At 44.3% G+C, this 144,179-nt stretch overlaps 2 protein-coding genes across 2 annotated transcripts; both read left to right on the top strand.

The window, feature by feature from the left end:
- Positions 1–85,291: 85,291 nt before the first annotated feature.
- Positions 85,292–107,161, top strand: IFNGR1 (interferon gamma receptor 1; the record flags this gene model as incomplete). Its single annotated transcript, XM_084261961.1, has 7 exons — positions 85,292–85,379; positions 95,520–95,634; positions 96,045–96,217; positions 96,672–96,832; positions 98,802–98,979; positions 100,055–100,170; positions 106,667–107,161. 7 exons carry the CDS (start codon positions 85,292–85,294, stop codon positions 107,159–107,161), a joined length of 1,326 nt encoding a protein of 441 aa, XP_084118087.1.
- An 11,369-nt stretch (positions 107,162–118,530) lies between these two features.
- Positions 118,531–122,913, top strand: IL22RA2 (interleukin 22 receptor subunit alpha 2; the record flags this gene model as incomplete). The annotated part of the gene is made up of 5 exons (XM_084262467.1): positions 118,531–118,900; positions 119,757–119,907; positions 120,703–120,881; positions 122,151–122,320; positions 122,758–122,913. Exons 1-5 carry the CDS (start codon positions 118,804–118,806, stop codon positions 122,911–122,913), a joined length of 753 nt encoding a protein of 250 aa, XP_084118593.1. The 5' UTR covers positions 118,531–118,803.
- Positions 122,914–144,179: the final 21,266 nt, after the last annotated feature.

Below are 144,179 nucleotides of genomic sequence, written 5' to 3'. Positions count from 1 at the left end.
TGTGTAGAGGCATGAAGGGGTAGCAATAGAAGGCTGACCAAGATAAGTCTTTCTCCTTGTAGTGTATTGCATCTATAGATGAATCTGCTGAATTTGAGAAGACTCCTTACAGAGACCAACATGCCAATATACCAAGAATTAGGACATGGTAAATCATTCAGTTAAGTTAAACAAAAAATGAGCTCAAGATTAATATTGGAAAATGCACATTTACCACAGGACAGATTTGTCATGAAGGGGTTACAGTGACTGTGAAAGTTCATTTGTCAGGTTGTCAGAAGCACAGAGGAGCTGGAGCATGAATTGGGCAATATTCCAGGTGTGAGACCACTTGGTTACAATGGGAAAGACTGATTGAGAGCATGAATATAAGTCTCTGTTGACCACAACCCCTAACAGAACACTGCTCAGTGAAGAGTTGGATGCTTGAGAAGCATGCCTGCTTATTCCATGCAAGAGTCAGAAGTGGTGCCCTGCCAGAAATTTGAGAAATCTCAAAAAGAATGTATTCCCACAATGAAAAACACTTACCTGCCCATTTGCAATTCATAGCATCCCTGAAGAAATTCTAAAGTAGGTATTGGGCACCTAACACTGGGTGGGAACAAGAGCTACTTCACCGAGGAGTGTAAAATTCCCTAGACTAAAGTGACACAGCATAAAATCCTGCTAGTCCCCAGTACCCCCCGGGGGAACAAGAGTTTCCTCTTATTGCTGTTCAGCATCCCTTGATTTGAGCTGTACTCTTGCTGATGAGGTGGATCCAGCGACTCCAGATGGGCTGTGAGAACCTCGCTCTGTTCATACCTGCTAAGTACATTGTGTGGAGACTTTACTGTACTGACTGTGCTGGTTAGCTGTTGAGTCCATCTGCTTCCTAAATCACATACTAAATAACACGGTAAATTCAGTAATCTGGCAGTATGGTTTAGGGATAATAGTCCTACACTGAGTGTGACCACCCAGACTGCTGTGCTTGTTTCATTTATAGTGTCTAGGATGCAATGAGTAGTGTATGTCTGCCTGGTGGCTCCTGCATAATATGGGGAGAGCAGCATGGGCAGGGACCATGTGAGCACAAAGATAGTGATGTTGGGGTGCTGCACTTACCAATGGATGTCCAATTATTGTAAGCTTATTTGTCAGAAATTTGACTGGTTTATTCTTCTGTCTATCCCAGATGGCTCTATTTTTGTGGTTAACTGGTAATTCTTTCTGCTGCTTCTTTCCTGCACTGCATTAAACTTCCATGGGGAAATGGAAAAAGAAGAGGTACAAATTGCAACAGGCACAGCTTGAGGGCATTATGACTCATATGACTACAGAAGATATCAAAATCAAGGAGATGCTTCTCCTGACCTCAACCCAGAGGGACTGAAGCTCAATTCCGTGGCATCTCCAACAACCTTTGTAATGGCAAATGTAGATTTGAAGACCTGCAGAGGGAGGTCTTGTGCAGTACACTTGAGGCAGAGCGTAAAGATTGTAAAATTCAGTCTCAGTACAAAAATACATCTGTAACTTCAAGGTCAACAAGTGCAAATCAAACACGCCTGCAAAAGCCTCTCTTGCTCTCCCATTGTTTTCCTCCTTCTCCAGCCACCACATCACTTCTCAGCAAAGGCATCTGGGACCAGAGGCAACTCACTGCCTGGCACCCAATTTGTGACCGAGCCTGGTTGGTGATGTTTGCACCATGTCCCACTCTGTGCTCTGTTTCTGTCAGTCTGTCCTCGCCATGCGCAAGCAAAAGAGCATCAGGAAGCAACTTGGACCCTTGCCTGGTTGAAACCTGTATTGGCTTAGTCAGCTCAGGGGTGAGAAGAGGCTTTCAGGGGTGTCTGGAGTCCACAGTGGACTCCAGCCCTGCTGAATGGTGTGAAGGCGATGGGCTGGGAGGTGGGACTTGCAGTCCAGTCTCTGACAGCCCTGATCACCAGCAACCATGATGTGTTTATGCCCCCAGGGAACGGAGCAAATGATGTCACAGTAACCAGCTGTGGGATCATGTGGCCCTTTGACATAGTGGGCTGCCTTTTAATCCTGGGTACCTGCAAGTGGGTGCCAACTCCAAAGCAAGTAAGTTTTATGGGTTTTGTCCCTATCTAAGTCCCGGTCTATGTAATTCATGGTGATGTGAAACACAAACTTGCTCTTGAAGAAAACATGGCAGGATCAGGCCCAGGAGGGGGAAGGAAACGAAGGCCTGAATTGCACCACATTATCCTTCAGCCCCTCTCTGTGCCCATTTCAGCAATGCTTTGGAAGGGGTGCTCCCTGTCCTGTTGCTGTCAGATGTGTGTGGGGAGATGTTTGTTTTCTTCAGGATTTTATTTTTATACATTATTATTAATTAATTTTTCGTGGCCTTGAGAGTGTAACTGTTTTGAAAGTAGCAGACCCCAAAATTCATTAAACGTGTGAAATGATGGGAGAAAAAGTGTGAAATTGTAACAGTCTGTTTGGGGTTGATTAATAGAAATTTCTCCTGACAGTCCCCGGGCCCTTCCGGGGGTCACTGGAACGGAGCAGCTGTAAAGACAGCAGGAGCAATTTAGACGCTGCCCGATGGGGCCGTGCAGATTTCAGAACAAGTGGGGACAGTCCCATGCCCTTGTTCAGGCCAGTGGGAGACGACTGGCCACCACAGTGTCACGTTAACATGCAGATTAGCCCGAGAGGTGCTCCCACTGGCCTTCAAAGGGTTATTTTGCTGTAAGGGAGGTTATTGTTGTTACTGCTGTTTTCAGTCCTCCAGAAATGTCACCCATAAAGCTGCATTGCCGCATCTCACCGGCCGCAGTTTTGCTAAACAGCAAAGCACTAGCAAGGAAAAAGCCCCCCAGTAGACAGTGTACACCGCTGCGGTGGGGCTGGGGGGCACTGCTTTGCTTGCTTACTTCCTTGGTGGCTGGGCCTGAGCTGGGGCTGGATGTGGTGCTTGGGCTGCTGCTGGATGAGGTCCTCAGGGGCAAAGGCAGCCAAGACCAAGGACCAGGGAGGTCAGATGCCAGTGCCTGTGAGGAGGAATATTTCCCTGGCTCCCACCAGGCACCCCAACCTGAACCGCTGCCTTGTTTTTCTTCTTCTTTTTTTCTTTCTTTCTTTCTTTTTTTTTTTTTTTTTTTTTTTTTTTTTGTGGGCAGCTCTATATAGCCAAATGCTTTCACCCTAAGAAAGATACAAAAGAAAACATCAAAGTAAATGTCCCCACACTGACATAAGGCTAGAATAATGGTGACCTAGTAGCTAAAGACTGGGACGAATACTGAAAGTAATTCACTCCCTTCCATAACAATGGGGCAAGTGTGACAATGATATATACCAGGAGGCGAGGAGAGCCACTTTTGTTGGGTAGTGATACCCCACAAACCCAATTGTAGGGAGATCAATACTGTCATAGGACAATCATCAAAGACCATCAGCTCATCATATTTTCATACCATAAGCAGCTCAAGGCGCCGGGGCTGCCTCTCCGGCAGAAAGCCCCACACGGAAATTTGAAGGGTGTGAAATCGACATGATTAATAATTATAGTTATTAGCACATGTACCAGCTGCTCATGTATGGCTTAGCCTGTGATTTATGGGGCCATAAATGCCCATATCTGCTTCTGATGAGGAAAGGAGAAGGGCACGCATCATGGGCAGAAAGCATCGTCCCCAGTGCCAGGAGCTTTCCTCCAACCATCCCCAACAAAATTAAAAAAACAGCAAAAATGGGCCAAAAAGTCACCCCTGCTCCACAGCAATGGAAGGAGCCCTTTTGTTCACATGTCTGCCTTAACAGCGGCTGAAACCTGTCTGCTCAATGTCCCCAAAGCCTTTGAAGTTTGGATCTCAGTTAACAAGGGGCTAGAGTTTTCCCTCCCCCACGCAACTTCACACTGTTGCCAGGCTGCAAACAATCACCATACATATTACAGATGAAACCACGAGGACCAATAACAGAAGAAGCAAAAACTAATTGTCTAGGTGCCAGAAGTTAAAGCTTTTGTTTCCAAATGTAATTTGATTCCCCTCTATGCCACGTCCCTCCCCCACCCAGCCCCACCATCCATTTACAACATGGGTTATCATAGAAAATAATTTTACATTGACATGACCTGAAAAAATGGTTTGAAATAGCTACACACACACACACACACACACACACACAATATCACCACCCTCCCCCAGTAGATACAACAGTGCATTAACTCGTCCGAGGTTATTCTTGACTTCTGAAGACTTATAATATTGGTTTTTTCCACTTCTCAGAACAAGAAAAGCTGATTAGTGCTGCAGAGAGGAATCACAACATGCCACTGCCCGTAGCTGTGCCAAAATGAAGCAGAGAGAGCTGCCAGCCTGCTTTTCCGTAATGCTCCTAGTAGTGGACTAGCCACATCCTGTTCTTGAGCAGAAGCGAAAGTCAGTGCCCCATCCTAGGGGTGCTATTCCAAGCTCCATGGAAGTCAGTAGCAATGCTGTGCCCCTCCTCTGGATCATGTGGCAGCTGAGTGTGTGGCAAACACACTGCGTCCCTGCTACATCATGTGAAATCTCGTGAGCCGCAGCATTTCATGAAGCCTGATGATCTTGCACTGACCCAGTGGGCTAGAAACTCCAGTGGGACCAAGGATTTCCTGAATGATGAAGATGAGTACGACTAAGAGGATAGCACAGCACAGTAGTGCATCTCAGGGACTAAAATGATCTCAAGATGCTAGAACAGTTTCTGGCAAACATTGGGATGTGAGCAGGGAGAGAAAGGGGTTTATGTCGCCGCTCTACAAAACGGTGGCTAAATGGTATAGCAAGATAATGGCAAATGCTCAGGCATTTAAATGGAGTCCGTGTGGCTCCCATAGCTCAAGGTGGAGGAAAGACCAGTGTCAATAAAATAATATAGTATAAATAATTTATTCAGTGAAACTCATAGAGTTTATTTCTATTTCTTTTCCTTTGGAAAACTTTGGGCCAAAAAAATTAGTCTGTGTTCATGTAAAAGGTTTTGTTAAAAAACTGACATATTATAGGGACAAAACCCCAACTTTTCATAAATGTTTAGTCAAAACCAATGGTTTTCCATTGAAAAGGGGTTTTAGTGGGAAAAAAATGACCAGCCTTTAAATGATGTTGGCTGACACATTCATGGTGTGGGGCTGTGCTTTGGATTTGTGCTGAAAACAGTGTTGCTAATATAGAGATATTTCTGTTGTTGCTGAGCCTGTTGTTGCTGAGCAGCACTGACACCAGCTAAGGTCTTTGCTGCTCCTCACCCCATCCCACCAGTGAGGAGGCTGGGGGTGCACAAGGAGCTCTGAAGGAACATAGCTGGGACAGCTGACCCCAACTCACTAAAAGGATATCCCACACCTTGTGATGTCATGTGCAGCATATAAAGCTGAGGGAAGAAAGAGGAAGAAAGGATGCTTGGAGTGATGGTGCTTGTGTTCCCAAGTAACTGTCACACATGATGGAGCTCTGCCTTCCTGGAACACCTGCCTGCATATGGGAATTGGAGAATTAATACCTGGCTTTGCTTCGCTTGTGCGTGCAGATTTTGCTTTACCTATTTCAAACTTTTTTCTCAATCCACAAGTTTCTCACAGTCTTTTGATTCTCTCTCCCATCTTACTGGAGTGGAGTGAGTAGCTGCATGGCACTTAGTTGCTGGCTGGCATTAAACCGTGACAGTGACCCTCCGTAACACTGGATCATGACCAAGCCATAGCCAAACATGAGCTGTGCTCAGCTGAGACACAACCATTTGGTTGAGTACAAGAAAAACTGGGTGAAATATGTAGACCTGCAGGCAGGGGTCTGACTAAGCCATCTAATTTTTCATTTTCAACTGCATGAACTTTTGCATTGGGCCTTCCACAGTGAGCCCATGGATGTGGGCTCTGCATTTGGCGCAGATGCCAGCCTGGGTTCAGATGGATTATCTCCAGTGTCTGTGATGGGCTGAAGCCAGCAAAGGGGGTGGCTGGTGTGCACCACCAGCAATGCCAGGCTCCAGCAGCGCTGCACACAATGAGCTTTTAGCTTCTTCAAGGAGAAGCAGCATTTCTTCTGTGGACTCAAAACACCTACAGTCGGTTCTGAACTGATATGATTTGTTGACTGACATTTTAGTCATTCTGTTCTCCTAAAAGAACTCTTAAACCCCTTTCCACAAAGTTCTCTTTCGTGTGCAAGCACGTGTGGATGCATACATGCAGAACAGAAAGCTACGAAGACATAGGGCAGATCCCCAACTGTTTAATTTACATTTGCCTCATCTCATTGGGTTCTTGCGAAGAGATCAGCACCAGGGATTCTTTGTACCTGTCCCCTTGGACAATTGAGATAAATGGATGTTGCAGCTTCTTCAATTTTCATTTTATATGAAGCAATCAGATTTTTTCCTGCAGATAGTGTATATCTGCCTATGAACATAGGCACATTTTCCTACATCTTAAGTATAAAAAAAATTCTTAAATATCAGATTATACTGGAGTATTCCATCCCATCAGCCAGTCTTACTATATGGGGTGATAAAAGTCATCAGCACATATGAGTTTACTGACTTTTTTGTGAAGGAGTTTATGTGTAGAAGCATGTAAATGCATATGTGAACATCTGTGTGCATACGTGTCTGCATTGTACATATGCATCTCTACGCTGCACACACACAACTTCTCCACTGAAATGCTGAGAGAAGAAATAGCTACAGTGACCAAGAAGTAAAGTAAGGTAAGGCTAGGTGAGCTAACTCACACATTCACACAGAAACTGAGAATTCTGACCTATAGGTGTTTTAGTTATTTGTTATATTCAGGATGTAACCTGAAGGGAATTCCTGAGATTCAGCAAACTGTTGGTTCTTCCATCAATGTTATTCCATCACTTAATTAAAATGACACTAAAGCTTTTTTCCCCCCATTTTATTCATTCACATGCAGCCTGTTTAGATTTAACTCTCAAGAAATATAACAGTATATATTACTTCACCGAAGCAACAATGATTTTCATGGCTGAGATCAAAATAGACTGAAAAAAATTTGTTCTTAAGCAAAATAAGTGATTTTACAACACACTACAATATCTGTTATAGGGCCAAGGGAAGGAAATTGGGAAGGAAACCTCACTGCACTGTGAAAGAATAAGGCATCTGCTGCTTCCTAATAAATGAGTTAAGAAAGGATGGAAAGGTCTCACAACAGGTCTGCAGCCTGCCTGCATGGCAGGCGATCAATGGGGAGAGCCACCAGTGTAGCAGGATAATGAAGGACAGCCTGTGAAGTAACTTGGGCTTTCTGGTTGTTTCACCTGATTTCATAGCAGTGCTGTAGCAGGCAAACTGTGAGACCGTTTCCAAAGGTGTGAGTTTATGTAGTGGTAAGGGAAAAAAGAAAAAGAAGAGAGGAAGCATGTTACCTTAGCAAAAGCATCTTAAAAGAATAAAGGAAGAGGGACTCAGATGACAGAATGGCCAAGGAAGCCCATGAAGTGGCTGTCTAGTGTAAACTATATCACTTTATACGTGCATGTGTATGCATGTCTATGCATATTTTAGTATATGAGAATGATCTGCCCTCATTTAATAGCCCTTAGGTTACCTTTAAGATTAAGTGAGTCATCTCTACATGGCTTTAGCGTTTCTACTTTCTTGCCTGTCTTGTCTTGAGCTTTTTCTGTACCACATCCAGGTGGCTGCACTGTGGAAGCTGTCACCTCATGCCCCTCAATCCTGCCTCTTCCAAACATAGATGTTCTCAAATTGTCCGATTTATTTCTCCTGGACTCATCCAGAGTCGAGAAGGAGATCTGGAAAGGAAGCACTTATTTTAAGATGGGCCAGAGAGGATACAGAACCTGTAGAGGAAGGGAAATTCAGTAAAGGATTTTAATAACTATTTTCATTATCAGAAGATAAAGTCAATAAAATTTCAAAATTATTTTAGTGGCCAGTGGTACCCTGGTTGCCTATGTCAGGGGGTATTACAGAAAGAGTATTGGATTTAAGGGAAGTGGGGAGAACTGTTCCTTCCAGAGAAAGGGCTGGAGATCAACAGGTGCTGGCCTGACAGGGGGATACAGTTAACCCTATGTGGGAAATGTCTGAACATCACAGCTGGAAAACAGAACCCTACAAGGAGCATTTACAGCAATTCAACACCAATCGTAACTATTTAACCAGTTCAATAATATGTTACCCAGCTAGTCTGCAATTTTCCTGAAGAACAGTTATGCAGAAATGGGCATCTGCTCAGATCACCCAATTCAAAACAAACCATTTGCATAGTAAATATTTGCAGAGGAGCAAGTGGGTGGGGTTTAGGCGAGTGCACAGATGAACATAAAAATCAAATATGGCTAGAAAGAAACTAGGCTTAATTGCTGGAGGAAAACAAAACAAAGCAAAGCCCCCATATTTCTTCAACTACTTTAAAACATCAGCACAAATAGCTCTAGTGCAACTATTTGCCTCTTTCCAGGGTCATATTTTTTTCCCTGTTCCTCCCTAATAAAAAGGTAATTGTGGGCTTGTTCCAGTGCCCTGCAATATTTCATTTGCAAGTGAATAGTTTGAGAATATACATGTGTGCTTCTGTGGGTGTGCAGGGAAGTGAGGGTGGATGGCAAAATGCCCGGGTCTACAGCACTGTTCCCAAATAAAATCTGCTTCACCATGACACTTAGGTTAAAAAATAGCTACAGCTTTTTTAAGAGCAGACATTCACCCGGACACTGTGCTTGCGATGAGTCACAGCATGTATTGTGGGAAATTCAGTGGCACTTTTTATCTCCCGAGGTCTCATTCCAGCTGTAATTTGTCCATCACTAATGTGACCAACAACTTATTACATCAAATCATCCAAAAGAAGTGTCACTTTCTACCCTGTTTCCATAGAGTTCATCGTAGAGTGGCAAGGGATGAAAATGAGTTAAAACCAATTTGGCTAGATTCACTTGTTGATCATGTGCAGGAAAGCCTGCAAAAGGGAGAGAGAAGATCAAGAAAGGTCAAAATGAGCAGACAAAGGCCTACAAAAGGAGGGGGGGGGGGGGAAACCCTAAACAGTGTAAACCCCCAAAACTAGCCAGCTTTCCTGGATCTCAAAGGAAAGAAATAAAGTTGGAAGGATGCAGGAGAGAAGAGGAGGACGAGTGACATGGCAGCCTATCCAGGAAAAGTCATTGTAGTGAGATCCTTGGCATGTTCCCACCATGAGGAAACTAGATGAACATTTAATCCAAGCACATTCTTTGTGGGGCTTCTGCCTCTCTTAGCAGCACAGAAGCTCATCCATGGTGAGGAGGGCATAAGAGCAAGGTCTCTCTGTGTGACCTCCACATGGCAATATGTAATGGTGACATATTAAATATGACTAATATTTTCTTCAGAACTGAGTTTACGAAAATACATGATCAGCTGTGGTCAGCAAACAAGACCATAATGTGGTGTCTATCACAGCACAAACAGTGTATTAATGGAGCCATTAATCACCATCAAAACTGTATTAGGAGTGAAGATAGCCAAGGAGAGCTTAACTGACAGCAAGTGGCCATAAACCTGTCCAAAACCTAATTTGATTACCATCATACCAGCATCTGTGCCACTTATGAGGGTTCATTTTTTTGATGAAATTAAGTAGACAAGTCGTTCATGCGTATAATAGACATCTAAATCACGGTAAACATGTTGCTGGCAAGATAAGTTGTTAAAGAAAGTGGGAGATTGCTTTGCAGGTGAAATTTCAGGCAAAATGCACTGCCAGTGTCACAACAGTTGGTTAGAAAACCGTTGTCAAACTCATCTTGCCAAGCTGTGAGTGAGAAATGTTTTGGATCGACATTCAACAGAATAAACGCTGCTGAAAGTCAGGGGTTGTCGGGAGCCTCTAGCTATTTACAAGAAGGACGGCTTTTGCCAGTATAAACTCTTGCTCTTTATCGGCAATAAATATTCCCTACAAACAATCTGTTTTATTCATAGACAGTTGGACCCATTATGTTTTGGTCTTGACAGACGGGACAGTAGGATGCTGCATTTAAATGACACAGACTGTATAGGAATGTATTTCCAGATGATGACTGAGCCTGGAGCTTCCACATAAATCAGGGGAGCGAAATTATTCTGTAAGAAATATGCTCAGATTTCAGCCTCATAAATACAGAGAGAAACCAAATTTTCAGGGCTTCTTAACTTTTATGTGAGCATTTTAATGATCGTTTTAGGCAGCTACCAAGAAATTCACGTTTACCGTTAGCGATGTTATGCACATGAGAAATCTCTCTCGGGAAAGTAAAAGATAAGGTTGTCCTGTCGATGTGTAACTGAGAGGCTCAGGTCTGAAAGAGAGGGATAACTGCATTTCCCGGCAGAACAAAACCACCCCACTGCTGAAATATATGTAAACTAAAAATCAGTTTTCCCACTTGCTTTACCATGCAAGCCGATAAAGGTGGGGTGAACGTGCGGCTGCAGGCAGAGCCACCGCTGGAAGGAAGGGAGAGGAGCTCATAGCTCAAACAAAAAAGCATTTGAGAGCCGGGTGGACATGTGAGAACGTGTCCCCTCTAACTTGTCGCCTTTAAATAGACTGAGCACGGCTGGCGATCTTCAAATGTATCCCACATAGTTACTGTACATACGCTGAATGCATAATATAATTGAATATGGAACAGGAAGGGGGCCAGTCCCGGGAGAGGGTGGTTGTTTCTTCAAAGTAGATGTTAATGATAGAGTGAGTGACATTTATCTCCAGTCCTTTTATGAATCACTGAGATGCAAACAGTGAACACCTTGCCTTTGCTGTGAGCTATGCCTCAAGCCATGGGAAGCTGCCTGCCATTCACAAGCCAATGCCTTGTAGGCAGCTCTATCTTACCTGAGTTCGCAGATGGGCCATTCCCCAGGTGGGTCTGGCAAAACACTTCTCATTAATCATTGCTTAAAGCCCTCTCAGTGGGAAGACCTCAGGTTAGACATCATTTGGAAACAAATTGGGTGAAAAATAGCTCTGACAATAAGGAGCCCACATAGAATTCCCCTGTGAGAGCTTCAGCGGTGTGAAAACAGACTCTTCCAGGACACTAAATGATCTGTCAGTTAGCAAATGACATTATAATCCAGTTTTATGCCACAGACAAATCAAAGCCTTTGCTGCACTTCCTCATTTTTCCCTCTATGTTTCCCCTTCACGTCCTTTAAAGTGACTGAATATTTGAGTTAGGGAAGGAAAGAAAAGGATCTTCTACAGAATTTACAAAACACACCTTTTATTTTTAGCAAGGTGAAATACTATCAGATTTTTCCATGTTAAGTGATAGACGGGGAACAGAATATAGCAGAAAGGAGACAAGAGTGTTCTGGTCTGTGGTTCATGAAAGAGAGACTGAGATTTCTGTTACCGCTGTGCCCCCTGACTGTGCTCCCAAATCTCCTTTGATTCCCCTCTTCACTTTTATGGGCAGAGATCCTGATTCTGCACACACCTGACTTTCTGGAGGCAATGGACTTAGGGATATGCTTAAACAAAAGCTGTGCTTATGCACTTTAATACTTAAATCAGGGCTGTAGTAGCAATGATGCACTTGCTTACCTCATGGAAGTGGTACTCCTACCTGTACAGCACCCTGGAGACCTGAATAAGTCTTTACAGTGAAACTAATCTTAGAGAAAAATTGAGGCAGAAGACCTGGAGAAAGTAATCTTGCTTTGTCCAGAGTGCATTCAGCAGGCACAACTGTCCTGAAACAGAAGGAAGTAAAACCCCAAATCCAAATCCAATTCCCAAACAGCCAAGTTCCAGGGTACAAACCCAAGTCTTGCAGTGTTCTCTTGCTGCCTCTCTTCTCCTGTCATTATCAACAGTGAGCAGCAGGCTACCCAAGCTCTCCATTGCCACTGGAGCTGGCCAAAGGGCACAGCTGTCCACAGCCCTTCCTGGCAGTGGGGTTCCTTCTTCTGCTCTGGTAGGAGTGCATGCACTGAAGTCCTGTTGGAGTAATTTTTAAAATAAAGCTTTAGGATGAAGTAAGGACTCGAGTGCTTTTCTGAATGGAAGTTACAGTAACTATTTCAAAGCAAAACCTTTGTGCCCTCAGACAGTTGTCCTGCACAGTCTGGCTATTCCCTGCTAAATCACATCATTCAATTCTAAGTGCTGAAACTTCATGCCAGTGGTAATTCTGGGTCCCCAGAGGGATTAGTTGTTGACCAACTTAAGTAAACTTTAAACCCACATTTTTTTCTCTCCCTCCAGCATTGCTTCTTTTCTCAAATACATCAAAAAATTAAATTGACCCAGGGCACGAACAACACCACCAAGAAAAAGAGGAGATGGCAAATGTGCAGTATAATTCACCCAAATTAAACAAAGGAGCAAAGCTAATCAAGTCAGCATCCTTCACTGAAAGACATGGAGTCAGCTACCACACACAGGTGCAGGCACAGGCAAACCCCACTGCCATGAGGGACCAAAACATATATGGAAATTGTTAATACTCAGATTTCTCTTCTTGGTGATGCTTCATCCTGGCTTACCTACACAAACAACATATTACACTAAAAAGGGTTAAGGGCTAATTTTTTTATGGGTTCAGGCCATGATACCCAGTGTCCTGGCATGATGTAAGAAAGTTTCTTTGAAGTGTTTCCATTCACAACAGATCTTGGAGTTTGGGTAACACAAGTTTCCAACAGTTTGAATTCAGGTAGGCCACTCTCAACTGGCCATCATCACCATGTGGCAGTGATAAATATTTTAAGGCTCACTGGCTGTGTGACAACCTGTTTTGCCTTCCCACTGAAATGCCCCAAAGGTATTTAAGATTTCTTGCTCTCATGCTTTTGTTCTGTCAGCTTTTTGTCTGGAGTGAATCAGTAGCTTCTGCGATAGGTCTACTGATACCTATCATCCTTGTAGGCTGCCTCAGCTTTCTTACCCAGGGTTTAAACGTAGATGTCAAAGAATGGTTAGCCCCAAATACTGAGTTCATTTTGCTTTCAGTATGGTTCATTCAGAACATGGGTGAAGGACTCAGTGAGGTCCATGCTGGAGTTCCTCCCTGAGGCCTATCTGTTGCTAGCCTCTGTCCAGAGCATGCCAGCATGAGTATTTGCAAAGAAGTGAGAATTATTTAGCAAATACATGGCCCATCCGCACCACTTCTCCCTGCATCACCTTGCACCATGAACAGCCTCGCTGAAATTGAGCTTAAAATTGATGGTATTTCCATGGCACATTGTTGTCAGATTTCCAATAATGGTCTCAAGGTGTGGAGAAAGGAACACTGATCCAGCACTTGTTCCAACTCAATATATTTGCACCTCTCTGCTGGCCTCTGGAAATGATGGGGATGCAGCCAGCCTCACTCATCACACAGAATTAGTGAGCGTGTGTGAGTGTCTTCGCATGGCAGCCCTGCACAGCAGTCAGCAAGTAAGAAGATTTATTGCTTTATTTGACACTCTGTTATTCACTAACTGAGCATGACACATCTGGGACTAGGAACCATCTATTTGACATCAATGAGCCTTTTTTGCATTGATTGAGTTTATCCAGTTCATGCCCAGAATACAACCTGGGTAAGGAAAGACTCCCAAAATGGGCTGGAATGGGAGCTGCTGGTTTTAATTTTTTTCCAGGAAAATTAATATGATGGGCAAGTGACCTCATATGTTACAGAACAAGCAGAGGTGACGTCAGTCACTTCAGCCGCATCCTTCTTGTTGTGAGGCACCATAATGATGAGAAACCATTTCTTTAATGCTGATAGACTGGTAGGGAAGCACAGGTCAAAGTGCCATAAATAATAACAGCAATGTCTAGGGTCTGTATGGAATTAAATTACCTTGCCTGGCCCATAGATGAGCCCATGCAGGACATGAGTTGCACCCCTCAGGACATGATTTTCCATGTGTGATCTGCAGAGCTGGGAACAACGTTTGCCCATGATTGCTTTTTCCCTTCCTTAACTGGTGGGGCAAGCCAACCCATGTGCACAGGACCCCAACTTGCTCTGAATTAGAGATAAAATATGGAAAATCAGGAAAAGCTTATCAGTCTTATGCGGAGCTTACATCAGCAGCTTGGGCTATCACTGGACTAATGAAGGAAGCGACCTTTTATGTGACAGTGCAACACTAACAAGCGAACCCCTCACTGTTTTGGCATTAAATCAGAACCTTTCCCAAAGACTTCAAACACTTCTGTGAACCCCAAAGGAAAAGCTCATGCTTCCTAAATGGAAGATTTTAATTTTTTTCTTACTTGTAATTACTCCCAAGTCTGTAATTAAATTGCCCCCTATGCTGATGAGTTCCAAGAAGTTTTTGTTGCTGCTATTTTGCAGATTTAAAAAGGGAATTTGCTCTGCAGGTGAATTTAACCTGTAGTTTCAGCTCTTTTTAGCTACTCCATCATGAAAAAGAACATTTCCCCTCTTTAGTATGTGTTGATATGGCAATGCATGTCTAAATTATTCTGCAGAGAAACTGTAGGCAGAAAGGGAGAGAAAGAAGTGTGCCATCAATAGTAAAATATGTCAGTAACCAATCACCTGTTTAAAATCTTGGGGGCTTTTGGAGTGCACTTAGCACCCACCAAAGCCAGAAGGGTGGCAGCACCTGAAGCCAGAGCTGGCTCATGTTGGTGCTTCAGGGAAGGAGCCGAGGTCCACAGGCAACCCAGCTCTGAAGAAGTCAGTGATGCTCTCCTCCATCATCTGATATGCTTTTCACTGGGGTCCCAATCTCACCTCCTCATAAACCAGTTCGTCTCTCCAGCAGACCTGCTCCCTCCCAGTAGCTTGCAGAAATAACACTGGGGGTTTCTGAAACACAGACCCTCACATCCCAGCCATGGTTCAAAGCCATGCTGTGCCTCTTAGGTAGGTTTTACCAGAGCTACTTGCTTGGACTTTGCCACTCTGGAAATGCCATGCCTGATCTCACACCAGCTCCATCTAGTCTGTGATTGGTCATGGTTGGATTTTACTACTTTTCCTTTTTCTTTATGAATTACCTTTCTAAAACAGACAGCCCCAGATTCTTTAACCTCCTTGTCATTTGTTTTGTTATAAAAATGGGCCCAGGCACTGGTCTTGATACTACTCCTATCAATTTTTCATTGTACCTTAATAATGTTGGTTTGACTGCATTTGTACATTGATATTTTTCCTGTCATATGTATAATAGTTTTCCTTTAATAAACTTTTCAATTCTGGGAACTACAGTTACTTTGACAACATTCTGTGTGCTGTCTTGGATAGATCTTTAATTTGAAATTGCCTATAAATGAAAGTTATAGAAAAAGTCACTGGATTTACAGAAAATACTTCATCTACATAAATGTGGCCAAGTTTCAATTTCAGATTTGTTTTTTCTCATTACAAGGCACAATATGTCACAACATAGTTTTTGAGGACAAATCTTTATTTTTTTGGAAGAAAATCTGTTCAAATACAAGATAGATATTTTGTTTCCCAAACTTTCAGGTGGAATGATGTCAGGATTTTCCTTTCTCCATATTTTTTCCAAGTTGATTTGATCAGATTTTGTGAAACATTCAGGTTTGTGGGGAGCTATTTAGTTCCAGCACTAGTATTTCTCCAACTGTCTTCACAACATGAAACGTAATGCACATAACCTCCGGAGAGATCATCATTAGCTTGTGCCACAATGACAAAATGACATCTATTCTTTGTTTCCCGTCTCTCAGCAATAGTTTTCATTCCTAATTCTCAGATTCTTTCATAACATTTTATGCTGGGCCATATGGAAAGTCTGACTACATTAGATGAAGGAGCTCTCCACTGTTGTTTATGATGTTGACACATTCAAAGAGTGATAGACGCTGGCCCATTTTTGTATCTGTAATTTGTCATCTCCTAAAACCCAAAACATTCTGGGAAGTAGAAGGTTTCAACAAGCTTCTTCCATAAGCAGTTAGATTTTCCAGTAAAGCTTCTCATACATGATGCTTTGTATTTATGGTCAGTGGGTTTCATTTCAGTGGAACAACCTGTGCCTCAGGCACATTGAGTATCTGTGCACTAAGTCACTCCCAAGCTGGGGAACCCTAGCTCCTGCAATTTGGGAAAGGTATGAAGCTCCATTTTATTCCTTAAATTCCACATCTATTTGCAAAGACAATATAAAAATTCTCATAAGCTCATATCCACTTTTATAAATGCCAGAATCCTCCACATCTTTTCCACCAGTTTACCATTTGTTAAACAGATTAGCTCAGCTGTTTCCTAGGTCAAGCATCTTCTGCTCTATGGCTTTTGGATTATTGACTGCTTTAAATATTTTTCATAGGCCTTCGTAAAGTTCCACTTTACTTATTGACCCACTCATCTTCTGGAAAGAATCGCCATAGCAGCAATATCTAAAACACCTAGCCAACATGCCACAGTATTTGAGGGTCCTTCGTTTATTGACTGAGTCTGGTGAATCACGTTTTTTCAAATGATGATCTGTCTCTGTTACTTGCTACCAAGTCTTTGAGATTTCTCAGCATTGTCGCTAAAAACCAGCACACCCAGGGAAGACCTTGCTGTGACAACTTTGGCAGTGAAGTTTCTTGGAAAGACAGCCTTCCTACCAGTTTGGGTAATCAAGAGTCAGCAAGCACCGAACTGCTTCCGAGTTTAGGCTCTTTCTAGAGGTTTGAGAAGTATCATAAAGTAAATCCCAGATCAGAAAGAAGGCAGGAGAATATCTCTGAAAAGGAAGGAGTTGCAGCCTGGAAGGGCATAGATATCCCATAGCAGGGAGTCTAGACACCAAATGGAGGTATGGAGAAGATATGGAGGCTCTTTGAGATACAGAAGCCTGAGCATGGTGGGCACTGAGATTTTTGGGGAACACAAAAGCTCTTGCTGAAGGGTTCAAAATGGAGAGAAGGTACTCATGATACACAGGGAACCACCACCTCTTTGTTGAGAAAAACACAGTTCCTATAGGAAATTTAAATCCTAGCAAACTCTGGCAGATGCAACCACATACAGAGACAAAGTCACACATACAACAACCTACCCCACACCCAATGCATGTGTTTTTAGAGCACAAATGTAAAATGGGAAGGATTTGTATAAGGAGAGAAATGCTGGGTTTAAAGTCCAACACAGACTCAAAGTTGTTACACAAGGACATGTAATCAGACAGTATGGTTTTCAATCCTCAGTTAATTTTTGTTGCTGTGGGTTAATTTTCAAGTTTCCAGTCTTGCAGCGGATTGCTACCCGTTGCTTTATTAAACAAAACCAGCATAACTGAGGACAAATAAAATTGCTACCAGCTCTCACAGTCATATAAAGTTCTTAATCTAGTGTCACACCAGCTATGTGAGGTAAGAGCTCTACTTTAAGGAACTTGAGAGGTACGATAGGTTAAAAATTCATCTTTGTCCATGCAAGCTAAAATAAATATGCAAATAAATAGAAATGTGGTCTTCACTGCCATTCAGCTGATTGCTTGGAAGAAGAATGAGCAAACTTGTTTGAAAATCTGATGGGTGTCCTTAGTCCTCTTCTACTAGTCACTTAGGAAACAGGGGAAAGTAATTCAACACATGACTCATTCAATTGCTTATCACATTTTCTTGATTCAGAGGTTTCTGAACCACCAAAGCGGGAAGAACCTCCAACTTGTAAGATGCTTTTGTGTTATGAGATCAAAGTAAGGTTCATAAAGAGTATTGTGTGTTCTTGATGTCTAGCGCAAATCAATACAGAGAGTCCATGTCCTCTCTGTGCAGGATCTCAAATGCAAATAATATAAAACATATTTCATGGTGCTGAATACACCCTGCAGCTTAAGGAAACCCTGGAAAACCTAATGAAATACTAACAAACAGCCTCCTACATATCTCATTCTCACACAACCAGATGCAGCGAGGGCTATTGCTGGGAATCACAGTGTGTGAGTGCCATACAAAAAGCATCTTTATGTGATTGAGGAGAATGCATCCCTCTCTCTATCAATAAATTTCTGAATGTTTGAAACTTCTGTGCTCACGCCTGAGACCTCTCTCTCTCTCTTACCATAGTCTCTCAAATCTAACCATCAATCTGGCACAACAAAACTTAAGGGATCTATTTTTGAGTTCAGGGATGGATTAAATCAAATCATTGTTCATACCAATCAAAACCCTAAAGCTACATTTCTGCTGTAGTTAGGGTGATCCTGGGGTACGCCTATCCAGATGGACACACTCATGAGCTAAAGGATTATAAACAGGAAGCCCATGAAAGAAATTTTAGGTGGTGGAAGAGTCTCAGGAGATAAAAACCTCAGGAGACGTATTTCTTTTTCTGTGGGAAGAAAAGTAATTTCACTAAGATTAGCTATTCCTGTTGCTCTCCGCATCTCTCTCTTCTTTTTGGATATGGAAAAGGCTTCAGAAGGCTTGTAAGCAAGTGGCAGTCAGCAGGAGCAAGGCAATCATTCCTGTATTAGCTACCAAGCAAAAACATTTTGGGTTATGGCTGGTGTGAAGCAAGGCTCACAAAAATGCCAGTGGGAGACAAAAGACTCACAGCTGTCCAAGGAACAGATCCTTAAGGTTCCTGTGCTGTAAGTACGCTCTTTTAACTCCTTTCAAACTGCATGCATTTATGTTAAAAGTCTTCCACAGAGTGTTTTCCCTCAGACAAATGTCTTTGACTCTGGATATACTACAAACAGAGATTTGAAGAGAGGGCTCAGAATGTTAACATATTAGGAATTAACCTCCCTTTTTCATGATGCTACATGATTAAAACATCAAACTAACTTCAATGCCAGAAATGTGTTAACTGCTGCTTTGTACCTCCCTCTGTGCTGAGCCCAAATGCACTACGTAGGGTGTAAATCAGCCCTTTGAGAATAGTGATTAAGAGCTTTTTTAAATTTTCTTTTTTTCTTTCCTATCACAGAAAAGCAAAAGGCAGCAAACAGCTAGACAGAAGGGTTAATTCAGGATGCTGCTGGGCAGGGAAGGGTGGAAGTATTTGCATAGAATAGCATCTGGAATCTATATGTCCTCGAATACTTTGAGAGGGGAAGCAGTTTTCCACATTCATTACAGCCTAGTAAGGAAGAGGAGAAAAGAAACAAGGGGGGATAGAAAAGGAACGGGGGACTCCTTTTGTATCTGTGTCCAATATGGTTTCTTTTGATTTTTCATTCTCCATAGTCAAGAGCTCCCCATGGGTTCTCATCTGTTACCCAGGCTTTGCCATACCTGCCTGCCTGTGTGAAAATGGCTCAGCTGCCGGCGCTGGATGAGGCTAACAGATCACATCTATCTCTCTGGCGTCTACTGAGCACACAGGGCTCCAAGGATCAAGCCCTGGACAAGAGCACAAAAGCAGGTCTGTATAGAAGCAGCCAACCTTCTGTATCGTCCACGGCTCATTGTGTGGACACCGGAGGTCAAAACTCGCCTGCATTCCTGCTTTCCCCACATGGTTTTGTGTGTGTGTCTGTGTGTCTGTGCATCTGTGTGTGTTTCTGTGTGTGTGCTCCTGTGTGCATGTCAGAGTGGGAGCAGAAGGCCATGCAAGGTTACACCGCAGTGTTGTTTTACTTCATCATTTGGGGCTGCGGTTCATAGGATGAAAGGCATTTCAAAGGCGCTGGGAATGTGCATCTGTATTTTACAAGGAAAAAGATTTGCAGATAGAGGCAGAAATCGAGATAGCAATAGAGATACATCCTCGCTGTCTTAAAATACAGTGATTCTGGGCAACAAGCACATGTCAAATGGGCTTTCACATTCTGATAGGTAGTGGTAAGAGCTGCCCGTCTTTCTGAACTTGCCTTCAGAAAGGGAAGGGAAAGAATGAAGTTTAAAATGTAAGTAAATATAAATGTCTGCTGGGTGAACACGAGCCTGCTGACAGGAAGGGGATGGGATGAAAAAAGTCTGAGAAACTGCAGAACAAACCCAAAGTCAGCACAGAAAGAAGATTGTTAGTGACAAGGATCAGGGAGTGCATCTTTGAAAAGGGAAGGGGAAACTTTCAGTTCTGTGCAACAGTACCAGAAGGGGGGACATTAATAACAAAACATGAGAATATCTATTTCAGTAGTTCCCCCTTTTACGTGAGTTTAGATGAGTTCAGTAAAACAACAGGTTTCCAATGACCAGTCATCATCCCTTTGAGAATTCAGGCGTCACTAATTTACAGTATTTTCCAAACACAAGCAAATCAGCTAAACTGGAAAAATTAAAGACAATGAATGCCTGGCATTTAAGAGCTGGAATTTATACCTCTAAGTTTTCATGCTACAGCATGGGCATTGGGGTTTCCCTCTTCCTTTTAGGCAGTGCTTGCTTTCCTTCCTAAGGAAATTTCATGTTTCCTCTTCCATTTGAATTCCTGACCAGCATCTTCTCCTGCAGTCTCTATTTTTGCAAGAGATCCCTCTCTAGTCATCAGTAAGAAATGCATCAAAGGAGTTTGTCTTCTCTGTCTGGTCACTTTTTAACTATTTTTGATAATACTGTATTATCAAAAACCTCAGAGCTCATATGCATTTTCAATTTCTACTCCTTGTCCCTGCTTTCCACTCAACCTCTTTTCTCCCTTTCCCTTCCCTTCCCTTCCCTTCCCTTCCCTTCCCTTCCCTTCCCTTCCCTTCCCTTCCCTTCCCTTCCCTTCCCTTCCCTTCCCTTCCCTTCCCTTCCCTTCCCTTCCCTTCCCTTCCCTTCCCTTCCCTTCCCTTCCCTTCCCTTCCCTTCCCTTCCCTTCCCTTCCCTTCCCTTCCCTTCCCTTCCCTTCCCTTCCCTTCCCTTCCCTTCCCTTCCCTTCCCTTCCCTTCCCTTCCTTTCCCTTTCCTTCCCTCCTTACCTTCCTTTCTTCCCTTCTCCCTCCCTCTCTCCAACCCCTCCTTCTTCCTTCTTTTCCCACTGTCTCTATAGAGCTTTTCAGGCTCTGTAAACGAGCGACCGAAGAAAGATTTGCTGTCCCATTCGTTCCGCACTGCCCCCATAAAAAGCAAATATTTTCAGGTTGACTGAAAGTTTAACTTTGTTATTTTTTTTATTTTTAAAGAAAATCCAGCGTGACATGGCACGCGTTGGTGCCCTTGCCACTTAACAAATTACTTGTTTTTTTGACCTAAGTTAAATGCTGTGCAAATTTCCCTTGTCCATGTTTTCATTGTGTGCAGACTTCACTGATAAAGAATAAAGAGCTAACTTGTTGGGACTTCTTAGCCAGAGCTTCCTTCATTCACAACAGATTTTTTTCTACTATGTCTTTAATGACACACAAGCCTGGATCCTCAGCTGATGCAAAGTGGCCATTGCAGGACTGCCCTCCAGGAAAGCCATGCTGCTTCACACCAGCTGTCTGTGGCCTGGGACATTCGGGCAGGGCCCGAGGTGCAGCAGTGCCTTCTTGCCCAGCACTTTGGTTCCCATCCAGGGTCACGAATGTGTTTTGCCAAAGTAGATCATCACCGAAGGCTTCCTCACAACCCACCAAAATTCTGTCTGCAGAGGGATGGATCAAAATCTGAGAGTTTTCCTTGTCTTTGCAAGCACAAAACCCAATTTTTCACTGACACGGGCACAGCCCAAGGGCTGGTGTCCCTGCAGGCAGCCGGCAGCTGAGCGCAGCCAAGCCCCACTGAGGGCTGGACCCTCAGTGGGTGCAGGCTGCCGCCGCTGCCCACGCTGTGGGCACCAGTGGGACAGGGGTGTCACTAGCAGCCCCCGCACACTGCCCTGTAGGTGACTCCGGCTTGGGGACAGGAGCTCCACAAGAGACCCGCACAAACCCAGCGTTTCCTTCGTGGTGCAGCTCTTCCCCTCCACCACAGTAACTTAATCGCTGGACTTAAACCATTCCGCCACTCAGCCCTGACAACTGAACTGGCCATGCACGAGCTCACCCCCTCCTGCCAACCCTCTTTTATTTCCTCTAACATGCCATTTAATTTTCAAAAGAGAGAAATGCTGGATAGTTATAAATCTCGTCTCTCTCGCCTCCCGATCTGCAGGCCCTCTCGCCCTTCGTGCTGCTCTACCTCTGCCAGTGATTTAGGGCCAGGGCGGGGGGATGTCAGCCTGCCCCATCACTGCTGGCGGGTGGTCCGGCACAGGGAGCAGAGCTGGGGAGCACAAGGTGAGATAAAGTCTCCTTCTGCAACGCAGCGGCAGCGTTTCATGGCTGACCCCTTGGAGACTCCTGTGACAGCCTTCCCTGTGACAGATTGCTGGCCCAACAATGAACTCTTTGTGCCCTCCCATTTCTCCTGCACCCTCAGCTTCCACCAAAATTGTACCTTCGCCTCAATTTTGCTTCCTTGGGAGAAAGCAGAAAGCAAAAAGCAGAATAGACAAGCACCACTCATCTTTCTTCGGGACTGGACTCCTTCAACCGGCAAAACCCAGGACTTCATACAGACTGGTTTCTGTACTACTGCATTACAGTAGTACAAGGCTGGTTTGGAATAGATAAAGCATCTTCCTTTGCTTTTTTTTTTAACCCTCATCCAACTCCCTTCCCAGAGACATGTGAAATAATTGTTGCTGGAGAGTAGAAATGGGTTTGATCTGATTTGGGACCAGAACATCAGCAGCTGAACAAAAGGGTTCTCCCCGCAGCACCTTCAAAGCCTAGGCACACAGGCAGTGACATTACCCACAGGAGAAGTTCCCAAGCCATTGAAAAAAAACCCTACTTAAAACTACTATTAAAACTACTTTTGTACATGTTGGGGAAGAAATTACATTTATGGAATCTAAACTGCACACAGCAATATCAACTTTGAGGACCTCAAGGGGCTTAGCAGTTGCTGGAGGCAAAAATGAGGCAGGTGCAAGGACGTGGCAAGAGGCCAGGGTTGTTTCTGCTGCCCTCTCTCCTAAATCCATGGGCTGTATCCCTCACCGTTGTTTTCCTTCCCTGGACCCTTTCTGGTGTCAGTCGGGGATGTGGGGGGTCTGCGCTGGGAGAAGGAATGGGTTACAGAGGAGGTTGTCCTAGGAGGGTGCTGTGAGCAGCAGTTGGGGCTGGCTGGAAACTGAACCCATGGGTCAGGGGAGGGAAAAACTTTTGTGGGTGTTTTTGTGAAATTTTTTCACTCTTCTACCAATCAACTGTTGTTGCTCTGAACTCTGTTGTATAAAGACAGAGGCACTACATTACCCGAAGTAATTGGATTATCACTTGGGGTAATAATCAGTGCCCTCTTTTCCGTAACCTGTTAATGAGGTTCAAAGGGGTGGGAGGTGGAGTTAACAAAGGACGAGACAGCAGACGGAGCACATCTGTGTCCTGGCCACCGAGAAGGCAGCACAAGGTTTTCTCCTGCTTGTCTTTTTCCTCTGGTTGCTGCTGCTGCCCTTCTCCACATGTTATCCCACACTGGTGCTTACCGTGCAGCAAGAGGAACCTCGGGGAGCAGCATGATTGTGTCTACAGGTGTGTCTGCACACCTGTACGTGTGCTAAGCTTGAACTTGAGAAGCAGCCTTCCCAGGAGGCTTGGAAGGTGCAATAGTCTTGGAGAGGGCTCCAGAAAAAGGCAAACAGAATGTCCCCTCTCTCCTAGGCTTATTTCTCATACAGCAAAGGGCAGGGTCATACTTGAGGAGACAAGCATGTGCCTGTGCGAGCTCCTGCTTGACCTCTCCAGGTTCAGCTGGGCATTTCCAGGACATCGGAGGGCTACAGGGTTTCAGGAGATTCAACACTAACTTTATGTTCATCTTTCAATTGGTTGAGATGGCAACTAGGTGCCTTTCCCTTGTCTCAGAAGTTGGCTTTTCAGGCCTGCCACGTTAGCAGACCCACCGGAGAGGAGTGAGGCTAGCTATGCACAAGTGAATGGCTACCTCAGGGCTTCCTCAGTGGGGTTTCAGGAGCTCTGCTATGAAATTACCTGCACCTGTCTGCTCCGTGACCACTTCATTTGTGCATTTATGTCCCTCACATTGCAGAACGAGCACAGCCTCTCATTGACCAGCCTCTGCGTTTCCTTATGAGTCTGCAAGGTACAGTGACGAACAGCTATGGAAACTTATGTTGCCAGCACCTTTTCAGAAGCATCTGCCCATTTTAAAATAAGGATTTGTTTTGTTCAAGTGATTGCTTTTATCCTATAGCATATTAAAATTCTTTTAAAATCTCTTGATATATACAGTCTCTATATAGCGGTTACTGTTAATAAGCACAGGAAATATGTAATTACTGTAGACAAACAAGTTAGAAATTAGTTTAATTGTCTCTGCTCAAGTCACTTTACATGTTGCACTGTAAAATCTGTAGTAAGATGATCACTGACCTGGCACACTTGGGGTCCACATTTTTGTCTCATCCCAAATGTGTCGCTCATGTTGACAAAGAATCTTTACTTACATATAGGATTGGCACACTCTTCATTTCAGAAGAGTGACAGTGACCAAATCAATCAGATCACAAACTGCTCAGATTGTCTTCCTGAAAGGAACATGCTGTGCATTAGCAGAGAGAAAGTTGTGACTAATAGTAAAAGCATTTAGGTGTCAGGGAAAGGCAGACCCTCAACAAGAGGCTTCCTAGCCAGGCCGCATCTTGATAAGGTGTGTGTGGTGTTATTTCTATAATGCTTCAAGAAACAGCAGTTACAGTACTTAGTATTTTCTTTCTTTCAAAGCCAACAGCAGAAAAATAAGGCACTTATTTAAAACAAGAACAACAACAATCTTCACAGGACAGCCAGCGTGGGTGCTGTGTGGAGCTGGAAACGGCCTAAAGTCCCTGGCAAACCCACCCTTTCTGACTCCAGCAACCTTCAAAAGGATGTTTTCCAAAACCACAGTTCTCAGCTTCTGCCGTCTGTTTGTGTCTGTCCTGGATTGTGGGAAGAGATTGACAACTTGTCATGCTGCATCCAGGCAGGGAGTGAAGCTCTGCATGTATTAGGTACAGCTTGGAGTCACTCAAATGAACCGATCCAATCTGCGCCTGAGGACACAGTGTGGTCACATTCATGCATGTGCTGGCAAGCCCAGCATGGGTGAGGGAAAAGTCTCAAAAAGGACATGACAGCAAGCACTGAACTGACATTATCTCTCTCCTGGGTTGCCCAGGCTCAGTGGTGGTGCCAGGGGAGGCCTCTGGCCTCTCTTACTAGATCATTCTGGAGTTCACGTCTGCATGACAGCATCACTGGCAGCTCTGCACTGTCATGCCAGAAGTTCACCTCTAGAGTGTTCCCCAAAAGATGGGCAATCTTTTGTTGACCCCATCAATTTTCAATACTCTGCCCCAATCTTCTTAATCAAAATCACTTCAAAGACCCCAACCAGATTGATTCACGTGTGAATATTACCCAAACTGTCTTCCAAGGGGGCAAATACTTGTCTTATGTTCCTTTGAACCCACTGTTGCCCGTTTACTTGTATTTACTTTGCGTGGCCTACAGCTGAACCATGGAAATTAGAAAACAAACTCCTATTCAACAAGTCATGTCAAAGGTGACCGCTATGCCAGAGAGTCGACTGTGGGACGAACATTCCCCTGAACGGAGGCCTCTTCTGCAGCGCTGCTGTCTCCACAGTTACATACCTGTCTGCAGAAGCCTTTAGTTTATCTTGTCTATGCTGGAAGTCCTAGACGATGCCATCAATCTGAGAGATGAGAGGGATGCTCCTTTGACACTCGCACAATGGCCGCGGTGCAAGAGAAAGAAAATCAGGTCCCCTGCGAACCGCCTCCCTTTGAACCGCGCGGGGCACGTCAGACCGGTCGCCATCTTCATGTCCAGGTCTTGTGAACCGAGAGGCGAGCAGGAGAGGGCACCTCGTGCCTCTGTGGGAGCTGCAAGGTGCTGTGAAAACAGAAACTGGCTCCTATTTTTCCATCTGCACGAGCCTCTGGGGCGGGGCGGTGGCTGGAGCACAGGGTGCAAACCTCCCACAGGGACCATGAGATGATGGGGTTTAAAATCTGTATCTCTAAAATTGTGGCTCTGCCCTTGAGACCAGTGGAAACGGGGCCAGGAATCTCGGTAGCTCTGCAGATGGTTAAACCCCGGTGATGAAATCTCTAAAGCACTTAATGGCCCTGGGAAACAAATGCTGTGCTTTGGTACAATGGCTCCATTTAGATCTCATTTACCAGAGCTCCAAGACAGAAAAATAATCCAAATACACTTTATTGCAGAGGTCTCTAACCCAATTCCAGTGGTCTTAGTTGTACCTCTTTAGTGATCAAGTGATTTTTGAGACTTGCTGGCAAGACCAAACGAATAGTAAAGCTTGTCAGCAAAACAGGATTTCCTGGGACTTTCTTACTCTTTTAAGGCTCTTGGAGGAGGTTTAAAAGTATTATGTGGCCATAAAAAGAAGCTGGATGATCTTCCAGCTAGCAGAGTACTGCTGAGGTAGTGTGGAGGAGTTGAAGGCAGTGATGCTGCACGGTATAATACACTCCCCAAACATATGTGAGCATCTCAGTGCGCTTCAAGATAAGATACCACATTCCTGCCCCCTCACCACAGCACTCTCATCTGCTGCAACTTGCCAATCCTCCCAGCTCACTGTGGCTTCACTGCCCTGTGCCTTGGAAAGTTGAAATTCCCTCAGATCAGTCGTCTACCTTTCACCAGAGCAGTAACAACCAGGACTGTTAGGAAACTAATATGTAGGTGAGTCCTTGTACCAGGGAACTACATCTTAAATGCAAAAAGCTTTGAAGAACAGTGTCAAAATACTTACTTTAAACGCACATAAAATCAAACTCCTTTGACATAAACAAAACAACAAATGTTCCTCCTGTGACACAGAGATGCTTCGATGTGGCTATGTGAAATGTGACAGCTTTGGCTCCCTTTTTTTTTTCTCCATGAAGAGGACAGACTTGGTGCCACAATGGATCTGCAGTCTTTTCTCTGCTGAGCACAGCTATTGCCCAGCTCTGCTTTTAGGGAAGTGCTCCACATTCCCCGTTGTGCAAATACCCCAGAGAATGGTCACTTGCCTTCAGCAGGCATGTTTTGCTTTGGGCATAATCTGTTAGCCCCACTCTGGTCCCTCAGAAAGCCATTGCACCTTTGGCCTTAGGACATCAGAGGTTCACAATGAAACTGGAAAGGGAACAGAACTGACCATGTTTCAAAGAACTGCATGTGCCTCCCTACTGCTACGTTGCATTCCCTAGAAGTCTTCCCAAGGTACAGGAGCCCAGCCTGGGTCTGGTGTTTCTGCATAGGAAGTGTATGTGTTTGGAATCCCAGCCATGAACTCTGTAACCAGTGGATCTCTGGGATTTCTACACAAAGGTGAGAATGTTGAAGTTTTCAGCTGATTTTTTTTTATGAATCAGGAGGCAGTGCAGGCACAGCCAGCCCTCCTTGCTCTGATGGTTTCAGACAGCACTGCTGCCTCTGGACATTGGCACGCAGCCCAGGCATAATTCTAAATTGTGATGAAATAGTGAGAAAAGGGACCAGGGTCCCGAGAGCAATTCCTTGGAACAGCAGCTCAGTTTTCACCCTCCAAAGCGGAATGATTGATCAGCTCACAACCTATGAATTACCTCCACAACCATAGCTAGAGAAAGGCAAACTCATGTCAGGCTGAGAGCTTTTGCTGCTGCCTCCACCTGCCTGCCCACAGGCAGAGGGGCAATGGGCTTACTTGAGACAAGCAGCCCAGAGATAGGTTGGCAGCAGGCACTGGCCTCTGGCTTGACACGACAGCCGTTGAGGCAATGCGAGCCAACACTGCACCATTCCCTTACAGTTTGAGCCTGAAAGGAGGCAAAAGTGTTGGTGTCCTCCCTTCCCCCTTCACTGTGCCTGTTTCTGATTCTTTAAGCCTCCTGCTTTCCTGCTGCTCTGCCACCAGGAGAGTGAATCTGTGGCCAAGATGAAAACTGAAAACCGAGCAGTAACTGGTGCCGGGGCTGTCCTTGCTGGCCTCTGGGCGTAGCATCCTTCCTGCAGCACAGCGACCGGGTCCCTCTTCCCTACACCTCCAAATAATTTCCTGAAGCTGAGCCTTGCAACACAGCTCAGCCACACACAATAAACTCTTGCATGCCCTCTTCCTCGGGCGGGGGTGGGGTGTGGTGGTGGTCCCTGGGTTCTGGGGCGATAATGCACACTTCAAAACCGTGCGAGGCTGCCTCTCAGCTACTGGGAATGCTCAGCCCTCGTACGTGCTTCAGCATTTTAGAACTGCAGGGTTTCATCGCTGTGCTGTGTTTAGCTTGGGGAGCGCAAATAAGTTCCCCGAGACCCATCGTATAGTTAGTGTGAGCCAATGAGCAGGCTCACGGAGGGCACCACTTGCCAAAAGAGCAGATGTGTCCGAAGCCTGTACCAGTTAATTTCGTGACCCACTGAAATCACTGAGAGATTTATACTGCTAATTACTGACTTTGTTTCTGGTTTAATCATCCTTTCCTTCACCTTTCTGTAAAGTGAGAAAGGAAAAAACTGGTGATAAACATCTCATTTTAAGCAGGATATTGTTTCAAATATAAGCATGTGAATTAAAAGATATTTGATTTGGTGAGTGGGGGGGATAGTATTTTACAAAGAAAATATTTGAACTAAAGCTTTTAATTCAGCAGTGAGACATAGCTTTACTTCATTTCCCAGCCAGAATCCTCCATGCACTGAAAGCAAAATGATATGAAAATACTTCTTGTGTTCTGGACATGAACAAATGAGCTGCCATAGACTGAATTTTCTCACAAATGACCAGGAAAATGAATGACAAGGATGAGAGGCTATCAAAATGTTACAAAATACACTAAGTACTTGATTCTGCAAAGTTCTAATCCCTTCTGTAGATACATTGAGCACATTATTTCCCTGAAGCCGGTGCAGCTACATACATGCACAAAATCACCACGTTGCAGGCAGCCTTGGGGAGTGCGTTAACCTAATCCTATTTTCTGCCTGTTTCTTTCTGTGATTTGTTCAGTTTTTATGTGCCTCACTCCCTTGTACCCCCTGATGCTGGGCTCCCATGTTTTCCATCAGCACTGGTGCTAGGAATACCACACAGAAAGGTCTGATGCTGAACCATGGATAAATAGGAAAGAAAATCAGTGCCTTAGTTTTTTGCATGGCAAATCTGGCTTTGGAAATGATTCTTCCCAAAGCCTTGGGCAAGTTACTCAAACCTCTCTCTACCCCTGAGGAGAAGCAGCGGTTCTCACAGAGCCTCTCATCAGCCCGGTAATGCCCACAAGCTCCCACTACCATCACAAAACAAAGCCCGTCAGTACTCTTCTTCTTTCCTCCAGGAGAGATTTAGGTTGCTGGCAAGTACACGCAGTGGGCCAAAAGCTGTATTCCAACCTCCCCACTCCAAAGGCTGCAGCTCAGCAAACGAGGAAACCAACGGCAGCATGGCACATCTCTCCACGTGTTTTACCTCAGCAGCTGCATTACTTGGTACACTGAGTGTTTTAATGCTTCCAGGCCCTGTGGCAGCACTGCTTTCAGTAGGTTAGGTGAGTGAAGGCAGGACTGGCACCTTTGGTCCCGATTTCTTCCCAGCAGACAGGAGATACCTTGCCTCCTGCCCCTATTGGTTCTCCTCCCACTTACTTTCTGGGCTTGCCTTCCACCTGGGGCTTGGGAAAGTGAAGAACTCTATAACAAAACTTTGTTTTAAGGACTGAAAAGCCTCTATTTCTCTTTTCTGAATAATCAAACCCTCTCTAGCCGATGGCCTGTGCGTCAACATGCAAGTGGCACTAAAGCACTGAGGCAGTCATTCCCAACTGCCTCTCAGATGAGGAGCAGCAGAGCTGTTCACGGCTCCCATGATCTCCTCCTGCCATGCCCCTGCAGTTAACAGAGGTGTGGAGGATTCTGTTCCCCAAACCAAACCAAATCAGAGCCGCAGACATCAGCACACGGCGCAACTGGTTGTTTCCCCAATCCGGGAAAATTTGTTGTCAGGGACTTAGCTCTGTATGAAAGGAATGTTGTTTCATTTCAGAACCAGAGATTTCCGACAAGACAGAGCATGAGCTTTCTGAAAGGCGAGAGCTTTTTGTTTTTTTCTCACAAACATGCTCAGACATAGCTTTCCTTTCAGCTAATTAAGCTGTTTTAAAGCAAACTGGTCAAACAGTGACATCGTGGTGGGGAGCCTTGGAATCAATTGCATGATATAGAAGGCAGGACATTTAAAGGGTGACTTCTGCCATTGTTTCCCCTGGCTGAATCTTTTCTACTTGGTCAATGCTGCCAGAGTGACCCTATACAATTGGGAGAATTCAAAGCCACTGACCTCAAGAGATGCCATTAAGAAGGCAACTGCAGAATAAGATTTCATGGTTGGGAGCCAAATTTACCTTCTCCTTCCATGTTTTGATGCTTGCAATATTTTATATGTATGTTTTCTTCCTGTCATTAGCATATTGCTAAACCAGCTCAACAAAAAGAGAAGGCAGACTTAAGGCAGCGTTGGCAATAACTGCACTTTGGCCGTGTGGGAGAGTGGCACTGCTTAAGGTGAAAGCTAAGACTGCAAACAAATCATCTCCTGGCATGAGAGTGGTTCCTTCGGCTGCACGACAGTGAGTGATTGGTAGGAGTAAGACTCACTTTGCTAGCACAGAAGATGGACTCTGCCTAGCATATATTCTGTTAAACAGAGTATGACATCCATTGTTTCTCCAAGCTGCTGGATATAAAATCGGTGAGTTTCAACATCTGCCAAATGACCACACAGTTTCCCATGTGGAAAGAATAGACAAATTCGAAACATTTTTTAATAACCAGAAGTGGTGGCAGAAACAGGCTCCTCAGTCTTTTCTTTCTGAGGACATCGGGGAGGCCATTCCGCCAGGCAACCGACACACAAAGAAACCTCAGGAAACCTGCAAACTGGGAAGCTGCTGCTGCAGCCCCGCGCAAAGCCATGCTGAACACAGTGGCCGCTTCTAGAGAAAGGTTCCCATGCTCCATCCAGCTGTTTTCAGCACAACCAAGGAAGCTGAGTCTGTGCCTAGGGCTACAGCATCGGGTCCCCTTTTCCACAAAGACATCAGACATAGCAGGTGTACCCCTGTGTGCCCAGCGCATACAGGCAAAATGGAGGCGGCACAGAACCATGTTGTAACGTCTGATGAACAATCCCAGCCAGCCCTCCTGGATGTACCCTGTGCTGCTGTCCTTCTGCACATAACATCTTGCTGCTATGTAGACAGCATGTGTTCCCTTGTCCGGAAGGTCTCCAGCAGGACCAGGGGGATCCAGCACCGTGCCATGGCACATTAGGAGGGCAGTGCCCCTGCCAGCACTGAGGAGCTCAGGCCAGGGTTGTCCTGGGGCTCCCTGTGTGGTTACACAGGGCATCTCTGTGGATGTGGGACTGTCTTGCACCCTCATCCCATATCATCTGTGCACATGATTTCAGTGGGTACAATCTCTTTTGAACAGGATCTGGGAATCTAAACAGGCATCTAAATATCCTTGGGTTAGACTGCGGGGGAAACCTACTTCAACATGTCCCCCGTGGAAATAACATGCCATTGTTTGATCCAAAAGCCATCTGTCTCCAGCGGAGACCGTCTTGGCGCTGGCCTATGGCTGCTCCCAGCCCAGAGGGGTGGCAGGGCATGTGCATCTGCCCAGGAAGTCCTCTGTGCCAGGGTATTGCTCTGCCGACTCAGTCTGGCCCATTGAAATTACAGCTGCAACCACAGCAGCAGAAGAGGTGGGAGGCAATGGAGGCTGCTCAACCAGGGGGTGGTAGTGCCCCCACGCACCCCACAGCCAGCAACTCTCCTGGAAAGACATCGCAGCTGGCTTTAAGCCATTCGGATGGGCAGAGGGACCTGTGCCCATCAGCCCTGGGTCGCCCCTTTCCCAGCATGTGCACCCGTGTGTGCTGTAACACGCAGGCATCCTGCCCCTGTCCCCAGCACCGAGCCCTGCTATGTACCCATGCCTGCTGCCGCTGGCCCCCCACTCCCCTTCCTGTGATGTCGCATGTTCAACATGATGACTTGCTCTATAGAAGCCATGTGTTGTCATAATGTAACATCATTAAACAAAGTGTTTAGAGCAGTTTTCGCAGAGCCAGAACATGAACAACAAAACCCGCCAATTACAGTGTCATTTCGTGTAGTTGTTAAGGTTTCAAATGTCTCCAACTTTCTCTGGTAGGCCATATTGAGCATGTCACAGCGAACATCTGAGATAACGATTTGCTAGGCAATGTGCAATTCTCGCCTTTTTTTTTTTTTAATATCCGAGAAGAAAGAGTTCTTTATAATAATTTGGCTCAAATGTCTACACACATTGCTCCAGCGTCTGTAGCAGCATGTGTTTCTAGGATTGTTCTGGAAGAGAAAATGCAGAAACAGCAGGGAGCAGAAGATAAACAGGCAATTCGTGACTCATTAAAACAAGCATTGGTAGCCAACATTGTGGAGTGTGTGAAGGCCCCAGATCCAACTCGCCTATAAACTTTTTTTACCAGCTGGACTTAGCATCTGTCAGAGTTTGGAAGGAGAGATAATCTGGTACAAATGATTTCAGTGTGTCGCATTTATTAACCTGCCACCTTACATAACACTGCTGATTGGGAACTAGGGGACCGGCTTGAGCAGTGACACAGCTTATTGTCCAAACGGTACAACTTTGCTATTAAAGATGCCGTCTTTCCTCCCGCTTTTTAAATTATAATGAAGACAACAGAGCAACTGCAAAGGAGATAATGAAGCAAACTTAAAAAGCTGAGCAGTTTCGAGAATCGTACGTGCCAAGGCAAAATCCTCAGCACATCTTTTTTCACTTTGGGCTTTGTTTTGGTTTTTTCCAGACCCCACTTTACTCCACATGCCCAGGAAACTTTTCGAGCCTGCCCGTCACAGGAGCTGGGCTACACACCTCTGAACAAAACAAACACCCCAGCTACCGCCCGCTGAATGCAGTGCCATTTACTACCCGAATGTGGAAAATGTCATGGCAGGCTCAACACCCCACATAAAAATGAACATGTTTTTTTTTTTCAAAGCATTTCAGAGGATTTAAAATACGTTCCCCCTTTTTAATGCAGTTTCTTTCATTAAGGGCCTGATCCTTCTCTAATTAACATACCCAGAAAAATTCCTTTTGGTTCCAAAAAGGAAAAGGCTGGTGCCTGGTGCTCTGCAAGAACTGCTGACTTGGTAAGAGGAAAAAAAATCCATCAAAAATTATATATATATAAATTTATCCTCATTTGAGGTTCCTCTCTTTCCAGCTCGCTGAACACTTACTGGGGACTACTTGACAAATAGAAAACCGCAGAGCGGTGTTTTGCTTCTTTTCCAGATCAGATGCCATGAATTTCAAATTAATAGAGATGTTTACCCGCTAATACAAAATTTACATGTATTAGCTTATAAAATATGAATACACCAGTTTCTCATTGCAAAATACAGAGTTGCCATTTAAAAAACCAAAAACTGCAGAGACTTTAGGAAGAAAAAAAAACCCCAAACCCCAACCAACACTCAGCTTAGGAATACCTCACATTTCATTTCGGTTAGCCTATTATTTGTAGTTTTGAAACTTTATTGGTCCCTGGTCTAATCTTTTCTGAGTATGAAAACATTAACATATGGTTTAACACAGCACAGGGCTGGAAAGTCCATATCCCAAATGCACATTGTATGCAGGGTGACATTCACACTAAATATCATCCCACAGGGTCTGTACTCCATTTTACCTGGGATTGGAGAGCCATGAAATCTCTGGAAAAGTTGTTCATGAGTCTGAACCAAATGGCGCGCAGTGTACTGAGATACAAGCAGCGTGTGCTGCTGCCAAAGGTTGTGGCTCAAATGTCTCTCTAAGTAACATTAAAAATCTGCTGCTTCATGCCTATGAATTTCAATATTTATAGCGTTCAATAAAATGGCCCACTGTCAGAGAGAGATGTGCCACTGTGCACTCTCTGAGCAGATGGGCTGCAATATGGCACATTTACATGGACCAGCTGTGGAGTGCAGAAATGAATGCTGGTCAGAGGCAGGCTGGAGGCACCACATCTGGAATGCAAACAGACCCGCCTCTGCAGCCGCCGGGATGCTTCCGAGCAGGATGAGCTCTGATTTAGGGCCGCTCACCAGTGTACCTTAAACTGCATCAAGAGTCCTCATTAACACAAGAGACTACAGTGAGGTTTAGGGCCTGGAGCTTCTCTGCCGGGCATCTGTTAGAGCCCGGGGATGGCACTCTGTAGCCTGGTGTAGAGGCGCCCCGGGGAGACATTCTTCCCCATACAGTCTTACCAGTGAAATTTCACTTCTTTTTTTTTTTTCAAATTCTCTCCCACACAGTGCTGTACACCAAATGCCTTCCCATGTAAGCAGCAAACGAGCTTCTCTCACCTCTCACCCCTCCCTACACCCCCCTTGGCAACTGGGGAGTCCACTAATACTCTGAAACTTAATTGATTATTTTTTCTTTTCTTTTTTTAAAGCAGAAAACAGTGAATAGTCCTGCACCACATAAAAAGAATAAAGCATACGTCTGCTTAATTTCTGCAGTAAAAGGGGATTTTCAAGTCTTTAGATCACAATTTCTAGAAAAAAGGCTGGTGGCCACTTTTACATAAATCATTTTACACTGCGCTTGGGCAAAATCCAGGAGCCTCTGAAGTCAATGGCAGAATTCCCTCTGATTTCCAGTAGAGTCAGGGTTTTGCTCAATTAGAATAAATAGACCTTAAAGTGGGTATAAAAAATAATTTACTCACATATTAAGGCCCCTCTGTGCTTTCAGAGCGGTCTGATGTGTCCTTGGTGTATATAAAAATCATACGTTTAAATCAAAAGGACAGAGCGAACTTATAGCTTTGATTCAGCACTGGAATAATCAAAACCAAATTAATATATCTGATATTTCCAGATAGAAGTATTTCCTCACCACATTTTACTTTTATGGAAGTGTTTGGGGTGGTGGAGGGGAAGACGGGAAGACAAAATTCAGGTGTGAAAAATAAATTCCTTTCATAAAACCCGATATTGTTTGGCATTTCAGCCTTCTCAGAGCTCACGCTAAGGACACGGTGCCAGCTGAAGCGCATTGTTGTCCAGTTTCTAGCCTGCTACATACGCAGCAGCTTCCCCACTTACCTGGCTTTGGCGTATCAATGAGAGAGCTTCACAAGTCTCTAAGGCTGAACACGCAAAGCTGAGGAGCAGAATTGGTGCTTTTCTCCCAGGGAGTTTTCTATCCCTCCTCTCCCCCCTCCTCTCACCTCCCGCCCTCTCGGCCCTGCCATTCACAGGTTTTTTTAGAGCATTTTTAAAGGCTTGGCTGGTTTTAATGAATAGGCACACAAAGGGGGAAATAAACTGCCCGGTTTATGATTGCTTCTGTCATCTCACAGGAGGAAGGCATGACATGAACTAACACGAATATGGCTTTAAAAAGAGCACTGCCCTGTATCTAGCCTATTCTTTTCCGACATTCCTGGGTATCTGTGACACTGTGAAGCCCAAATATGCCGAGGAAATCCACTGCCAACATATATGTGGCAAGGACTCTGTAGTGTAGAGTATCAATGTGCATTTACAAACAATGGTAAAAACAGATACGTGTGCTTTGTGCCCAATTCCACTCTCAGAGGAGTCAATGGCAGAGCTCCCTTCAACTGTTGGGGGCCGGGCTGCAGCTCGGAGCTGTCTTTGTTCTTTGATTATTAATTCGGAGTACATCTGAAATCACTCACCAAGCATCCTCTGAAGCAGTGCAGGGCACAATGTGTTGCACATCAGTAGTAATACCCAAAATTTGGTTAGGGCTAAACAGCTCTGTCCTCCCTGGGGGAGGTCCCAGGGACATTCCCTCTGCACAGATGAGTGCAATGCTGCTTCTCTTCGCCCTGCCAGGGGACAAAGCATGCAATACAGGGACAGCAGGAGGGGGCACCGTCAGAGAAGCAGGGGATTGAGATGCCAACCCAGGAGAGGAGAGTCTCAGTGTTGCCACTTCACGGAAGCTAAATGAGAGGAATCTGGGGTTGCATGAGGGCTTAATGAGCACACATACATTCAGACCACCGAGGATGTGTGGACAGGCATGGATATCGGTTAAAAGCCCCGAATATCTCTCCCAGACACTTCAGCAACAGAGGAACCTGTGTTTGAGAAGAAGCTCAGCCTTGCAGCTAGCTGGTGGTGTAGGCATAGCCCTGGTTCCTCAAAAGGCAAAGTCTTACCCCATCTCAAGGGAGCCTGCACATATGGCAGGTTGTGGGGTGCCTCAGGACAGTGGCCACAGGGCTGTGTTCACACCAAAAATACACGGAGGGCCCTTTGGGACTGGCAGCTGCCTACGAATCAAGGAAAGCTTAGGTTAATCGCTGTCTGAAGCAAGGCTTGCAGCATCGATGTTACCTGTTAGGGCAACTTTAATCCAGTTTCACAGGTATTACCTGCCTCCTCTGCCAGGCAGACCGCTAGGACCCATCAGACAGGGAGAAGAGCTCACTGGCCCAGGGAGCACCACTGAGCAGCTCCCAGCCAGTGAGAAGTAAGTCACAGCACTTGGAGCCACTATCTGCCTCTTGCTGCCTCTGCTCAGAGGCAGCAGACAGAGCCGTTACCATCACAAATCACTCCCAGGCAGGATGTCCATCAGGCAAGCACTGTTCCAGTGCGGGGCTGTCTGGCGCAACATGTGCCTGTCATGGACTGCTGCACATGCAAGTTTTCCCATCTTGTAGGAGATATTTTGACCATATCCTTCCTGACAAGAAACAAGTCTATTTACGGCTAGCTCCTTTTCATAAATAACCCAGCCCTTACTACGCTGCACACACATGTGTATTTGGCTTCTAGCGTTATTTATTATCCTTTTTTTTTTCTTCTTCTTCTTTCCTTCCTTTTCCTCCCTTTGCAGAAGCAGTTCAGGGAACTCATAAGTTTATTATAATTGCTGTAAAGTGCTTCACAAGGACCAGACCTCAAGGTCTACTTGACCTCAAATATTTTCTGCCAATAGCAGCATTAGATTGCTCTGTAACGAACTATATAATCCTGGATGACTGCATGGTAAAGCAAGATTTTCTGCTCTGATCAAATTAGAGGCAGTAGAAAGAGGCAGGTGTTAGGGAGTTACTGACAGATCTCAGATGCCCTCGCTGATCCGCAAGACTTGCTAAGTCCCAGCTCCAGGCTAAATTTAGAGCAGCCTGTGGGTTAATCTAACTTGCACTCTTCTTGCGGTGGTCACCAGAGGGGCTTCTGCCAACTGATGATGGGCTGGATGACATGAAATCATGGGCTAAATCCAGCCACACACTGTACCTTCCCCCACATGACAGTAGCACATGAGTATTAAGCATCCCTTTAGTAGTCTTGATTCTACTAAGAAATATCTGTTAATCCTTTATCTTTATCTTGCTCGTGCAGAAATAGCACAGCCCAGGGAAAAAAGGAGGTGGGATTCTGTGCATCCAACAGAGCTGCTCAGCAAAAGTGGCTTGGAGGGGTTTTTTTCCGGTACTGGTGGAAACCTGTCAGCAACTGGGAAATCAGCCTGACTTTAACAGTCCTCCATAGCTGTCAAAGGCAAAGCAATGTCCTTCCTTTTCTTATAAAGTAGGTACATCTCACCTGGATATCAGTGCAAGGAAGCGCATAAATTTCTTCTTTCATCCAAACCCATTCTGATGGGAAGGAAAGGAGGTACCACCACAGGGTGCTGCAGTATTCGCTGCATGTTAGGGAACATAAAAACAAGGCTTGCCGATGTTTAAAACAAATTAGTTGCAGTAGTGTCTGCAAATGGGTTTCTGGTACAAACATTAGGCAGCAAGTTGCTGCTTGACAAGTGGTTTGTGAAAAGCAAAAGCATCACAAGCCATAGTCTGAATCGAGATCCTGAGGAAGGCCAGCGTGTACTGGCCAGCCAAGTCCAGCATGACCAAAGAAGCAGCAGTGGATCTTGGTCCATATGTTTGTCCTGCTCTCGCTGCTGGGCAGAATCCTGCTGCACCAGTTTCAGAGCTTTGAAGGCCAGAAGGGACCATTATATCACGCTGTCACCAGCCCTGGCTGGGGCTGCCCAGGCAACAGATGGCTGAAATGTAAGTGAAGCTCATCAGAAGAAAGAATTTCTGCTTTATAATAATTTCCCAGGGAAAAAAAAATAGAAAAAAAAAAAAGGCAGCAGCAAGTCAAACAACTTCAACAACAGGAAATCCTAAAACTCCATGTTAAGCTTTAACACTGGAGGAAAAAAAAGGCCAGCTCTGCAGTATTTTGTTCTGGAAGCACCAGATTATGATGTTTTTAAAAGAAATCAGGCTCCTCTGGGCTCTTAGCGGGTGTCAGACCATCTCATCCCCCTTTCAATAGTGGGAAGATTTTCATCTGTAGGAAAGTGTAATGCTGGCAGCAGGGTCTTGAGCAGGTCTGGACTTTGCTGAAGACGCAGGCCATGCTGCTGCAACAGCGCTTGCCCCACGGAGCTGTGCCCTCTCCAGGCAGCGGAGCTGACATTTCAGCTAACAGGAGGGCAGCTGTGGCAGCTGTGGGGAGATGACCTTGGACTGCAGGCCAAAGCAGTCCCAGGCCAACTGGGTTATCTACCCTTTGGTGGCTTCCCAGTTCTGAGAGTGGAGCAGCCTGGTGGAGGCATTCCAGCTCACTCACGTGGCCACCACCAGCCATCACTCCGCCCCATCCACGCCACTCAGCGTGGCGGCCCGCCTCTGCTGCGCCAGGCCCAAGCACAGAGACCCTGTTGGAAATGTGCCTGCCAAGTCACGGTTAGCCCCCAAGTGCAATTCTTGCAAGAAACATCTCTCTGTAGCACTCACAAGCACTCACGAGCACCGCAAAGTTGGCCCACCCAGCACAGAAGACCTGGCATCAAGCCGAGCCCGCACGCCTTGAACTGCCTTGGCAGCAGTCTGTCTGCAGTCTGCACAGCGTCCAGCATCTCAGCTCACGATGAGGCAGCCCTCTATGCCCGCATCTCAGTGAGGCAGCCCTCACCCCTCTCCTTTCTCTGTGACGTTGGGATGCCACTTCCCCCAAAATCGGGGGCCAGAGCAAGGCTCCGACAATGGTCTGACGCCGTTTTCATTTTGCACTTGGCTGCATAATCTGAATGGAGCTGAGAGCGCTGCGGGGACAATGAGAGAAAATTCATTTCTAAAAAGATATGGCAGTGTCAGGAGCACAGGGTGGAAAACCTGCCCTGGTAAGTAGTCTGCTAGTAGGCGAGGGGTCATGTGGCACTCCCCGCTACCTAACATGTTAAGCTTGTCATAAGCAAGGTACAGGGCTTTGAAAGTTAAACGAATGTCTGGTCAAAGGACTTCTGATGGGCAGCTGGTTTCTGCCGTGACTCGTCATCTCTCGGTACCTCCATCTACTCTTTACTTCCATGTCTGGTTCCTCCTTCTTGACTGCCAGGGCAACAGCCCTGGTGCTATGTCACAGCAAATTCCCCTGGTGCTGCAGGTAACCCCCTTTGAAGGAGGGAAGGAGCAGACCAGAGCCCCAGCACTGCAGTGCTTCATTCACTGTCAGCGGGGTCCTCTGCACTAAGAAATTCATACCAGCCCCTGGATTTATCTTAGAGCTGGAAAATGAATAATAGAGCACAGTAAATACTCACTGGGGAAAATTCAAACAGACCATCATTCACGTGCTAAATTTTTCCCTAGTATCTGTCGCACTACTACTTACTGACCAGAAAGACCCTGCATAGCAGTAAAACTGTCTCCCCCTGGTAAAATGAGAAAGGGGGCAGGAGGTACAGGGAATATTTGCATTTAACTTCATCTCATGCAGACAGAACATTAAAATGCTATTTGGTAACTTAGTCATAGAGAAGAATAGTAGAGCCATAGGCCTTTTTTCTTTTTTATTTCTTTTTTTTTTAAAGATGTAACTCTTTTAAGAGTCCCCTTAAGAGCGCTCAGTAGGGTGTGTCAATATTGCTCCCCATGGAAATCATATGGTTTGCCTATGCAGACAGTGAATTGTTTTGTGGCTGTGAAATATTGTGTGTTGCCCTGTGAGCAGTGGAGCCAGTGGCTCGAGGAACCGTTGTTGAGACTGACAGTTACATTGTGCCACTGAATAGTGAAACGGCAGAATCAAAAACTCAAGTGGACCCAGACAGAATGTCCTGACCTTTAAGTAAAAGGCTGATTGGATATGGTGGGAGCTCCCCTTCATCTTCCACCATAATCCATTACACCTTTCTTGGCAAACCCTCGTAATTCATGTAGCCGTGCAGATACATTTCCCATAGAATTTTTTTACATGCTTATCATTAAATTTATCTCTTATAACTTACTTGCCTTTGTATGGCCCAGTTGCGACGCGAAGTGTCAGCTCCCTACGCTGACGCATTCATAGCATCCTGCCTAAGGAACAAGCCTGCGCCTTGCAGCCTGAAAGCCCAGCAATAATAAATTTGTAGGAACCCGGTCAGAAGGAAAAGTTTCTGCGGCACGGAAATAAATAAGCACGAAGATAATATATAATGACCCACAGTAGAGAAATAACAGACCCCAGCCACATGAAAGCTGGGAACTTTATTACACTATGTCCATGTTTTAAATTTGTCTGAACTAGACTCTAAAGAATTTGGGCCAGACACGTTTTGTGTGTCTGTAATGTGCCCTGCGTGGTACCTTCTAAGTAAGAAAGAAAATAGTGTCTGCTGCTAACGTTCTATTAGAGAGAATCAATGTTGCACAAACAAGAGGAAAAACAATCACGTTATTTCAATCTTCACTTTTCATTTCAGAATGGATTTTTTAAAAATAGTTCACTTAAACAACTGCTCTGTGTGCTGATAATGAAATATAACAGCATGGAAAGACACTGATTAATTTTTAATGGAACATTACTAGTTTGTGTGTAAAGAGTTTGTATGTAACTACATCGCCTTGACCCTGGAAGTCAGAACTCACATGGTTTGCACCCAGCAATATTTTCATGCTGACAGAGTTAAATGCACATTCTGTGTCTCCATGCCAAACGTGTTTTTTTCTTTAGAAACGTGAATTTGCAGGCACGTTTTTTCCTTAAAGACATGTTTAAGGAATGACTGTCCCTTTTTCTCTCTTTCAGATACATTAATGATCTTTATTTTTTGTGAGTTGGAGATTGAAAGCTTTCATGCAGGCTGGTTTGCAAACATTTGTATGAAAGTCCTGTACAGCAGTTTTACATTAACATACATATAAAGACAGATTCCTCTGTATGAGGCTGCATATACAGGCATGTTATTTGCTTGGGTGCCATCTCCTCTGTGGATAGCTTATCCTGCTACACGCACACTTTCCTCTTGCCCGATGGTATGGTAGCTTTGAATGAAACTGTACGACAGCTCCCGACACGTCTGAATGTGGCACTGGCATTTCTTGCATCCCTCTTCTGCGAGAGGCGAGAATCTTCAAACTCAATTAGCATTTTAAAGAATAGGTTCAGTTTTGTGGTCCATTAAAGTCAGCTAAATTGATGCACTGCATGTCTTTATTTCAAAAATAAAGCTGAACAATTAAAGCCCATGTCTCTTTGCTCAGCTTTTGATTCCTCACAAAGCTTTCCCACTTGCTGCCTTTGGATGTAATGTTAACAAAGTCAGTTAACATCAAGAGCAGCGCTAACAGGCATGGCACAATTCCTTGTTTTTGCTCAATCAGTCTGTGTTCAAACTATCAGTTTGATTTATTTGTCCATGCTGACCCTTATTCACCACTTAATTATCCCCGTATAATGTTTCAAGAGCCTCCTGACACAAAAAGAAAGACAATTGCCGATGTTCTGTGGAACAACTGTTGACCTGATGGCCAAAATGATGACTGCAGGTCGAAGGTTGGTCTTCTTTTGAAGGACCCACTCCATTCTTGAGGGCTCCGGCCAGAGCCACTCAGCCTGGGTGCTGCTGGCACCGGGCAGCCTGCTAGCCCCAGCTCCTTGCAGCGTGCCTGGGGTCAGCCTGACCGGCCCAGCCAAGCTCGCCAGCTGACAGCCTCCTTGCAGCAGCACCTTATCTGCCAAAAGAGTTGGGGTTCTGAGCGGGCAGTCAGTGAGCTCACCCCGATCCCCTTTGCCCCTGCTCTGCTCCGGCATCAACACACAATTTAACTGGAGCTAATCCTGATGTCAAACCACCAAACCCGAGATCAGAACCACGTCCTCTAGCAAAAACAGATGCTACAAGTATGACGGTCTCCATCATCGCCCCTGAGCAAAGGGAATGGCCCTTATTTTTACAGCAGAGGACGTTAGTTTAAGGTTCCCAACATGTGTGCTCAGCCCCATGCCAGAGATCGTGCACAATGACCTCCATTCATCCGGAAAGCGTCCTTTTTGCCGCTCCGGCTTGGAAACACTGAATGACATTCCTATTCGTTTCCCATTCAAAAGCGAATAATCAACTAATAGGTTAATTTTGACAGGACACTGGCATCTCATGGGGACAGAGGGCACGATCTGCATTTTCAGGGAAGCTGAAGTGGTGCTGGGGAGCTGGGGAAAGAAGGGGCTGATGTGGCACGGTGTGAGAGCGTGGGTGTTAACGGAGCAACTTCTTACAGGCATTTTGGTTGTTGGCTGTTGGGGGCTGCGCAGGGAACAAATCTGGTAGTAAGCAGTAGCTATCCCAGGTGTAAGAAGGCAGTTTTTTCCAAATAGCTGACCTTCCCTGAGCATGTGAGGTTTATATTTCACCGAATTTACACTGTTTCAGACCATTCTTTGAATTCTATCAGTTGACGATATGCTCAGCTGTAAAGGTGTGGCGTCTTCACCACCACCAGGTAAAACCTGATTAGTCAGCTCCATGATCCCCATGCCAGAAGGACCTTTTGGCATGACAAGTGATAGTGAGTCATCTCTTCTGTCATCCCTCATCTCGTTCTCAGGTGTCTGCTGAAAGACATGAACACGTTTATTTCTGGCTTACTGATCCCTGCCCATCTTTATAGGCCCAAGGAAGACTGGCAGGCACAGAGAATGGGAGCAGACTTTGGGCACTGCTCTAGGTGGGATCACAGGGCACAGCCAGCCCTGGACCAGGAGTACACAGCCTAAAATGGGACCTCACTGCTCGCTTACCAGTGTTTATAGCCCCCAGCCACCACCAAGCATCAGAGTCACAGTCAGGGTGAAACCACAGGGAAATAACATGGCAGCCTGGATGTTGGGCCACAGCATTGGGTTTTTCCTCAGGCATAACAGTCAGTGCTTGGCCTACTGCTTGCTTTCAAAGCTCCTGTTAGAGTAGAAATAGTCATACATTAGTATTATTGTCATCTGAAGGGCTTTTGTGCTTAGTTTTCAGGCAACAACATTTGATGTTTTCACTTGTAATGAAAACTCAAAAGCTGTCAAAGAAATATTTTGGCAAGACAGAGAAAAATTGTTTTCATTGGTCTCTTCCAGGAGAGAAATAAATAAAGATTTCCCCAGCTGTCTTTATTAAATCACAGACATCTAATTGTGAAGGCAGGATGCTGTCAGCTCTTCGCTGGTTCTTCTCTTGATGTTCCTGGAAAATAACCCTCTGTAATCCCCAGTGCCCATACGTTCAAAACCCTGTATGAGGAGGTACTGCTCCTGTACTGACACTGCCTGCAGAGCTGACCTTTCCAGACAACAGAAGAACAAGCAGTTAGTTGCCATATTTCCCACGCCACAGAGGCAGACTGGAGCAAGTGTCCGGATCACAGAGCTCCAGCTCTCACCTTTGAAGACGTGGAAGATTTGCTCAAGACCACAAGGCAAGTCTCTGTGCCAGAACAGGGGACCTTCTCCTCAAAGCCTTGTGTGCAACACATGGTGGCTGTTGGCTGCTGGCTGTTCCCCATGTCAGGGACCACCAGCTCTCCTCCATCTCCTTCCCACAAGTCATCAGCAAGAGCTGGGTGTAGACCCCTGCCTTAGGTCACTTCAAAAGCAACCAAACATCACGCAGCATGATTGTTTTTCTAGGTCTCGCCATCGGCTCCAGATGAGGGGCTGGGCAGGAGACCCAACCTGGGGCATGGGGTAGTGCAGGGCAGAGGGGCACTTGGGAGAGCTCGAAGCATGATCAGGGCATGCTGTGTTCAGCTGTGAGCATGGAGCCACCAGCAGACCCTAGTTTCTCAGCTTGGCTGTGCCTCTGGGGAGTTTCCCATCCCTCTATGCCGCAGCTGTGCTGGCATGAGGCTCAGCACCAACCCTTTCCCACGTGATGGGCCCCGGTATGAAATCTGCAACTTCTATCACTGCTAGGAAAAATCAAATTATGGCTATTTTATAGTACCTAGGAGAGGGCCAAGAGTTTCCCTGAAAGCTCATCTTTCATTTTGAAAAGAGCATCTAATCACTTAGGGGCAGAATAGCAGGATAGGGAAAGTCTCAAACCTTGTCTGAAAGATGGAAAATTTATGGCTGCAAAGGGCAGCGTATATCAAAGAGCTTTTGGCCAAGGCTCACCAATAAAGCAATTCACCTACTGGGTGATGTGAGGACAGAGCAAGATGAAAGTAAAGTTCGATCATTTCTTCCCATCGCAACAAAAAGGTTGATAAAGAATATACTTGATATCAAACAGAGCTTCCTGCTGTCTCTAGTTACCTGGGAGTTTGGAGCCTGCAGTTTGAATAATGTTTCCTCCATAATAGGGTTGACAGCAGAAGTGTGGAGAGACTGATGGGCCTTCATGCAGGCTCAGCTTTTGTAGTTCAGGCTCATTCTTTATTCTCAGAGTGGAGCAGATAATAAATGTGTAAATAAATAGTTAGCAATCTTCTGGCACGGTAAAATAACTAGTTGCTTTCTTGTGCTGCTAAAGAATTCAATCACACCGCTAGTAAAACCACATGGCTCGCAGTGTTTCACGCACTTTGCAAATAGCTGGGGCTGAGAGTCCTGCGCCTGGTTTGAGACGGAGCGTGGGTAATGCTGAAGGCGTCTGCCAACGGGACCGAAACAAAACAGCCACCACCGCAGGACGGGAAAGCGCCCAGAAACATGTTAAAAAATCCCAGCGCTTTCTCCCTTTGGCTTATAAAAACAAGCCCATGTGAAATTCTGACTCAGCCTAACGTTATTAGCATGTTTCCTTGCTTAATATGAGCTCTGGGGAAATAATATCAGAACTGAATTTATATTAAAAGCTATGATCCTTTTAATGAAAACACTGGGATTTCTACCCGGCTGTAATGGATGCTGAGCTCTGGGTTTATCACACCAAGTTCACACTAGGAGAGATTTGTGACCCTTAGTTCCACAGCAAAGCACAGTCACAGTGAAATATTTAAATATTTCTTACTGTATTTATGTATTTATTTTTTTTAGTGTCTATACAACATTTAAACCAATGATTTTAATGGGAGATATAAGCTAAAATAATGCACAAATGCTTTGGATGCACCTGGGAAAACAAAGCATTAGTTCAATGATTATTTTCCATCGAATTGTGAGCAGAAAGAGTGCTGTTCATAATTTTGGAACTGTTTACTACAGCCCAGTCCTGTCTTAAGACAGGCTGTCGTGCACTTCTCCGGTACACTGGGGCAGGTCAGGGTTGTACTACTGAAAAGATTCCATCCGTGAGCACATTACTATTAGATGAGATAAACTCAGTAGTTTATAAAGGGGATGCCCAAGAAGATGAGAGGCAACACACCCTGTGAAATTCTCCTAAATTAAAGCATAATCTCTGGGGAAGACCTTTAGAGATGACTGGAAGTGCCATTATTCCCCTCAGCTTGGTGCTTCAAAGACACTTTCTTTCCCTTTCTTTTCTGTGAGGAACTTGTTCTCAGGCGGCTTGAAATTAAAGCCAGCTGAATTTTCCTTTTTCAAAAAGTAATTCAAATGAGATCTGATTCTTAGGCATAAAGTTGGTGCAGGAAAATCTCCTTTTTGGTATTTAGTGGACAAAACTGCAAGCTGTTAAATTTGAAATAATTTCTGTAAGGTCTTCCCTTTTTTTTTTTTTGTCAACTGATATTTTATTTTTTTAATCCACAGTAAAAATGTTTATCTGAAAATGCTTTTTTGAAAACTGAGGCATTTACTGTTTCAATTTGAGTTCTGTAGTGATGTCAGAAACAGAAACCACTGTAAATTTTGACAGAAAAACACCAAACCAAACCAAACCAAAAATAAAGAGCCCAAACCACACATAGAAAAATAATGGACATTTTCCACTTTGCTATGCTAACCAATATCTCTCTTAACTCATTTGTACACAGCCCAAGATAATGTGGGTTCAAATCTGCAAAACTATGATGTCTTTTTTCATCCTGGTGTTACAGACAATACTTCTTGGTCTTCAAAGGGCAGCAGCCTGTGTGAAGCCAGGACTCAAGAGCCCGATGCAGAATCCCTCCCTACAATTTCAGGTGGCAACTCAGCTGTAGCTGCAGCCTTGGTATCAAACGGCTGGAGCCCACGCTTAAACACAGCCTAAGCGTAACATTAAATGGCTGCGCTGGCACTTCATTAATTAGTAAATGAACGCCTTCAGCAAATAGCCTGTCTGCAGGCTCAGTGCCTGTTCCCCCACAGACCTCTCCAGGCAATATTAGCAGCCAGAGGAGTAAATGCAGTTGCAGTGGGTGCAGATTTGCCTGCCTGTGTCAGTAGTGATTTAAAAATCTTCTAAAGGCCTCGATGAGTTAACCCGGGCAGCAGCGTCACAAGCTACCATTATGCTGGTCTTATGGAGGAGCGATGAGCTTGTGTTTAAGGTACCGTTTTTCTTTAAAAACACATATCTTTCTGACACAGGGGCCATCAGATCCCTGACTTCCAAAGCAGAGGCTGACATTAGGTCTTTGTCTGGGCGAGTGCGCTCGAGTGGAGCAGGCACTGCGTGGAGAGCTCGGTGCCTGCACAGGAGCAGCTGCAGCAGAGCTGCAGTCCTCAGGTCATGTCTTTTTGCAAGTGAGAGTATCACTGAGGGGCTTTGCAATGTCCATGTTATAAACAAACTATTCAAACAGAAAAACAGAATTGGGTAGAACTGCTTTGTTTTATTCAAGTGACTAGGTGTTTGCATTCTTGCAGGACAGAGAAGAGGGAAGAAACTCCTGTGCTGCTATTAAAAAACCCCACAAAAACATAGAGACTCTTGGAGATCCAAGATTTCTTGCTGATTTCTTGCTGTGAACACTAACAGGAGCTGGAGGGAGAAAATGGGACTTAGTGGAAAATCTGCTTATAAGCAAACAGATCATTAAGGAGACAGGGTCATACCCTGTTTGCCGAGGGACTCCCTCTCAGATCTAAAACGACTGCATGCTCAGTCTGCTTCCCTTATCTTCAAACACTGCCCAAAATCAGAAGTGGGGCACTTTGGTTGCAACCTTAGAGGTCTTCCCATCAGTTTACTACATGTTCATGTCCATGGAGCCTAAGAGATGCAGTCAGACTTTGGGCCAATTTTGATCAGAGGCTCAGATCCAGGACTTCCCTCCATTGTTGTAGCAGGTCATTTTTCCCCTATCAAGACTCCTTCTAGCAAAATTTCTTGCAGACTTTGGCCTCCTGGCTGCTGAGCTGGAGGGACTGTAACAGTGATTTTTATGGGGAAACTTCTATTCTTTGTGGTCAAAGAATTATTTTTGACATCAGCCAAAGACACACAGGCACAGCATCCTCACAAGAGAGAAGAGCTATTTTAGGGATTTATTCCAATTTCTGCTTAATATAGATGTGCTGGCACAACCTTGTGCTGACAGGTGAATGCTGGTGGAGGAGCCTGCAATTAGAACGGCTGAGCTCTGCTTCCCCTGGGAGGGCTGCAGTGGCCCCTGAAGCTCCAGCAGAGACCTGGGCAGGATCCAGAAGCCTTTTCTTGTTCAACCCTCTACCAGAAAACCTGCCAAGCACAGGCCCTTCTCTCAGGGGTTGCTTTCTAAATCTCCCAGACAGGCCAGTAGCTCTTTGATTCCTCAAGGCAGCAAGGCAATACTTCACGGAGGTGGGTGTTTGTGTGGACATACTCAGCCTGAGCTCTAGTGATGCGAAGTACTAGACGAGATTATTATTATTATTACTACTACTATCTTTTTTTTTTTCTCATCTTCTTCTTATAGTAATGGGGTAGCTCCCCCTTCAGCAGGCTGCTGCCAGGTTGCAGTCTGAAAACAACCCTGGGAAAAGGGAGGTGTGTTGATGCCTAGCCTTGCTCACCCCTCACCAGCTCAGTGTGCACCCCAGGCAACGCCAGCACCTCCCTTGAGGCTGCGTCTGTGCTCTCATGGGGTGTGTGGGGGTCTGATGGCCTGTGGAGGGAGGGCATGGATAGTCCCTTACTGTAGTTTAGGCAGTGACACTATCTCAGGAGTGAGGATTTGGGTGTCCGGCTTCTGAGGGCAAGCAGGCAGGGCTGCCTGGTCAGGACCTTGCTGGCAGGACCAGGTACAGTGGGTACTTCCCACCAGCATGGGCTGCCAGGCGAAGAGTGCTGTGCTGCAGTGCCTGCCTGACCACCAGCCTGTCTCAAAGCAAGAACACTATAATTAAATGTGAGATTTAGGGCCTCACTGATTTGGGGCCTCTGGTATTATGAAGTCACGTATTTCTTGATGATTGGCAATAGTGGAAGGATGTTTATGCCATTTAATCATTCAGTGAGGAACAAATGTCAAAACAAAACCAGCAAATGTTTTCTAAGCCTTTACTAATACCTTTTCTATATTTTAACAGGAAATAACAGGATAAAAATTATTACTTAACAACACTAACTCCATCACATATCCTAAAACATATGTTTTATACATACTTTTTAACATATTATTGACATGCTCAATGCAGCATGAATACTCTGTAAAAATCATATTCCTGTAATTAGAGGACATCATGACTGCTCCAGACATATGAAAGACAAACTGCCTTATATCGCCTCTGAAAGATACTGTTCTGCACACTGCTTTAGAGGAACCAAGCAGTTACAACATGTGAGCTGCCAGCTGCCTTTCCAAAAGTGCACAAAATCAGTTTATTGTCAACACATGTCAATATATTTACTTGCACTGAGGAAATGGCTTCTGTTGATTGTTTTCAACCAGGCTGATGCCCGTATGCCAGATCTGCAAATCAAATGTTACCACTGCTGTGTTTCTGGCAGAAGAAATCAGAGTTGTAACTGGAGTACCGAAAAATGTCTTTCACAATCACCTGACAGTGTCTGCAGACAGGAATAGGAGATTGCAGCTCTTTCCCAGAGAAGCAATGATGAAATTCAGGCTGGTTTCTACTGGTGCAGTTTCAGGAGGCTGAGAGGCAGTGCTGGAGAAAGCACTCCCGGCTTACTGAGCCTTTTAGCTATAAATTGTTCTGGGATGCTTTTATGGTTACCTTTTGGCAGTATGGAAAGGAGTAGTAAGAAAGCACCAAACTCAGCAGACCTTCCAAGCCATTTACAAAGTTTGTACTGGTTTAAGGGAATTGCACTCTATTGCAACTGTAAGCAGCATATACTTTTTCCTACCCGGTCAAGTATCTTGGATTCAAGAACTGAGGCAATGCTGGTTGGAAGGGAACCCTGGAGGTTATGTCATCCAGTCCCCCCACTCAAAGTAGGACCGTCACCAGCACTGGATCAGGAAGACTAGGTGTAAGTCTAAATATAGCTCATCTGTAAGTCTTTAACACACCAATGTCTCTATGAATGTTTCCGTTTGCCTTGCTTTCATGACATGCAATCCACCAGCACACGGTTTGGAAGAGGAGTGATGACAGTGGCAGTCAGTGGTGACATTGAAGCTTAACTATCTGGAAGCAGTGGGATCCAGCATCAAATCTGAGAAGCACAAGGTCTCTCTACTAATTGCCTTTGCCCATTAGGAAATCCCAGAAGAATTAGCCTTCCAAAAGGCCAAAAGAATTAGCCTTCCAGACAAAATTCCAAACAAAATTTCTTACCTTAAGTTTGAAATGGAAGCTCTGAAGGATTTTTCACTACAGCTACCTGATACAGATTTTCTGTGACTGAAGAGAAGGAGCATGTTTTCTCTGCCATTATCATTCCTGTCTCAAGCACTCTCTTAACTTGTAATTATTCCACCTTAAGCCACAGTGCAGCACAGTTTAAGCGCATACACATCCATGCAAGTTGCATGTAAGTACATGGAGCAGGGTGTGCAAAGCAGAGCACAGCAAATAGAAATAATTTAGCGTACGTTATATGAAACTCTGTACAAATACTTTGTGGTTTTTAGTCTAGAACATTCTATGTGATGCTCAAAGGCATTTGGCTTTTGATGATCTCAAATGGGTTTGGCCCATTTGAATTCGGTGGGACTTTTCCCTGGGCGGACAGTCCGTATTCAGGACTGGAGTTTGTTACGGCAACAGAGTCTGGAAAACAGCATGTGGAATCAGTCAGTACCAGTGTCTAGAAGAAGAATAGGCTCAGTCTTGAATGTTCATGTTGGATATTGTCTGAAAAGTTGCCCGTCATGTTATTGCTTGGAAGCTCTGGCAGTCAGGGATGACACGCTCCGGCTTCCCTATTAGCCCCCCTGCGCCGCCGGGACAAAGGGAACTGCAGGCTCCCAGCCAAGCACATACATTTGCAAACTGCCGCCAGTCAGTTCCCAAGGCCAGGGGCTGGATGCCATTGACAAAGAGATGTGAACCGCAGGCGTAGCCTGCTCTGCTCTCCCTGCCGAGCGAGTGGCGCTTCTCATGGAGATCTATAGGGCCTGCTCTCTCCCCCTCGCTGCCTGCAAAGGGCTGGCCAGGAACCGATTCTGATTTTTCAGGTTTTAACCAGTCCCTTCCACCCGGTGTGGGAACCACCAGAGCATCATATGCCTCTCACCAGCATGCCCTTCAGCCATAGGTCTGTGTAGGGATACCTGTCTGGCAGCGCACACAGCGTTGCGTTCTTCAGACCACAGTGTGGGAGATCAGGCCTTGATAACCCTGGTGGAGACTCGGCCTGGTGTTGTGGGTAGATGTGAAGAGCAGCGGCACAGCAACAGATGATCTTGGGGGAAGATCACAGAGCTGTATGAAAGGCAGTTGCCTGGCTGACTTGCTTATCTGACATTAATTTTGCTGCTTTCCTCCTGTAACAGCCCATAGAGATACAGAGAGGAAATCCTCTGTTAACTGTAGCTTCCACCTGGAGATGCCCAGCGTCCAAGCTTATGCTCCTGTCATGCTGTTATCCCAAACCACCACAGAGGGGATTATTTTTGCCAGTGAAATTAACGCTGAAACTGCCCCAAGATGATACAGGCCAAATTTTGTCTTGCAGTGAGGTGAATAAGGGTCTCAGTGCAGCCTGAATGGCAAGGAAAGCCCTGTTTTTCCCAAGGAGGCAGCCCGGTCAATCAATACCTACTTCTTCGGGGAGAAGCTGATGAGTGTCCAGCACATGACACCAACCCTGAGAAAGGCAGCCATGATCTCACCATGCCTCCCCCTCTCGCTTTAGTTGTCCAGTGCAAGTGTGGAAAATGACCTGACAACTGTTGCTCCTTGGCCACGTGAGAGCAAGATCCAAGGAAAAAAACCCCACATCTCCAAACACCCTGTGAGATGACACGTGCAATTCCTGCTCGCCCTCTCCTTAGAAGGGACCAGGGCACAGGGAAGGGTGATGTCCTATGTTTAGAGAGTCACTGGTGCACCTTTTCTCTGGCACTTTGCTGGCAGCATGTATTTTCCCCACCTTCACCTTTTCTCCCCACCTCTTCGTTTTCCCTGTCCCTGTGCCAGGGCCTGACTTCTCCCTGAGGCACTCTGAAAGCACAATGGGGGGGACACTTTCTCAGACTAGCATTGGCACTAGCTACTGGGTGGCTTCTCACCAGCAGTTAGCCTGTTAGCTGGGATATGAGTGCTAGGACCTGCCATGTGTGCTCAGTCTTCTCATGCAGGACATGGCACTGAAGCAAAGGAGCCATGACACTGTACCTAACATCACCTGGAGACAGAAAGGGTCTTTCTGTTTGAAGGCTGAAAATAATTAACCCTGCTTGGAGGTTGGATAGCATAATTCCTTCCTTACCCCATGACCTTGGCCTGACAGGATTTCATGTGTGGTTTTTCTACAGTTTGAAGCACGCTTAGCTGAAAACATGGGAAAAACTGTCCCAGATCACAGCTATTGCTGAGCCAAGAACTCTTCTAGGCTGTGGTTCTTGCCGTGAACGCTTCCAGTGCACTCACAGCGTTCTTGCCTTTCCCAGTCTGGTTATGGAATGGTGGGTTGCAACACTCCTTCTCTGGTCACCAGTCAGGTCACCCCAGCACATAGAGCCCACTCTTGTTGTGCACAGATGACACTCAGTCTGTTGCAGCAGCAATGGATTTATCTTTTTGTTTTTTTTTTATTTGCTTGCTGCAGAAATGGAGACAGTCAAAAGCCTTCAAACCTCCCAAACACAAGGCCTCTGCTGGCTTGGGGACCTTATATGTATCTCCAAGGTCTACAGTGTCAGGATTTAAATCCCACAGGGGAAAAACCTGGTAGTTCATTATTGTAAAGTTACCTAATATATATATAAAATACATATGGAACAGAACGATATTTTTGGGGCAGAATTTCATTCTTCCCATTATGCATCTAACTGAGGACCTAAGCAAGCTTTGAAAAGCACACAGGAATCCACCAGGCTGAAGGATCACTGCATTGCTGTGACCCTTTCAGATATACCCAACGGATTCTTGAGGAGCAGAGATACGGACCTCTCATTATCATCACTCTCAATCCACTCTCACGTTCACATCTTTAGGCTGGGGCAGTGACAGCTATAGTTTTGCCTTCATTTGCAAATCCCACTCCCAAGTGCTCAGCAATCAGACTATTTGTGGACACACAGCAAACATTAAGTTTTTGCCCTCCCTGTCATTCCTCTTCAGCAGTGCCTCAGGAGCATGCAACCTTCTGGCTACAGTAAATATCATCAAAAGTATTTTTGCTATTTGTCTAGCCTTTCGCTCATGTCTCCACAATCTTATCTCCCAGTTTAAAGCCAAAACTTAACTCAAAGCACTGAGAACCGCTCTACTTTTCTGCCAGACCTAGGTCAAACCAGAAAAAAACAGTGAAAATCTTATTTGCATCGGCCATTGCATTCAGAGCCCAGAAGAATTCATACTGTTGTCACAGCCAGGAGAAAAATCCCCTGAGGCTGAGTATGCACACACACGGCAATGCAACACATACGCAAACCCAGATTTTTATGAGCGGGGCCGTCAGCAGGGAGATTGTTTATAGTTGCCAGTAATTTATAGCTTTTAAATGTAATGTTGGAATGCAAATAACTTTCCCTGCTCCCTTCCCTCACTGATCTCCTCATGAATAAGGCTGAAAGGAGCAGGAGACACAACTGGGGAGGATGAGGAGACAGGGAATGACTCAGCCTGCCCCAGCTTTCTCCCAGCCGCCAGAGGTGTCATCCTGTGGCCATGGGATCTGCTCCCAGCCCAACATGAGTCACTCCATGTGATGAGATACTGAAAACTCTCTTTCCATGCCTTTGGTGCCATTCAATATCAGAACTGCTAAAGTTATTTTTATCACCATTTAGTAGTAAATTCATGGGCACTGTTGGGAATGTGCTTTCTCTTCATGCAGTTGCAGTCCGATGAAAAGAACTTCCCAAGGGTGCTCTCCCAGACTGTCACCTTTGCCCAGCCTGCCCAAAAGACCAGACTGAAACTGATTGCTCTGGTTGCTGGTGTCTGGTAGGTTTGATTGCCAGAAAGATGTATAAAATAAGGACGTCAGCAACTTTCTACAGCGTTCATACACACAGTGCTACCAAAAAAGGGTATCTGTAGAGCTTCTAATCTCCAGTCTCCGGTGTTTGCATTGTTTTTCTTTTCCCCCTACAACCTCCCTCCCTCCTCAATGACAGATATTTCTATTTCTTTATTTCATGGCATGTTATGGTTTGGACTCCATAAAATGGTTTTGGGATCTGAAGGCAAAAAGGCAGGGACTAGCCTGTCAGATATTTATTGATAAACACTGAGAAGCACAAAATATCTGCCTCACCTTTCACGCTGGTCTGTGTCAGAAAGCAAGGAAAGAGTTTGTGCTGCCAGGTAGATGTGAACAAGGTTATTGGCCTGATCCCAAGCAAGGAAAGGAACAGCTCATTAGCTAATACTGGAGTCCTCAGCATCTCAGAGAGATAATAAATAACCTTGGGCCATCAACTCTAGAAAAAACAAAACAACACAAAACATAACAGGTATTTCCAAATTATTAAAAATAAGCAATATTACAAGCTTCATGTAAAGTCCATGAAAACTCTGGGTGGCCTTTTTGTGGGCAAAACTTAGGGGACAACTTTTCCACCTTCTTTTCACTGCCTCTGCAGGCAAGAAAATCCCGTCTCATTTTGAAGGAGCAGCTGGGGCTTTGCCATACTCACATGGTCACAGAGCGAGGGTCTGGAAGAGAAGCATTAATTCCCACCACAGCAACTGGCTGTGCAGGGAAAGAGGATTGTGGAGCAGCAGCCATGTGGAGAAGGGCACAGGGACAGGCTGTCTGTGACTGAAGAGGGACACAGACGTTATGTTCATCGTGCGAGCTTGCAACCTATTTGGCAGCCTAATATCTGTAACACATGCCAATGCACACCTATCCAAGGTAGAAGCAGCAATCTCATGCTAAAGTAGCTGGTAAGAGTGAGCCTTGGTCTGAAGAGCTTTGGTTTTGTCACATGGTAATACAAGTAACATTCTTGTCCCTTAATTATTTCTTTTTATGGGTAGGTAACAAGTCCAGGGATTTCAGCACTTTTAACAATTTGAGCTACCCAAGATAAAATATCTACATTGTTGTTGCAATTACTTAAGACAGATGAGTAGAAAATTAATTTTGCTGGTTTTGTTTAACTGAAAAGCTCTACGAGAGTCATCTTTTTCAGATAAGATTATCAAGTTCATTACCATTATTATAATTTTTAAACCTGAAAAGCAAATAAAGCAGACACAAAAACCCCAGCATTAGTTTTTTATCTCAAAACTGTAAGACTTTCCTACCAGTTAAAAATTTAAATTTGTCTGCTAAAGGTAGTTTTCAATTTTCTCATTTTTTCCAATTTTTTTTCCAGAAAAGCCCCCAAATACATGAGGAAAATTTTCTAAAGTTACAGCAATCAAAGCAAAATGCAAGTCATTTGGGAGAAAATTCTCCCTGATGTTGCTCTGTCAGAAGTGCAACTGCTGACCAGGGCTGTTGTCTCCTGCAGTCACAGGTTACGGTGGTGGCTTAGTCCTCGGGTGACCAAGGTGATCTCCTAGTTTTCATTTCATAAGTTTAATCCAGTCCTATTGGGGTGAAGGGGATTTTTGTCCCTGGCTCCATCGGGTGCGGGATTATATTCTTAGACTGAGTCTTTACCTTACTGAAGTCTCAGAAAGAGGTACCTGTCTCTTTTTTGGTTGGACAGTCTGCTTTCTGAAGGGCCTTTGGCAAAGTGCAGCCCTGCTACGTGGTGGAGTAAAACTGGAGCCTTGGTCCAATGCAAGTGTAGTAATAACACCACTACTGAGGGGCTGAGGCACAAGGACATGTTCCCTAGAAAAATGGAGTTTGCCCTGTGCCTCGATGGGCTCAGGCAGCACTGTCCTGAAGCCCAGCCTGTCCCTGTAAGAAGCTCAATGTGGAGAATCACCATGAGATTTCACATGCTGATGAGCCTATCTCAACATTATACAAACCATGGTGGAGGGGAGTAATGGAATTCCCGCTTCATGCATCATACACCACGTAGCAACAGCCAGAGCAGATGTTCTAGCAATGCCATGACAACATTAGCCTCCTCAGGACACATGCATCCTCTGCCGAATTTAAGACACACTTGCTCCTTTGAGTCCCAGGGATGTGCTAAGGGCTGGTGGTTCTCCATCAAGAGGCCACATTGGATGGCCACCAGTCCCTGCACCTGCTCCAGGGTCAGGTCTTCTCTCCCCATTTTGCCAACGCAGAGCAAGCCAAAAATTGGCAGAGAGGATGAGCCAGGAGCCAGTGGCACCTATCGACAAGCACCCACAGACCTGCCTTTCCTGCGGCTCCTTAGGCCACATATCAGTCTCCTCCATTCTCATATGGCCATGAGAAGCCAAAAGCAGTGTCCTCACCCTTTTGGTACACTTCCCAGTTCTTAATTACTTGATGTCCCTTCTGCTTCCAGGGAGGGGGGTCACCTGAGGTGCCCTTCTCCTTACAAAGAGGAAGGAGCAGTGCCATCGATACAGAGCAGCTCAGTGATCACTCCAGAGCTGCCCCGGAGGAATGTCCTAGGTAGGTGTTGCATTTTTAGCTTTAAAACCTCCTGAAAGTTTCTGCTAGGGATTGTAACACAAGGAATTGGCCGCCTGTTATTAAGTTATTACCACCTCAAATGTCCTTTAGAATCTAGTAGCAATTTTCAGGTCAAATTAATGTCAGTGGCTTAACCCAGGTAGTATGACAGAAAAAAAAAAAGAAAAAAAGAGCAAAACATACTTATCTGGGATTTGGAGCTGTTCCATTGCCAGCTACAAGGCTTCAGGCTTTGCACTGAAGTCTCCTTCATGGCGCAATAGATAGCAGCAGCATACAGTAAAATTTACCTGGCCTATCTCTTCTCCTTCCAGGTCAGAGAGCGCTTCTACTGACGGTAAGGAGAAATTTTTATGTATTTACAGTACTCAACAATTCATTAATTCCTTAAAGTTGTGTTTTATTGAACATCAAGTACTTTCTATCAAGCAAATAAAAACATTAGTGCAACAATTACCTTGAAAAATGCTGTGATACGGTTCATTTGAATAATTTTAAGCTGTCACCACTTGCTAAAAAGAGCCAAATGACCACATTTATAGTATAAACAATCCTAAATTACAGTTAATATAGTTTCTGCAACAGCACTTCTCAGGAAAGTGACTGCACATTTATGGAAGTTTATTGAAGGGTTTATCTTCATTTTAAAAATGCTGAAATTGAAAATGCCCACATTTGCTTGTACAATATTTCTTGGGAATATTTCAGATTCTTCAGCTACTCTGCATTCAGGCTCTTTCTGAAATCTACAAAAGTCTAAAGCAAGTCACAAATGCTGTATACCACCTCTGTTTTTGTAATATATCAGAAGAGAGTTTGCTGTAGAATCAGAGAGCATGTGAACTGGGGCTGGACAGAATGAAGACAGAATGAAGGTAAATAAACCAAATGAAATGTGTCATTTACTGCAGCGGAAACTCTAAGTGTGCATTTGTTCATTTTTAATTATACAGATAGTGAAATTATGCCATTCAGCAGAGACAAATTAGGCTTCAGATGGAAAGCATAATTTAGGTCAAGCAAGTAGCTGAAGGACAAAATTAATATAATTAAATATTGCCATTTGCATTCTTAAGACTCTGGTCTACAGGAGCTGGATTGAGATCCTACACAGGCAGGAGCAAAGCGTAGCATTTTTCCTGAATAGCTATGTGGGAAGGGTTTTCGGATTCCTCCAGAAGCAGTGGCAGTCTCTGGTCTGATGTCCTCCTGCACAGCACTGCAGGCTGTTTTACACTCTGAACACTGCAAAACGCCAGTGTCCTGTTCTGTGGCAAGTAAGCACAGTTACAGAAATGCTCAAGGTAGAATCCTCTGGTTTCTTTCGGCATATTCTGCTGACAAGATCAGTGTTAGGGGATGATAATTCAAAACTTCAGTGTTGAAAACAATGTCAAATCACTACTAATTATGTTAATCTGAAAAGGAAATACATGTGAGGATATAATTATGTGATGATTTCAGTTAAAAACTATTTTGATTTTTGGCGAGTTGTAAAATTACTTTTTAACAATTGTTTTTTTTCTTGTCATCAGTCTTTGGCAGAAATACAATATATTGTCTCTTCAGGATGACGAGGGCTGATGTGGATTTTTTAAAGTTAGCTTTCAAAATATCCCTTGCAATTAATAGGCTGCCGGCAACAGCTTCCTTCCTATTCAGCGTTTTGCGCCACATTCACCCTTCCACCCTTCCCACAAATGCAATTAAACACGGATTGCCACAGACTCACTGGAATTGTCCAGAGAATTGCAGCCTGAGACCGCAGCCTGCTCAGTATCAGTTCTGTGTTGTGGTCCAATCCTTTGCTTAAGAAACTCAGTACGCATTTGTCTTGTGGTTTAGGATATTGTTCTGAAGCAAATACATCACCCTTGAAAATAAACGCTTGAGACAAGAAAACAAACAAACAAACAAACAAAAAAAAAAAAACAAAAGAAAAAAAAAAGAGCTGTAGCAACCATGGCATCAGCGGTGCTGAAAATGTCTCCTTCCACTGGTCAGCCTGCTCTGAGTATCTGGACTGTCAATGCGGTAACGTAGCGAAGGGGCTGGGGATCGCAGACTACTTCATAGCAGACATGACTGTTCCCTCCCAGGGAAAATCATCCCAGCTCTGAAATACACACCAGATTTCTTCACTGACACAGAGTCATGTCCATTCGAGTCATTATTAGTCAACGGAACTGTAAGGTAGTAATTTACTAGACTTTTACTACTGCTGCCGACAGCTAGAATCCCTTCTGACGTCTCTGCCAACCGTACCGACTGCCTCCTCCTGACCCTGGCTCGCTGTACGGCACCTCCCCTCGCCCAACAGCGTGCCACCGACACTTGGCAACACTCGAGCCCGGTGCCTAAAGGGCCTCGTGGTTTCCTCTCTCCCAGCCGCTGCCGCGCTTGCGAGAGCTGCTGTGGAGCAGTGGTGGAGGCGAAGGTTGGGGGCGGTGGGGGGAACTGGGGGGACGGTTTGCAGCGAAACCCGCCAGGCAGACCGGGCTGTTTGCAAGCGCAGGGCCTGAGGCGAAGGCTCCCCGCGGTCGCTGTGCGGTCCCAGCCGCCGCCCGCACCGGCAGCCCCCGGCTGACGCCGGGCGCGCTGCCCTCTTCCCGCACAAGCGGTTCCTTCCCGCCCAGCACAAGCGCGCCCTTGTACGAAACCCTTTTCTTTATTCTCTAACAAATCGCCACTCTGCTCTCAACACCACTTCGCAAAGCGTAAAGGCAGTCCTCAAACGTCTGACAAAACGCGTCACACCAATCTCTGGTGTGCCCGCCGGTCCCCGCCACCGCCGGGCCTCGGGGCCCGCACACCGCCGCCCGGCCGCGGGGCCCGGCCCCGGCCCCTCTGCCCGGCCGCTGTGTTACAGTGACTCCAAGCGGATTTACGAAGCTACTGCCGTGCCCGAGAGAGGCGGCTTTATTTTGGGGTAGTTTATTTTAGACCTCCTGAGCCTCTTGAAGCTCGCGCACTGAGTCACCCGGTGAACGGTACCGCTGGTTTCACCGATCCTCACCGGCCCGAAGCAGGCTGGCAATGTGCCTGCCTGCCACAGGAGCCTTAGATGCAGAACGTTTGTTCTCTGTGTGTGTACAGATACTGACGCAGGAGGTATGAAATCTGGGCATGCAGACCTTCAGGCGCATCTGTCCCCGTTGCCTGGTGGCCCTCCTGGCCATGGGAGGAGGTGGGCATAGGTACGAGCTCATCCTGGATGCGGGATAAGGGAAACGCCCCAAATACTCCTCAGCAACTAACAGCAAGTTGTTTAAGAATTTGCTCCTGTAACTCATCTAGGTATTTTCTTGCTGAGATATCTGAAAGGAATGGCCCATGCACCCTCCCTACAGATGTTACTGCGGTATCTCAGCTATTTCTCCTGGATAATTTTTGCTCCAGGGTCTTATATATCATTTTAGAAGATGCCCACGCATTAAAGCAGAAAGGAATACCCCTCACAGCTACCTCTAAGGATAAACTCAGATACTTCTCCATATCACTTATTGAAAAAATGTGTTATCATAAACAAACAGTCAGTCACCTAAAACCTTTTTTTTTGCCTCAAAAAGGCTTCTTTGGGCACTGCTAATAAAGTATTTATAGACAGGCTGAACTTTTGGAAACATTTATTATGATCCCTGCAGCCTGATGAGGTTTGCATATGCTCCTAGCCTCAGGTGAAGGGTATTACTCACGTAGCAAGCACTGCTGCCACCAAAATTTGTTAATGAAACTGCACGTGTTTCCGTTAGGCAGCTGCCTGCCACCCTTTCATAGGCCAGCACCCACCTCTAGATCTGCAGAACAGAGTTTGCTAAGGGGAACATAAATCTGGCAGGAGGAGTTCCCACTGGGGCTGCCGGCAGCACCACCAGCAGTGAGCTGCTCCTACCCAGCTTAGGGTGCTGGGGAAGCTCTGGAGGCAGAGCCAATGCTTCCCTGTGGGTCCTGGTCCACCTGCGGCTGCCATCACGATGACAGTGCCAGCCGCCAAAATTCTGTCTGACGTGCTCCTATCACGGGCTAAATAGAAGTAAGTTGTGCATCCGCTTTCTCTGTCATTTGCATGCTCATGCATAGGTGTGAAACACACCTCCAACAAGTGCCCCCTGTCTGGCCCAGAATAACAGCCATGGTCCCAAGTCTGTGTTTCTTCAGGTTTTTGCTTACAACCATGTTTCAGGAAGAATTTCAGGCACAGTGAACATCCACTTGCAATCTCCCAAGGTAAGAGCCAGACCGTGTCTCCAGCAGATTGTCAGCACCCAAATAAAAAGGTTAAATCATTCCGCAGAGCCCAGCTTGAGTCATTTAAAAAAGAAAACAACACTGCTCCATAGCGAGGAGCTATTATTAGACAAATCCTCAGGGGCAAACTTGGTTGCGGTTGGTCAGTCATTTAAATATTGCTATTCGGCTGCCTCCATGCTGTCCAGGACATGAAGCAAATGAAGCCTGGCTGTTACCCAGATGATCCACGATGTTGTGACCAGATGGAACTTCGCTTACAACATGTGTAGGTGCCTGCTGGACAATAAACAGGCTTTTGCTGTCTTTTGCTCTGATGAACTCAAGGGAGTTACTGGCAGGTTAAAACAATCACAGCCCCAAGATTTATTTTATTTTATTTTAATTTATGCCAGATGAGCAGAACAACAACAACAACAAAAAAGGTTAAATGGATGTTTATTTTTTGTATTAGAGCTGATTTCTGGTTTTGCCACTTAGCTCAGGATTGGAAAAGAAAAACAGCTGTATTCATGCCCACATGCTTATTTTTTTTTCTCTTGATAGTTGCAAACACAGTTTACAGATAAAACAATAATTATTTATAGCCTCATTTCCATTAGTGTGCACGAGTGCCCCCCCCCAACCTTGCCCATATGACTGCATGACTGGCCATCCTCCCTTCCAATAGCTTTTGAATTAATTGAACAACTTCAATTAAATACCATCTGAATTCTGACAGATATCATGAAAATAAAAAGCCAGAGAGAGAAGGAAGTTAAAAAGTCTAGCTCCTGCTGAAAGGAAAGGTGCAGTGCAGACTCAACCCTTGCTACCCATCAGAAATTGGAAGAAAGGGAGAGCCATGCCCACATGCACATTCACATTCTGACTGTTCTACTGGGTGTAGACTGGAAGTACTGGGTGGAGGTCAAAGCTTATGTGGTAACCTCAGTTGTTCTGTGCACCCTCAGCTTTTGTACTTGGCAGTGAAATCTCTGGCTGCTGTCAACAGAAGAGCCAGAACCAAACAGCCCTTAAACAAAACTTCCTCGTGTATGACAAAGGATGCAAAAGCTGATCCCGACACTTACATTTTAAATGGACCTTTAAAGGAAAGCTGTCTGATCACCCCTCACTCAGATGTAATCCCCAGCTCTGGAAGCTGGGTATGAGCACCTCCAATTCACTCCTGGATAAGTTCAGTGTGAAAGCTCTGTTGAAGCTTGCACTAATATGTCCAGCTTTATGATGTAGGGAACACCCATCAGGTCTGTTCCAGCAGCTCAGCCGTGCAGGGAGCAACATCCAGATGAGAAGTCCTAATGAACAGCTGGCAATTTTTTCAAATACTTCAGCTGGCTCAAACAATTTCATAGCAACATCCCTGCAAGAACAGAAATCTCTATGGCTTTCACAGGAAAATGGAATATGGAATATGGAAACAGGTACTGCTCAGTATCAATCATGTTGTTTTCCTGCAGTGCCATACAAAGGATATGTTGCTTTCTGGAAATGCTACATTTGTGCTGGAACAATATGAAAGAAATCACAGTCACCAGAGCATGGGAACTTGGCAGCCTACACCTTTTAGTGAAGCTACTCCAATGTTAAATGGGTGCCTGCATCAATCTAATTTCCATGTTTTCACAGTGTTGAACTGTACTTATTCTGCTAATATTAATTTTTCTGCTCTTCCTCAAAAAAAGAGAAAGAACTATCATGTGTTTGTGAAGTTGAGGAAGAACAACTTTCAAAGAGAGTCATTTGCGTGGTACATCTGTGTTTTCATTTCCTAGAGCCAGAACGAGAAGCACAGGTCACAGGAAAAACTTAAGCAAGAGTTGAAGCTTTTTTTAATTGAGCAAACAACCTCTATTGGCAGACTGAACTTCTTGTTGCTATGGGCAGTTGGTGCCGGAATGCTGCCACAGAAAAGGAAGTGTGCTGATGTGAGGGCTGTGCTAGGCTTTCCTGAGGAACACAGCTTTGATGGGTGCCTGCTCATGAGGAAGGGGGGGGAAAGGTTTGCATTTTATCATAGTACATAAGAAATGGTGGAATAGAAACTAGCTTCTAAAACCAGAGAAATCCTGGCTCAGAGTTATTTTCATGAATATATATACATTCGATGTTTAATCCAGAGGGATAAACTATTCTAGACAAGCGAACACCCAGGGAGAATGCTCATTGGAAATGCTCTTGCCATTTGTTAGTAGAGAAGAAGCTTCAAGACAGTCAGCCCTGGAAAGGCAAAAAGACACACGGGGAAGAGGTATGACAAGATGAAATTACCTGTCTCATGGCTGTGATACCATTCCCTCTCTATTGGACATAGTTTTGCAGTACCAGACACTTAAGTCAATTGAGGTGAAGACTGAGCAGAGAGTGGTAGTCATTGTGTGTGGCAGTGATGAGCACCATATCCACAGCCCAGTCGTGCCTCACCAGCTTTCTGAAGCAATTTCTGATCCGACTCCAGCGCCAACTGTTGCCCTGTTAAGTCTGGGTGAGCAGAACTCCACGCTCAGTTCTGTGGGGTAGGATCTGATGGGAAGGAAAGGTGATGGGAGAACTCAGGCAGGCTTTGGGAAACTGATAGGAACTAGTATGAACTTTGGAGATCTGGGCTTGTAAGCCAGGAGGAGACATGGAGGCTTTGGTGGGCTGTGAATAAAGCTATCTCCCCTGTTCCTCCTTGTCTCTCACAAACCCCTCATCCTCCCAGCTTACATGATCCCAGGCTTTCTTTCCTGCCCTATCTCTATAATGATATGGGTCACTCATATAAATAATTACAGTTGTTGCTTCAAAATTGATCACCTTAGAAATAAACAACACCTGAGAAGACAATTTTCAAGACAAGCTGTAGTGCCTCTAAGGGTTTCACTGGACTAATTGACATAAATGGACCTCAAACAGAGGCCACTGAGCTGAAGACAGATGGACATTCCTACCCCTGGCTCTGACCCTGTCTTTGCTGAGAAGCTCAAGACATTAGCCGAGGTCTGGCAAGGAAAGGGGAATATGCACAGATACTGTTGCTCCTGATGTCATCTCTGAGTTTTTCTGACACTGAATACTATCTCCAAAACATGATCTCACCTCCTGGCTGACACCTCTTGTTTGTTATCCAGGGCTTGCATCTGCTCAAGTATTTTCCAGCTTTCCTCTGACTCTTGCTTTGCTCTTCTGTTTAAATGGCATCCTGAAAGCACGTGATGCTCCCTGGAGTGGTGAAAGGCAGAACCAGAAACTGACTGACTTACGTTCATGAATCTAGATGAAAATCTTTAATGCAGCCAGGGCTGCAGGTCACCATGCAATCATTGCCTCACAGACAAGTTTCACTACAATAATTGTTTCTGAAAGCTTTTTGTTGCAGATATAGTAGGTTTGTATGGCAAAAAAAAGGGCACTGCGGAGTACAGACAGGTCAGGAAAATGCTGAATTTCTGAATATTAGAAAATGCCATCTGAAATAGTCTTATGAAACAAAGGAGTAGAAAGTGACAATGGCAACGGAACAGCAAATGATTTTGTGCAGTTAGAATACAGGGAAAGGTCCTGTTGGTGAACTGCAAGTATGGCTTCACTCATTAGCTCCAGATATCGAGGTAGATCATTTCAAACCACGCATATTTACAAATTAACCATTCAAACACTACATGCAAGAAAAAATATACTGCTGTGGGTTGAAACATACCTCACTGACTATGCCTGTTCCGTATGTGGTAGCAACACTGGAAGGCAGGTTCAACTGCATGACCCAGGTGCTACAAGCCGGTTGAAAAGGATGCTACACTTCAGCAGGAGCATGCTTAGGCTGTGCAGCTACCTATGGTGCTTTGCACCTCATCACATCAGATCTTTCCTAACCAACACTATTTAGCACCATCACCAGGCTGTAACTATTCTGTCCATTCTGCAGAAGGCTGCACTTGTGAGGCCACAATCCTCACAGAGTCATCATTGGACAGGCAGGGATCCAGGCCAGCTGCCTCCTCTGTGCCCTTGGGCAGAGACCCATGCCCTTGGAGGAGGTGGGCAAAGCAACTCCTTATTTCCTGGCCCCACCCATGCAGCACCAGGGAACCACCCCAGTCACCCCATTGTGGGAAGCCACTCTACTCATTGTGGGTACTCTACTCTGCCCTGGTCAGGCCCCACCAGGAGTATTGTGTCCAGTTCTGGGCTCCCTGTTATAAAACAGACAGGGATCTCCTGGAGAGAGTCCAGTGGAGGGCTACGAAGATGATTAAAGGCCTGGAGCATCTCCCCTATGGGGAAAAGCTGAATGAACTGTGGCTGTTCAGCCTTGAGAAAAGACGACTGAGAGGGGATGTTATTAGTGTTTATAAATATCTGAAGTGTGGGACACAGGAGGAAATGGCCAGACTCTTTTCAGTTGTCTGTGGACAAGGGGCAATGGCTGCAAGTTGGAGCACAGGAAGTTCCGCACCAACATGCGGAAGAACTTTTCACAGTGAGGGTGACAGAGCCCTGGGACAGGCTGCCCAGGGGGGTTGTAGAGTCTCCATCTCTGGAGATATTCAAGACCCATCTGGATGTCTATCTGTGTGATCAGTCCTAAAGAAGCTGCTTTGATAGGGGGGTTGGACTCAGCGATCTCTTGAGATCCCTTCCAACCCCTACGATACTGTGATTCTGTGAACCCCCTGCTCCGTGGACCTCTAGGGAGTCACCACCAACCAGTTTTGGACAAGGATGTAACCATGTAGCCTGCAATAGGCTATTGCCATTGCTATCAGAAGGGCCTTTTTCTTATTTTTCTAATTCACAATCTGTCCATAGCTAATAGTTTTAAATCTTATTTATCTTTCCCTGGTACTGCTGTGGTTTTGCATATCTAAAACAACATGTGAGAAGTGCGGGTTTGGTATGGTATCAGAGGCCATGAGAAGTGGAGACACAGGATGCAGTATAGAGGAGTGCAGCCATGGGATTATAAGTGACAGGGCACTGTGGAGATCCCACAGGTACAAACAATTTACCAACAGCTAGCTTAAGAAATGCAGATCTGGAGTGAGGAAGCAGAAACCAATTATCATGAACATCATAATTCCCCAGCGAAGGACTCCAGATGCTGACAACTGCTCCACCACCTGCAGAGTCAAACCACTAGCCCTAGGAGGCAGAGGAGCAGGGGAAGGGTGAACAAACATCAGGAAAGGTGGCAGTAACAAAGAAGTGCTTTTAACTGTGTTATCATTATTGATACCTTTTCTGCAAGAGCATATTATTTCCTTTTCAGTAATAGTTACTAATAATTCTTGGATTAGACTGCAGAGATTTGATTTATACTAATAATGAATTGCTTTATACTCAAGGTGAGTTTCACCTCTGCAGGTAAACAAGGGGTTGTGTATGACAAGGGAGTCCAGAACACTTTGGTGGGACCAGGACAGTTTGTCATATCTGATAGAGTAACAGCCATGTACAGGAGATGAGAGGCAATTTTGGCACCTGGCACCGTCAGCAGTGATGGTACACCCTTTAGAGTAGTGCCCCCCTGGACAGTCACCCCCTCCCAGAAGCTGATCACACCCAGCTCGTCTCACTCTATGAGAAGAGATTTGGAGCACAAAATCTGGTCAGGGCAGCTGTGTCAGGAGCAAACTGGACCATCAATATCCCTTCAGTGCAGTTCCCCCAGCTGTGCAAGAGATGCAAATGGCATTCGTAGCCTCTGAGATCATTGTGCTAGCAGAAAAAGGGATCTCTGGCCAGGTTTCATTGAACATCAACAGCTGTGAGCAAGTACACAGTGCCTGTTTGTGCTGCGGTTCCAGGGTACCTGAGTAGAGAAAGAGCTAGTGTCATCTTCTGCAGACACGCATGTCGGCAGCCTCAGGTTACCAGTCTCTGTCATAGTCAAAATGCCCCATAATCTGCTGCCAGAGTCATGCAGTCCTGCCTAAACAACTCTGGGCCACATAGCCAACTTAATCAGGTGTTGAACTCCTCTTAGGCAGCAACACGGCATATGTTTGATCTGCTAACAGCCCAACGGCATCCTGAGGGACAGGCATGACACTAGCATTTCCAAAGCTGTTAAAGTTTTCCACTGTTTCTGCAGAGGACAAGGTCTCCTAAGATACTTTCCCACAGTCCTGGGCACCAAGGCACAGCTCCCAGCCGAAAAAGAGTATAGAAGGTACACTTAAATGGCATGAAAGCAAGGTGCATCATGGCAGTGATCTAAACCACCTGGGACAATTTGACTAACATCACCAAGCATCTCTCCACTGCATAGCATCCCTCCCTGTCTCCACTGCAACTGCCATTTCTCTAAGAGTAAATGGAAGAGAAAACATGAACACACAAAACCCCAACAACAAACAGGAAGATTATCTGCAGCTCTTTATATCCTGGGTTCAAACCAACCAAAACAAACAAGTTATGATACATTACTGCAAATAAACACAATTTTGTCAGGAAAATAATTTGCTTTCTCATCAGTTTTCCTTCCTACTAGAAGCCATTGGCATTCAAAGTTCAGCAGGCTGGGTCAAAACCAGGCAGCAAAACAGAGCACTACCAGGGGCAAGACATGGATTTTATGAAATGTCTGAGGGCTCTTTTGTTTTTCTCATGTCCTGTAGCATGTAATGTCAGCTTGTTCAGGAACAGGGGCTCTCTTCTATTTTTACAGTTCCACAGATAACATCGAAAAAGGATTTCAAAACTGTTTCAGGGAAGTTGTAGTTGAAACATTCTGTATCATGGAGCACTCTTGCACAACGTAAGCCTTCTGCATCCTCTGACCAGCCACAGTTGGTGATTTTTGCAGACTCTTATTCTCTTATACACTCTTGTACAATTGAATATCCAAAGTGACTGTCGTGATCACCTAGTCCACCTTTGCATACAGTGTAAACACTTCTTAATTTCTGCATTACACTTCTTAATTTCTGCATTAATCCTAGTGATATCTATATCTCAAAAGACAAGTCAGGAAGCACACCTTAAGTGGACAGAAGCCTTACCCATGGCTCTTTTGTGAATTTGAATAAGCCCCAGGATTAAGGAAGGAGTAAGCCCCTTTGAAATCATATACAGGAAAGCATATTCTACAAACCTTTTAAATGACAAGTGGGACCAAATGCATACAAAAGATCAGGTTAGAATTAAAGAATACTTGATTTCTCTTCACAGACTTCATCTTCACTACATGGGTACCTAAAACTGAAATATTTCTCTTCCCTTGGACACACCAGTTTGCCCATTCCAACCAGGACATGTTGTTTACATGTGGACCTGGAAAGACAAACCACTAAAAGAGAAATGGAAAGGACCCTATACCGTGCTGTTGAAGACTTACACTGTGGGCAAAGTAAAGGGAGATAATTTCTGGGTTCATTATATGTGGGTAAAAAGGGCACCAAGGCCTAATGAAGATGAATGGACCTCCGCAATGACTGGAGAAATCAATGATCTGTACCTGAGAAGCAAGACTTGCCCACGTAGAAATTAAGTGCCCACAAAGCCCATTGGTTTCGCAATTACAATTAATATTTCTTTTTACCTATCGTTTTGTTGTTTGTATATAAAACTAAATTTCTCCTCCACAGGGATAATTATAGAACCTCCTCAGAAAGTGTAATTAATTTAACTCTGCTAAAATTGTAAATATTATAATAGTACATTCAGGATTAGCTGTTTATAAAGGACAATTGTAGCTATAATGTAAAGAAATAGTGAGACATGAGATCTGTGAGAAGAGATCTCATAGTCTCTGGTATAAAGCAGAATTTCCCACTTTATGGGGACAGAAGTGTGTCTGGGTTAGTGCTCAGATGCTGTTCAGGTTAGGGTTAAATGTCGTACCTCGCTTTGGTAGCGGCTGTACCGCTGCAGAACAGCCCAATGCTGATAAAAATCTGCTGTGCTGACAAGTATTCTTGGAGAACAGCTGACAGACTGATGAAGAGGAGACACCCTGACCCAGAAGGCACCGAGAGCTGGGGGGTTGCCAGAGAGGCCCTGAGTCAACCAAAATTGGCAATGAATCGGGGAAAGGAAAGGCCACTTTTACTTTGTGACCACCCACCCAATTAAAGGACTATGCAAATTACCACCCCCCCCCCCCCCCCCCGCCTTCAAGGAGCATTTAAATACACTTGACCAACAGTAGATGATGTGGTAATTACAAACCACTTACCATAACTTTAGGTGTGTTTTTATAATCCTGCAAGGAGACAAATCTGTTGAGGATTGTGTGTGGGCTGTGCCAGCTTTGTGGAACTACCACTGAGCTCCCATCTCTGTGTAGACGTGGAATAAAGCAGATGCCTCTGCTCTGTGTGTGTATTGGGGTGCTGCACACCGGGTAAGGATCCTGCTTTTGGGACAACACTAGAACTCCTGTTAAGCTATGGCATATTTTCTAGAAAGATGCTTGGTCTTCGTTTAATATCAAGTGCTAAAGTTCCCTGCATAATTTGTTGTGAGGGGACATATTGTTACAAAATATACAGACACCTTTTTTGGACCACATCTGTTCACAGTGTTTCCCCTAGACTGAAGATCTACAAAAAACTCCTCCCACATCTAGGGGAGACCACAATTTGCCTTCTGTCACATGAACTGTGGCGACTGACTTGCTTTGGTTTCTTTTTACCAGGAAAAAATTCCAGATCTCAAATTACTCTTTTCTGGGTGCTCTGCAATTCATAAGCAATCCAGGCACTGTAAATAGTCACAACATTGAAGTATCTACCCTAATTATTTTATATTGTTATAACATAGCATGCCTTCTATTTCTGTCTGATGTTCTGCATACACATTCCAGAGTTAGATTAGCTCTCTGACATGCCACTTTCTATTGGTAGCTCATAAAAATATGGCATCCTCAGTAAAACCAAATGTCCATCCAGTCCTTATCCTCCCAGTGGCATTTAGGATAGGGTATGTGCACTTATTTGGTACATATGCTCCGAATAGGGTATGTGCACTTATTTGGTACAGGGCACATACAGGGAGATCCTCTCCATATAGCACAAGTCAGTATCTGGGCAAGTACCTCACCAGCCAACTCAACAGCGCTTTCCTCACCCGCCCATTACCAGCATCTGTTTTTCACCCACAAGTTGATACATACCTTGCCAACTGTGCTTGATACTGTTACTTTAAACAGCATGCCCTGCATCTTCCTCATAAATGTGCTGTCCTTCCAAAGTCAGGGTTGGTCAGAGAGGAAGTGCTTTTTCAGTATTTTCTTTCCTAAATTTGAGCTTCCTACTTCCCCCCTAAAATAAAGGTATACAGACATTTGGGTATAATTTTGCTAGAAGTAGTGCAAAGCACAAAGAAGTAGTACAAAAACCTCACCACAATCATTTGCCCCAAACCATAAATTCAGTGATAACACTTCTAGACTTTCCTAAATGCAAACTGCATCCAGCTGACAGTCTCAGTCTGTTCCTATAAAAAGTTTCATTTTGACTTTGGATAGGACAGATGTAACTAAAGCTAAAGAGAAGTTAGCGAGGGAAAAAGTCAGACCTGCAAAGGTCATTTTGATCTCTGAGTGCTCACTGGCAGGATGGAAGACCTGTGAATTTACCCGCGGACTGTTTACTGCTGTTCTATAGAACTACCATTATGTACATTAATGATACTCTACCTACACAAAGCAGCAAGCAAGGGATATGGAGTAAAAATAAAGCAAGCTTTCTGTAATCTCAGCCAAATGTATTTACATTCAGAAGACCATATAGATGGGATCTTATTAGTCTGCCAGACCCTGTTTTGAGAATAGAAACTACTTGTTGAAAATGTTTATATGCCATTCGAGTAATGACACTGTACTCAGTCTACTTAAATGTGATGTAAAGCCCCTCGTGTTAAATTAAACAGCCCTTCAGTGCTTAACTTGCGGATTTTGCAACGTTAAAAATGCATATTAGAGAAGTAGCTACATCTCCTGCATGTGTGGTTTTAATGCAAACTTCAAGGGCACCTGGGCATAGACAGAAACATAATTCCGTGTTTTTTTCACTGCCTTTCAAACACAGGCGAGTTTTCTTCTGCAGTTATTATACGACATACATGCTAAGAATGGCACCTATTAGTTCCTCTCGTTATAAAGATGGAAAACTGAGGAAATGCTGGAAGATGTAACTTGTAAAAAGTCACTTCACAAGGCCAGCAGCAGGATCAGAAACGGACCGATAAGTCTTAGATCAATGCTTTACTTTTTTTCCTTCTTTTTTGCTACCTCCTTTAGTCTCTACATCAGGCTGTTTCTTTTCTACCCAGGCATATTATCAATGCTACAACACTACAACTCCAGCTGTTAATACTCCCCGAGTCCCACGTGAAGCATGACAAATGGCTCTCCAGCTTGATCCTACAGATGCCTCTGGGGGCACGGGATGATAATGGAGAAAACCACATAATGATGTGCTCGGCGCAGTCACTCTCAGCAGCAGCAGATTTCATGGCAGGGCTTAGGAGTCCTTCTAAGACTACAGGGAACAGACCACTGTAACACTTGCAATCTTTCATCGTAATGCACGAGGATGGGGGGTTAATTCCTGGGGTCTGAGTGCTGAGAAGGGAGACAGTTTCCACTTCCCTGTGCACCTCTATCTAGTTGTGTGTGGCTGGTTAAGAAAATGGTGTTGAAGAAATGGCTGTGGAAGAAAAGCAGCCCCAGCAAAAGTGTTGCAGGTGGGGGAAAGATGCTCCAGCTGTAGTTTCACAAACCAGCTATGTCCCCCCAGCCCTGACACTCCTTAGTGCAGGTATGTCTGAACACCTATAACAGGAGATTAAAAGGAAATGTGCTTCAGATGGCATCCCCCAACTGGGGAGTACTGTTCTTGTCGTGATTGCTGGGCTAGCTGCTCCAGCCTCGCTCCTGAAGGCTGTGCCAAATGTGCCTTCACAGGAGCCTGCAACCAATCACAAAAAAAAATAATCCTAACAATCAAAAAAACCCTGTGCTGCTCGCAAGGTTACCTCTCTTTTTACAGGTCATATCAGCAAGTTAGCCTTTTCCCCGACACAGTTGGGTAGCTCTTGAAACCTCCATAAAAGTTTCTATTCTGGTGAAGTATTTTAGTCAACACACTGCCAGCTGTTTTCATGTTAATTCTTCTGAAACTGTGTACCTAAGGCTGGGACGGGCGTTATTGTCTTAATAATCCTTGTTGCTTCGCTAGCAGACTCTTTGCAGCTTCCTCTGACTTAATTCTGTAAGTCTTGAAGAATGCACATAAGCCTGGCAGCCACGCTTGCAAAAGCTAAGAGGAAAACTGACTCATTCATCAGGCTCCTGAGGAAAGGATGCTGACATTTTGCCCAGTCATCACAACGGCCGCGCAGTCACGTAGGAAAACAGAGGGGCCCCCTCTCCCCAGCCAACCACTCCTGTGGTTTTCTGTGATACCTTCTCTTCGCAAAGCCTTTGCTATGTTCAGGTTGTGGGGAACATTTTGGCTGCAAACTGGATCACTCAGCCACATGTTCAGACAGAAAAAGAAGACCAGGTTTTATGTTTATGTTCATTTTCCTCTGCAAATACACGTTAGTCTTTGTGCTGGTTTTTATCATTAAATCCTACCGTCTTGCCTCCCTTTCCCAGGAACAAATGTCGAGACCACAGCTTAAGGGGCATCAATTACAACCACTCATTTAAATACTGGAGCAATTTAATCATCTACTTCATGATAGGTAATTAAATCTAATCATCTACTTTTTATGCTTTGAAACATAACAGCAGCTAACATTCCTTTTTCGGCAAAAAGCTCAATATCGTGAAGCGACAGCATAAAGAATAACGCTCAGCTTCTTGGCTCCATTTTGCCAGCCAACTTACTGTTCTCTCAGAACAGCATCAAAACGGGTAGCTGAGTGCTGTCATTTCCATCTCCAGAGAAAAAAAAACCCAAACTCACTTCCTCTTTGGCCAAAATCAAAGACTTGGCAAGGAACACAGTCCTCTGGGACTACAGCTCTGCCTTTAAAAACTGAGTGATTATTTCTGGTTCTCTTTTAAGCCCGCTCCACATTTTTGTAACCTACAGCTTTATTTGTGTCTGATCAGGCAAAGACAAATTCCCCCCCAGCCACAGCAGGCACAGCACAAATGCTTCATGCTCCTCTCATCAAAACTCTGGTGCATACGGTGCGTTGATTGCATGTCGAAGCTGAGTTTGCAGCACACGGTGAAACTCCTCAGCACATGGTAGGTTGCAAAAAAAACCCAACCCCAAAATTATCAAAAAAAACAGGCACATTTTTGGCCTCCATCCAGAAGCTAAAAATGTTAACAGGAAAGGACAGGAACTGTTTTGCAACCCAAAATTCCTGTTAAACTTCAGCATTGGCCCCACATATTTGCACTTACAAAGAAGATCCTTTGGGAATCTCTTCTTGGGAACTCTTAGGATATGGCTTAACGTCTGAGTGAGTTTTCATTACACATCAACATTTATTAAATTTTGCTCAAAATGCATAGCATTAGGAGAAAAAGAGAGAAAATAAAAAAAGAGCATTTTTTCTTCTGACCATTCTGTTGGTGTTTTGACACCAATATGAAAATAAAGACTTCATCCTTGAACTGCAAATTAAAAGAAAAGTTCACATTTACTTTACATTAGCAAGACCCACTGTGCACAAAGGGCTGTCTCAGGTCTTCATTGTTGATCTCACATTTGCTGCTATTTACTGAACATACTATTATTCCTTTTGACTCGAACTTGTGGAGATTTACAGTGATTTTAGTTTCCTTTATGAGCAGAAATTGAGACTGAGTCATGGTTTCTTTCCCTATAGAACCTAAACATTGAAAGAAACAAAAAAGAAAAATGAAATGTCTTTTCTAACACCTACAAGCTTTTTCCAAAGCACTGTTCTTCCCAAAACATTCCTGTTCTTTGTTTTACTCCCTACTGTTCCTGAGCTCATAGTTTGAGGATTTTTTTTCCTACTTTTCCTTCCTGTTCTCCACATATTTGAGTATTGTTTCTGCAGGGATATTTGCTCACAGCCATGTGTCCCTCGGTACCGTGTTGACAAAGCCCAGCTTCTGACTTGCACAGTGGCCTGTGCTGGAGCAGTGGCTCCTGCCATTTCAGCTGTAAAAAGTGTGCATACATGTGTGCACACATGTGAAGATCCTGCCACACTTAGCTCTTCATTAGACACTTTCCTGAGCCCAGCTTTCGTTGCTGACCGAGGTACCCCAATCCCTTTTCTGAGGTTGAATCTTCCTGGATCTCTCCAGCTGACAGCTTGAATCTTCCTCTCCATTTTCACTGCTGTTCATCTGCACCATGAAGCTGAGTTGCACTGAACAAACCCCACAGACGAATCAGGGGTTAACAAACTTCTGTATTAATTAAATGTGGGCAAACTGGCCCAGGTTTGCTGAGAAACCGGATGTTCGCAGACAAGAGTTCATAAGAAACTGATCACATTTTCTGTTGGATGATCTTAACGAAAGTCTTTGGGCTGGCCCAGTTTCCTGTAAATACAGGTGGCACCTGTGGTGGGTTTTCATTTTATGATCTTTTTCTCCCCCTTCCAGCTCTGTAAGTCCCTGCTTAAAAAGATACAAGGATCTAGCCTTTCCTGTGTAAACTCATCACACACAGAATTATACTACACAGCGGGTTGAAGTTATGACACAAGGAATATACATTTCTACTACATATTTTCAATAGAAGATAATTGATGGGGTAAAAAACCAAACTGGCACATTGTTCACTTTCACCCAGCTGGACCTGAAGCTTTTCTATGACAGCACTATGACTCAGGCCACAATGTTTTTTCCTTCAGTTTGTACTCAAAAATATCAATTGTGAAGATCATTGCAGAAATAAAGTCCAGATTGGAAAGAGAAAACATAATATTTTCTGCCTCCAGGAGATCTGCCAATGTATATTCTGATCCTTGTGTAAGGGTAAGTGGTAGGAGAGTGTCGGCACCTTTAAGGGCATATGGTCAAGGATCTTCTTCAGTGAAGAACAGGCATAGTAAGAAAAGGATGAAGCCATAAACAAGGCATATGGAGACAAAAATCTGCCAAAAAAATTGGTAACAGAAGCAGTGATGGGAACCAAACCCAGACAATCACAGGAATTGATAAGGACAAGGCTGGGAAGGTTTATTCCAGTGAGGCTGCCTGATTGGTGACCTTCCCAGCTGGGAAACTAAAGGGAAAAGTGGGGAACTGGAACCAAACAGATAGAGACATGGATCTGCCAAAACAATGACAAAACCTAACCACACTAATTGCTGGCTATCAAGTAACCACTGGCACCACTTCCAGGAAGATCAGCCTGCACTTTGCAATGGCTGGGGCTGTAAGCCCTGGCCTGAACCAGAAGGGATGTGGGAATGGGCAGGGCTGTACAAACTCCTGAGGGACATAGAGGGGAAGGGGCACAGGGCGGAACAAAGAGGAGGGTAGTCAAAAAAAGGTATAAAGGGGTCTGGGCAGATGTAAAACAGATCTGGTCACTGTGTTTGTCTGGCTGAGCCTTGCACTCTTTCACCATAGTCACCACCACATTCTGTGGTGGCCTGACCTTGTCTAGATGCCAGGTACCTACCAAACTGCTTTATAACTCCCCCTCAGCAGGTCAGGAAGGGGAGAAAATGAGATGGAAAAAACCTCTTGTGGATCAAGATAGAGGCAGTTTAATGAAGCGAAAGGCTGCATGTGGAAGCAAAGGAAAAGACCCCAAAGATTTATTCTGTACTTCCCACCAGCAGGCAATGTTTGGCCATTTCCCAGGAAGTAGGACTTTAGTGCACACAGCAGTTGCAATGGAAGACAAACACTGTAAACAACAAACACACTCACTTCTTCCTTCCTCCTTCTTTCTCTTAGCTTTCTGTTGTTGAGCACATGTCATATGGTGCAGACTATCCCTCTGGTCGGTTTGGGTCAGCTGTCCTGGCTGTGTTCCCTCCCAAGATCTTGCCCACCCCCAGGCTACTTCCCTCTTTATTTAGAGGATTGTTACAGAGAGAGCAGAAAATAACTACTCTAAGTGAATTCATGAGGTCAAGAATAATTGCTTTCCTACAACCCGTTCTGATGCTTGTGAACCTGCACAGGTTTTTATGGGTTCACATAGCCATACACTGAATACTTGTACTGAAACAAAGAAACTCGAAGGTGCATCTCTTACCTAAGATATCTGAAGGATTATTATTTTTTTTCTTCCTGGTTAACTTCCATAAAAATAAATGCCTTGGATAAGAACAAAAAGTCGGACATGATTACTTGATGTGAACATGGGTAGTTTTGTCTCTGATGCATCCACAGTGTAGGTTCAAAGATTTGCCTGAAAAACAATGTTGTGGTTTTGCCCCAGTGAGCAGCTGAACCCCACACAGCTGCTTGCTCACTCTCCCCCAGAGAGATGGGGGAGAAAATCAGAAGAGTGAAACTGAAAAAAATAGTGGGTTGAGATAAAGGCAGTTTAATAAGTAAAGGAAAAGCCACATGTGCAAGCAAAGCAAACCCAGGAATTGATTCCCCACTCCCCATGGGCAGGCAGGTGTTCAGCATCCCCAGGAAAGCAGGGCTCCATCACATATAACAGTGTGATTTAGGGAGACAAATGCCAACACTGACTGTCCCCACCTCCTTTCCTCTTCCCCCACAGATGCCTTGATGTCTACCATCTCCAGCATGGACTTATCCTTAGACCACAATCCTTTCAAAGGTGTACATATATATATATATGCTGCAGCACAGGCACAACCACAATGACAGACACTTTGCGGCAGACCTGCTGTGGCCCTGACATAAGCATGGCTTTGAGGTGACCTGCTCCCACACAGACTCATCACAGTCCCTTCAACTCCAATGCACGCAGGCGTTGTGGCCTGTCCCGTACAGCAGCAGAGGAACAGCAGCAATGCCGTGGCTGTCTGCCAGCCCAGGCACATCGCCATTGCTGTTATCAAAATGTTCCCAGGCACCGCAGAGTAAGATGATAAACAGAGCAGCAGTACAGCAAATGCGAACACCAAAAGCAGCCACTAACAAGTGCTGGGCTCTACTACACAGAAAGGCAAACAAGCACCATGGCAAGCACGGCAGCCTGACAATTAATAGTTAAACAGCAGTTAATAGCTATATATTTGCTGTAGCATGTTCCAATCAAATCTGCTGGTATTTTGAACCCTTTGAGTGCCACATTAGGTACCAAAAAGGACTGTTGTGTTTTAACCCAAGCCAGCAGCTAAGGCCCACGCAGCTGCTGACTTGCTATCCCTGTGGTGGGATTGGGGAGAAAATCATAAGAGTAAAAGTGAAAAAAAAAATCATGGGTTGAGATAAAGACAGCTTAATAAGCAAGGGGAAAGCAGCATGCACAAGCATAGCAAAACCAGGAATTGATTCCCTGCTCCCCATGGGCAGGCAGGTGTTCAGCATCCCCGGGAAAGCAGGACTCCATCACACCTAACGGTTACTTGGGAAGGCAAATACCATCGCTTCGAACATTCCCCCCTCTTCCTCTTTCCCATATGCTGAGCATGATGTCATATAATATGGGATATTTTCATCAGTTGGGGTTGGCTGTCCCGTCTGTGTCTTCTCCAAGCTCCTTGTGCACCCCCAGCCTGCTCGCTGGTGGGGTGGGGTGAGGAGCAGCACAGGCCTTGGCTCTGTGTCAGCACTGCAGCAATGAGAACATCCCTGTGTTAGTCAAACTGTTTCCAGCACAAATCCAAAACACAGACCCGTACTGGCTACTGTGAAGAAAATTAACTCTATCCCGGGCAAAACAGCACAGGAAGTGTTCTCTTTTGCTGTGGGAACAGAAAGGCGAGGGAATCAAATTGTGAAGTAATCTCTGTCTGTGGTCAGCTGCCCTCCAGAAGGCTTTTCAAACCTGTTGTTCTATCTACGGAAGTTTGTTCTTCCCAATAAAATGCAGTGGAATGCAAGCGTCACAGTTTTGCCTACCACACCCTGGCACTGTTAACCCTGCAGCAGGCATACAGCCCTCCGTGACTGCTGACTCCCACCCTCTTTCTTGAAAACTGGTTACCAGCTCCACAACTGGACATCAGTAGTTTAGAGAAAAAGAGCTAAAAACCTATCTATACCTGTGTGTTCTGGGAAGAACCTACCAGTATGTTCCTGGCAGCTTTACACTTCTGATGGAATGTTTTTATCGGATTTTGTATTCACACACCGTTTCAGAGATCCTCCCTGCTTCCTGGCATGTGGGTGATTTTGAGCCCCTTGGCTGTATGTGGCCCTCCTCCCAGTAACAAATAAAACCATCACAAGTTTCACGCTGCTTTTCCAAAGAAAACATAAAGAACTGCAGAAAAGTGGGTGCATTTTTTTCCCCACAGAAATTCTGGAAAACAGTATCACACAAATAACTAATTGGTTAGTTAACTGCTCATTTGTTGCATATCACTATGTTTTACTCATGTTCTGTGCAAGCCTGTCACTGATCAGTCTCATGACTATGGAAGGTAATTAATTTTCTCTTACAATGTCTAAAACATTATTGCCATCCTTGCTTTTAACAGCTAATTTCTTAGGCTGAAGTTGATACACTGGATGTACGGATTAACATATTAATCTTACTGTGGTCTGTACTGTGCCAGTTCTTTGAATTGCCAAGTCTGTGTGCAGCTCTGCTGGGCATCTTATTTCAATGTGGCTACAAATGAACCCATGGCCAACACAAATCAGAAAGATTCCTGATGAAATCAAGTGGTTTGGGGGGTTTGTTTTATTTTGTTTTGTGTGTTTGGGCTTTTGGTTTTGGTTTTTTTCCTTTCACCAGGTTTTATTCCCCCTCTGACAGTACTATTTCAAAGTATCGACAGAAGATTGTTTTCTTTTAGGGGGCTATGATCTGAAAAAACCTTAAAAAAAAAAAAGGTTGAGAGGATATCAATAATATACTTTATAAGAAAAATATGCTCTAAAATAAAATATTCACAGCAGTTAATATTTTTATACATTCTTTATTTCACTGGTAATCCAGATGGATAGATTAACAGAGTACTTTTCACTGCTATAAGCAAGTAGTCTTGTTAAGTAACTTCTTTCTTGAATGATCACATCCTTCATTAAAAATAATGACATTTTAATTCCCATTAGTCTTATCAGGAGCTTGTTCCAAGCTCTAACCTTGTGACAAGTAGAAACCTTCTAATTTTCAGCCTTAATTGAGGCAGGAATATTTTCTACTTCAAAATTTCATATAAACTTTACTGTTTGATTTAAAAACCTGATACCGCTTAATCTGTGACTGTATTTACAGAAGGAAGTTCCCCTTTCAGCCTTTTCTTTTACCTGATTAGACAAGAAAAGTATTTTTTGCCTCTTCTCAGAAGAGAGAATACCCACTTTCAACTGGTGATTGGAATAGCTCCTGTCATCACCTGTTTCTGGCTGTATTTGTCTTCTTAGCAGAGCGGTGAGAGTCCAATGCAGTGCTGCAGAAGGTGTCTATGTGCTTCCTCAAAGGATGGAATTGGTATTTCCCTCTCTCTGCTGGATCCAATACACTTCCAATTGAACAGCCTGATCAACCTGATACCATTGCCCACAGTCTTGTTAACTAGCACACAGCTCAATAACAGCATGTTTCCTAAATTATCATACAGAATAAATCGCAGAATCATTTTAGTTGAAAAAGAACCTTAAGATCATTGAGTCCAACCATTAACCTGGGACCGCCAACCCCACCATGAAACCATGTCCCTCAGTGCCACAACTACAAGTCTTTTAAATGCTTCCAGGGATGGCAACTCAGATGCCTCCCTGGGCAGCCCAGTCCAGTGACTGACAATCCTTTCAGTGAAGAAAGTTTTCCTAATAAGCAATCTAAAGATCTAGTGTTTGTTCTGGCTTCAATTCTTCTGCCAGTTTCCTGATCCATCACTAATTTATCAAATGTGCTGTAGTCCTTTTTAAACAGCAGAAGCATAAACCAAACAAATTATATCCAACAAAGGGCTAAGGTATGAAAGGATTTTTGATAAATTAGGCAAGAAGGGTGCAAATGCAAAACATTTAAAAAAACAATTGAAAAGTAGTCTCTGTCATCAGAGATTTCTCTGAGACATGTTCCAGTAACTCATGTCCATGGACAAGCACAACAGTACCCTGGCTCAGGAATAGTCACTCTCTGTGGGATCCCAAACTGAGCTCTCCCCCATCTCAAGTCTGTCTAAAGGTAACAGCGTGACATTGTGTACCAAGGAGTATCTGTAAATTATCTGTAAATCCTCAGCTTCCTCTTCCTGTTCCTAATCAACCCTAGGACATCTATTGCAATGGCTGTTTTGCTCTCTTCTGATGTTTGTGGAAAACAAACAAAAGCTTGGCAGGTATCAGTACACACAGCAGCTTTACACAATGCTGACTTTTCTATTTGACTCCACCTTCTTTCTCCTGTACTCATGTCAATTAAGATAATTTGGCCTCCTCCCTTTCCAGATAATTTGCTCCAGGAAACACACATTCACATAAAATTTCCTGTGAGCAGCAGAATTAAGGAAGCCTGGTTTCCTATGGATTCATGTTGCTGATTCTCAAGTTCCATTCTCACCTCATGTCCCCTACGATACCTTCACTAGGCAAACCCAGCACTTTAGATGGCCACTATGAGTTAATACACGAACTGCTTGGCTCAGCAGTCCACATGCACTGCATGACAAGTCAGATATCATGTTCTTGCAGTTGCTGCCAAAGAGAATATGGGGGGCGGACTAGATAATCTCCAGGGGTCCCTTCCAACCCCGTCATTCTGAGATTCTGTGTAATATATTGCATACCTTTCTCCCACTTCTTAGATTAAAATGGATACAAATGACCTCTGGTGAAGTAAAAGTTATTAGTATAATCACAACCAGTATTATGAGCATACAAAAATTTTAGTTAGAATGCACCCACTCATGAGGATTAAAATACCTTAATGTTATGTTCTTACTTTTTTTCCCCACTAAAATATCAGACTCTGTATTGTGCATTACTTGTAATTCCATTCTGCTTTTGAATTGTCCATACATAGTTTTACAAGAAATGGTACTTAATTTGGATTTACTTGATTGATGCTTATCCTGACTATACATTCTGGTTCCACCATGAATTTTTGAATCACTGACACCATGCAGAACTGGAGTACCTTCCTAATATTTGACAAAACAGTCAAACAACAGTGTGGTCTGTACAATATTGATTTGCATATTAGAATAATTATGGGTCGTTAAAGGCACTATATGCAGTATCCCTAAAACACAGGTAATATTTGGCAATGATTTTGCAGTGGACTTTCCACATCAGAGGCACTGAATTACTCAGAGAGAACAAAGGACCCAGCATTTTTTTTTCCTAAAACAGACTATGGTGCTAAGCCTGTTTTATGAAGTGGAACTCCTTATCAGAAGACATTTTTGCTTCTACATTAATGCCACCCTTTACTAGGAGGTTACAGAAGATATGATCTTTCTGTCCTGCATTTTAACTCTTACGAGGCCTAGGTCAGATGGAAACATACAGAAGTTCACAATGGCATTGCATGGAGCTTTTGATTGCACCATGATTTTGTCTATTATGCTTGTTCTCATGCTTAGGGGAGGACATGCTTAGATATCCCTTCCTCACCTCATAACCAAAAGAGTAGATTAGTCTCATTTCTGTAAAGAGCTGTTTTTGCCAAGCAAGGTCATTAGCCTTTTACCTCTATCTGGGGAGGGGTGAGCACACTGCTGTGTAGTTGCTTTAGCTGCCGGTGGGGTGACATCAGGGTCCCTCTCCCAGCCTGAGAGCAGCCTGCTGTCACAGAGAAGTTGGACTTGCATTACTATCCATTAGGCTAGTTTTATCTCATGGTGCATGTCAGAACACACATGCATTAGACAAACACAAGAGCATGAGAAGACACCTGCCAACACAGCAACGAGAGAAGCACAGCTCTTACACTGAAAATACTGCAGACTTTGAGAGACTCACTCAATGGCTCACACCCCCATCTTCTGAATTAGCCCTGCTACTTTCCTCTGTCTTCTTTCACCTTACAGTTCAGGCAGGTACTTTCCACAGCCTCAAACAAACCTGTTGTCTTTGGTGGCTGGCTTCTAAGTAGTGCTAATTGCTGTTGCTCTGTTGGTGAAGTGACCGCCTTAGCTGCCGCTGGGTCAGTAACAGCATTTGGTGGTACCATGATTTCTATGGCACATTATTTATCTACTTCCTTCAGGATTCAGTGCTGAGGTAATTACAGGATATGCAGCATGAGCTTTTAAAAAGGGCTTTAATCCTATGATACAAGTAATTTCCAGGGTAGTGGGACATTTTCTTCCTCTTCTGGAAGAAGTGACAGAAGTCTCTGATGACAGCACAGCTTAGATTGCTTCAGGTCTCGTTGCTTCAGTTCTCTGGTTCCTGGAACTGTGAATTTGGAAAGAATGAGTAGCCAAGGAGAATAAAATGGGCAGAAATTTGAAATAAGTGCTGGGGAGTTAGGAATGATGCTCCTGGAAGATCAAGATGTGTATTTTTACCTGAAGTAAGAAGATCACTGAAATTCCTGACAGATGCACAGAAGTTAAATGATTACAAATGAGCACTTTTGTGCTCAAAAAATTAGGAGGAGGCATGTATCTGATTATCTGTACATTTTGAAGGTCAATACAGCGGAAAAGCTCTGGTTATAGATAACTTCTTGGTGTCTGTAATTTCCCTTTGTGAGACCATTTAAAGAAAAGGTGGTGCTACCTTTTAAGCATACCTTTCATGTACAGCCTGGTACTAGCTCCAAACTTGTTCCAACACTGCTACTGGATCTACCTTAGTTTTTCAAAGGACCTTGGGCAGTATTTCAAAGTCAAAACCCTGAATGTCAGGAATGTAGCCTGGTTTGTGAGAAAGCACGTAGGTAACTGCAATGACTGTCATGATGAATGAGAGGAGTAGGCATTTCAGACTAAGTGAGGTGAAGATCCTGTGCCTGCCTCTGCAAAGGCAGCAAAGCCCCAAGGAGTGCTACTGCACGTGCACAGGAATGCTGTGACACCACTAAGTGATAGCTAAGAAACAAACAAGCAAACAAACAAGGAAGGAAAAGGCTGTGGAAACTTGTCCCACAATGTGAGCAGTTGTTTGTCTTGTCAAGACCTTTCTCACAGGGAGGCACTTGACCGCCACTGGAGCTGAGCATGAAAAAGTGCAAGCAAGGAAGTTACAAGATGCTCTACATGATACTGGCCCTTTCCCCCCCCTTTTTTTTCATCCCTCTTTTCCAACGTGTAACAATTCCAGATGAGTAAAACTTACAGCAATTTGTAATGTTTGGATGGGGACAGACTCCATTGGTAGGAGCAGCCTTTGCCAGGAGCTGCCTACAGAGGTTCTGGTGGCACAGGCAGAAAGAGTGCCATGGACAGCTCTCATAACCAGAGTTACATTTTCTTAATTTCTCTGTAGAGACCTGGCAGTTTTATTCATTGTCTTCACTATTCATAAGGTTCCATCCAGTCTGTGCAGCATTTTAATTAAAAAAACCCCAATCTTGTTAAGTTCTGTTGATGTGGCACCTACTTTAGGCACACTGTCATCCATTGATATGACTGCCAGAATATCAAACCTCTATCCACAGATGGTGATTCCTTGCCCTCACTTACTTTTGTGTAAAACACCATTTAAATCACAGAATCATAGAATCATAGGGGTTGGAAGGGACCTCGAGAGATCATCAGGTCCACCCCCCCTGCCAAAGCAGCTCCCCAGCTCATATTGCACAGGTAGGTGTCCAGACGGGTCTTGAATATCTCCAGAGATGGAGATTCCACAACCCCCCCCGGGCAGCCTGTCCCAGGGCTCTGTCACCCTCACTGTGAAAAAGTTCTTCCGCATGTTGGTGCGGAACTTCCTGTGCTCCAACTTGCAGCCATTGCCCCTTGTCCTGTCTCCACAGAGCACTGAAAAGGGACTGGCCATTTCCCCCTGCATCCCATACTTCAGATATTTTTAAATATTAATAAGGTCCCCCCTTAGTCTTCTTTTCTCAAGGCTGAACAGTCCCAGCTCACTCAGCCTTTCCTCATAGGGGAGATGCTCCAGGCCCTTAATCATTTTTGTAGCCCTTCTCTGGGCTCTCTCCAGGAGATCCCTAATCAAATCATTTAGATTGGAAAAGACTCTTAAGATCAAGTCCAACTGTTGAGGTAACACTGTGAAGCCCAACCACTAAACCACATCCCTTGATACCCCTGTCTGCACATCTCTTAAATACACCCAAGGAAGGTGACTCAACCCTGGTCAGCCTGTTCCAGTGATTGACAACCCTTTCTGTGAAGGTGTTTTTCCTAATACCCAATCTAAACCTCCCTGGGCACAGCCTGAGGCCATTTCCTCTCATCCTATCCTTATGTGCTAAAAAATGCATCCTGAATCTTAGACCCATTCAGGAAGTTAAAATTCATGTGCCGGTGAGTAGCCAATATTTCAATCAGGACAGTTAGGCACTTGTTGGTTGTGGAGCTCATTGCTGCACTCACATAAAGTACAAAGGTCAGTCTGTGAGTGTTGTGTTGCTACATGAAGTGAGTGTAATTTCACAATCCATTTTTTTTCAGTCTTAGTGCTGCTGTTAGGAGATGCTGGATCTCTAACCTGCCCTGATCCAACACCGCACAGCACCACCTTATCACCTGCGGGAATGCCATCATTTCTGAGGTCGTACCTCAGTGGGAGTGGGCCTTTTCTTCATTCTGTGTGCTGGTTTTCCATCTCTCCTCCTCATTACTCCCTCCCATGCACCAAAATTGTACTGCCTTCTCAGTCTTGCAGATGCTGAAAAGCAATTCCTCCACACCTTCATCCCGGAAGTGGGCTAAAGTTTGGGATAGGAAATAAAGGCAAGGGATCAAACTGAAGTAACTTTTTCCAAGAGGGGCGTGAGAAAGCGGAAGCATGATGCTGGCCAGCAGCTCAGTTTCCTCCTTTTTGTCTCTCTGAAAGCCTGGGAAGAAGTGTGGGTGTCAACAACCCCTCAAGCTGCCTTCATTTTAGGTCTGGATTTGCAGCATCTGACTGGTGTTTAAAAAAGCTCCGGGGGACATGCAGCAGAAGGGGTTTCTTCTGTGCCCTTCTCATCTGGCCCAGGGTGGCCTTGAGGTCAAGCAGTTAAGGTGCAGAATTACCTGGCACTGAAGCCCAGGGTGGGACACACAGAACAGGAGGGCAGAAGCAGCTCCAATCCCCATTTGATGTATCTAGGGATTTTTTCAAGAATATAAACCTCCCAGCATAAATTAAGGTTCCTCTACACACATATAAATACCGAGCTCTGCTTCGGAAAACCTCTTGTTTTTCAAGAAATGGGTGTTTTTCAAGAAATGGGGAGAGAGCTGTAGCCCGTGACAGGCTGGAGGAGGAGGAGAAAGAGGAGGAGGAGGAGGAGGAAGATGCTTTTTCGGCGGCTGGGGCTGACAGGTGTGACACAGTACCGGCACGTGAACGCCAAGCACAAGGTTCACAGAGCCAGAGCACCACAACGTCCCCGCCCCCGCCGCCAGGCCGCCGTCCGGCCCGGCTCAGCGCCTCCGGTCTCCTTCCCCGCCCGACTGGCGCACCGCGTCCCCTGCCCACGGGGCCCCTCAGTCCACTCCCGCCCCGGAAGCCCGCCGCTGCCCGGCAGTGAACTCCGCGCGCTGCCGTCCGCCCCCTCACCAACTTCCCGCCGGGGGCGGGACTGCCGGCCCCTTCCCGGCGGTGCCTGCGCAGGCGCCGGAGCCGAGCTGAACGGAGCGGAGCGCGGCGGGGCAGCACCAGCCGGGGCGTCCCCCGTGCGCGCCCCCGACCGACGCCGCTGGTCGCCATGCGGGTACCGCCGGCCCTCCTGGCCTTTGCGGTGCTGATGGCCTCCCGCCCGAGCGCCGTGACCAGCGGGGAGCAGCCTCCCGCAGGTAACGGGCGAGGCCGGGGTGGGAAGGGACGGGACGGGATGGGTTGGGTATGCCGTCAGCATGGGCCCAGAGTCGTTCGTGACCCAGCCCTGCCGGCGCCGCGTTGGGGCCCCGGTACTCACGTCCGTGCCGTCGCGTCCCGGCGCGGGTGGCCGGGAGGGGGAAGCCGCGGGGCCCGTGCTGCCACCTGGAGAGCGATCAGGCGGGCGGAGGCGGGGGAACGGGGTCCCGCTTTGTTCGGCGTCACCAGCGCAGCCGCCTGCTCCCGGGGCGGGGGACTGTGCCGTGTGTCCGGCCGTGCCAGCCGGTACCGGTTGGGCTCTGTCCCGGGTGCGAGGCCAGGCTCTGCCGGGGGAGTGATGCCTGGCACGCGGATCAGTTTTGCTAACGCTGCCCCTTGGGTGTATTTTGAACCCTGTCCCCTGTGCCTGGTTGTTGTCCCAGGTGTCACCCCCGGCGTTGGGCACCTGCAGTAAGGTGTTGGTGCACTTCGTCGCACAACGCAGCAGGGGTACCCTGTGCCTGGAACAGGCCTGCCCCTACGCGAGTCTCTTGGGGCCAAAAAAGCAGAGAAACTGGGAATTTCACGGCAAAGATGGGGCGCGCAGGGTCGAGAAGTCCAAACGAGGCATCGGGATTGTGGCCTTGACCTTGAAGGTGAGGGCACCTGTCAGCCAGATGCCGATGGGCAGGAGAGGCGGCCTGCCACCAGAGAGCAGAGTTCTGTCCCTCTTTGGGCAGAGTTATTTTAGCAGCATTGAGAGCTGTCTGCAGGGTGTTGCATGCAAGTGCTTCAAATAGGGTGCGTGTCTGTGCATCAGTACTCTCCTGAGCTTTACCCACAACGCAAGATCCATTTGCCTAAAATGCTTCTTGCAGCTGGTCACAGAAACACATGGTTGTGTGCCCAGGCTCCTTGGATTCAGCAAGCGTGTCATGCAGATTCGCTGGGACTAATCTGGACAATTCAGATCTAGGTCCAGGTGGAGTGATAGAACTCAGTTGCTCCCGGGCATTTGCCACACTGTATGGGACTCTGGAAGATTGTTTATTTTTACCTGATGTGGACTAAAAATTATAGTCTGCCTGCTGACTCTTCCCTTGCCTTAATTGCTATTAGAAAATGCTACTTTTGCATTGCATTAAGCAATTTTAAGGTAAAACCACAATACCAAAAAATCAGTTGCAAAACTGAAATGCGGAATCAAAACTCAGTAGCCTTGGTGACTATTAAGCAGGTATCCTTTATTGCAGCGCTGGCCACACAGGGGATCGCTATTCAGCATTATTACATTTCACCGAATCATTGTAAACCTAATCCAGCACAACAGTTATCATGGTGTAAGACTACAGGAAAATGCTGTAGCATAGCTGATGTATGACAAACTGCCTAGAAGGAAAAAGCCCATTTTTCTGTGAGAGTGCAGCAAACCCCCAGGTGAAAGGAGCAGAATATGCTTCTGAGTTAGGTTTTGACAACACAAGCAGAGCTTTTCTGGAGACTAGCTTTCAGGTTGGCCACAGACTCTATAGCCATGCTATTCAGAGTCTTCATTTAAGGAAAAATGTAAGCTTTTAGTCAACAAAAACATGATGAAGGGAATTCTGATGGATATGGCTGTGTATTAGCTGAACGAACTAACACTGTGCCCTGATTTCCTTGTTACATTGATGCAAGCAAATGTGCTGTTTTACAGTGGAAGAATGAAAGTAGAAGGGGAATTCTGAAGCATGTTTATGATGCTTTCCTTTGCAATGATTCAGTCATCATTTTTTTTTAAGTCTTAGCAGCGCTTTCAGTGTGCCAGCGGCATAAAACATATCTCAGAGCTGAATGTACAATGAGGACATGCCCAGTCGCCTAGTCATCTTCATTTTTCTCTTGTAGGGCAGAGTTTTCCTTAGAAAAGCTAGACAGCCTTAGAGCAGTTGTCTGCGTAGCTGCATTTCCTACAGCTGTATGCTTAATGTGGCTTCATAGATGGGCCTGTGACTCGTCAGCAGAGCTGGGTGCTTGTTCATGGGAGCTCTTCAGTCTGCATTTAAGTATCCTGGAACAAGAATTCCGTGGTCAAGTGTATAGTAGTAGTAGAAACAGATTTGGGGACTGCGGTAACAGTTCCAGTGCTTCTTGCACATTGAAAGCCAGATTTCCAAGGCGATATGTTGTTGTTCAACCCAGCACGTAGCTGAAACAACCATGCAACTGCTTGCTCATTCCCCGCTCCCCTCAATGGGATGGGAGAGAGAATAATAACTTAAAAATAAAAAGTAAAACCCATGGGTTGAGATAAAGACAGTTTAATAGGACCAAGAAGGAAGATAGCAATAATGGTAAAAGAATATACGCAACAAGTGATGCACAGCACAATTTCTCACCACCCAAAGACAATGCTCAGCTAATTCCTGAGCCATCATCCTGCCTCCCACCTAGTTTCCCCAGTTATACACTGAGCATGACATCACATGGTGTGGGATATCTCTTTGGTCAGTTGGGATCAACTGTCCCGGCTGTGTGCTGTCCCAACTCCTTGTGCACCCCCAGTGCTCCTCACTCCGAGGGACGAGGAGCAGCAAAGGCCTTAGGTCTGTGTCAGCACTGCTGTGGTAATGAAAGCATCCGAGTCTTATCAAGATTGTTTGCAGCACAAATCTTAACCATAGCCCCATGCTGGCTACTATGAAGAAAATGAGCTCTATCTCAGCCAAACCAGCACGTGTATATTTACTTTTTGTGGCTGGCTTCCTGTCGCGGGTGATGATCTTGGTGGTCTTGACTCGTTCTTTTATGGTTCAGATTATTAGCAGTCATAGCAGCTCATCTGCCTGGCTGAAAACAAAAAGAAATTAGATGAAAGAAAGTGCTGGATTTAGATATCCTCTATTATAATGACTTAACTATAAAAAAAGCAAAGCATAGTCGTAAAATAGAGAAAACAATATTTAGCTCCCACTACTGCAGCAGGTTTTTAAACGTCCATCTTGTGCAACTCGCTGTGGCGGGGCTTTTTTCAAGCTGGTGATCTGGGTCTGTCTCTCAGCACAGCATACCACCGTGTGGGCATTTGTGTCATAAACAACTGTTTGAAAAGCTCCATGGAACAGTGTTAAACTCTGAGCCTCGAGTAAATGAAAACCCCTTGTAAAAATGCACTAAATGCTGTGTATGATGATTATTCCCGATTCCTGTGAAATTAAGTTCATTTCACCAAATGTTTAAAAAAAAAAGCATTAAATTTTACTTGTAGTCTGTACTCCCTTTATTTGCAAATTGAATGTGGTTTCCTTTTTGTATTTGAGATCTTCGGATAGAACCTTCTGTGTAGAATTGCTGTTGCATGCGCTGGTTTCAGCTTGTTTTAATAACTTTGCTAAGGAAGTACCATCAAGGGATAGGAGTGGTATTACAAGAGAATTGTACGTGCTGCCTTTGTGTTGGAGGGACAGATGAAAGCAGCTGAAGGCAAGCACATTTAAGCCTCTCCATGTATGCTGTGTGGCTGCTGCCACTTAGAAGAAGGCCAAGCGAGTAGAAAGCAGAAAAAAACTCTTCAGTACCTTGCAGCTTGGTGTTTGCTGGTCTGTTGAGCCCCCCACCAAATCCCACCTTCTGTCAGTCTCCCCTCCAGCAGTCTGAAAAGAGGAGAAACCAGGCTTTTCATCTCCAGTGCCTGGCCTGCCAGAAGCACACAGCAGAAATAGATGCATGCTGACCCAGGCGTGCTGCCCTGTGGTGAAACTACCACTCTGCCAGGTGTTTTCTGTTTCTCCCTGTGGCATGCTTTTGATGTTCTTTCAAGCCCACGCTGGGCACTGACCTCTGCAGATCTGCCCAGCACATCTGGACAGTGCTTGAAGCCCTCTACTAGTGCCCACCATCACTGTGCTCTGCTCTAATACAGGCCAACTTTGTTCCCTTAGAACAGATTGAAGTGAGGCTCTAAATCATTAAAGAAATGTGGCTTTCAGAAACTGACTGTATTCTTCTTATGTGCTGTTTTCCCCCTTAGCACAGACTTGGTACTGTTTTCCAGGGTATAGGCTGCCCTTTTGCCACCTGTCCTGGGCTCAGCTAGGTTAGAGTCAATTTTCCTCCCACTACATCATGTAGTGCTGTGTTTGGGAGTCAGGATGAGAGCAGTGCGGATAACACACTGATTTTAGTTGCTGCCGAACAGTCAAGGACTTCTCAGCTTTTCATGCTGCCCTGCTAATGGGAAAGCAGGGGGCACCCAGGAATCTGGGAGGGGACACAGCTGGGACAGTGACCCAAACTAATCAAAGGGGGTATTGCATACTGATGGTGTCACTCTAAGCGTAAAGGTGGGCTGGTGGAGGAGGAACGCGTGACTTGGGGATGGTCTGGGTTGGGGGCAGCTCTAAGCTGTACAGTCTGAGTTGTGCAGTTTGGTGAGAAACTGTGTTGTGTATCACCAGTTCTGTGTATTTGCTACCAAGTTCCTGTTACTGTTATTTCTCCCACCCCCCCCCCCACCCCGCCCCCTGCTTTGCTGCCCCAGCAAACTGTCCTTGTCCCGACCCACAAGGTTTACTTTTGTCTATTCTATTACCCCACCTCCCCACCCCCATCAGGAGAAGTGAGTGAGCAGGGTATGGTGCTCAGCTGCTGGCTGGGGCGAAAACCATGACACCACTTTTCTTCCCACCCCCTTCCCTCTGCCCTGTTTCTTGTGTATTGGTGTGGAGTCCTAAAGTAGCATTCTCGGGTAGCGTGGATTTATCCATTCTTGTTTCTCTTGTCCTGTCTGTCAGTGGTGGTGAAAGCTAAGGAGAGTCACTTTGTGAAGTCACCAAAGCTGCCACCCTTTCTGGGTGCAGCTAAAGTCGATATGTGAGCTCACGTGAAGCACAGGAGAGGCACACTGTCTTCCTGGTCAGGGTCCCAAAAAGGACTGGTTTATTAGCCTTGTATCTGGCTTGTTTTTAACAGGGTAAATGATGAGTTAACTACTTGGCATGTGTCCACAGCAAAGTTCAAGCTGTTGTCCCTCTTGGTCTGTTGAAATGGCTTAAAACTATTTTCCTATGATGTTTCACTTGGGGATTATAAGGATTTCTTTGTTTTTCATTGAAATAAAGAAAAAAAAAAGGAGCAGATCTTCAAGAGATATTTTTTCTTTGTTGTATCACAGTGTCTTTTTCAAGTTTTCAGTTTGTGCTTTCAATCTGTATTTTGGTCCCTAAATTATGTTTAATAGGCACATGCAACTTGTACGGTCTCAGTGGTTCTTTAAGCCGCTGTTGTCCCAGATGGCTGTACCATAGAGCCTGCAGTGCGGCCTTACCAGGCCTATTCTGTACTTTTGTACTTTTCTGCTTCCATGAACAGTGGTGCCTCTGTGCTGCATACAGCTATGCCTCACAGCCTCTGCCAGCACCAGAGGAGGAACTTTGGTGTTGCACAAGATACAAACATCACTTTAAGGGCTGACTCATTTTTACATCTTCGAAATGTCCCTTTCTGCAGTTCATTGACGTAATTCTTGCTGTTGGGAGATACATTGCTCAATGAACAGGTGGGAGATCTGCATATATATAAAAATAAATCCTCCTGTATATGGTTTAAAAACAGATTTTATGGAACGCGTGGCTGCTTCAAGCTGGTATTTCATGAGTGCTTTCCATAGGTAGCATTGTTCCAGAACATGTATGCAGCGAACAGGATAGTCTAGCTTTAAGCTAATCTACAAATCTTTCTTGATTTGCATGTCTCCAACCCTGCTGAGATTTGAGAGAGATGTGCAGTGTAGTGTTTTTTGACTTGGGGAAGTGAATGTACAGAACAAGACTACAAGCTAGATTTGTAGATACAAGCAAGCATTTTCTGGTCAGATTGATGTTTTTGAAGCAGAACTATATCATATATTGTGTGCAACTAGTGGATTAGTTCTGTAAATTATCTTCCTTAGTCATAGAAGATGCAGATAGGTATACTTGTTCCTGTTACTTTGAAAAAAAACCACACACAGACAAAAAACCCAAAACACAAAACCCCCCTATTTCTTAGCAGCCTGAAACCAAGCAGCAGTTATTCGCAGTAAAACAAAAGTCTTTCAGTGGAGTTTAGTTTTTAATTTCCTCCCACATGTATTTCCTTCCTGGCCTCTCTCTAACTTTGCAGAAGATGTAAGTGTCTCAAAAACTTAAATAGAGTTATTTAAGAAAATTGTATGCTAAGAAGATACTTGGGTTTGTGTGTGTATGTGTATATGTGCACACACACCACTGCAGTCACATCCGCTGAAGTCTTTGCCATCAATATGGCAGCGACAGTCTGGACTGTTTGTATATTAACAGATAAGAACTCACATTTTCCTCAGACTTAGGTGTGTTGGCTATAAACTGATGCAGGTGTGAGTTTGCTGAGATACAGTGTGCAGTTGCATTCCCATGTCTGTTCTCTATTAAGTGCTTAACTTACAGGTCACCCTGTGATCATGCTTGCGCTTGCTTTTGCCCCTCCTTTACCCATACCTTTGCTTTCCAACATGCGAGCAAGTCCTTCATCCTCAAAACCCAGCCATGCTTAGTTTCTTTATTAATCTTAAAAAAATGTAAGTGTGACTGGCCTACCTTCACTGTTTATTCCCTTATTCTCTGGACATAGAGCTGCTCTCTGAAATTCCTCTCGTGCTGTTCCACAATGCACATACCCAATTCAATTTCTGTGTTTCTGTGAAAAAGTTGTTCTTGTTCATGTCTCTGTTGCCTGTCAGCCGTTGTTGCTGTCTTACAAGGCAAAGTGAACAGTGCTAACTGCAGGTGGAAATTATGGCATCTGAACTGGAAGCACACTAAAACTTGTTCGATGTCAGGTATCGTGCATCACGACATGATTTGCTGATCAGTTTTCATCTTTTTCCACACTTAGTTTCTCACTGTTTGACTTTGCACCTCAAGTGTTAAATTAATAGTATTATGTTTAAAGGTTAACATTGTGGCACGAGCAGCTATCACCTTCCTCCAGTTGTGCTTAACATAGAACAGGGTGTAACAAGTTTTTAAAAAAATAATGCTTTATTATCAGTTAAGCAAAACAGTATTATATGTATCCAAAGATTATGGCATTTTAGCTGGCAGTATGCAAAAATAGCAGCTGTGAAGATTAAGCATTAGCTTTTCAAAAATCTTCAATGTTCTCTGTGGTCTGTAGTCTTAATACTGGAGTGGCGAGAGGCTGGACTTGCCACGCTCTGTCTCTGCCTGGGCAGAAGATGGGGAACTGCCCAGAGGAAGAATCATGAGAAGCCAGATAAACAGCCTGAGTAAAGGGGCTGTGAGCTCAACCATGAAAACAATTTGAGGGGGAATGAAAACACAGGCAGAGGCAGATAACAAGCTTGAAGAAAGGACTAGAATTGTCTGGCCATGGCATTAAAAGTGGAGTTTCCATGGGTGACGACAAGCTGATCCATGTTCCCTGGTGGTTTTGAGATCCTTTAGTTTGAATTGTTGCAGTGCTGAACACTCACTTGCCAGCATGTTACGTTGCTGTGTCTTTAACTAGGTTTCTGTGTATTATTGCTGAATGGCTCAAAGAGTAAGCTTCTTGGTGACTGAATGTTGGTTAGGCAAGGTTTTCAGGTAGAGATAGTCTTCCATAAAAGTAACCGTTGTAATCAGGGAAAGGAGGTGAGCTCTTGGGCTTTCTTTGGCTTAAATGTTGAACCAGCAAACCTCAAAATAAATACAATCTAAGAACAATTTGGTTTGGTCAACAGCACCTCTCAGTTTAGTATCATCAGTAAACCTGCGACTCATGCATTCAACAGCTACATCTAGATCATTGGGAAAAAATATTGAACAGTTCCTAGAATTGAGCCTTGAGGGACACTGCTAGTGACCTGTTGCCAGCTGGATGTGTCCCCATTCACCACAGCCCTTTAAACTCTGCCCTTCGGTACCAGGTACCTCCTCATCTTGCCATAGGACAGCTTGTCCAGGGACAGTGTCCATTGGCCATCTTCAACAAGTATCAGTCCAATGTTTTCCTTAGACCTCCTCTTGCTGTTAACATACTTTTAAAAGCCTCTCTTTTCTGACGCAACACTGGTTAGATTCAACTCTAGTTCAGCTTTGACCCTGTTTCACCTTTTTCCCACATACGTGAACCATTGCTCTGTAATCTTTCTGTGAAGCCTGATCTTGCCACCAGAGAACATAAATATTTTTTTCCCTCCCTCTTCTGCCAGGCTGATCTTCTGCCTCGCAAGGGGGGATTGTCAGTTCCTGTGCTTCTAAAACGTGGTTCTTAAAATCTGACTCATGGCCCCCTAAACCCTCAGAGGTGGATTCCCAGTGGATACTGCTAAGGAGCTCCCCAAGTAGCCTGAAGTTTGTTCTCCTGAAATCCAGTCTAGTAACGGTCTATATACAAAATAAAACAAAAATGGGGGGAAGGGGGGAAGAAATGAGGGAAGAAATGAGGGAAGAGAAAGCAGAGCGGTATGTAATTACATAACTAAAAGCCACATAGTTTCTACTGGCAGTTCAAATACATTCTGGGATTTCATTTTCCACTCTCAAAAGTGTAGTTTTGTTTGTATAATGGTACACAACAGTAAAATTTTTGAAGACTTATTACACCATGCCTTAGAACTAGATACTTGAAGTAACATTTGTGTGCCTTGACACCTCTTCTGACAACTTGTCACCTTTTTTTACCTTGTGGTTGAGAATTTGATGATTGCGTTCCTTTTTTCCAATAAGTGAAATACCACTTTTGTACATAGTCAAACATAACAAAACCACAGCACCATTTGCAGCCTGACATATGTTATGTGTATCAAGTCTTCGTGGTTAATAGCATTTCTCAGCCTCTGTGTGTTACTTTCTGTAGAGTGTTATCTTTGTGGTCTTGTATAAGATGTGAAAATTGTTTACTTTCCCTCAATATATCACAGAGTAAAGTTAGAGCACGTGGTTTGGGAAGAAGGAACAGTCTTGAGCAGGTCAAATATGAGTTACCTGTCAACGTTTCCCAAAACATGTTAAGAGAGTATTAAGGATGCCAAACCAGACATTGAGAAGCTAAGAAATAATTATTAAGATTGGTTGAGTAACTTTCATAGGTTTCTCCTTCTGGATGCCACATGACAGCCTTCAGTAGTTACAGTAATTGTCATAGAATCACAGAATGCTTTGGATTGGAAGGGACCTCAAAGATCATCGAGTTCCAACCCCCTGCTATAGGGACACCCTCCACTAGACCAGGTTGCCCAAATCCCCATCCAGCCTAGCCTGGAACACTGCCAGGGAGGGGGCTGCCACAGCTTCCCTGGTTCCTTGTCCTTCCCTTGCAGCTGCCTACCTGATACCCCTGTTGCTGATGGTGCTTAGAACAAAAGCTTTCTGTATGAGGAAACTGTCACACTGCTATTTATTTGTATGTCACTTACTACATTAGCTCTGATGTTGTTTACTGACTGTACTCTGTATGGAGTCACATTACAGCTTCAGAGTTCAAACTCCTTAGAAATGTTAGGAGTTTATTATTACTGTCACAGCTTTTTCTGATGAGTGCTGTTGGAGTAGTAAAAACAGCATTGTCAGGCTTTCTCCAGGAGGGCTGGTGTCTTTTGGCAAGGCTGAGTCAGGAGGCAGTTGGGTTCAGTAAGACTCCCTTGGAGCACAGACCCTGATACTGAAGCTTTGGTATCCTCTTTCCCCGCTGTTCCCTCCACCCTCTGATTTGGATTCCAAAGAGCAAGAGATATCTACAGGAGCTGTGTTTAATCTCCTCTAAATTCATTAAATTCTTATTATCTGTCTTGCTGGTGCATCTGAATAATACCAACATGGGGGTGTAATCATCACAGCTGATACAGGCCATCTGATGGACTTGTTTTCAAGGAACATGGGTTGGCTGAGGTTCTGAGCTGCAAGCAGGAAGCTGTCTCTGTAGAGGAGAAGAATAATAAATCAGCTTGCAGGACTTCTGTGGGTTCATACTGGTGACAAACTAGTCTGTTTTGGGGAAAGTATTTGTGATTTTTCAGTCTTAATTTTCACAATAATTTCTAGCATGTTGCCTTTTCCAAATAATTTGGAAATATATTTGGCTGTTCTTATCTTTGACTAGGTCTGTTTATTAAAGTGCGATTGTTCTATTTCTTCTAGTGCCTTCACCAACAGAGATTGTAGTGACATCCAACAATTTTCAAACTGTCTTACATTGGCAATACCCACCTATGTCTGAAACACCTCGTTTTATTGTGGAAATCAAACCGTACAAGTAAGTTCTTATTCTTTTTGTCATTTCAAGTACCTGATAGTCTCTCGAAGTGTGTAAAAGCAATCAGTCCATGATAAATTCTTCTGTTTCTTTGTGGTGAAGTCACATAGGGTTCCCCCTAAATGCAAATTAAGGCAAAATTTGTCACGTGGCAAAATGTTTGAGGTTGACAGGGACCTCTTGAGGTCATCTGGTCCACCCCCTCTGCTAAAACAGGATCCCCTAGAGCAGGTTGCTTAGGACCATGTCCAGATGGCTTTTGAATATCTCCAGGGATGGAGACTCCACACTCTCCCTGGGCAACCCCTGCCAGTACTTGGTCACCCTCACAGGTGTTTTGTCATAGGTAGTGTGTTGTACAATATTATACAATTGAAATTGTATTAACTATTACTTGATCTGTTTTACAGTGTAGGTCACTATAAGATCGTTGAATCCTGTGTGAACATTTCATATCATTTCTGTGACTTCTCAAAGGAAATAAATGATGCTTTTATTTCTTACTGGCTTCGAGTTAAAGCTGTTGTTGGGTCGCAACAGTCTGAGTATGTTGAGACAAAGGAGTTTATCTTACAAAAGCATGGTAAGTTCCACCATAAACTAAACCTTGTAACTTTTCCCAGACTTAAAGTTAGAAATTATCCTTTTTGCTGTGTTATTTTGTCTCCTTTAGGAATATCATAACGTTAGGAGTCAAGTATGAAATGAAGCATCATGGTTGTTCAGTAGGACCTTCTGTAGTTCTGCCTCTGTAGGCATTGTCAGTGAGCTGAATCGTCATGGCCTTAGATGTATAGAAAGACTGGATTGCGTAGCAGATCTGCACAGGCAGATCTCTGTTTCTGTTTTAGAAGCAGATTTATGAATACATCCAAATGCCTCTGACTTCTCAGTGTCACAGCTGTGTGATATTAACAGCATTGAAATAAACATGTAATTCTTCTCAAATCTCTGATGAATTTGGGAAAGATAACTATAAATAGTGTATTTTATGTTTAAGAGCTTTGGCCTAACAGCAAAGGTGCAATGTGTTGCAGGAAAAATGGCTCCACCAAAACTGAATCTCTCAAGGCATGGCGATGAGATCGTGGTTGAAATTTACCATCCTGCATTCCCACCTGTGGAGCTTCTTCCTTGGACTGGAGACATTTATTCAGAGATCACATACTTGGTGACTTTTTGGGATCGTAAAAATCAAGTAAGTTAAATTAACATTAAAAATAACTTGTTTACCTTAAACACTTAGACAGAGGGTTCACTCCTATGACACAAGGAGCCAACAGGCATCAAGAAAACAGTTGAACCTAACATAGGACTACTGAAGCCCTAAAATGTCAACTGCATCACAGTGAGATATGTGGCTGGAAGGGCTGGATTTTAGTTGTCCAAGAGGACTTCTTCATACAAAAATGAGATTATTGCATTAGCTGTACACAGGATAGTCACCAGGTCCCATGCTGTTGTTCTGCACATGTGCTAAAACATTGGTAACTTTACTTGTGTCCCTTTCACTTAGCTAGATAGAACTTTCATTTACGAACATTGTATTTCAAGATATCAATAACATCTTATTTAGCAATCATGGTGGGTGAACTTGAGAAAAATGATAGTTATGTTATTTCACATTTAACTTCTCATGTGCGTTCAGCCACAAGTTTTAAAATTAATAAGGAATGCAAATCTGGACTATGAACAGCACAAATTTTAGCTGTAAGCTAAATCAAACATAGCATCTGAAGGTAGCTCATAAGCCAGAATTCACACATCTTCTGCAAGGTATATATCTGGAGTACTGTGTTCAGCTCTGGGGTCTGTTGGAGCGGTTCCAGAGGAGGGCCGCAAAAGATGATCAGAGGGCTCAAGCACTTGTTCTATGAAGACACACTGAGAGAGTTGGGCTTGTTCAGCCTGGAAAAGAGAAGGCTCCAAAGAGACCTTATTGCAGCCTTCTAATATCTAAAGGGGGGGCTGTAGGAAAGCTGGAGAGGCACTGTTTACAAGGGAATGGAGTGATGGGACAAGGTATAATGGCCTTAGCTGAAAGAGGGTAGATTTAGGTATCAGACAGAAATGCTTCACTATGAGGATGGTGAGGCCCTGGCACAGGTCTCCCAGAGGAGCTGTGACTGCCCCCTCCCTGGCAGTGTTCAAGGCCAGGCTGGATGGGGCGTTGGGCAGCCTGGTCTAGTGGAGGGTGTCCCTGCCCATAGAATCATAGGGGTTGGAAGGGACCTCGAGAGATCATCAGGCCCAATCCCCCTGCCAAAGCAGCTCCCCAGCTCATATTGCACAGGTAGGTGTCCAGACGGGTCTTGAATATCTCCAGAGATGGAGACTCCACCACCTCCCTGGGCAGCCTGTCCCAGGGCTCTGTCACCCTCACTGTGAAAAAGTTCTTCTGCATGTTGGTGCGGAACTTCCTATGCTCCAACTTGCAGCCATTGCCCCTTGTCCTGTCTCCACAGAGCACTGAAAAGGGGCTGGCCATTTCCCCCTGCATCCCATACTTCAGATATTTATAAACATTAATAAGGTCCCCCCTCAGTCTTCTTAGGGCTGAACAGTCCCAGCTTGCTCAGCCTTTCCTCGTCAGGGAAATGCTTCAGGCCCTTAATAATCTTTGTAGCCCTCCTCTGGACTCTTTTAAGGAGATCACTGTCTTTTTTATACCAGGGAGCCCAGAACTGGACACAATACTCTAGGTGGGGCCTGACCAGAGCAGAGTAGAGGGAGAGGATCACCTCCTTCAACCTGCTGGCCACACTTCTCTTGATGCACCCCAGGATCCCATTGGCTCTCTTAGCCACCAGTGCACACTGCTGGCTCATGGCCAACCTGTCATCTACTAGGACCCCCAGGTCCTTCTCCACAGAGCTCTTCTCCAGCAGGTCATCCCCCAGCCTGTATTGATTCAAGCAGTTATTCCTTCCCAGGTGCAAGACTCTACACTTGCTTTTGTTGAACCTCATTTAGTTTCTCCCTGCCCAGCTTTCCAGCCTGTCAGAACTAGAAGAGCTTTGATGTCCCTTCCAAACCAGACTATTCCACGATCCTATGTAGGAGCCACATTTAATGTGTGTTAATATTTCTTTGAAATGTTGGAAGATAGTGTAATGTTTATATTGTATTGAATCAAATGATATAATGTGGTTTTAATTTTTCTGCAGAGTAGAGAAGAGTTCGCTGGAGACAACTGTACGGTCTATAAATGTAAAGTCAACATCCCACTTCCTGCTGAAGGTTCCACTTACTGTGTTTCAGCAAAGGGGACCTTATATGATGAGCTGATGGTTGGTGCCCCATCGGAAGAAACCTGCATTCATGTACCTCTCAAGCAGCAACTGGGTAAGAACATACTGAGTCTGACCAGAGATCGCTTCTAGCTAAGTATTTGAGCTCTGATATAGCCATGGGAAGACATGGATGCCTATGGGGGAGTACGAAAAAAGGGAAAGCGTGGACATTCTATTCGAAATGCATTTGCCCAGTTTTGAAGTTCATGTGTTACTTTCAAGTAATCTTGACTTTTTTTTTGGCTGCTTTTCCTGCTTCACTGACATTATAAAACTTGTTTCCATTGCACCTGATCGTTGGTGCAATTAACAAATAACAAATGGATTATTCACCAAGTGTGTGCGTGTATATATATATATATGGTTTTCAGAAGCATTGTGTCTCTCTTCTAACAAATGGCTTTTTGCTCAGTCTCATCACTGAGGAAAATGTATATAGACTTTATTGAGTTTGAAGAAAATACACACTTGTGGTCATAAAAATTGAGGTATTGGCATATTTTTTTCTTAATTAAAGAGAGCAAAGGCAGCCAGTGACACAACTTTATATCTCTGATAATGTCTTACAAACTTTGTGATGATATTTCATTATGGCCCAAAACTTTACAGGAGAAAGGAAATAAAATTAAGAAAAGCAGTTGTGCTAGTTCTTTTATGCACAAGAGCAGCGATATCATTGGGGGGGACACATTAAGGAGAGTCTGGCTAGTGGAATCTTATTTGTAATGGTTAACAGTTCTGTGTTTTGGAAGATTTCACATTTTAATTTTACTGTACATAGATTACTTGTAATTATGATGTCAGTTAATATGCTGTCACATGGAAGACGTACAAATCTGTTCATCCCCATGTGTCATCTCTAAGAAACAAATAATTAGTTACAAAATTCCTTTACCCCTATAAAACTGTGTTTATATGAATTGAAAACATCGTTATTCTATTTTTATTTACTTGTTATCATGCTTTATCAATTAAGTTTTCTTGAGTGAAAAAGAGGTGGTAAATTGATAAATTCACACACTACAGCTAAGCATTCTGAGCTATTACAGTTTCTTATGTTATGCTGAATGATACAGCAGTGGTTTATTTTTCAAAACTTCCTAATAGATTTTCCTCTGACTTCTTAGGCATGCAGTATGTTGTCATTCTGTGTGGTGGTGTTGTGTGTCTGAGTCTAATTGTGACAATATGCTTTGGCTGCAAGAAACTAAGGAAGAGCAACATAAAGCTGCCTAAGTCTTTGGTAAGTTCACCCTTATCTGTGTTAGAATTTTAATATCAAACTGGGTAACCTTTAGAACTTCATGCCTTTATAGTCTTTTATGTCTGTCTCAATTTTTTTAACCGTGGTCTCATAGATGTTTAGGATTCATACCTGTCTAATGTTCCAACAGCCTCTACAACCAGATGCCTTGTATTTTTTTTTAGGGCTGGACTTTAGTCTGTTTTTAACTGAAATAGCAGTAGTTGGTCTAGTTTGAGAACTTAGTTCTTAAAACCTGAATGTGAGTGTGCATAGACAGGTTTGTATTCATTCTAGCAGCAGAGACATAGAACCACAGAATTGCAGAGATTGTAAGAGGCTTTCTGAGATAGTCTAGTCCAGCCCTTTTGCTCAAAAAGGGTCAGCAAGAGCAAGTTGCCTAGGACTTTGTCCAGTTGGGTTTTGAATACCTCCAAGGAAGCAGACTCCACAACCACTCTGGACGGCCTATTCCAGTGCTGAACCACCCTCAGAGTAAAAATTGTTTTCTTGCATTCAAATAAAATTCCATGCACTTCAGTTTGTGCCCATTTCCTTGTGTCCTCTCACTGGACACCTGTGAGATTCCTTCATTACATGTCATATTGTGACACTGCTAAGTGAAGCAATGTGCAGAGTAAGGGGGGTAGGGAAAGGATAGTGCTGTAGGAAGAGGGAAGAACAACTAGGGGAAATCTGTTCTCACGCTGAGCAATCTCAGGGAAGAGGTCAGCAGCTGCCCTAACTCAAAGTTCCCTGTGACTGTTCGTAGGTAGCAGAGTGGATGATCCTTAAAAAGCAGCAGCACTCCCTGCTTTCCCGTCAGGCAAGAGCCAAGTACTATACAACAGTGTCCTCCGGGTGTCTCATTCCTCACAGCAACTGAACAGCCAGCAGCAGTTGAAACAGCTTTCCAGAACTGCCATGTGAGGCAGTAGTAAACTGTAATCTTAGCCAAGGTTTATCTCCTCAGCTGATGTAGGAAGTATGACTTATAGAGGGAAGAGGCGGTGATCTTCAATTTTACGTTGTTATACTTCAAGACATTTTAAAGTGACTCCTTCATACTGCAGGGGTAGCTCAATGTCCAAGATCCACTGGAGCCTGCTTTCTTTGTAATTGCATGCTAGGAGGTGAGATTGTTCTGACTAAATAGAGATCCAGTGATGCTAGCTCAGTCCCTTTGTTGTCCATCAACTTGTGCAGCACAGGGTGATTCATCTCATTATAAGGTAATATGCACACCCAGTCAGATAATGCTCTCTAAAATGCCTGTTTCTTTCCATGGACTGTGATGGAGCCATGAGATTAGTTCAGAGAGAACTATTCTGTTGACTTCAAAAAAATTCAGATTAAACCTGTCTGACAGCATCTGTGGCTAGACCCTATGTCAAAACACAGGCCTTTAGAAAAAGTGGCTAGAGACTTTTCTCCACCTTCACACCAGTATGTAACTGTGTTAATACATAACATTGTGTCCTACATGCACAGACAGTAGTTTTTGTGAAGACCATTAGTTATAGCAAGAGACAGCTTATCCACAATGGCAGTGCTATGCTCAGTGGTTCCATAGTTATTATGGTTGCCCAGTATCACTGTGGTATTGCATCTAAGGGATCAGGAGAAAGAATGTTGCACAACTGGAGTGTCTCTCCTTAACTCCTCTGAGCTTCCTGATGTGTTCTTCAAGTTCCCACTTTAGCCTACCTTGTAGAAACTTGGGTTTGTGCCCATATTATCAATTTACCAGGCAATATGTTATCTTGTAATTCCTGGGTTCCTGTCTACCACAATCTGGTCACATTCTGCATCATGCCTTGTTGCTAAGGAGCTGAATGAGACCTATAAAGAGTGTTACCTGGGTGGTTAAGCTCCGAATCAAGTTCCTGAGGGAAGTGGTCATGGCCCCAGGCCTGTCAGTGTTCAAGAAACATTTGGATCACGTTCTTAGATCTGTTGTTTATCTTCTGGGTTGCCCTGAGTAGAGTTGGGAGTTGGACTGTGTGATCCTCATGGGTCCTTTCCAACTCAGGATATTCTGTAATTTTGTCCATTTCCATTGAAGTCTCTAGTGACAAATAGAAATTGCAGAGCTCATAAGGACAGTCTCAATAATGTGGGAATATAAAATAAATATTTAATAACTTTATTATTTTAGGATCAAAATAAATAATTCAAAGCAATAAATAATGTAAATAATTAATATGAGTAATAAATTTAATTATATGAAGATATCTCTGTAGATATCTCTGTAGACATCTCAGAGCTGAGAGCCTGTCACTGACCTTTGAATGTATACTAGGCATTTCTTTCCATACAGATTATGAACATTGTGCTTTACCTGAGCTTGTCTGAAAATGAAACATCTAGGGAGTTTTTCTATCTGTTGGAAGGCTAGGCAAGGTGTCTTGCTTTAGGACTGCTGCCTTCCAGTGATCTGCTTCCTGGTGGCTTTGAGTGACTTTGAGCAAGTTGAAATTCTCCAATAGGAGGAAAATCGAGAGTAGCCATCAAGCAGCTACCTTTGCTGAGAGTCTCATGTACCCAAAGAAAAGAAAAAACCCAAACAAATCCACACTGCTATTTAAATCTCAGAACTTTTATATTGTTTTTCTATGCTGTTTGTGACTCCCAAGAATGTCATCAGTTATGTACAGGTCCTCCTTCCACCATGCAGCTGTCTTTCAGTATGGGCATTGAATGATTACCTTCATTAGAGAAAGCGTTCATTTAAATGTTTGAAACCTCCCTATTCATATTAGGCTCCCACCAGCAATACTCATCTAGAAAATGAGAGAGATTCCCGTACAAGGCTTCATCGTGTTAGTCTTCCGCTCAATCACAGGAATCTGATATTTCAGCAGTCCAGCTGTAGTTAGAGCCATTCATTTCCTTTCACTTACCTCACAAGAAGTATTTCAAGAGGCAATCTCCTTCCACCCACTGTCTTCAGTTATTCATATTTGTCCTGTGTGTCATTTTCCCGTGCTAGATTTTTGTTGTGGGATGCATAGTGAGGGCTTGTCCACTTTAAAAGGAGCCTGGCCTTAATTTACTGATGCGCTGTGGGCATCTCCCTCTGCTTTAACTACACTGTCTTCTGTTTCAGTGCATTTTATCTTTAAATGTTGGCAGATATTTTAGTGGCTAGAAAACACCTACTCTACAAGAGAAAGATGCATTGAAAAGCATCAGCTTTTATTTTTATCTCATACTCAAGTCAGCTTTTCCGCTCTCTGCTGATGCTTTTTCCGAGTCTGGCAGGAATGACATGGTTGTGTTACAGGTATTCACAAAACACTTCAGAATTTTCATTGTGACTCTGTCTTTTTTTTTTTGGTTAAACATATACAACATATTTTTTTTATTTGGAGAAATTTTAATTATTCTTTGAAATTTTGACTGATAACTTGCCACAAATGATTGTCATCTTAGAAAAGTGAAGCCGCTTCGCTAGCCTTTATGAAGATTTTCTTTTTTCCCCCCTGTGAGTAGCTGTAGGGCAGTAACATTGTCCCATATTTGTACCTTGACCCAGCATTAACTTGTTGTGGAACAATGCAAAAGCTGGGCAGATTTTTGTCAAGGTCAAAATAAAATTTGAAATGGATTCCTCAAACTCCTCTTCAGAAAATGGGCACCTGAAAATTACTGGGAATTCATAGGTAGATGAGCCCTTAGAAAATAAATTAAGAAAGGAGCTGTTAACTGTTATGGATTTATTTATATGTATCCTTGAGCCTGGCTTCCACTGCTGTATCTTCCTAGTCTGTTGAGACACTGGAAGACCTGACAGCTTAGTACTCTCACTGGAGAGAGGAAGATACATGAGGACCTGTATGTGCCAGGAAATACTGCTGACGTCCAGCCCAAGCTCAGTGGCTCTCCGTTTGCTAGTGTTAGATAATGTGCATGGAAAATAAAACATTAACTTAGTATTTACCTAAATAGTTTTCTTCAAATGGCAACCATATCTTAATTAGACTTGTTATTTGAGGTGCTTTGAGTGGCATTCCAGTTAGTGTAGTAAGCTGTGTTGATTTTTCTGTTTGAAGCTTGTATTGCTGAATTGCCTTACGGTCACAACTCAGTGACTCTTAAAGTACTTTGGTACCAGGAAACACATGAGGGTTTTTTCTCCTGATGGCTTCCTCCTTTTATGAATGGGAACAGGAGTGTCTTTGCACCAGCTTGCTTTGGTTAAAAACTTACCCAAGAGAAAAATGGATTTCTCTTAAAGAACAAAAATCTTTGCAGTAGTTGTATGGAGAGTACTTATGTTACCCTCAGGGTCTACCTCTAAGCACAGCCAGCTGGCAGTGTGAAATACAGAACCTGTATAAGAGTACAAGGCATTCCCTTAAAGTGGTTTAGGACTGCAATTTTTAGAGCCATGTGAAAATCCTAAAAAGACAAGCAAGAACTCACTGGGGTTTGTTTTTAATTTCAGTGTAGCATGTACTGGTTTGGGGAGAGATGGGAAGTTGTAAATGCAGCTTTCAGCCATAGTTTCTATAGCATCTGATTTTAATCCACATTCCCCAAGTATCGCAGCTTACACATAGAATAATCTTCCCGTGTCACTAACTGTGTGACTGTTGGGAGTCAGATTTTTGCTACCCCCCACCCCCCCCCCCCCCCCCCCCGAAAAAGTACAGGTGCTGTTCCCTTCAAGGTGAGTGCAGCATAAGTATCCAGTATTTTTTCAGATGTTTATATAAGCAGGCTTTCAAAAGGTACATGAATCCTACCAGCAGGTCGTAATGCATTCGGTATGTACGTGTTGCTGATTGCATGCTGGTTTCTGCAGCTCTCTCCTAGGCATCTGCTGCCTATGGACAGGTGGTGTCCATACATACCTTTGGAAATCACCATGTGTGTTCTTTATAGAACGTTCTGACTGTTTCCACACAACAGAAAATGCACATCCAGAGAGAATGGTGGCTGAATGTCAGCTGGGTTCTAGTGTGTTACGTTCTCAGTGTCAGGAGACACCTTCCTGTTCTTTGTACTAGCTTTCCAGTAGCATCCCGTGATTCCCAAGGGGATTACCTCACCTTAGTGGCACTAGGACAGTGGTTTGTAAAACTCACTTAGATTGCAAGTAACAGGAAGTGTGTGTTTGCTCTGTGGGAGTGTTTGGGAAGGGAGTGGTGGCATTTTGTCTTTGTTTTGGGGGTTTTAACTTTTTAAACTACAGTAGATTCATTGCTTGAGCATACATCACAGCATAGTAGGCAGATACCAGGGCAACTGAGGGAAAAGTTATGGGGCTGAAGTCAGAGATGAAAGCAAGTTCTAATGATGTTAGCAAGCTGTGAAGGTGTGAATGTAAAGATAACAGCCTCACAACCTTCTGACCAAGGGAGATTCTTGAAAAGTACAGTCAGATTTGATCATCTGGGTTTGATAGTGCTCTCAGTTCTTACACAAATACAGTCTGGAAGGTTCTTTTTTGCCTGTTTGTAGCTTTTCTTAAACATTTTGTCTCCCTTTTCTCTTCCTTTACCTACCTACATTCCTTTCTACCAAATTTGCCTTAACTGGTATTTTCCATCAGATTATTTGTTTACAAAGTATCCCAAAACCCAGTGATTATGTACCATTTTATTTAGGGCTTAGTTTACCTATAGTACTTTATAGTCTGTGATACACGTATATAACAGATTATGAAACCTGGGCAAAGACACTATTACTTGGCTAACCCTTTCTCCCTATGCTTTCCATTAACTTTAAGGAGCACCATCATACAGCTGGAAATTGACCCTACTTTGTATATATTCTTGAGAGCACCTTTAAAAGCAAAATCAAATTGTAAGAATCTGAACAGCCTGAAGGCATTTTGTAAACTTTTACAACAAGCCAGGGCCTGGCCATTGAAGGAATTAATATATTACTTCCCATGAAGGGGTTTCAAAGTGAAAAATTGAAGTTTGTTGCAGCATTGAGGGAGTGCTTAGTGGCACAAGAGAGATAACTAGGAAGCCTTCAGTGTAGATGTGACTGCTGGGTATGCATAAAGACTGCTTTCCAAAGAGTGCTTCCCTCCCAATAGAGACAGTTGCCACGAAATATTGCAGTCATTAAAAGTTACACTCATTAGCTGTAGAGTATGAAAGGTTTCCCCAGCTAGTTGAAGAGTATTACAGTTATTCCTTCCTTTATTGTTTTCTTCTCCATTGCAAACATCAAATAACTTAAACTGCAGTGGGTGATGTGAAATGGATTTAATCCTTGCAATATATTTGCACATAGCATTTTTGAGAGCTTGCATAAAAGCGTTAACGAAGCAGTTGAAGTCATAGATACAGGCTAATGACCTTGCCAGATTCTAATTTTTGTAATTTCTGTTGGGATCGGTTGCAATGACGTTTAAATTTGTATTATGAGCCTGTGGGGGTTTGTGGGGGTTTTTTAACCACTAAACTTTGACAGCAGATAAAGCCAATTAGTATGCTGTATGGAACTAAAACTGGTTTTTGTTTCTCCATTGAAGGTCAGTGTGATAAGAAACCTGAACACAGACAATTTCTTAGAACCAAAATCAGATGCAAAATACATCTCTGTAATAAGCATAATGCCGGGCCAGTCAGCGTTGTCAGCGAATGATGGAGCGACCTTGTTGGAGGTAGAGCCAAAAGAAGAAACTGCTAGTCTGAAGAATTCCAGTGAAGAAGCATCTTCTGCTTCTTCCCCAGAGGCACCGGCCAAAGCAGAAGAGGTGTCTGTGCAGGCAAGCACAGAGGAGGTATCTTCTGACGATGAACAGAATCACAAAGTAAAAGAGAGTTATTTCATTTCTGATGGTAGCCAAATGGATATGTGCAATGACTCTTCAGTTCCAGAGGTTTCTGTGCCAGAAATACAGAAAACAGTAATTCCAAGCCCCTGTCTCAAGTTTTCTGGCTATGACAAGCCTCATGTGCCATTAGATATGTTGATAGATGTTGGCGAAGAACAGCCTGTGATTGCGTACAGGCCGACTGAGTAACCAGCACAGCTGAAATGTTTAACCAGAACTCAGGAACAGCAGCATTACTGAAGGTTATGGAGACTGGATTACACTATGAACATCTAGAAATTGTACTTGTTCTGATCCAACCAGGATAACCAGTGCACAATTTAGTACACTGAAATGGCACTGAAAGAAATCCCTGAGGACAGCGTAAAATCCCTGGGGACACTTCATGATGACTAAGTGTTTGTTTATATGACATAACTCACTGTTTCCTATTTGAAGTAGCTATAGAAAGCAAACATAATGAACAGCAGCTTTTCAAAATTAATTTGTTGAACATAATGTTTAAGAAAACCTTCACTTGGTTACAATAGAGATGGGCAAGAAGTATTTCAGATGTTTTGCCCTTATGCTTGTTTTTGTTTTCTCTTGAAGAGTAATTTTGTATACAGCAGAATGCTACTGCTTCTTTTCGGTAAGCATATGCGTGTAACCTTTTCCTGCATATCTGAAGAACTAGAATCTATACCAAGAACCATTATTCTAGGATCACCTTGATATATCATGTAATCCTGTCACATTGTCTGTAACTCCTGTGCTAGCATGTTAGCCATTCCTCATTGGAAATAAGTGTGTAATATATATAAATAATATGTGTGCACGTATTATTTGGAAAATGTTTTTAAAATTCTGCTTTCCTTCAGAGCATTTTACTCATTCTTAGAACAATATGATTTCTTATAACAGATATCACCCAGACTCTTCCAAACATGCTTTCTAGCAGGTTGGCAATGGCTACCGCTTTCCCCTAATTTTTTTATGACATAACTCAGGAACTACACCAAATTACCTCCCTCTAAAAGTACATCTTGAGACGATAGAAAAATAGTGTCCTAAACTGTAGTTCGTAAGTGCTTGTTATCTGACAGCCCTGAGACTATAATTTAGAAATCTGAAGGAAGACAATTTTAGTTTTTATATTTAAAATATTTTGAGTCTATTGCCTGCAATCCAGTTATTTCCTTTTATTCAAGAGTCGATGGGTGCTTTCTGTTAGTAGGAAATCTTTACAATAGCTCTTAGTGAAACTTAGTTCATAAAAAACTGATGCTTTACAGATGCCAAAGTGGTGCTTCTATGCAAAATTATATCTTTGTTTTAAAAGATAGTTTTTGTAGGATTATCAGTAATTTTTGCATGTTATAGCAGGTGATTTTGAAGGAAAACCAGTTTTGCAGTACTTCTGTCTTAACATTTCTCAGTAACAGAAGTAAGCCTAGGATAAAGTTGATACAACAGTTTCTGGACTGCTTGCAGTCCTGCAGATAATCAGACATTAACCACAGTGCTATATACCCAGTTCCCATAGATTTAAGGGCAATAGCCATTTTTTCCATTCCTACTCAGGGGAAGATAACAGGTCTGTTACCAGCATTTTGATAGTTTTAGGAAAAGCCAAATCAAGCAGGAGACTCTTGTAGTTATGGTGTGATGGAAAGCCTGGCTAGAAAGATTTCAGCATGCGTTAGCTTGGCTTTGATGTGTTTCTGCATTATGTCCAAATGCCCTGAGACCGCCCCCTCCTTGTACCTTTTTCAGGGTCACCTGAGTTGCTAGAAGGCACAGCTGGTGACTTACTGCTTAGGATCCCCTAGTGTGTAGGTAGCTCCGTGCAAAATTGATTCTCTTGGTGCTACAAAGGCAGCTTCAAAAATCAGAATGAACTTGCACTTCAGCTACACTGAGTTTGCCGTTAATGCGGCTCACTGCTGGAGCGTGCTTCTAGCAGCCTGTCTGCCATGGAGGTGAGCAGCTGCCTCTTGTGCACAGTTTGAAGCTGATGTCATTTCTTCCAGGTTGTGCAGGTTTGTGGATAAGCACAAATGGCAATAAATGTCAGTAAGTGTTTAAGATAAACTTGGCTCAGAAATAAGGTGTTAAAATCTGAGAGCTTGGCTTGTTTCTTGGGAAGAAGTTCCCGATGAGGCACTTGCTGAGTATTCCATCTTCTTGCTGTTGGTAGCTTGTTTTCCTTCTGTGAGTTTTTTCAGAAAAATGTTGCCATTCCCCAGGAAGCTCAGCTGCAGCCATACAGCATTACCTGCCTCACAACCGTCCTGCCAGAAGCACGTAATTCACTGGAAATGAGTTCATTGGTGTACGTTCTTAAACAGCACGTACTGACAGCCTGGCACTGTTAGGAAAACTGACTTAAGACTCAGCCCCTTTGGTACAGGCGATTGTGAGAGATCACTGAGAGTTGTGGAAGGTTTTCCCATTGGCCATTGCTGATGCACTAGGAGAGGAATGATTCCTTCTGCCTGTGTTGAGGGCAGCTAGCTATGCTTCAAAACCAAGTGACTGTCTCAGATCCTGTTCCCTTCCCCCTGCAATACTGTTACATTTGTACATTGGCCAGAGCCTTTCCAGTATTGGGAGTTAAAGGGATCAGCAGGGTGCTAGGTTGTAATTAAGGACAAAGACATAAAGATCGATCAGAAATAACACAAATAGAGCATGAGCGTTGCAAGTCTTTGCTAGCATACAGTCTGCAGCCTGCAGCAGCTGGACTTCTTGGGACAGGGAACATGGAAGCACCTTACCTGACAGCCAGTTCGCCTTGCTTTTGCAGTCCCGCAGTGCCAAGTACCTGACTGAGCTGGTTGGAAGCTGCTGGGTAGGTAGTCGTTTTCTCTGCGTTTTCACTGAACTGTTACATGAGTTAAAATTAATAAATGACTGTACTTGTGGTATAGTTTTAAGTTTGTCATGCACAGCACCTTGACACAAGATACCAAAGCACCTAACACTTTGAGGTTCAAGATTATTTAATATTCGTGCCTTTTGCAGACATACCAACTACCTGGTGTGACATGTGTAGAAGGTTTCACTGCTTCAAGCTGTTTCAGGTGATAATTAATCTTCTCATGGCTGCTCAGCATTTCTACCTTTCTGTCTCCTAAAGATGATTTGGGAGATGATGGAATATGAAACATTATACCCTGGGCAAGAGAAATTGCATCACAAAACATTGGCGTCATACCTGACAGCATTTCTAAAGAATTTCCTTAGTTTCTCGCACAGATGCTCTAACTTTTCATTATCAGGGCTGCAGTTACAGTGAAGCATGGTGGTAATACTGCATGCTGGCACAGAAGCATCAAATCATAGAATGCTTTGGGTTGGAAGGGACCTCAAAGATCATATAGTTCCAAACCCCTGCTGTGGGCAGGGACACCCTCCACTTGACCAGACTGCCCAAATCCCCATCTAACCTGGCCTTAAATGCCTCCAGGGATGGGGCTTCCACAACCTCTCTAGGCAGCCTGTGGCAGGGCCTCACTAACCTCATAGTAAAGAATTTCTTCCTAACATCTAACCTAAACCTGCCCTCTTTCAGCTTAAAGCCATTGCCCCTTGTCCTATCAATACACTGATGAACAATCCCTGTCACACTTTCCTGTAGGACCCCTTTAAGTATTTGTATGCTGCAATTAGGTCTCCCTGGAGCCTTCTGCAGACTGAACAAGCCGAAATCTCTCAGCCTGTCTTCATAGGAGAGGTGCTCCCGTCCCCGATCATCTTAATGCCCCTCCTCTGGACTCACTCCAACAGCTCTGTGTCTTTCTTGTACTGGGGACCTCAGAGCTGGACACAGGACTCCAGGTGGAGTCTCATGAGATCAGAGTAGAGGGGTAGTATCCCAGTTGCCGAGAACAGGCATTTATACTTGTATGTAATCCTTCACTAGTTGAGATTGCAGGAGAAAAAACTTGTGTGAGAAGAGCTGGGTTTCCCACAGCTAGAGAGACCCAGTTCCTCTGAAGTAGTGCCATGTAAACAGTTTAGTATTAATAAATAGGAGCTATTGTACTCAGTAGTTTCAACATGTCTTAAAAAAGAAAACAAGCACAAAGCACCTTTTATCTTAAGCGACCTGCATGGATTTCCTTAGTGTGTTTTTAAAAATACAGTCCTTTAACTATGAAGCCCTTTTTTATTAATATGCTTTCTATGTTTGCTAAATGGGTGTGATCACTGAGCTGGGTGGGACTTCAGGGGTCTGTGGTTCATTCTCCCTCGGACTGCGTCGTTCCTCCCAGGCATTTGTTCAAAGGCTCCACGACCCCATCAGGCAACTTATTCTACAAGCCCTTTACCCCCACGTCTAATGCAAGTCTTCCTGACTTCAGAAACCTACTTATCTGCAGCGGGCCTGCTGAATATACTTTGGTTCTTGTCTGAAATCTGTAACTAAGCTATCTGCTTAAATATTGTTACATTGTTTTAAATGTTGTTACATTGAATTATAAACAAATGTCAAAAGACAAATAGGAGTGTGTGCTTGCTTCTTTCTTACCGTTATCTTTTGTACTGAAGGCTAAATCTGCTGTTGAAGCTTGCTCAGTTCGTGCCATGTGTGTAGTGTGTGCTTGAGCATCACTGAAAATTAATAGACAACAGTTTGTGGGACGTCTGGGTAGTGTGTGTGTTTGTTTATATGCAGCCAGTTACTGTATTCTACACACCAGATGTCTAGCATAGTTTTAAACTAAGGTCAGTTCTCATCTGTCAAGATATCTGTTGGGTGGAACACCACACAATCCAGGCAGCAGTGGAAGGACACAACTTTTTATCCATTTGCTTTGGGAGAGGTGCCTGTCGTGTACACATGTGAGGAGGTGCCTTTGCTGTGCTTCAGTAGCTGATCTTGGAGAGAGACGAGGACTGACACCCAGGAGCTCTTCAGTCTGCTGATTCTGGTTTCATCATCAGCTTTGCAATTTCTTTTTTGCCCTTTGATGCTACTGATGCAGCCTGCAAGAACTTCAGCTCTATTGCTTGAGCCTGAGGACTCTCCTTATGCTCCTTTTAAAAATTACAGACAAAGATGTGATGGCCGTGTCATTTCAATGGATTAATTGCTATAGAGCAAGGAAAGCCAGCCTTCCTTGAACCTTTTACTGATTACTTCATCTGAAGTTTAAATGATCACAAAAGACTTATTTATGTGATGTTTGTTTCTCATTAGCAAGCATGTGCATTCTTACATATATCTGGGAAATCAACTGTCTTTGAAGCATCATGCTAAGTTACCCAAGATAATGCAGGCTGCCGGTAGAAGGATGTTGGTTTCACTTGTCTGTCAAATCTAGAAGGTGCAATTTAAAAACATTTTCTACTCCTGATCAACACGTTTAGTCCTTTGCAGTAACTTCTTAATACTAATTGAGTAGTGCTGGCTATGGGCAGATTCCAGTAAGAACTGGAAGAATTCAGATTCTCCTGGCTGTGACTCCAGATTGAGCAGAGTCAGAACAAATTGAGAAACTTTATTAACGTATAAGCATCAATTACTACACTTAAATTTATATCACAGATTCTCTGAGGTTTAATAATGGATTAGGGGATTTTATTATTAACCCACTATGAATTACAGTCTAGGCAGGGTTCTTCTTGAGGTTTTGGGGTTTGTCTCATTTGGACGCAGCTCTCACCCTCGTGTCTTCTCACTTGCCCATTTGTGTGATTCAGCAGTGACAGGGGAGCTGATCAGGCTGAAAACTCATTCTTCATTTATTGTGGGGCAAAGAGTTTTTCTACTAGGCAGCCACAGCTTGTAAGAGGAAATGCATTACATGCAGAGAAAACCAAGGACAGACAAACCAGATGGTTCTGCCGGCCAGCTCACTGCGTCTTCTGCAAAATTTGTGCGCTGACTTCCCCTGGGTAGCGCAGTCTCAGAAGGGTTGTGTAAATAAATGCCCCATCAAAAATACCCTTCCACAAAGAGTATTCAGAATCCTTTCAGGTTGAAAATAAGGAATGAAAAGACTTGAAATCTGATACACTATTTTCTTTCTGGGTATGACTTTTGTGCTGTGTTTTGGGGTTTTGAGAGTTCCAGGGTTGGTGTTTTGGTTGGGCTGTTTGTTGGGTTGGGTTTTTTTCCCCAAAGTTAATAGCAACTCAGTTAATTATAGGAAGAGTAGAAGGTATATATCATCCCTGCACTCTTGCTGCAGAAAATGGGAATCTTATGTAGTGGTTTGTGCTTTCTGCTAGTATACTTTCATAGAGTTGAAGCCTGTGACGGCAGCCACCATGATTGCATCCTGTTGCAAATGTGATGAAATGTAAGGTAAGTTTTAACAGGTAAGGAGAGGGTGCAAGTGCTCGCCTGAAGGGCCAGAGGGCAGTGCCAGCACCTGGATGGAGGCAGGGAGCACTTTTGCCATTCCTCAGTCTCTACTTCAGTGTGGGTTCATCCCAGGGATGCCTCTGATCAGGCATTAGTACAGTGCCTGCTTCCCCTTGGCCAAATCCAAATCCAAAATGGAAAAAAAAACCCACCAGTGTGGATTTGGGTAATGAGTTACTACTACTTCCAGAGTGTGCAGCAGAACTAGCAACTGAGACATGCTAGATTTCATTTCCTGTAAGAAAAAATACAGAGCGAAGCCTTTTGGCTAGTTTGTATCACAGCATGACCTCAGTTTCCTGGTTAAATGGTCACATTGAAGTAAACTTGAAACTAACACCTCTGAGAAGTGTGAAAACCAGTTATGCTGAGCGTGGAGGAGTCTGTCCTAAAAAGCTCAGCACACCGATTCCTGAACGCCAGGATCCATGCAGGATCTGAGATACTGTATTTTAAAAACAACAAAAAACCCCAAACAAAAAACAAACAGAAAAAACCCCACCCAAAACTCAAAACTGCAGTATGTTTACAAATACAATAGTCTGTGGGAGATGGTGGTGGTGAAAGTTGTTGGAATAGAGTCCTTTTCTAGTGTTCATGCTCCTTGGGTGATGCAGAGATGACAGTGAGAATTCATAAGGCAACTACAGAACTGAGCTACAGGCTGGAAAGTGTGGTGATGCTTGAAAACTTCCACTTCCCCCTCCCCCTGTTTGTTTTTTATCCCCCTAGCCAGGGAAACCCCTGGAGCTTCCATCTTTCCAGGTTTTACTGCCAAAAGCAGCTACCAGAAGCGTTTGCTCCTTGTGCAGGCACAAACGGGGAGGCAAGCACCCCCGCTCCTTCTGTCTCTCCCCAGTGCTCGCCTGCCCACCTCTCGCCACCCTCGTGTTACGTGGTGAATCAGCTCGGCGCGGTCTGTGGTTTGGACAACACGGGGCTGTAGTGATCAGGAACAGAGACTTCCAACCACGCTGCCTACGGAAAGATGAACATGTGGGTCATATCCTCCCTGCACCGGTGGTATTTCAGCCGTAGCCTCAGCTGCTGCTGGTGGCAGTGTCGGAGAGAGCGAGCATTGCCATTACCAGGCTTTGACCTTTCTGTTCTTTACCTTAGTAGGTGGACCAAGCATGAGTAATGTTTGTGTTGTACCTCTCCAGGCTTATCTGTGGTTTCTCCGGGTGAAGTGATCACCTGGCACCTTTCCTATACTATTAAGATTGCCTAAGCAAAGCCAACAACCACGTTAATTCCACGTGTCTTTAAGCTGGTGGGGTTTTTGTCTGTAGATGATTTGGTGAGGGTCTTGCAACCTAAAGAAAAGCAGTTATTTTCTCAATGAACTTAAGCTACAGAACTCCTTAGCAGCAGGAAAAAGAATCATGTGGCTTTGCAAATGACCAAAAAAAAAAAAAAAGTTTAAAAAAAACAAACTTGTCTTTTAAATAAAATACTTCGATCCATTTGGGGGTTAGGTACCACCTACAGTTCCATTTATAGTGAACACTATAGTGAACATTAGTGTTCACTGTGTATAGTGAACATTAGTGTTGGCTATGAACATTCTGGTGCAATTCAGTGTTTTATTCATAGTTAAATATATATCATATGTGCAAATTCAGTGAGCCTTCAGCAGATCTTCATCTCTAATATCTTCCGATGTCTCACTATCAAGATGCAGCTATGGCACTGGGGATTTCTAACTCTAATCTTTAAAATGTTGACTAAGCCCACTCTTAAAGAGTGAGAGCTTAACAGTTTGTACCTGTGGGCGGGAAGTAGTAAAGGCACGCACAGCAGTGAAAGTCAGCCTTGCTTCCTCAGAAACTTCTCTGTCATAACTCTTGTGATGCAATCCCTCTTCCCTGAAGGGCAGGAAAAAAAAACAATCAAAAAGTCCCTCCTGCCTGATTGTGGGTGTTTTATTATTTTTTTTTTCTTAATTTTCTGGTTTGTTTTTTGGTTTTTTTTTGTGTTAGGTGTTGGGGGTGTGTGGGGGTGTGTGGGGGTGTGTGTAGTGATTCATTTTCTGTGTGGGGCAAGGGCTGCCTTGCCACACATGACAGACCAGAAAAGGCTGAGGGAGCCGGGTCCATGCAGCTGGGAGAGGCGGCGGCTGGGGAGGGGATCTAATTGCGATTTGACAACTATATAAATGTTGCCAAAAAGCCAGATTTCCCTCTGAGGCTCCGAAACAATAGACAAAAAGCAGCTGTCACAGTTGTGCTTACATCTATGGAGGAAAAACTCATGCTGACAGGTGGTCCAATGTGGGCTGACGCTGCTGTGAGACTGGCTCTGAGCCTTCGGCTGGACTGGGTGAACTCCGGAGCCACCTCCCAAGGCAAGTTTTTTGTGGGTCCACTCTGGCTGCGTGGAAGGCTAAAAGACTGAAAAATACAGCTGCAATATTGAAGACAATCTTTGGGTCCAGAACAATCCGAGCCATGCGGTTTTTATTGTCTATATGTGAAATGCCACACATGGGAGAGACTTGTCAAGCCTGCCAGTTGCTAGAAGTATCCTCTGTGTGCTTTGGGAGCTTCTCCCCTTCCTCCATCTTCCTGTAGCCTCATCCTGGAATGTCCACCTTCCCATCCACTCCAAATATCAGCAACTCACATCCGATAAGCCAACGGTGGGGTGCAGAAGCAGTTCCAGGATTATTCTTTCTCTTTCAGTGGATGGGAAACCACTCATTCAAGGGAAAAAAGAAAAAAAAAACAACAAAACCACAACACAAAACCATCAAAAAACCAATGAGGTGGGGCTATCAGATTGAATGAGTCAGGCAGCTTCCAGCAAGAATGTACTTGACTTTTACCTCTGTGTAGCAATATCCGATCCTCAAGAGAAAGAAATCTGTTTACCCAGCATTTGGATCCGCTTTTATTCCAGGAAAAGGGAAAATTCTCATGCCCAAGGTTCTGTGTCTGTTCACAGAAACACCAGTACTGATGTTTAACAAAGGTTTGGATCAAAAAGATGCTTCAGTGTAAACCAGGATAAGCTGGTAGGGCAATGACTAACGTGGAGTCTGCTGGGGAAAGTAGTACATTTCCAGTTTCCATTTCTTCATAAAGTACCATTCAGAGTGTTCTTAAACAACATCGTTTCTTAAAAGTTCTCACTTATATTTGAAGTAGCACGCCCTCCTGCAACGTTCGTCAAATGTTTATGTTTTTAAAGGTACTATATATAACTGTATTCTGTTAAACTCCAGGCACCTGTGTACGTGTGTGTTGCTGGATTGACTCTAGCTATCTTTATCACACAAAGAACAACTGAGGTTGATGAGTTGGACAATGTTACAGATGCTAATAACCTGGGGATTACTGGCAGCTCTTTCAATAATCACAAAAAATTATGTGAAGAGTTACCGATTACTTCAGGCTGCCAAGCCCAGTTGCAGATAAGGCGCTATCAGAGTGCAACGCATAGGAAACCCTAATTTTTTTCCACGGGGGTAGGTGTTCCTTTCTCCACGCCGCAGAGCAGCCTTTACTGAGCAAAACCCGACGGCGCCAGGCAGGCTGGCCCTCAGCTCTGCACTCCTAGGAGAAACCACCATCAAAAGCAATTTTGGCAAAGCTCCACACTTCAACTCCTGGCAGCGGGCTGTTGTGCGGCGTACGGGAAGGTGTGTTGGTACAACTCAAGTAAGCAAATATGCAACCTGTGACTAAATGATGACATTTCTGTCTGATGATTGGTTTATAAAAGTTCCCTATTCCCGCACTTGAGCTCATCTAACATGATGAAATACTAATTGCATTTGATGTGGGGAACTTCTTAAAGGTCACTGGATCTTGAAAATGTGTTTGGGAAATGGATAGATAAAAAAGTCCCAGCCAGTGATGGCAGGGTGGCCTTCTTGCTTTCTACCTTCTACCTCCATTTTGGTTTTTGGTTTTTTTTACTGCCTTTCTTCTCTGTTCTTTAGTTCTTTTTAGTGGGTTGATGAGTTAATTAGGTACACATTTAGAGCTTTAGTGTATCTGCTGCAGGTTTGGTGCTTGGCTGATTAGGTAGAGGTGGCCAGCTGAACTGAGAGCCTGTGACCCTGAATCTGACTGAGGCCAGCTTCTTGATTAGATGTCCAGTTTGCTGAGTACAAGCAGTTGCTTTTAAATTTTGTCCTGATGGGTGTTTTGCTTCTACCTTTTCCCAAAGTGAAGACTGTTAGGCAAATTTTTGTTTCTGCAGACAGGTAGTCTTTATGTCCATTATTTCATTGTGGGTGTCATTACCTAGTGCAGTGCTATGTCGTACGAAATTTATGTTCTTCTCGTTTATCGATGTGACCTTGCAGAAGGAGAATGCATCCTGACCTTTCCCCAGATGCAGCGGTGCACAAGTGGCAAAGTACACGTGGATGTCAGCACCAGGGAGCTTTCAGGGACAGAGGACTAAGGGGCAAGACTGGGCAGGAGGGACAGCAGGTTCCTAGCCACCTCCAGTGGCACCCTGTTTGCTGCCAGTGACTGACTCGGCTGAGATTTCCATATGCCTGAGGAGCATGAAACCTGGCTCCCACCAGGCAGGCACTCACACAACACTGAAGTGTTTACAAATGCAAAGCGAGGTGGCTTTCACCAGGGAGCCCCAGTTCCCCCAGCCCTGGGGTCAGGCTCACAGGGATGCGTGTATTGGAAAGGCGGGATTCGGAGGACAGTGTAACAAGCGCCAGTATGTGTGCAGACAGACTCATGGCACACCCGCACCAGCCGGGGCATATGACTCCTGGCAGTCTGAAAGTCCAACGCAGAGTGGCACTTTGGCCCAACGGGCTGGGCTCACTCACCTCTCTGCTCCCTCTCCTGAGGCTGTGAGTGCTGCGGCTGCCCCAGCCTCCCAGCATCTCTCTTGCAGCCAGCCCAGGACACGCTGCCCAGCAGCACGGCTGGCAGCGATTTCACAGCCCCTTGTTCTTCCGATGAGACATGCCTAGATGATTTCCTGCTGCAAACACACTTGCAAACTCCATCTGCTTGCATTCGACCTGAAGACAGGCCACCAAATCAGATGACATCCCATGGGTACGTCTTTTACATTTTTGTGGCAAAACTTCTCATGTTCTTCAGCTCTGAATGACTAGTAAGCTGAAAAACAAACAAACAAACAAACTAACTAAATGCTAGCACAGCAAGCAAGCAAGCTTGTGTGACAAATTCATGGGATAAATAATTGCCAGACATCATTTGGGAATTAGTGCCTTAAAAAAAAAAAAAAAGAAAAAAAGAAAAAGAACCTTTTTCATGCTGTTTTCCTTCATAATTAATCCCAAACTTCAGTGACCATAGCTGCCAAGTAAGAACAACTGCTTATGCTTAATTTAGAGTAACTCATATGTTTTTCAGCTAACTTAAACCGAAGCCAAACTGGGGATTTTGAAAACCGCTGCAAATGAGGGGAACTCTGGAGTGTTTAACAATTACTTCCTCATAAGACATGCCCAAGAGGAAGAGAGATGCTCTTCAGTCATGGAGCTGCTCTCCTAAGTATGAGGGGGATCACGCTTTCCTCCCTCTGCTTAGTGATGCACCTGCTTCAGGATGAGATAACCAGTAAGTAAAGGCTTTCTGCTCTTTTCCTGTGTGGGGAGAGGGACGCTGGGTCTGTCATTGAATCTCTGGGTCTTTTAGTGGGTTTCAAAGGTCCTGTCATTTTCAAATTAGTCTGTTATTTTGTCTTGGAAGGTTCTGAAACGCAGCTAAAGCAAGCATGTTGCCCATTGAACTTATTCACAGCTCTGTTACCTATTTCAATTCCATTAGTACAAGTCTTGCTGGACTGTGTGATAAAGCTGCAGTAATGTACAGTCATCGGGGTCGCAAAACTGTTAACACCTGGATGCTTCAGAGGGGTTGTTAACTGATTGTCATCTGTAACCATCGCAGCTTGAAAATAAAATGCCCAGAGAATTGTCAGGCAGCTTTTGCCAGTAACGTGTGCTGGAAAAGCAGCAAATCTGAGGTTATTTTTTATTAGGCAAGAGCTGATAAGCAGGATTGCGGCAATTGTTAAAACAACTATAATCCTTGTAGGTTAAGGTTGAGACGTGGAGGGAAGGGCACTTGGCTTGAACTACTGATGTGGCTGCTCTGCGAATTCAGCCAAAGGGTTTGTTCCCTGGGATGTCCACTGGGGCATCTTTCACAGCAGTACACTCACTAAGGAAAACAAAACAACAAATGGAAACACAGAAAAGCCTTCCTTTCATAATACTGAGTGTGTTTGTTCTGTAACTGCTAGATTTGGTCACTGTGGCTCGGGGTGTTTTGAACATGAGATCCAGGAGATTTAATTTCCCTGCAGTCTGCTGGCCTGAAACTGACTGAGCTGTACCACTACCCCTGATGTGAATACACAGGAGCGTGTCTGTGACAAATTTGTTATGTTGCTGTTCCTTATTATTTGCAGCTATTTTAGTTTCGGAAAATCAAGATCTGAAAGATTCAATTAAGCCACAGAAGGTTGAATTTCATTCACTAAACCTCAACAGCACTTTGCATTGGCAGCCTGGGAGGGCCAGAGAGGCAAGGGACACAGTCTACTTCGTGCAGTATAAAGTGTAAGTACCAGGGGAAGTCTGGCCTCCCACCGGGCTGGGGCTCACCCCTGCTTAGCATGTGAAAGCCATTTTTCAGGTGACAGGAATTATTGTCCCCATGGCTTGGGAATGACCGCGTCCTGCTCGGCTGTCAGCGCTCAGCTGTATCTGTGCTTACCAGTGGCCCATAAGGTGCAGCTGAACAGCCCGAGGCAGGGGATGAGCACCTCTGGAAATACATTCTGCACCCTCATTGCATCGCAGAGTTGCAGAAAAATGAAGTTTGATGGGGTCCTCTGCCTGAAGCAGGTCTAACTAGGTCAGGTACTTCTGCAATAGGACCTTGGAGGTATTTCAGTGGCCCACCTTGCCAGTGGTGCAGGCAGGGCACTTCACACAGCAAACAGGAGGGAGTGGTAGGGGTTGGTCCTCAGAGGAGGTACACTCCTGTTCCCAGCACACCTGGTGAGCACCTGAAATCACCTTTAAGAAATCAGTTGATGGAAAACAGCATTCTGCCCATCATTAAACACACCAGTCAGAGCTTGCCCGATCCTCCCGAGGGGCAAGCGTGCAGCAGATTCCTACTGGGCCGGTGATCCATGTCTCCGCTTTGGGATTCTTTCAGAAAAGACAGAAATCCATAGCTCCCAAATGCCCATGAAATCAGTCTTCCCTGCCATCAAGTTGAAGAAGAGAGTTAATTTCCATGGCAAAATGCTTGTCAGCACCACCGAGCGAAAGCAGATGGTTAAAAGTCTGTACTTACCCAGCTGGAGACAACTAAAGCTTACCTCCTTCCTCCCTTCTCCATAGGTATGGACAGAGCATGTGGCAAAACAAAGATGAGTGCTGGGGGATTCAACACCATGTCTGTGACCTGACAAATGAGACCTCTGACATCCAAGAGCCTTACTACGGCAGAGTGAAGGCCGTGTCAGCTGGCATCTATTCCGACTGGAGCCTCAGCTGCAGATTCACTCCCTGGCGGGAAAGTAAGTACAAACATATGGGTCTCTCTGAGAAAGGAACTGGGTTTTCTGCGGGGTGGAATACATAATTTTTACTCACAGTTTACGAACATGAGTAATCCTTTCTTAACTACAGAGCTGTACTAAAAGAAGTTGTGAGCCAACTGCTCTCAGGTGAAGGGTTGCAATAAAGTAATTTTCTTCACACTTGGATGCCAACCAATTATGGATAAGTAGCCACTTCTCTATACTAAGGGGAGCAGAAATGCCCAGCTCCCTTTAACGCAACCCCTTCCTCAAAGCATGGAACTACAAAGTATTTTCAGCCATTTTTGGTGCTGCTGGCAGGACTGGGCACAAGGTGGAGGAGAAGGGAATGTTTTCTGCTTGAGGTGAAAAGGGAGAAGAGAGCTGAGAGCTATGCGACCACCATTCTACTCATGTTATGTGTTTTCCTGACTGCAGTGTATTTAGAGAGGACACGAGCAAAGCTTTTAGTTAGTACAGTCATTACAAGGCCATCACAGGTTGGAAATTGGAGGACTGTCAAAACACTGAACAGTACCAGTGTACGTACCAGTAAGTCCCCTGTGAACGGACCGGTTTTCCCTCACTAGTCCATACAAAATTGAATTGTGAACATCAGTGCAGGTCACTTCACAACCCTGAAGTGCAAATTACCTTGAGCTTCTTGTACGGACGAAGCCACAAGCTTTGACATAAAGCAGTACCTTGCAGCAGCAACAGTCTGTCCTGCCCTGTGCCACCTCCTTCTCCTGGAGAGGCTCATGGCGCAGCTGCTGTCCCGTCTCCCCACATCTCTGGGGCTGCACAGGTCTGCAGACAGTAGTTTGAATCCATAGCTGTGTTTAACCAAGCAGACTGCAAATGTTTTGAAGCTGCATCCTTGACATAACTGAAATGGTTCAAATAGTTGCTTTATGCAGGCCAAACACACAGACAAACAGGAGGGAAAAACTACCAGGGTTAAGAATCCGAAGCATTTTGTTTGACTAGCCCACAGTCAGCTCTGAGAGATTTCAAGAAGTTTGGTTCAGAAACATGAAACATGTAAGTTTGGCTTACAAACAGGGGAAATGTCCCTCTCCAAAATGTCCTGAAGCAATAACCACCAAGAAGGAAGGATTTACAAAGTGGCACTTCAACAGTAAATACAACATACTATAATGTTTCTAACAAGAATAATAAATCATTGAGTTAGTCCAAATTGTGGTCTGTGAAACATTATGAAGACACTGTACTTGTATTCATAGGTTTGGTGTTTTTCCTTAGCTGTGATAGGACCTCCGACGGTAGCTGTGGCTCATAGCAACAAATCCATAATAATAAAGCTCCAGGCTCCACGTTCTCCTTATAAAAGGAAGAGAGGCAGCATGATACCAATGACAAATTATTATGATCTGCTATATCAAGTCTTCATCATTAACAACTTGCTAGATGAGGTAAGTGGATATTCAAGTATAAACGCTTTACCACTGAAAATCCAGGGAAGTATGGGTACACCATGCTTGTTCCCAGAAATAGTCTTCCGGGATTGTGAGGGTATCCATGACAGGTTAAGTATTTGGAAACAAAGTAGCTTTACTTTTCATGAGTTGAATTTGATTGAATGGAGTTGCAGTTCCTCCCTTTATTCTTTTCTGTCAACTTAGCATTTCATACTCTAAGGCCTGGATTAAAAAGAAACAAAACAAAACAAAAGGACAGGGTGGGAATTTTAGGGGGAATTTTCTTTAAAAATCATAAATAAATTATTAATTATGTTGAGTTCATGCAAGTCCACGTGCTGCTCTGTGTCTGCTGGCCTTGTCAAACATGAGTCACAGACATACTTGCTAGGGCTATGTGCTTGACTGTCTGTTTTTACTCTTCTCTGAAGCAACACAGAGTGCTGGTGTATGAGGGGAGAGACAAGGTTATTGAAATAGAAGATCTGAGGCCTGGAGTCAGCTACTGCATCGTGGCTAAAACGTATGTGCCAACGCTGGACCGCAGCAGTGCGTACAGCAGCAGGCAGTGCACTATGCTGCAGTGACAGGGCTTGCACCTCTGCCACAGGTAAGTCACCAGCTAAAAACAGAGACAAGTCTGTAAGCCAAGAGCTATCCCTTCACCAAAAGCAGATACTCTGCAAAGGGAGAAAAAAAGGTGTGGCATAAAACCTGCCATCCCACACGACGCTATCAGCCAGAGCTCTTACATCATGTCACTTAGATTCTCAGCAGGTAAGAACCATACAGCTGAGATTAAATGAATGGCATAGATAATGAGTTGCATTCTGGCATGGTTCTCAGAAGCACCTCCCTCTTCCCTTTCTTTAAACAGTTATACGTAGTATTGCTTTCACCACTTTTTATTGCTGTCAAGGAATAATTAACTAGGAAAATGAGTGACCTCCAACTTTATTAGCATGCAGTTCTGCCACAAGCTCTGCAGTGCTGTTCAGGGATTTATCTGATGCATTTAATTCAAATGAACAGGTCCTCTTTTCGTGGCCTTTCTTCAGGCGCCGTGTGTTTAGAAATAAATCAGTTACCAAATTTCATGAGTTCCCACGAGCCAAAATGGAAGAGTTAGCTCAGTTGGCTGATCTGAAAAAAATCTCTTTGCTTACATACCTCCATCACTAGGCTATCTTCACATATCATATGCCCAGCAGAGAGATTTACTGTCAGTACTGCCTTGCAGGAGCTAAGGCACAGAGCGTATAAAGACCTAAGCCGAAGTTGACTTCAGTGTCATTGGCCTTAGCAAGCTCAGATCTGAGGCCTTTTTAGGGGTAACGGGGGAAAACTGGAAAAGCATCCAAGTTGGAACCTGTGTTTCTGTTCTTGAGACTTAGTCAGCAGGTTTAGGCGAAGGAGTGAGCAGGTTTCTAGATGGTTTTCCCAACTGGGAGCTCTGGTGAGAGCCAGACTGCTGAACAACCTGCAGAGGTACAGGAGACCTGCAGAGAAATGATGTGTTGCATTTTCAGCTGAACTGAACACCATCCAGGTTAAACATGCACCCCAGCAGCAGTTCTCTTTCTCTTCTCAGTTACAGGGATTATGGCAGAAGACGCCTCCCATCACAGTTCCAGCTGTAAATCGACACCTGTGGTCTATGTCTGGAATGCATACTCTGATGCTTTTTAAATTGACCTTTGCTGCATTAAAGGATTTGATTCATCACAAACATTTTAGGCTGCATAAAGACCCAGGATTCTTTGTATGTCTGATATTACAATTTCCAACGGTATATATTTGCATTTACAAAGGAAACAGTCTTGTAATATACAAAAATAAAAACCATGCAAAAAACACTTGTGAAAATACCCTGACAATGTTTCTAGGGATTTTCTATTATAAACCTTGGAATTAAAATACAATTTATAAAATAGAAGTTTCCAGTATTTTATTTCTTCTAGAACAAAGGCTGACGTAAAAGAGAAGAAAAAGCATCCTTTCTTTGAAATAACAGCTGTGCAGTCCAGGAGCATGCTCCATGCTCACAACGTTCTCATAGTTCCCTCAACATTTCTGAGAGTGAAACCAGAATGTGATTAGTCAGGAGATCATTTAAACTGAAACAGAAAATACCCTCACTTTCAGTCAGTGACAGACAGTTAAAGGGAAGACACCTCTTTTTCAACCATTTCACAGTAAATGACAAAAAAATGCTGACCATCCCCTACAATTTCTAATGGAATTACTACTACTAACCTTCAACGTCCAAGGGAAAATATTTCTTGGGCAAAGTCTGGGTAGATATCCATTAAGTCACCCAAGGATGGAGTGGTGAAATGGCTTTTCCACATCTCAATACTTAGCTGCATTCCATTATTGCAAATTAAATGAGAGGAGGTGAGAACGGGCCAGGCAGAAGAGACAAAGCAAGGCCCAGGAAAAAAAGAGCTCCCTGCTGTCTAATCACAGTCCACTTTTCCCTTGATTCACACATGCAAAGATGGATCAGATCAGTTTAAGACTTTGAGTTCACTTAAGCCACATGCACAGCATTTTTCATGATCTGCTGCTAATCACTGAGAGCAGCACGAGGACACTGGCAGTAGGCATTTGAGAGGAGGCTGTGCCTAAGTTAAGTGAATGCTGGTCACTCTTGTCCTTACCAAGGGAAAAAAGGGCATTACATGTTCAATATTTCCACCTCCTGATTCATGATAATTTGAATGAATCTATTTGCAGGCATCTAGCTGTGTCCACATATTTAGTCCATAAAACCAGGGTTCTTTCACCATCTTTCCATTTTTGCTCCTTTTCTATTTCAGCCAATTGCTTTAGCCCACCAATATCCCAGAGTTTCTTAATTTGGGTAATTTTTTTGGGGGGGAAGCAAGGCTTATTAAATCTCTATATAGTACCCAGCACTATGACAAGTCTCAGATCCAGCACTGCCCTGCTAGCCTTCTTGTGCTGGCAGAACCACAATAAAACCATCCAAGCAGACTATTAAGAAATTGTCTTCTATTTCAACAGTGGTGACTTCATTCACTCGTGGGTTATCACAGCCTGAAAGCAATATCTGTACTAATGCATGTTATTACTCAAGTTCACTTCTTTCTTTAGGGAAGCTCATAGTGCCGTTGTTACACAAGGACAAAGCTTTCTTAAGTATGGTTTCACCATGGCTAGAGGCCACATGCCCACCAAAGCCACTCTATCACTCCCCTTTTCAGCTGGACATGGGAAAAAATATGTATTGAGAGTCTTAGGAGTTGAGATACAGACAGGGGAAGATCATTTGGCAATCAGTGTCACGGGCAAAACAGGCTCAACGTGGCATTTAAAAAAAGCATCTAATTTATTACACTACCCACACACAAAGTGAAACCAGAGTAGGATAATGAGAAGTGAAAACAGGTCTTAAAACAACTCCCCCCTACACCCCTCCCTTTTTCACAGACTCAACTTTATTCATAATTTCTCACCCTTACTCCCCTCATGTGTCACAGAGGGAGACGAGGATGGGGGTTTCAGTCAGTTCCTCATGAGTTGTTTTCCTTCTTAGTTGGGGGGCATTCCTCACGCTCTTCCCTCGCTCCAGTGTGGGGTCCCACCCATGGGAAACAGTCCTCCATGAACTTCTCCCACACGAATTCTTTCTCATGGGGCTTCAGCTTTTCACCAGCTGCCCCAGTGTGGGTCACTGCTATGGGATGCAGTCCCTCAGACCCAGGCTGCTCCAGCCTGGTCCCTCATAAAGTCACAAGTTGTGTACGTCTGTCCCCACTCACTCTCCCCAACAAACCTGCTCCAATATGGACCTCTTTCCCCTCAGGCTGCAGGTCCTGCCAGGAGCTTGCTCCAATGTGGGTAACAGAGTCTTCTGTATGCCTCCACCTGCTCTAGTGTGGGGTTTCTGCATGGGCTGAAGATGGGATCTCTGCTCCCCATCATCCTCCATGGGCTGTAGGGGGACACTTGCTCCACCATGGGTTTCTCCATGACTACAGGGACATCTTTCTCTCTGGCACCTGGGGTGCCTCATTCTACCCTCCCCTTCACTGGCCTTGGTGTCTTCACAGTTCCTTACATCTTCTCACTCCCTTGTCTGGTGGCAAAAAGCGGCTGCTTGTGGGGTTTTTTTCTCCTAAATGTGATTCCCAGAGACACTGTGACCATCACTGATGGGCTCATCCTTGGTCAGCAGCAGGTCCGGTCTTGAGCCCAGCCGGTGTTTACTCTGTGGGACCTAGGGAAAGCTTCTGGCTGCTTCTTGCAAAAGCCACCCCTGCAGCCCACCCCCTCACCTCCCCGAATCCCACCACGCCAAAACACAACATTAAGGTAACATCTACTAACTCTAGTCAAGGAACAGACTTCAGTGCCAGATACTATGCCTCTGTCATACAGAGAGAACGAAACTGTTTAGGCTCTCAAATCCTCAAGAAGGTATTAAAAAAAAAAATTAAAAAAAGCAGCAGAGTCATAGGGGTGCCTGGAGTTCAGACCTGGCCAGAGACACAGCAGCTGCCATGTTACAGATCTGTGGAAACCTGGGAAACCCAAAAGTTTTTCAGTTTGCTAAAATAATGCAAACTGTGCAGCACCTACACTGCAAAAATAGTTAGAAGTCTGAAGATGTCTTGCACTATTATTTTTACCAATCTGTTAACCAGATTTCACTTCCTCAGTAACAGCTCATGGTTACAGAAAGCACAGCGAGAGTTGCAGGAATGACCCACTTCAGTTCTGACAGTGCCAGGATTTACTATTGCCAACCCCATGATGGCCAGCAAAAGCCAATTTACTCTTTTCATTTGAAATACAAATTACCTGCCATCTCTGCTGTGACATGTAATTTTACTGGGGAAGGGTTTGGTAAAATGTCTGGTGCTGTATTTTTTTCTCTGCAATCCAAGGTAGTGTCATGTTCCCAAGACACACACCCCACAGGGTGGGGCTTCTGCAGAGAAAAGAGCTTTGCAGTGACAAAGTTGGGTGGTCTTCACCCACAGCTTCTAGATAGCATTGGCAATGTAGGTTTTTTAAAACTTCATTGGTGTAGTAGCCTGTATGGTGCTGTTTACATCTGCATGAAGGGGGACTGGAGGAAGAGCTCACCCAGGCTCTAAACTACAACCAGGGCTTTCTTGCAGTTTCAGAATACCTGAAAAAGTGAGCTCCAGCCCTGCTTCCTCTTCCTCCTTGTGGACACAAAGAGCATCTGCTGTGGGTCTGCCTCTCCAGAGCTGCCTGGGATGGCACATGGCTCCATTGCTGTTAGCACACCACTTGGCACAGGACACCTTGACATTGTCAGCTTGACTCATTGTCACCATAAGTTTGCAAGGTCCAGGTGAAAATGCCATGCTCTTGGGTTTTTGGGTGACTTACAGAGCATTCTCTAACAATGTGCCAAATGCCAGTTTCTCTTTCAGGAAAGAGAGAAATAAATCTTGGCTTCTGGAGCTATGGCATAGGGTGGGGAAGATTAGGCAATGTGACAATAGCAGGACTTGTGCAATCTATTCTGTAAGCCCTTGCCTACTATGTCACCAGGACGTGTCTGCAGTCACAGGCAGAGCATGTCGCAGTGGCCTCATCTGGCCAAGCCCCTGTGTCACAGCTGAGGGTCCTGCTGATGAGCAATAGATATTTTGTCTTTTAGAGCTTGCAATCACTGATGCTCGTGTGAGGTGGAGCCCGTCTACTCTTTGTCTTTCATGACCGTGGCTGAACATTATCTTATCTGTCAGATGGAATAAGAGCTTATCGCCCACTGTAAATGGCTTTAACTTCCCGTTCTACCAGCACTCGGAAGAGCAGAATCCAAGTACCAGAAATTCAGGAACGGGGTTCCGGAAAAGCTGATAGAGCAACAGCAATGGACCAGATGCTCCAGCCTTATAAATTAGGAGAAGATTATGCACAGCCAGCTGTACTGTATAAATGCCCAGTTTTATATGATGCCATGATCCTCGGTGTTTATCATATGGTCTAGCATCTGGCTAGTCCTGTTCATACCTCCCATATATCTGCCCTAATCAGACATGGACTTGGGGTTTATTTACTTGCATGACTGGATCTCAGCTAAGAACCACTCTCGTGGCCCAGGGGTGGGGTGCTGTTGTGAAATAACATTGGCTTTTGCCACAGATCTATCAAGACGTTATCAAATATTTCAAACTGCAGGGAATTAATCATAAAGAGGTGGGGTTTTATGTGGACTTTCTATGGATTTCAACGTTTGCGACAATGATCAAAGATACTAATCTGTAAAATCTCTCTGATAAGATGAGAAGAAGAAAGGAGAAAATAAAACTCAAATTCCTGAGGGTTAGTTGGCCACAAGGAACACAGGACATGAAACTAGGGTACTTCTGCAAAGTGGATAGAAAGAAATGACAGCAGTGTCTGTTGTCAGGAAAGTTACAGTCTCCTTTGCAACTTGCATTCAGAATCTCATACAAACCTCTACCAAGCAAAAAAAAAAAAAACAAAAACCAAAAAAACCTTGAAAATTTAATTCCCCAACTGATGAAATCAGCAGCTGTTTTATTGCAGGTCTTCCACATTGAACCTGCTGAAGGCCCAGCTCAAGCAGTCATTGCTACCAGAATTTTGGGCTTGAGATGGGCAAAGATGGAAAGCTCAAGCCCTGATGCTTACCAGAAAAGTTCAGAGAAGGGAATTCCTGAACAGGCTCCGTCATCTGAGGTAGATACTGAAGACTCACTAACAATCAACTTTATATTTTTAAATACCGTGCTCATTTCTAAGGCAGTGGGGACCTGAGGCTGAGTTGCCTAAATGCCATCAATACTGACAAAATGCAGCCCTCTGAGGCAGAGGCTCTTCAGAGATGTCCTAACTTTTAAACATGGGAACAGGGTGACAATGAAGAGCCATTGTGCTAATCGCTATGCCTACAAAAGAGCAATTGGAAAGTTGTTATTAAATTCATTTATTTCAGGCAATGTCATTATGACACAGCGTTTTTCCTGCTTTTTTTTTTTTTGAGGGGAGGGGGTAAAAAATCATACCAATCATACCATTTTCCAAGAAACAGCCATAAGCTTTTGTTTTCCACAGATGAGTATTCTTTAACGTTATTTTTTATGGGACACTGGGTTTGTTTAATACCTGACAAGCTCATGATTATTATGGGACTGGGCTACACTCTGATTTCTGGGGTAAAGTCTCACTAAAAATTCTTATATTCAAAGGAATAGAGCTCCTAAAAGTTACCAGCAAAAAGAAAAGCAGTAAGGTTGCCTCCATTAAATCAAACACAGAGGGTCTGTGAAGTCACTAATCATGCCCTGAGTAGAATGAGAATCGGAGAGACTAACCTGGGGGAGCAACCACTGGAAAAGTCTGAATTAAGCTCTAAAGAATAGTTACCAGCTATAAGCTGGACCCTGAAATCATGTGTATATGATTTGTAGGGTTGCATTAATAAATCTGAAGAGAAAACTTGATTATAGGGGTGAAACACGGATGAGAAAATCTTGGGTGCCTGCATTGGGTGGCATTTGCCTTCCTAATGTCAGGGCCCTTCCCTTTACATTTGAACGATCTTGTGGGAAGCAGTGTAGGAAGACTGAACCTCTGAAAGGGAATGTGAAGAGACTGCAGGAACCAAATGAGATCCTGGTTTGGTACTGCCTTATGACATGTTCCTTCCCAATACCTTCCAGAAGCTGCTTCTCTGACCTGCTGAAATATTGATCCACATTAATACCATGAATCCTGCGTAACAGGATTAAGTAAGTTAAAGCCTTTCAGATGTATCATAATGCCATCTCTGAGAGCACAAGGCCACTCTTTCTTGCTAAGTTGCTCTTCAACTGTGTTTGCCACAAAAAGAGAGATTTCTAGAAATAACAGGACACACAAGGACATGAAGTGCAATGTCCTTTGAGTCCTCGAGTTTTAAAACAGAATCTGGGATCAAACAGAAGCAATGGGTATATCTGAACAGGATATCCCCAAGACTAGACGTCCAGTGTAGGGAGAACGATTATTGTATATGTTCTAGGCATGCATGTCCTTGCTCTGCAAGCTCTGCTACCACCTCAATAAAGCAGCAGAGCCACAAAAAAGCAAGAGCTACAGAAGCTCTGCACTCCTTCGGTGTGTGCAGACTTGGTGCCTTGCAGTAAAGCTGCCCCAAATGTTTTAGACTGGGAAAGATTTTTTCCCTATTTTTTATACCTGCAGTACATTAAAGACCACTCATTAAATCTAACTCATATTGCCAGCAGCCATCCAAAGGAGCATTATGTTTTTTATTTTACCATGACCAGTCAGTAAAACAAAAAGCATACTGTTGCTTCCAGATTAAGTAGGAAAAGTAATGTTTTAGAGCTAGGCCATGAACATGTTCAAAGGAAAGAACCACAAGTTGGTGAACCCAGCACCTGGTGAGCTGTGGCAAGAACCATGACCACTCAAGGTCCAGTGATAACCAGTTGTGTTATAGGATAAGGTGAGGAAAAAAACCAAACAGGGGAGGGCAAACTGAGTATCATACAAGCATCAATTTCTTTTCCATAAGCCCCTGCACTGCACGTGAATAGGATCAAGGAAGACACTTCCAGACAAATATTTCTAATGAAAAACTGGAATTTTACTGAAAAAAAACCAACCCACTTTTTCAAGTGGAAAAAACAAGATCAGTTTCTCTGCAGCCAAAACTCTGTGCAGTTCATTTTCTGGGCTGTAAGACTCCTGCTCTGCACTGCGCTGGTGCAGCCTCACCTCTAGCACTGTGTGCGGTTTTGGGTGCCACAGTGCAAGAGGGACACACAAATATTGGAGAGTGTCCAGAGGAGGGCAATGAGGACGGTGAAGGGTCTGGAAGGGAGGTCTTATGAGGAGAGGCTGAAGTCCCTCAGTTTGTTCAGCCTGGAGAAAAGCAGGCTAAGAGGAGAACTCATCGTGGTCTGTGGCATCCTGTTGATGGAGGGCGAAGGGACTGGCAGCGATCTCCTCTCATTGGTCACCAGCGATAGAACCCGAGGGACCGGCACAAAGCTGTGACTGGGGAAGTTCCAGCTGGCTATTAGGAGGAGGTTCTTTACTGAGGGGGTGGTTGGGCACTGGAACAGGCTCCCCAGGGAAGTGGTCACTGATTGAGCTTGGCTGAGTTCAAGACTTGTCTGGACAATGCACTCAGTCCCATGCTCTGACATGGCTGGCCCTGTGTGGAGCCAGGAGTTGGACTTGATGATGATCATTGTGGGTCCTTCCCAAGTGAAAGTATTCTGTGATTCTATGATTCTGTGCCATGTCTAAATTTCCTGGAGTAGTATGGGAATGGGATTTTTCCTTGACAGCTCCAATTTTTATCTAACACATCCAGTCAGAGCTCATACTCCAATCAGTAACCTTTGGGAATGCCTTCAGTGATGTGCTATTTCTCTGAAAGCAGAATAATTCAATAACCTTTCCTGGAATGCAGCATACACCCATTGACCCGAGGCAGGAGGTAAGAAAGCAACATTGCTTTGCACAGGGATGTTCCCATCAGAAGTGGAGGTTTTTCTCATTATCCTTTGCTTCTTACTGACACCCTATGATTTCTCTCAGAAGAGACCAAGGTATCAGTCAGCATTACACTGACATGGAACCAAAAATCTCCCCCACCTCTGGTCAGACCTGCTGCAGGGGCTCTGCTCCTGCTCACTTCGTGCATGTTTCACAAACTGTAGCTCACAGCACCTTGTTTCCTTGCTGCACTAGAAAAGAAGAAAACAGCTGAAATAACACCCAAGAACCTTCTGCTGTGTCATCACAGGGGTCCAGGTAACTCACTGGGGCTTACACATAGCAAACTGAGTATTACCTCCCTGCTCTGGATTTCATTTTAGAATAGTGCAGAGCAGGGTGTACCACTATAAACAATCACTATTAAAGCCAGTGGGCCAAAAGAAAGGACTGAAAGTCATTAAAACCATATCCCGAGGGCGACCTGCAAGCAGGCACAACAGAACACAGAAAATAGCTGCCTTATTAATTAATATGCTATATTAATTGTAATATTTCTGAATTAGAAATGGGTTTTGAGGCACTTATGAAGGCTTTCTACAGATTATGTCCCTACCAGCCTTAAACCATTTCAGTTAGCTGGAGAACAATATGGACCACTTCACTGAGAGAAGGTCAGCCAGTCCAGCTAGTGCAAGTCCTTGGACACCCTTGGGGTATAAGAACACGGGGGGGCACACAGCCCCCTGCCTCGCCCCCCCAAGCTATTTACAAATAGAAGAAAAGTGTGAGAGTTCTTCCTTCTTGGCCATCTTGCACTGGCTGCCATTACTCAGGAGCCTACATACTTAATCCTCACAAGCAATTTACTCATGTGTCAAGAACAGTTTCAAGGTAAGGACTGAGCAGGTACTACTCAGTGGTACCAGACATACTGGGTCTGGATGACCGTAAGTCTGGGGTGTTATGCCAGCTATTGCAGAGAGGCTGTGGAGCACAAGTAGCGACAGACTCTGCTTGCTATAGGCTGTGCCAGAATCTGAACCGCCTTTCGCAATCCAGCAGCTAACTTCACGCCATGTCACAGGCCATCTGCATTCACTTGCTTAGAGACAGCATCTTAGCCACTGTCTGCGTAAAAACACCAGATGTGAATGTTTCACTGCCACAGAAAAAACAGAGTAGCTTGATAAAAAGAATCCCAATTTCAAAAATACAAGGGGAAAAAAAATCTACCTGCACTCCTAGGTATAATTTCTTTTATTTGCTAAGCTTATCTAGCTTGGATGAGTAGTGCCTGGAAACGTGCATTTCAGAACGAAGGTTTTAATGAATGTTTCCACTCCCTTTATTTGTTTAAAGAAAAGTGTAAAAAACCTGAGAATGAAGGAAATTCCTGTAGGTTTTCTGTTCCTGAAACAGGTCTGCTTTTATTTTCTTGGGAGATGTACATTTCTGTGCTGTGCACACAGGTCTTTCTCCACAGATGGAAAACAGCAAAGCTGACAGCAACAGCAAAATTGCAAATTCTAGACTACATTTTCTAAATAAGCCAGGGAACTATGAAGAGAAGTCTGGCTGAACCATCCATGGGATTATACTGACATGTCGTGGCAAGACAGTAGTAATGCACTGCCTTAATCACTTCTGTGACCATAAGCCACTCAGCTACTCACTTCCCTCTGGTTGAGTGAGGAGCAGAGAGAAATCTGGGGTCCTCAGTCCCAGACTGAGGACAGAGATAAGGAACCTGAGGAAATACCTAAGCAGGAACTTATGACTGGATCTTTCTAATGCTTCCAACCACAGTATTTGGCACAATCAAGTCATTTCCACATCTTGCATAGTGAAAAGTCTCATCCAGTTTTGAAGAGGCAGAGCAGATTGCCTCCCTGTCTTTAAACCCAGAGCTGAAAACCCAACAACCCACACAGCTGCAATGTGCATTTTGGAGGCCTCTGACCACTGAGATTTCAGCCAGCCAGAGAGCTCTTTCCTTTTAAAAAAAATGTCCCTGAATGACTCAGTTGAATAATCTTTCCCATATCGTTGATACTTTCAGGGAAAAAGTTCAGGCGCAAGCTGTGCCCTGAGACACAACATTTTCAGTGGAAAAAGAGCATACAGAAAAAATAATTCCCAGAACTGTGGCAATGAATAAGCTGTTTGGACTGAAAGCCCCTTCTGCTATGGTCATAGGCAGTCAGGCTAGACCTCCTCATCTTGCAAAGCCCAGAATCACAATTTTAACAATTTCAGCCTTTTTAAATATGAAAAGATATTGTGAGTGTGGTCACTGTGTGCTGCACTTTCTCAGTGTAATTTCAGCACCATGTGGAACTCTCCCTTTATCTTCACAGCAAATGCCCTAAGCCATTCATAACAAAATATTGTCACCTCCTACTAATGACTGCTAGTACTGTTTTTTTTCCTCTTGCACAGACTTGGAAAGCTTTTTGATCCATGAATCAGACTTACTACCAGAGCTACAACTCATCCTAACCAGTCAACAGTTATGGTAGGGAGGTAAAGAGTGATGTGAACCAACCACGGTTCCACTGGACCACCAGTTGCACAAGCTTCCGCAGAATTACTTGGTACACAGCAACAGCTGTAATCTTCTTTCTGGGCTATGAGAAAGGTTTCAAACACAGAGCCTCTTTGTATGACCATGGTGACCACAATTACTTAAACAGCAAGCCAGCTAGCAGAGCTTACATATCCTAGGTAAAAGAAAACAGTTTCCTAAGAAGAACCTTGTTCAGAGACCATCGACTTCAGTGGAGATGATTACTCACCACCTAAACACCCCTAGTTTCAGAGTGCCTTAAAGCTCTTAATGTATTTGGCTTTGCAATATCCCTGTGAAATAAGGAAAGGCTCTGGTCTGGCCTGTGAGGATATTCGGAGGTGCTTGTAAAGACATACAGGCACCCAGCCACCTTTGAACGAAGGGATCTAATAAGATTGCACAGAAAGATTACGGGCAGTGCGGGGAACTGGACCTCGTTTGCTCTGAGAATCTCAAATACTAGACTGTTGTGACACTGCCTATCACTCAAAAATAATTATCAAAGTAACACATGAATGCCAAATTTGAACAAAAGTCTGCCTTTGCAATAAAGATAATGACAGTTTATACCACAGCCAACGGACTCAGTGGTTAAAGGTCAGTCTGAATCATAAGTGCCAAGTCATTTTAAGGGGAAATATCCATTCTGGCATGCTGCATTTCTGTAGGTGCAGAAAGCTACAGACTGGCTGGGTCAGCAGCAGAAGTGATTCTTTCTTCTCTGAGTCCACCCTGAATGGCTAAAAATGCATCCCTTATTTTTGCTATTTGGAGGAAAACACTAAACAAGCAGCAAAATATTTTCACTGAACAAAAACGTGTGTCTTCAGCTCATTTACCTCTCAGGTCAGCAGAAATGTGGATTCTCAACCTACAGCTGGAGATATTTCAAGCACTGCTGTGTCCCAACTTTTTAACCTCTGTTGTTGTAATTAAAAACAGGTTCCTACCAATGGCACTGCTATATAGCACGTGAGCTGTATGAAGCAGCTGCAGGTTTGGCTCTGCTGTGTGGAAGAGAAATTAGGGTTGTTATTGACGGTTACCTCACCCAGTACTTGGCTCCTCAAGCACAGGGGAGCGTATGGCTACAGGAGAGCGGTGACTGTTTCTCAAAGAAGCCTTCAGTCTGCAGAAATGAGCAGGCAATGCCTCTTCTGCTGCTGAGAGAATGGTTTCTGGAAGTGAACCACATGTGGTATTAAAAGGAATCATTTTTCTATTGCTACTGGCATCTGACAAAGTTCTTTCACATCCCTACCACTGCCTAGTGCCCAATGCTCCTTTTTACCCTGATATAAATGTCAGTTGTCAGATTAAATACAGATACAAATACCAAATGTCTTGAAGCTTTCTCTCAAGAAAAAATAAAAAGCATTACCTGTAAAACACTCAAAGTATACCTGAGGTGAGAGTGTTTAAATCAGTGTGTCTTTAATATACTTAAGACTTCTTGACCAAAGGTGAAGAAGTTGATAAAAAGCTATTTCACAGCCCAGTGCTTCAGCTGCTGACTTGCACTAGTAATTATTTTGGTATTTTAAGTTACTGCAGAGAGTACAGAAAGCCTCCCCAGGCAGCACAGCCTAATGTCACCTGCCTGTTCTGTACGAGGAGCGCACTCAACCACTGCATGAGTAAGCTGACCCTGGCTGGGAGGAGCCCAGCAGGGACTGGGGCAGCCTACCTGGCACATCACGCAGTGCCAGTAGCCTGAATTTGGTGACACTCATCTTTAGCTCCCAAGTAGCCGTGGAGGGGTGAACAGGCAGCAGTGCAACAGCTCTTCCAGGGTTGTGCTAAATGTTGCAGCTGTGGGGGAGCATCAGCATCCCTCCAGCAGATCCCTCCAGCATCCGTGGACTCCTTGTTCTGGTAACAGTGGGGGTGAGAGAAAGGCCCTGCACTGCCTTCTGCCTTTCCCTTTCAACAGCTTGTTTCAGGGACAGGCTCAGGCTCCATTCAGGCTCTCCAGAACCCCAGGAAGGGAAGAGCAGGACAAGAGAGCAGCAGTCAGGGAGTGCCAATAGGCCAGAATGTAACGAGAGGCAAGACACAGAATGATTCCAAAGTGGGAGTAGGGCAGTAAGAGATGGTAACAGCATTGAGACCTCTTCCAGGCAAGCGAGGCACTCCACCTCAGGCTGTGTGCTGCAGTAGGCATGAAGCCTAGAAATTAAATCTTACAGTGCTGAATGTTGCAACACACAAATCCTATTCGTCTCCCTACCCCACAGAGCCCTGGAAAAAGTGCAGGAGGTTTTTGAGATGAACGCTTCACAAGCCACGTGCTGACCTACGTGCTGACCTAGGACCCTCGGCAGGAAGCAGGAGGCTAGATGTACCCAGAGGAGACAACCCAGCTCCACCACTGCTCCAAAGCAGAGGCCGCGGGAAAGCATCTGGCGATTCGCAGTGTGGGTAGGCATGAGCGTTACCTTGGAAAACCTGGCACTCGAACGCTTGGAAACGAGACCCTGCTTCGAAACCGCTCTGAGCATTTCCAGTTTGTCTGGGAGATCCGGCACCAGCGGTCTTGCCGGAGGAGCCTGGCGCGGCAGAAAGCCTCGCCTTCCCCTTGAACTTCTGCATCTACTCGGAAGGGGGAGCGCAGCGGACATCCCCGCTGCCTGCGCGGCTGCAGACCTCGGAGAGTGACAGTGTGGCGGTCCTCCGGCTTCTTGCCAAGCCAGGACGTTTCAGGGAGTGAGCTGTGAGTTTTAAACCTGTCGTTTCCCCACAGAACTAAGTCTAAGCTCCTTTTTTTTTTCTTTTCTTTCCAATTTTATTTCTGTGGTGGGCTTAGGTCCTCGACTCTCCCCAGCTACACTGACATTCAGTCCACAAAGCAGATGTAGAAGCTGGAAATCTGATTTCCCAAGGCTGAAAACTATTACACTATGAATACACATGCCAGTGACAGAAGGTCGAAACTCACATGCTTATGTAAACAATTTGAGTTTACACTATTAATACAACTAATAAAAACTCTTCCACAGCAGCAAAACCAGACCAGTAAGGAGATGACTAGAGCATAGTACAGAAATAGTACCTAGTACTGAAGGTTGCTTGAGGTAACATTTGTCAGGCAACAGGCAAGTGACAGTACACCTGCTGCTTCATGATAACAAAGCTCAGGGGACCATGTAAAGGCAATAATAATAATAAAATACCAGGAGGGCAGAGTTAGACATGAGTAAGCCTTTTAAAAAAAAAAAAAAAAAAAGAAGCCACTTTAATGTATGCCCGAAGAATTTTGGGGGTTTTTTGTAGAGTTTTGTGTACAAGCACATAATCCAGCCAGCCAAGGAGCTGGCTTGATCACCTCTGAAGTAGGCAGTCTTGACAACCCAGTCAATGACTAGCTTGAGTCCTTCTGTAAATCCCCCACTTTGCCATGTGATTTGCTGGAAGGAGGTGTCACTCCAGCTGAAAATAAGTCTGTGTCTGTTCTCAGTTCCTGTAAAGTCAGCCTGTTGCTCCTACCTCTCATGCTATTGCTGCTCATTGGTAACAGGCAGTGAGGAGGAAGTACAAGATATCACAAGGATGAGATATCCATGAAACTGTGGATGTGAGGTGCAAGTCAGCTCAGACTGATGTGCTGGCTTCTGTTACCACTGTTTTGAGAAAAATCCCAGCATCAACCAAAAAGAAAACTTCCCCGTTGTTTTGTTACATTCTAGCAGGGTCACAAGGATATAATGCAACAGGACTGGAGCTGTAGGCTGGTGGCAAGGTGACAGAGAAAGCGTTGTAATGATCGGTAGGGAGGGCGTCGCTAAGACACGAATTAAAGCTCCTGGACCATAAAGTCTAGGATTCTATAGAGATGAACTTCATTACAGACAGATGCTTTCAGCATGGATTCGTCAAAATTACCAGAAATGAGTATCATGCTTAGCTCGTGGGTACTTTTTGGGTTGATCTGATTATGTGTCACCCATCTAGCTTTGTCTATGTCAGCTGTTTGCTCTTGCAGGAAGCCCTGCCAAACTGAGTTCTCTGACATATGTTTTGAAGTGTTGAAACACATCCTATGAGATAAGTTCAAATCAGATGGAATTGAACTTGTACCTTTGAGAAACCTCTCTCAGAACAAACATCACATGGGAGAGAAGAAGTTTCATTTAATTCCAACATTTAATTCCAATTTTAATAGGACTCCACTGAAAACATACATCTGGGGAAGGATGTAGTTACCTAAATCAGGGCAGCAAGTACATTGAAGGTGCTCAGGGTATCCTGTCTGGCCTCCAGCAGCCACTGCAAAGGAGTCTTCATGTCTCCCTGTAACACGTGCCCTATCCTCCTGTACCTGGATACTCAAGGGCATGGTAACCTGAGTAATATTAACAGCTACCAGAGTGCTTCATATTAATACCTCTGTCCTCTCAGGGGGTGATGTAATTTCCCTCCTGGCTGAGGTACAGCAAACTGCACATCTGAAGGACATATCCTTGTTTAAATAAACTAAAGACTGCAGTCAACAGTGTAGTCAGAATGAGAGCAGGTTCTGCATCAGTGTTAAGGTGCCCACTCTTAAGCTGGCCTTCAAACTAGCTATTTTGGATGCTGTTAGCAGGGCAGTCATGAAAATGCAAAAACCAAATCCCCAACAACCTGAGTATTGCAACCCCTACAGAGCTCCATGTTCCTATAGACACATCGCTATACGTAACTCCGATACCTCAGGGACAGGTCTAGCTGTCACCCCCATGGGATAACCTAATTCTTGTTCACAGTGAACATACAGCTCTGGTCATGAGTGTGGAGTAAACCACTGCACTGAGGACATATATCATGTCCCTGTATACGCTGCTGAGGCCTGTGCACATTATACAGCTGTCCCACTGCGGCCGCAGTGCCACCTGGCAGCACAGACAACCCGTTCTCATGACTCCGGCCCAGGAAACCTTTCGCTGTCCCTGCACAAACCCTCCCTGCTAGGCATGGAGATTTTTGCTTACTTGAGGCAGCCATGGTAGGCCACTGCAGAAGCCAGGATACGAAACTTAAAAGGTTAATGATCTATCCATTATGCAAAATCCTATGCAGCAGCACTAATTCTTCCCATTCAATCATCCTTTTCCCAAGAGCTCGGGACAATACGAGAGACGTGGAAGGCCAGCTGATTTATTGCTTTCATGCAAAAGGTCAGACTAAGGAAGACCAGCCACTAGAGTCTGTTGCCCTGTAAACTTAGTATCTGATTAGCCATTGCTTAGCTTGTCTTCAAAATAGCCTTTGACATGGAGAAATTACTATAAAAATAACGCTTGGAGAATTCCAGGAGTTTGTACTTCACTTCTCTGTTTTTTTTCCCCAAAGCAAATGAGAAAACAGGTTTTATTGCCTTCTAGCATCACATATTCACTCTGAAATGAAAGCTAAGACTTTCTGATTCACCGTATCAGCTACACCTATATCACTTCTTCATGTCAGGTGAATTAATGCAAGTTTTGACTCAAGATAACCCTACACTAAGACTGCAGGCAAAATTCCTGGTACTGAGTCAGAATTATCAGTGTGAACAGAAATGAGTAGTAAACATTTTTCCTTTGAAATAAACAGGCACGTTTCTTGCTTTTCAGCTCAAAGGACTCTTGAGAACATACACATCAGTATACAAACACCAGTACAAAAATGGTACTGGTATGTGGATGTTATATTTGTCTTTGTATATGCATACATACATGCATCTAACATAGATGTGTATTTTTTATATATGAGCATATATATATTCTCTGCAAGCTGGGAGACACAAAAGACCCTAAGCCACCACTTCTGAGCTTCTCTCTGTAGGAGAGTTACCTTCTGACAGCAAGATAAATGAAGGGGCAGCTGTGCTCATTCTCTAGCGCTCATGCTTGTTTAGCATCCTGATTAATGATGAGTGCTATACTTCATCTAATTTATCTCTCACAAACCTTTATATGCCGCTCAGAACCCAATGTAAAGTTTACGTGCAGATGCATGGACGCAACAAAACGACTCCATACCGGAACTTACTTTGGTTTCATTTCAAAGTGAGTCCCCGAGGACCTCATTGTGAGGGATGCGGCACCTCACCCTGCCTCGGCTTTAGGCCCACATTGCGGGATTGTTGCCAGTCTGTGAGGGACTTACAGCACTGCAGTAAAAAGGCACAGGAGGTACTGTGAGAAAACAGTGACACCCAGTTGCTGCTTCGGTAAATTCTTTCTGTTCATATGAACATTTCAGGAAGCAAGGGAAAGAACTGGGTGTACTGGCAGAGAAAAACACATTGCATACCTGAAGCCCATCCTGCGAAGGCATATCTATCTGAGGAAGGTAAGAAGCTCTAACCTTTTCTCTAAGACTCCTTCTGGCTGTGAAAATTATTCCAGCCCAGAAAAAAGAAGTCCCCTCCATGGACTTGTTTATTGCAAACCTTTCCACTGAAGAAAGTGTCATGACATAAGTATTCTCAAGAAAAAGCAAATGATGGAGTCCTGCTACGTCCTTATAAAAGATGTTAGGCTACATTTACACTTTCAGCTGAATACATATTTTATGGCATGAAAGTCATTGATGAAATGACATAATGAGAGATCATCAGGAGGAGTTTCATCACCTCTCCATGGACGTGTTTACTGCAAACCTTTCCACTGTGAAAGAGCCATGGGAGCGAACTCCACGTGAACTGAGCACCAAACAGCTGCAGAAGCCTAGAAATAGCCTGTGGCAGCAGAGTGGGTAACAGAAAAACTGCCTGCTTTGTTATGAAGTCAAATGCACACAGCAAGGCAGATGTGAGCTCAACAACATTCACTGGCTTTCATCACGCCCAGCAGAAATCCAGGAATATCTCTCAGATCAGTGTGTAAGCTCTTAAGAACTTATTAGTCAGAAACCAAAGGATTGGTGGAAAGGCAAAAATGAAAACCAAGTGAAAGGATAGCTCATCACATCATAACAGCAAAGAGAAGCCAGCTTAGACAATAAATCCACGTTCTATATTTAGGTAACTCTTGCTTTTCAGTGAAATGAATGTAGCCATGAATTTGGCAGGACACTACTGAGGCCTGCACATCCTCATCAGCTGGCTAATTTGACATTCATTTTGAGGCTTGTCTTACTCAGAATTGCAACTTCAACTTTCTGTATTTCCCCTTTGCTTCATATTTAATTTTAAATATAAGCTGATGCCTTTTGAGTAAAACTTCCCTAAATGACACTGTTCTAGGGCAATGAATACAGATATTTATTTAGTTATTTAAATTATAGATGATATAGTAAACAAACACAAATTAAATTTCTCTTTAAACTGAGATATTTGGAGCAAATATAAACTTAGCACATATTTTTCTGAAGCTAAGATGGTCCAATGTGTTTTCCTGCAGATAGTGAAATGTTGACATTTTAAAAAACACATTTAACAGACTTTACAATGGCTCAAGTATTCATGCTATCCAGCATTTGTGTGGTCATATCAATTTATTTACCATTGCATGGAAATCAAGTAGCAGGAACGCTCGTTTCCATCAGAAGTCAACAGTCTGAGTTACAGCTAAAGCTTTCACAATTGTACCATTATGACATCTTCATGTTTGTTTCTTCTTTCATTTTCCTACAGTAACATAAATACTTGTAAAAACTTTCAAAGTTTAACAGTCTTGTACAATATTTGAAAGGTTAACAGTCTGGTACTGGAGTTGAGCAGAGAAGATAAAATCAAGAGAAACTCTGTTCAGAAGCTGTGAGACTTGCTCTGAAAAACAAGGTTGTGATTCATGTACGTAATTTCTAATCAGTAGCCTCATTAAGCTCTTGGCAGTGTTAAACTTCTCCACATGCATACATTCACTGTGTTGCATCTTAGTAACAATCAATGGCATGCAATGGCAGTAGAATACAGACTATTAATTCATGTATTAATTTATTCTAATTCCATAAATTATTCCACAGTAAGATGCCTACGATAGTTGGCAATATCTTTGCAAATTAGCAGCTGTCCTCAAGAAGCAGTGTGCCATGTCTTGTTCCTAAGAAACACGGTCATGAGTGGGTCTGTACCGGGGCATCCAGCTGCAGGCTTCACGAGGGACTTCACCTGAGGAAGGATGGCAAAACACCTCCTAAAACTGGACCCAGAGCCTTATTGCAGTCAAAGAGTTTGAGGGTAAAGAAAAAGAATCATGAAAGAAAAATTCAAGGAGTTATGTTATTAAAAGTCCAGGCAAATTGCACTCATACAGTTTAAATGCCCTACCCTCCTATTACCTCCAGACACAGCAAATGCAGGTTGGATTTATGCAGTACTCTCAAAAAGTCTACACTGCAGGAGAGGTAGCCATCAGGGTACTTGGCTTCATATCACACTTTGCAGGAACCAGCACAAACCATGTTGTTAGCTGTTCTTTTATATCCTCCAGATGATGCTGGGACACCTCAGAGTCTCCCTGGTTCCTCCTTGCTGCAGCAATGCAAGAAACACTCCTTCTGGTAACAGGAGGTTCCAACCAAGGATCATAATCAAACATTCTTTTTAATCTTTCCTCATGTCCTCATGAATGACCTACCCCAGTTTCCTCTGTACTTCTTCATTAGTACTTACTTCCAACTATGGTTGTTCACAGACCAGCCTCCACCTGGTGACCAAGGAGCAATGTAGATTTAGTAGAACAAGTAGAAAAACAAGTCAGCCTGACTTGTACAGGATGATGAGACATTCAAAGCTGTCAGTTGTATCCCTGACTCTGCTCACAGGTGATGCCCAGAGAAATTTCTTACCCAAGACTATTGGGAATGTGTCCTCAGGAGAAGCCCAGAAGAGCAGGATGTGCATGTTTCCGTGATCAGTGTTTCAATGGCCATTGTCTCAGAGGGTCTGGCCTTGCTGTACCTGCAGTATGGAGATGTACAGCTCACCCCTAACCCAGCAAGAGGACAGACTCATGGTGCATAGGCACTCAGCACCTGGAGCAAACCCATCAGCGCACCTGTTAGAGCTCTTTCCAGCTGCTGTGAACCTCAGTTTGGGTACTCACTGTGCTGCCACTCACTTAGAGGGGATGGAGGAACCTGGAGGGGAAGTCCATCCTCCTGAACTCCTGTCTCTGGTATAGCAACCTTCAGTGTTGCAGTACCAAAGGTCTCCTATCTCTACTGAGATTCAGGCACCATCATCTTTTGCCACAAAACATGCCCCACCAACTCTAGTGAGGTGCTGAGCAGCAGCCAGCTGTGGCATCTCCTCTATCAAGCAGCATCCATCTACCCTGTAATGCCAACAGCTGCAATTCAGGTGCGTGCCGCAGCTTGAAGCAGCTGCTGGGAAGTGCCGTGTCATATCAGCTGTGCGTGCTCCTGCTCCACTTTGAAACACTTTTACCCACTGTTAGGACAAAACCCTGCCTTCGGGCACCTCTCCTTCCTTAACAAAACTCTGCTACCGTGACACCGCTCCCTTTTACGTACTTGCCATCTCTTTCAGGAGTTCAGTACAACAGAAGCCATTCATAATTCATGTTCAATACAAGAGAAGCCTTCTCCTTTCATGTGAATGACTTTCAACCGTCTCTTATAATTTATTAAGTATTTGCAACGTTTTTCTTTTGCTTTGTTGTGTTATCGTAACACATCAGTATCGCTTTGAATGGGCTGGTTTCTGCTCTGTTCCCAAGGGGGGTGGATAACAATATAACATCTGCATTGATTACGTTACAGTGAAACCTTTAAATGCGTGGCTTCTTTATTCATGGTTTCTTGAGTGCCCCCATATTTTTTGCACATGTAATTCCTAGATGACAGTGCTGCCTTGGCTAA

This window comes from Gallinula chloropus (assembly GCF_964237585.1).
Source record: "Gallinula chloropus genome assembly, chromosome: 3".
NCBI classification, from domain to species: Eukaryota; Metazoa; Chordata; class Aves; order Gruiformes; family Rallidae; genus Gallinula; species Gallinula chloropus.
Note: the sequence above shows the minus strand (reverse complement) of the source record. Positions and strands in the feature narration are given on the sequence as shown.